Below are 144,179 nucleotides of genomic sequence, written 5' to 3' on the forward strand. Positions count from 1 at the left end.
CCCCTTCTAGTTTGCGCCTATTGATGGACATGATGACAGATGACGTCAGGCGGGAGTATCTGTGGACTATGATGCTTGCAGATGACATTGTCTAAGGCAGCAGTCCCCAACCTTTTTTGCGCTACAGACCGGTTTATGCCCGACAATATTTTCACGGACCAGCCTTTAAGGTGTCGCGGATAAATACAACAAAATAAAACTAGTACCGGTACCGAAAAAAGAAGATTTATTCATAACACACGTGAAAAGACCCAGGAAAACCGAGTTAACGATAAAAACGCTGAAAACCGATAAAAACCCTGAAAACTATACATTTCACACCTGATCCTCAACTCTCGCAGCCCGGTACCAAACGACTCATGGACCGGTACCGGCCCGGGGGTTGGGGACCGCTGGTCTAAGGAGCTTGGAAAGAAGACTACGATGACCTGGATGAAGGGGAACCTTCACAGACATTTTGCAGATGACATTGTTACCTGTAGTGAGAGGAGGGAGCAGGTGGAAGAGAGGTGGAGGTGAAAGAAGAATGAAAGTTAGAAGCAAGACAAAACACATGTGAGAGAGGTGACAGGGAGACAGGTGTAACACTGAAGGCAGGCAAGTTTATATACATGGCCAATGCAATGACAGAGAGTGCAGGCAGCGTGGGGTTGGTGGAGACACCTGTCAGCGGTGATTTGTGACAGAAAGGGAAGGTGACAAGATGTACTTAACACATTGCTTCAGGCAGACCAACTGTGGTGACCTCTAAAGGGAGCAGGTGAAAGAGGAAGAAGTAGACACTGTCCCAGAATTATGGGAACACCTAAATCACACAACATATTTTTGCAAGCTATTATATAGAGCTTTCTTATTGAACTTATGCAAAGGTTTCATGTCTGAGGCAGCTGGATTGGTCGACTTTCCGAGTGCAGTCCATGTATGGACTGCATGTATAGTCCAACATATGAAAAAAGGGGTAAACTTCTGACTTGACCTTCCCATTTTCCAGAATACACACGGCTTAGGAAAGCGCTCGCTTAATGGAATTTACTGAACATACTGTTTTATAATGCCAAGGTGTATCTCATTGGGTGATTTTAGCTTGTACTCTATGGTCAGCGCAGTTTAATTTTTAATATATATCGAGTGGCACTTAAAAGCTCTCCATTTATACACCTAGCATACATTAAATTTAACTTGGTGTTGAAAATCAGACTCACTCCATTTTTCCTCGACTCCATTTGCTCTCTTCTCGCTTGTTAATTCTCCCAGCCTGTATAGACCAAGACCATTAAAATGCCAACGGAAAGCCAGAGAAGAAGCTGCGTAGGTTGTACCAACCAGTGCCAGAACTAGCCAAGTGCTTGCTAGCTAATTAAGTTCATCCCTGAGCCCCTGAAAGACCCAGTCAGGTGTAATTAAAACTGAGCCTGTGACAGCCATGGCATTTGTCAGAGCCAACCAGCAGTTCAAATACCCATACCGACTGAAATGTCAAGCAGATAGCAGTGGCTCATCTCCTCCTCGACACCCCCTCCCCCTCTCACCCACACCCACACACACACAAAGTTATTGCCTCTGTTATAAATGTTTGCCGATAACCTTTAGGATTCCCTGAACAGCAAAAACTACAAATTCTCCCTCATTATTCAGCCAGGAAGCCCCATATTTATTGATGTACAGATCCACTTGACACATGATGGTGCTTTGTACTTTACAGTGCTCCCTCTCCCTGATAATCTCAGAGGCAAGAAACAACTGCTAATTGGCTCCGATCACGCATCTCTACATGTCTCTTTGGAAATTGATGGCAACTTTGATCTTTAGTATCATAACTGTTATGCTGTAGGAAGTTGCCCCTGTCACATCAGATGCAGCTGCATGCTTATGGATGCTGTGGATAGACTACTAAAGTGCTGAGCCAGCTGTTATGATGCTTAAATGATTTAATCAAGGCAATAGTGCATCAGCTGCTAGTTCCTTTATAGAGGACAAAATCACTTTGTGTATCAGGATATTCTTAAAAACGACTCTAGGACAGCTCTCCATCTTTTTTTATGTCATAACATAAGATGAAGCATGCTGAACCAGCTGACTGCTCTATGAAACACAGTGGTGCTTTGTGCTAATGTTTATCATGGTCACAGGTTTATGCATGCTAACATATGAAGGCTGCTGGTTTGCACCTATGTTCAAATGCTAGCATCTCCCATCTCTGACATGACTGCTTTTGCACATGATTCCTTAAAATCTAAACAAAAACTTGACAAAACTAATATTTAGAACACCAGTTTATTCAGATTCACATGTGGCAGCTACTGGGTGGTTTTTACAGGCTGAACAGCAGCGGGAATCAAGATCTGCACATTTATTATCTGTGAGAGTAACACATGGCACGATCACAGGGAACCAAACTCTCCAGACCCTAAGAACAAAAGTTTTCCAGCTTTTTTTTTTTTTTTTTTTTACACATATTTTTAGGCTGTTTACTCAGATAGGTCATACTAAGTCAAAGCCAAATTTATTTAAACAGCACATTTAAAACAACGACTGTTAAACAAGGTGCTATACATTTAAGATAACCTTAAGAGATAAAAACATAGGAAGACATGATAAAAATTTAAGAAAAAGAAGCATAAAATGAGAAGATTTGAGTAAGAAATAAGACAAAACAAGTAGTACAAACTCATTCTGAGCCAAAAGCCAAAAATGGGTTTTCAGATGGGTTTTGCAAGTGTCTAATGTTGGGGAGGTCCTGATGTGAAGGGGCAGTTTGTTCCACAATTTAGGACCAGTCACAGCAAAGGCCTGCTCTCCTCTGTGCTTTAATCTGGACCTCGGGCCAGTGAGGAGCATTTGATCCTCAGTCCTTAGTGATCTTGCAGGAGTGTACCAATTTAAGGATCAGGTATGAGGGAGCTAACCTGTGCAACGCCTCTGTCATGATACAGCTAACCATCACTCAATCACATGGTAGCAACTCAGGGTCAAGACAACTGTGTGAAGTTCAAGCCAAACATCAGAATGAGAAAGTCTGTCTCCCGCTGACTCCCCTGACTCCCAACCAGTTGCGGCAGAGACCCCTATCTGAGCCTGGTTTTGCCAAAGTTTTCTTCCTGTTAAAAGTGAGTTTTTTCTTCACACTGTCGCAAACTGCTTGCTCTTTGGGGGTCCTTTGACTGTTGGGGTTTCCTCTGTATTATTGTAGAGTCTTTACTTTACAATATAAAGTGCCTTGAGGTGACTGTTGTTGTGATTTGGTACCATATAAATTGAACTGAACTGAAGTGAATTGAAAGGTGATTTGAGTGGCTTTGACTTTGGCATGATTGTTGGTTCCAGATGGACTAAACTGAGTATTTCAGAAATTGACAGTCTACTGGGATTATCCCAAACAGGGATCATCAGGTTTACAGAGAGTCCCAAAAAAGTGAAAATGCTTTGTTGGTGCCACAGGTCAGAGGAGAATGACCAGACTGATTCAAGGTGATAGGAAGGCACCCGTTCATTACCACCCACTCTTCATACCTTGGTAATGGTATGGAGAGGAGCAGCCAAAAAGTACGGCAGAATCACATCACATTTTATGATGACAGTCCAGAAATCCAAAGAAAGAAAGAAATCTTGTCCCTGGATGGGAAACCGGTTGATTTGCCTCTTTGAAATACATCATATTACACTGGTTGTGGATCTGAGTACAGCTTCTATGTTTAGCCATCCTAGCTTTTTACTTTAAAAAATCAGCATCAATATAAAAAATAAATAAACAAATAAAAATCCTGGTGCTCATTTGTGACCGTGAAATAAAATTATCTGGGCAATGGGGGAACAACAAACTAACCACCATCCATCAAGTCATGCCACTGCTAAACAGGCTAATAAAATGTTATAGTTTTATTAATAGAATTTTTTAAAAAAATCGAATTATCTGTTGTGTTACTGTGTCAGCCTTTGCTTCATCACAGCTTTGCATATTCAAACTCTCTGCTGGATATGTTTGCGTGTCATTACTGGCAGAGATCTTTTATTGCTTCTTAGAAACATTTGGGCTCTCTCTCCCTGTGTTCCTACACCCCCAGTTTTATGTGTCATTTGTTGTCTCATTTTCACCCCAGCCAAAAGCATTTGGAGACCTATTAAGCAAAAACCTGTGAATATTTCAGAGCATAATTAGAGCTCTAATTACAATTCATTATTCATAAAACGGGTGAACCAAACTGCAGTACATACTGTCGAAGTCTCAGATATGTACTATTTGGAAGTGCAATTAGAACGTGTATAATACTCCCTAAAACATATTGTAATACTCTTTACTGTGGAAAGATATGTGTTACTGTGTTATTCATAGACACACATTGCAGATTTCAAGAGCTATTTAATGCCCCAGTTGGTGGAAACATAACCTCACTTCAACAATCCGCTACCACGGCTGAAATCATACATGTAAACAAAAATGTAACAATGGTTCAAACTACTTTTAATTCACCCGCTCACCTATTTCTGTATTCAGTCAGTCATGCTGCACTTGGATCAAAGAAGCATGACACAAATTCACATTTGCTGCTAACTCAGGCCCACATACGCACTTCCCATCACAAGTCATATACTAACATTCAATGAAACCTCAATTTGGGATCTACCAATAGTTTTTTCTTTTTCATTTTTTTCAGTCTTCCCCTCCATTACCATTACCTGGTAGGTCACTTGTCCTGTGTTTTTTTTTTCTCCTGCCTCCAAGGTGGAAAAGATTGACATGTGTGGTCAACCATGCAAACTCTATGCTGTACACAAATGTAACACAATTGTAACCTTTGTACATTCATTGTCTCTGTGAATCCCATTAACATTCCTTTAAAGTTCCTCTTCCCCTTATTCATGAGCCCCGGGTCAGAGTCCGTATCCAATAGAAATTACTATTATAATTCTCAGTCTGTGATTGCCTCACTCAGGTTTAGAATTAATAAATAACGTCGTCAGTCAGTGCGCAGGATGTGTTTCCAATTTATTACACAATGTAAACACTTATCCCCCCCACCGCCTTTCATGTTATTTAGGTGTCAGCATCACAAGAAAGTAGAGGGTCTTTTTATTAGTTATAGTGAGCTCATCAATTACCATTTCATATTCATATGTAAGACACTATGTAGTCCTGTCATGAAGGAATTTCATAATTTCACTTGTCTTCACATTTATTTAATTGGCTCCTGGTGTGCCTCCTAATGAAATTGCATGTAGAGTGAGACTATAACTCATATTTCTGTATTTCTGCCATTGTAGGGTTTTTTCTCCTGAGTGCATTCTGAGTAGAGGGACACCTGCTCTGTGAGTAATGAGAATCTTGCCAGGAGGCCTTGTGGGTCAGAGCTCAGCTCTTCACTGCTTCCAGGCTTTCCCACAGGCGAAGCTGGGAATGATCCACAAGTCATTACTCATTGACTTGATCTTTGCACACGCGCAAAGTATAAGCACTGCTTCTTTTTTAACACACTGTGTAAGTCAGCTTGCTTATAGGTGTACCAACTAGCTAATCATACATGTTTCCAGCTCCCAAAATGACAGATGCAAACAAAGAACAGTTCATTTTATTTTGATTAGAAATAAGCTCCATCTTCAGGAAATGCCATTATTGCCCAACATTACCTGCTGCCTTTCCAAATCTGCTAATGATAGCTTTTTGTTTTCTGATGTAGAAACAGTAATAGCCCCATCTCGTCTGATGCTTTGTTTGGAGACGGCCTGGGAAAATTCCACACACCGAAGCTGAAAGTGCCTTTTCCCAATTAACCACTTAAATCAGCTCTGCAGCTGAAAACCTCCTCTCTGTTTTAGTCATTAATTTGCGCACCTCTCTCCTCTATTATGACGTGCATTAACAGTTCATTCATCATTTTAACGTCTTCGAAGTATAATTTGTAGCTACACATGAAAAGGCAGATTTCATCTCCTAAAGATTGGCCTGCGTTGCCTTTGAAGTAAGCTGATCAAGGTGTGACGCTGTCCGGAGGACGCTGGTGGCTGGTGAGGATTTAGTGAATGCCCACAAAAAAACAAAGATGTAGCTGACTGCACAGCAGAGCCTTTTTCACAGTGACTGACCTTGAAGCTCGACTGGACCATTATATTTTATTACTGTAGATTTCAGATGTCTGTGCAAGCTTTATGATTCATTGCTACTGATTTCATAGTGCTTTGCAGACCATTTGACAGTGCTGAGTTTTAAAAAAGAAGACAACAAAGGTGGCGTCATAGCGAAAGCGCAATAATGGCCTTTGTTGTAAAGTTAAATTTAACTTGAGCAAGTCAGCTAAGCAACATCATCACCTTGCAATGACACAAATGGGTCAGAATCTTATAAAATAGAAAAAACTACATCCCTCCTTTGTCCTGGCTTTAATTTCTTTCTGTTAATAGGAAAAAGTTACAGTTTTATGTGCCATATCCCTTGGACATATCCCTTGGATCCATTTAAGAGAAGGTCAGGTTTAAAGCAAATTTGAGAAGACACATCAGAGGGTGCTGCTGGAATAGTGCTGTTAGTTTTGATATCAACCTCTGCAGCTTCACTAATAGTGCAGAATCATAAAGTAGAGCAGCAGAATCCTCACTGGGAGAAATATACACTGCAATACGTATTTGTGTTCTCAATAGCAGATGGGCTATACATCACTGTCACCCCGATCCTGCTTTTTTGAATTTCCTATTTGCATGGCACACGGTGAGAATGTGCTCCGTGAATGCCACCGATAACTGCAGTATGCAAAGACAACGATGGCTGCATGAGCCAGATGTGAATCTGCTAGCAAAAGAAGTTATGCATTATGCAATTTGTCTTTACCACGACTGAAAATTTGTTGCAACCCAGGCAGAAATCACATATTGAAGCTTCGTTTACATTTACATTTCAGTTTAAAGGTACAATGTGTAAAATCTCGCCAGTAGATGTCAGTGTATTGCAGACTCTAGTCAGCTGAGTTCTGTTTTGTAGTCTAGCAGTCTTTTCCTTAGCTGTCAAAATGCTGGGTGTCTGGGTTTATTTACTCAATAAGAGCCTATAAAACCTGTGTAAGGAGTCAAATACAGGTTGTCAATGAGGCTCACTTGTGTCCCATGCCAGAGATAATGAGGTGATTGTTGAGAATATCCTAAACTTTTCTGTTGGTAAGCACTGCTGTTTTTGCCACTGTTAGCTGTTGCTGTCGCAAGTGACACACTAATCAGTGTATATTTATAGCATAGAATGATTTTTTCTAGTAAATAAATTCAAAAAATGACAGACTGCACCTTTAATGAAATAATAGCAAGTAATGTTAGCTTTGCCTTTAGATATATTAATTAAATATAGGCTACATATACTGTAGCTAATGTTAGGAGGTGAATTCCATCATCGGAGTGCCCAGTGCTTTTATCTACGTTCCACACAATCATACTAAAACCAACGAAAGTTGAAAGCATGTAAAATGTTTTTTTGCACATCATGTGCCTTAGCCTGGTAGCTGGTATGAGTAACAGGGATGTGATACCTTTGAAAGGTGAAGCAGCTACACTGAATTATGGAATACTGTGGGTCTGAATATTGTTGACAACTTCTGAGTTAATGTTTCTAATCAAGTCAACATATATTTGTATTCTAGTCATCTGAAGATAAGAAAAGGCATGCATTTGAGTTTAGGCATTATACTGTTCAAGTACACTGTGGAAGGGTGTTTAAGTTTAATGTGCTTTTGCAATATGTAAATTTCACTTTTAATCACTGTATTCTCTTGCATCAGTTCTGTTACTTCTTGAATAATCCTCTAACATACCCTTGAGCTTAAAACTCCTCAGGTGTGCCCTCTGCTCTTTAGGGAACTTGGGGGATATAAGTGCACCGAGAACAAAGGGATCTCATAAAGAATGTAAAGTTATGAGCATCCACCACTCTAGTGCATTGTAATCAATTAAAATTGCTTCAGGCTGAGAGTATTAGTTGCATTTTAAGGAGATTGGTGTACATAGACATTACAGCGTAGGGCGTTTTCATTATCTTAAGTGCACATTGTTTTGTTTAGACCAGCAGAAAAAGCAGGAAATGAGTATTATGGGCAAGTCTGAGCATCTGAATAGATAAGTCAGACCTTGGTCCTGCATCTTTGTGAGGTAAATTAGGCTATTAGTTACAGCCCAAACTACCAGCAAAGATAACTGCCTGTGGTCCCTGTATTATGTATACGCCTAATATTGAGGTACTGTGTACATTTCATTACCACTGCTCTGTTCAGTTTGATATTGAATTCATTCCTCCTTCTATTGCACAGTGACTTTGCCCTTGATTTCCATCCCTACCAATATGAACATAACTGATGTATTCGTCTTTTAAGATGCAATTTTTAAACAACACAGAAACTGTATTAGACAGCAGAGTCAGCACATGACAATATTTACTGTTCGTGTCCTTGTAAATACAGTCGCAAGAGTGTGCTGTGTCACTCTCCCTTGCTTGGCTGCAGATACATTGGCAGGAGAGTGACATGATCTTGCTACAACAGACAGAAATAATGTTAGAATGAGCAATCTAAAAACAACAGGAGTGTTTAATGTGGTCTAGAGGTCCACAAGAGGATCAGAAAATTAGGCACGTTTTTGCTGTCGCCTCACAGGAAGAAGATTCTGAGTCTCAACCTCCTTTAGTTGGGAGTTTGCATGTTCTCCATGTGCCTTCATGGATTTCCCTCTAACAGTGCAAAGACATTCTTATTATTTGAATTAGTGACTCTAAACCGGTCATAGGTGTGGATGTGACAGTGTGTAGTTGTTTGTTTCTCTGTATTACCCCTGTAATGGACTGCCAACCTGTCCAGGACGTACACCACCTCTTGCCCTCTGATAAGCATTACTTGTGATGGGTAGATTAATTAAAATTTGATGTGACATTTAAACTCAGTTATTAATATCCTCATTAAGTATTGAAAACTATACTGATAGTAAATAAACCTGAAAGTACACAATAAAAAAAGAAGAAAATGTAGCTGTTTTTGATAAATGTGTTACCATTTGTTCAAGATTTTTCCTGCTGTGCTATTATGATAAAAACAACAACCCTTCTTTTGTGAAATATATGAATATATGAAATATAATCTTTATGGGTTTCTGATGATATTTTAAGGTTAACTACCATCCAGTACTCTACCCTGAAATCTGAGCACCTTCAGGAGTATGAAACTTTTTTTTTTTGCCTAGCACTGTTCAACGCTGATGTAACAAAGACAAAAAGACAAATGGGAGTGTAGGGCGCAGACTGGCTTTGTTCTCGATTCGACATCCCAGTTAATAAAACCAGAATACTATATTGTACTAATAGATATGAATATTAGCCATTTTCAATATCCTCTTTCACTCTATCACATAGTCCTCTGTCCTTTACAAATGCACATGCTCACCTCATATTACTATAAAAAGAACTTGTAAGCATATTGTAAATTAGATTCCCTTCAATAGTGGGAGCTCAGTAGGTTGGCTAATATTTCTTTTGATGATCACAAACACGAAAGGATCTCATAGTCATTCATGTGGGGCTATAGTGTGTGACTAAGGCATTACAATAATTTTTACCAATGATCCAAAGAGCTCTTTGATTTTCCAGAATGTGAATATCCTGATTTTTCACTCTGTTATCTTCTTTTTGCACATGAAAATGTTTCAATAAAGGCTTTGGTCAGATAAAACTGGAAAATAAGAGACATAAAGCAAAACCAGCTGTACGATCAATCAAAAGATAATCAAAAGAATGTAAGTGCATATATAACATACCATTCATTCAAAGCTAGTGGACCTTTTTCACACGTCATATGCGCCATAATAGGAGTTTAATGGGCCATAATGGTAAAAGCATAAAAATCCATCAAAAACATATAAGCAGTATAACAGTTTTGGGTGCTCTCATAATAGACCATTTTAAGTTTTCATGAATTCATTGTAAAGTAGATTAGAGTTTTGTTTTGTATTTTTCCATTTATTCTTTCCTTGCATTGTGTTGCATAGCTTTTGTGCACACAAAAACATTTGTTCTTGGAGATGCATAAAATGCCTCCTTTGAATTCCAAGCTTTATGACTTCCAAGACTTATATGTCACTGTACAACACATTTGCAGAATAACTACGGTAGAGAGTAATAATAGCACTCAGGCTAAATCCTGCAATTGTGTGTATACTCTCCATTTTCAAAATATGATAAATGCTTCTTATACACTAAAAAAAGTAAATTGGGTGGTTGTTACATTTACAAAAGTCTAACTTGTCATTTGAACAAAATAATGTCATGTTTCTATGGTGAACGCAATTAAATCATGTTGGATGTGCATGAAATTCAAAAACTTAATTTGTTCTTGTTCAGATGACATGATACAATCTAGGAAGAGTGGTTAGTTGCCTGGACTCACGAAATTCACAAGATGACACGAGATGTAAAACCCTGGGGTTATAAGAGGCAGACAACCATACACACACCACATGTATGTATTACTATTTATTATGGTTTAACTTGTCAAGGACAAAAACATAAAGAAAATTCTGCATCAGGCATAGCTTTCCTACTTTTGTTGAGTCTGTATTGACAGCTCAATGTCATGGTGGTTCGTGCTGTTGCCTCACAGCAAGAAGGTTCTGGGTTCAAATCCACAATCTGACCAAGTTTGCAATGGGTTCTCTCTGCGTACTCTGGTTTCCTCCACAGTCAAAAGTTATGCCGTTATTAGGGTAAGGGTAATTGGTGATTCTAAATTACCCAAAGGTGTTAAAGTGCAAATGGTTGTTTGTCTCTATGTGATAGTCTGGCTACCTGTCCAGGCTGTACCCTGCCCCTCTTACCCTATCACTTCCGCAGCCCAGATAAAGATAAGAGGATGGGTGGATTGGAATTTGCTCTAAATCCGTCGATTTTTTTTGTTGAACATTATGTAATATGAACACAACGTGCACTACAGACATACGTTACATTTGTTCATTCAACAAGATTATCACTGGTGTAACAAACAAATATTTTACTGACTTTTGATGTGCCAAAGTGTTTAAACAATATAACATGACTTTAAATAAATTTAATTAGACTAACTTGGTACAAACAAGTTGTTTGAATAAAAGTCAAATTAGTGGAATGTTAATGTTAATATTATGTTAAACTTACAAACATATATCGTGTTGAAACAACACAATCAAGATGGATTAATATAACATGATTTGTTTAGATGGAATATAAGTGGCAAGATTTACTGAGTGTCAAAGTTACTGAGACTAGAACACAGAAAAAGTAAGTAGATTTTATCCTAACCTAATTTTTATTTTTATTTTTAGCATGTAACCCTTTTAAAAATATGCCTCTGTTCACGTTTCATTCCGGAAATTCAGTAACCAACATATAAACATCATCTTTGCAAAGATTTATGTTTCTAAAATGAAACAGTGAAAATTACAGCCCTGTCAATACATGAATATACAGACGTTGTACAAAAATGTCCAATTTTGGCACACATTGGACACCATGCCAGTTGAATTTTTTAGGTATTAAAGAGCATAAATTAATGAAATTTATTTACAGGCCTGAAAATGCTTTTTTAAAAATATATTTTTGAAGAATTAACCACACATTTACATGGCAATGGCCCGTTTCTCCCGTGCTCATGGGTTTAATTGACCACTGGCCCTTTAAACTCTGAAGGGCTGTAACTTTGGTTTCTTTTGCTTAATCTGCATGATTGACACCGCTTTTTAGTTGTTTGAGCCAATAGGATCACAGTAACAATGCCACGTTCATGGCACTTCAACCAATCAGACGTTGCAAGTCCAAAACCCACGTGGGCCCAAATTTATTGAATGTGACGTCTGTCCAGTCACGTGTCTGTAGGGGAGTCTAAAATTGAGGTTGTTGACGGAAAATGGCTCTGATGCAGCTAGTTAGGCGTGGTAACTGCGGATAATCACGTGGCTACCGGCGAAAATAACAGAGGAAATCTGCCGGTAAGCCCATTTCTGTCTTAGCGTGTTTGCGCCGCAATGTGTTTTTGTGGTCTTCTTTTGCGGCTCAGTCAGTGAATTCTGGTCAGAGCGTGGTGAAACTTGGTGTTTGCAGTCAGTAATAGCTCTGGAAGATAACTGGCCTTTCTTTAGCCGGTTACATGAAGTTTGAAGAATTTCCTGTTCGGTTTTGTTTGTTTAGGGACTTGTACGCATTTATGTAACTGCTCGTTTAATCATGGCTCGTTTTCGTTGTGTTTGGTGGTTGTAGAAATGGTTTATATTTATATGATTCAGAGGTTACTGTGGATACCACACATGTCAGGACTTTCTCACCCCGTGTTATAACAGATTAAAGTGATCTCCTCCTTTTTGCCCCCGGTACCAGGGGCGTGGGGCTTAAGTGGTTAACAGATGACCCCTTTTAATTACCCATCTCTCTTTGCTCAGCATGGACGCAAAGCATGGCTCATTTCTATTCTCTCCCATCTTAATCTATGGTGACCACAACACAATGTGGTAAATGTACTGGTTCTTATGTACACTTTTCCATTCTAATTGAGCACTCAAAGTACTTCGCACTTCATCCAAAATCTTGCATACTTTCATACAAGCACTTTGTTAACTAATATTCACATATTATTATCTTAGATGACAGGCTTTCTTCTGGCAACCCTTCCAAACAGGCCATACTTGTATTTTTGTCTAATTGTACTGTTATTATACATTGAACATGCTAACCGAGGCTTGTAGAGTCTGAGATGAGGCTCTTGGGTTTTTTGCAGTTGCTCTGAGCGTTGCATGATCTGACCTTGGGATGAATTTACTGGCACATTGTCTCTTGGGAAAATTGGAAACTGTCTTGAATGTTTTCCACTTGTGAATAATCCTTCTCACTGTGGAATAACAGGCTTCAAATCATTTTAAAATGGCATTATAATCCCTCCCAGACTGATGGACAGCAACTATTGTGACATTTCCTCTTGTGCCATTGCGCTAACACACATGTGAATGCTTATTTTTATATCCTGATTTAAAACTTCAGAGTTTAATCCTTATCTTACCAACTAGATTCTGATTTTTTTGTCATATCTCAGTTTTGTTTTTCTATATTTCCAATTCCCTATGACTTTGCCAGTAAGTTTATTCATAATAAGCCACCATAGCCTGGTAAAAACCACCCATAGGAGGGATTTTTGCTAGTAACTGAGAATATTTTGAGAAGAAATACATTTTACTATTATTATTATTATTATTATTATTATTATTATTATTTTATTTGTTAACTTCAGGAAATTATTCTTGGGATTCCCAGGGAAACCTGATTGTTAAATGTGTCAGTAGAATGAAGGTTATAGAGACCTATGCTTTATTTTTACTTTGACATCCCCCCATTCTGTGTCATTCAGCTTCAAAGAATGGGACCCTGGTCCAAGTCTTTCTTTTCCATGCAACCCATTTTCTTCATGTTTCATGAATTTTGTGTAGTTTTACAGTTGTTTTGTTAGCAGAAAAGCAAACAAAATCAAACATACAGCTTTGCCAAGGCCTGAGTCTTTGCCTCAGCTGCTGCAGAGGAATAAAACCTCATGATGCAAGTAATATCAGAAATGGTAAGGTCATTGCATGAATGCATAGTGTAGTATGGTGGCTTGTGCAGGAATGTCTCTCTTATCTGGGTTTAATTCTAGTTTCAAGAAGCATGGTTGAACTCCAAGGTCTTGTTAGCTGTTATCCCTTAAAGGGCTCTTATATGATGGTGTCTATACAAAATAACATTTTCATCAGTTCAGATGGGCTTTTGGGGAGGGGGCTCTTGCACAGACAGGAGCTAAAAGCTTTTAGGCAGAGGTTGAGGAGAGGTATTTGATTTTTTTTTATCATTAAAAACCTAAATGTGTTTGGGCAGACCATCATAGTAAAATTATGACGCTGTAAATGAGCTATATGGGCACTTTGAAGATGGCTCACCTGCATTATAGTCATCAGTGAGCTAGAATGTACATTTTGCTTAAGAGCTTCCCTGGCAGTGTGAGACCTGTGCAGTGTAGCAATTTAGTGTGGTTACCTGAACCCAAGTATGCTGGTTATAAAATTCATCCTGCTTTTGACCATGTTCAGAGTGTGACATGAAAAGAAACTAATCATTTGTGGAAGAAGCCTATTACAACCCCTACAGTTACATCGTGAAAGCACCTGTTAGTGACTGCAGTAACTAACATGAACAATGGAGGTTTTACACAGAGCTAAAAAAAAAAAAAAAAAAAAGTAGAAAGGAGGTCTGGAGGGATGGATGGTAACCATTACCTGTCTACCACAGACTTGAATAGGTCAGCATATTAACGGCAATATTTCTGCCCGTGTTACGGCAAAATGCCCGTGTAACAAAATCCGCTGGCTCTGATTGGCTGAGCCCAGAATGCCTACAATGCCCACAATGCCTTCCGAATCATGTGACAACCACCTTGGCTTTCGTACTTGCGCTTTGCTGTTCCACTTGAACGTACTGTTGTTGCAGCAGTGTTGCCAACTTAGCGACTTTGTCGCTATATTTAGCGAGTTTTCAGACCCCCAAGCGACTTTTTTTCTAAAAAAAAAAGTCGCTAAAAAAGACGTGAAAGCGCATATCACTTTTACTCTCAACAAGCTGCGGGTGCTGTAGCGCAGTCAGTTCTTCTTTTACTCTTTTACTCTTATGCTGTTCATCAAATCACAAGGTTTAAAACTATTTATAAACACACACACACAAAGTAACTCCACCAGAGTGCCTATTTCGGGTCACTTTTGCCGGTCCAAGCCCGGATTAAGGAGCAGGGTTGGAATTGTGACATTAAAAAAAACAATAATTGTTAAAAGAAATTTAATTTGTAGTTCTAAATAAACTCTAAATGCATTTAGGAGGTTTTTTACTCACTTTATGTCTCTTCCACGATGTTATTTCTCTCTCCAACAACGGAGGTTACAATTATATTAGCATGACCAATTATGCAAATTAGGTGATGACGTCATTTAGCGACTTCTAGCGACTTTTAGGACAGCCAATAGCGATTTTCCTTACTGAGGAGCAGTTGCAGTTAGCAATTAGCCTATAGCTTATCGTTCACTCAAAAGGCGCCATGGGTGCTTCGACTTACGAAAATATTCGACTTAGGAAGGACCCTCGGGAACAAATTAATTTCGTAAGTCGGGGTTCTACTGTATATGTATAGATAGATTTTTTTTCTTCTCATGTATTTATTTTTTAAGAAACACAATGCTCCAGAAAATGAAAGATGTTTAAGTAGCTAGAAATGGTGCCGTCATATGCTAATGTTGCTACATGTGCTAATGAAAGTGCAGTGAATAAAACAACAGCGTGAGAGCTGGTCTGCTTCACAGCATCCACAGCTGATTACTGTCTTCTGTGTAAGGTGTTAACTAGTGTATGAAAACTGCTGAAAACTTAATGAATAACAACACAATTCCTGTTAACTGTTAAATGTTTTGTTTGATGCTTGACACCCTATATTTACACTATGGTGCTGCATTGGTCTATGCTTTATTGAGTTCATAGTATGATGAAAATGTAATGCATTTGGGCTCATGCACAAATACTAAGGATACCATGGCTTACATTTCACCCTGTCAAAAGAAAATTGTCTGTTTTTCTGTGGTGACTGTTTAGCCAGTAATACATCTACAGTATGTCAAACACATCCCATTACCAAAGGTGAAAAAATATGCTATTTTACAATGACACGTTTTGGGCTTTGCCTGAACAAATGTATTGTCTGTTTTAGATATGAGATAAAACAGGTCTATGAGACATCTATTAGGAGCAAGTTCGGTGCTTTTCTGGTAGGAGAGGAGCTAGCGGTAGCTGCTGACGCGTCTGTCAGAAATCAAAATCAACACTCAGAGCTAAATGAGGGGAAAAAACTTGCAAATTAAACTCACCTGTCAATCCACATCTGTTTGATCCTGTCTCACTGTCAGTCTGTATCAAGACTCCTCACTACAACATCATTTGAAGAATATAAAAAGAGGGTATGTGTTCAGCCGTGTTACTCTGCCTTCAGTGCGTGTCTGTGTCAGCAACATTTTCGAAAATGGATACAACTGAATTTAAAATTGCCTCAAAGTTGTTTTGGGCTCTATGAGAGTTTAATATAGATTTTATATACGATCTTTATTACCATCTAAGGCACTCCTGACCTGAGCTTGCCACCTTCCATTTCCTCCTAACTGAGATGTGTCTGCCTCGCCTTATTTGCTCCCTTTGGCAAGTCGTTTGATTAACAGAACAATAGTTTTTAGCAGCACGGTTTTCAAAAACGATATAACCCTCCGTATAGTGCACGAAATAAATATTTCATGCCCTCTCCCTTCAGGGTACAGTCACACTTTAGCTCATTATATACTTACAATGATAGTCGACACATACTTCCAACACCCAGACACCCCAGTTTTTGGCGATAAAGTCATCCACATCTTACGTAGGAAGATTCCTTTTTCACAGTCTTTGATGGAAGGCCATGAAATATTAATTTCACAACAGCTGTCTGCTCGCCCTTATTTGACGGGGCCTGTCAGCCTTCTAATAATCTTCCTGGGTTTGGTCTCATTTGTGTGTCCCCATCGAGATGCCTGTAATCTCCTTCATTATTAATCTCACAGAGCAGAAATGTCATGCCGGCAGCTCCGGTGCACACTCGCCATCATTTAATCCTTGTTTACCAGACTTCCTTTTTCACCCCACTGAAGCCCACCCGCTGCTGCCACACCAGCGTGCTCGCCCCTAAAGAACAGTCTTTTCATTCTGTCACGAAAGCAGAGAATTTGCATTGAGATCTATAGTCTTTTTCCTGCCACACACCCTTCTTATCATGCCTCTAATGGATCACAACAGCCTCCATTGTGCCTTGCATCTGTACATGCTAGTGTGTGTGGTGACTGTTTGAATGAAGATACCTTCAGAGCCCCTTGAGGATTTTCTAAGCTGATTTTTACCCCTTGTTGCATGTCCTACTTCCTGCTCAATCATCTCGTTTCCAGATCCCCAGACTCCTGCAGCTTTAATGTGGCATCATAGGGTGTGTACCTGGCCAGGGCCCACAGTTGGAATGAAAACAGTTTGTCTGGTTTTTGTGTGATTTATCTGGGTATTGTATAAAAACTGTGCCATAAAGAGACCGATGGAGACATAAAATGTGAACAGGCTGTTAGTTTTGATCTAAAAATGGATAATTCTATAGAATTTCCTTGATTCTTTGATTCCAATGTTAATAATACAGTTTTTCCTAGATGTCAGACATGTTTAAAATTGTATCAATCATTTAGCAGCGGTATAAATGACTGAAAAGTCTTGCCTATTTTGAGTAACCGCAGTCGGATTAGATGGTACTGTAGCTGCAGGAGAATCATGCAAATCAAAGTGTACTGCAGACTAATAATTTAAAATTAATATAAAGCAACTTTATATCAACGGCCACAAGCCAACTGTGCTCCTAGTGCCAGTCCCAAGTCCAGATAAATGGGAAGGGTTGCCTCAGAGAAGGCATCCAGTGTAAACTTTTGGCCAAATCTGTCACGATCCTGGGTCTTATGACCCAGTGTTTTGAGTTTTAGTTCTTTTGATGTTTATAGTGTTTGTTTAAGCTTATTAGGTTTCTTATGTTCATTTGCTTATTAGCTCCCCCTTGTGTTTTCAACCCCTGTGAAGTCTCCCTTGCCCTTCGTGTGTTTCATGTCTGTGTGTCTTATGTTGTCATGTCTGCCTCTCATGTTTCCTGTTTTATTTTGAAGAGATCTTGTGTTCCTGTGTTCATCGTGTTTAGTTTTACTCTTCCACAGTGACATCGTTATGTTCATGTGTGTCAGCTGTCCCCCATGTGTTCCCACTTCTCTCATTAGCCTCCTGTGTGTATTTAGTCTGTGCGTTCTCATTCAGTCTTTGTTGGATTGTCTGTGTTGTTCCCAAGACAAGTCCTGCGTTCAGGTTTTCATATAATATATATATATATATATATATATATATATATATATATATGCGCTCATCTTCATTGCCATGTTTAGTTTTGTTTGTTTTTCTGCCAGGGTTTTTCATAGTTCGTGCTTCCTTTCTAGTTTACCCAGTTTAGGTTATTGCTTAGTTTGCCTTGTTTTTGCCCTTTTATTTTGTACTGTTCTGTCTGCCTTAATAAACAGCTCATCAGTTAAGTTTGAGTTTTAGAATGTCTGCACCTGGGTCCACTCTTCACACTTTGCCTCGGCAAACTGTGACAAAATCAAACATTCAGATCATAAAGAATGGTCTTCCTATTGATTGGTGCTGTTGGCCAACAGGGTGCTGTTGTACTGTTGGCTAAAGGCAAAGCAATAGGAGCAGGGGAAGGTTAGGAGGCAGCGAGAGAGAAGAAAGGCAGGAGTCTGGAGATGTGAGTAGGGACTCCAAATGTAGGGGCTTTGACTGGTAAAAGGGGAGATGGAGAGAAGGAAGGTCAATACATGTGCCGAGGAAGGATAGTGGCTACATGGGTCAAAGGATGTTAAATCTGCCAGGCAGGAGGGAAAGGGAAGACCACAGAGGAGGTTCATGGGAGTACTTGCAGAGGGTTGGTGTGACAGAAGATGCTAAGAATAAGGTGAGATGGAGGCAGATGATCTGCTCTGGAAACTGATAAAGTGAGCAGCTGAAAGACAAAGAAGATAAAGCAAAGTGATAAATTGCATTTAACATGAAAGGTAAAAGCCTTGAGTCTCATCTCACAGCGGCTGAAACTGTAATATTAAATCACAATAATCCCTTTAAGGGCAGAAACTTAAATGGTTTTAACTCATTTATTTTCTCATTTTTTGTTATTGCTTAACACCTGGAAATCATTAGCTTATACTGACCATAGTTACACTGTTCACTCATTTGTCAAATTTAGCTGAAGATATTATTGCCCCAAACTGCCCATCAGCATCCACTTACAGGCTAGCTAGAGCTGCCTGTAACTGTATGTTTTGCCTCAATTAGGGACACAGGTGGTGGTGACACTGAAGCCAGATTTAGAATTAAGACAGCAAGGATGACTGGGGGTCCTAGAGGGGGTGAAATTTGAGGTTGAGCATGTCTATGAGAGTACATATGTGTACCAGAGAGGCCTTGGCAGTTCAGTGGGACTGTATATTAGCACTTGCCAGCTGTTCCTTCTTATATGCCAAATCCTCCTCTGTTTGCTGACAGGCTCATTGGCAGCTGCATGCGGGATGGGGAAAGGCACCTGTCTGAATTGTACAGGGGGTCTCAGCAGCGCCAAACAACCTTACAGCAGATGGAAAATGCTGGAGCAAGTGGCCTGTGTGTATGAAAGCTTTTATTTTGAAATTGATCCTGCCCACAAAGTACTGGCACATGCCTCGTGGATCTGTAAAAACAAAATTGGCACAGTTGGTCAAAGTGATTGTGGACTTAAGGACTGATCTTTACAGCCATGCATCTGTTTTTACACACATTTTATAGACTTTATAAATTCCACTGTTAGCCATGACACATATTCACAAATTTCTCCCAGATTGCTTTGTTTTAATGGTATGCCACAGCACTGTTGTTGCTCCCTTAGCTAAAAAGTGGGATGCATCAAGTCTGCTTGTTTTACCCTGTATTCATAAAATATTGCAATACAAGTAGAAAATGACATGTCAAAAGAAACAAGTTAGGTGACAGTCAATGGGTCCATACTATTCTGGGTCATATTTAAAGCAAACAAAGACAATACAACTATTAGTGGCTCAATTCTCCCTCTGCTACCACCTTTCACTCTCCTCTGGTCTGGCGTCTTAATAAATTCACCATATCATCTCTTCACCAGGATATGTGTTTGATTTTTCCCTGATAGGTGGCTGCAGGATTCTGAAAAGCTCTGAGGAGTTCTACCACTTTTAAGTCAATCTTTGCATAATGCTTGGTTTAATAATAGAAGCAAAACTGAAAACAAATCAACAATGGAAACCATTTTAGCATTCATACTTATTTAATTCAGGAAGGGTTTCTTTTCTGATTGGCAGTGTCTTTTAATTTGGTATAGCGTTGTAAATTTATTGAAATGAGTGTACCAACTTTACAATTACTTTAAACACTTAACAATTTAATGGAATGTTTTTCAAGCACAGCTTTAATTCATACAGCATGCCAATTATTACTACTGCTTGTCAAGACTGGAATCCTCTGCATTGGATTTATTCATTATTTTGTTAATTGGGCTACTATTTAATCAAGCGTTACGTCATCTGCAAAATACAGGGGAGGAGTTGTTGAGGCACTGCCTGCTGTCAAGACTCTAAGTAATGACGTGATGAATCCTGCTTGCGGGTCCAAACTACTCTGCTTTTATTAAGGCTGTTGTGTTTTTAACATGTTTTAATGCTTTGTATCTTGTTCTATTTAATCTGAACAAGCCCCTCAAAAAGGCAGTGATCACTGTCGGCCTCTCTCGGTTTTTATAACCATTTTAAAGCTCAGTTTTTAAAACCTTACAATGTAACTACAGCCAACCCATGCAGCAATTAATGAATGACTAACCTCGTATGTATGGTGGATGGATTATCTCAGTTTTTCTCCTGACTGAAGTTTGGTCCGTTTACAGCCTCCTGCCAGGCGATAGCATTTGTCCCTAACTATCGGGAACCCTCATGTTAACTTTTATCGAGTAGAAAAAGGTTAGCGTTCATTAGAGGTGGGAATCACCATACATCCCACGATACGATATTATCACAATACTTAACGCACGATACGATATTATTGCAATTTTTTAAAAATATTTTGCGATATTCAGATTCTGTACATAAAGGTAAACTTTATCAATATTCATTTTATCTAATATCAAAGTCTCACACTCAGTCTTTCTCTCATTTCAGTCAGTTTTATTGTTGACAAACTGAACGGTTTGTATTACAGTCTAGTCCAACTTAACTGAATGCAACCATCTGATACAATTATAGCTATTCTGAACTATGCAATTTATGAACACTATGCAGCCCATTCAGCAACTGAAGAATTTGAAAGTAAATTAAAACAAAATATAATTTCACATTAAATAAAAAAGTTTTAAACTTAATTAAAATAAAACATGTCTTAAATTAAAATAAGTAAACTGTAATGTTTATTGCTGCCAAAAAAAAAAAGTTAAACACATTTGGACAGTGAAGGAATGTCAGGATTCTTGCTCAGAAAAAGGATCAACGTTCCAGTCCACAAAAACTTTCTTTGTAACAAAATATCGATTTCTGCTGTCCCTGTATCGATACATTGTTAGCAAACAAAATATCACAATACTACCCAGTATCGATTTTTTCCCCCACCCCTAGCGTTCATCCTCCAGCTTCACTGTGTTTTTGTTATGCTAACTATAGCTTTGTAGCTAGCCACCACGCAGCACATCATTATATACCAGCTAGTCCTTCAGTAACACTGCTGTTTAGTTTCCTGTGTTCGTTTATGTCGGAAGTGACAGTGTACGTTTTTAAATTTTTCAGCAATACCTCAGTCAGACCACGCTATACCATGTTTGGGTTGAAACTAGTGAGCTAACTTTAACTCCATTAAATTTAATAAATTCTGTTTTCGTGGCTGCCTGCATGTTAAACTTAATTGTTACACCTGGTAAAGCAGCCACACTGACCATTTTATTAAAGATATATAGAAACATTTTCATTTTCACTTGAAATACTAACATGAAAAAAATATATTGGTCTAGCTAAAGTTAATGCTTGTAGAGAACAGTTCATGATGAAGTAGAATCTGTCATAATGAAAATAGCAGGGAATATTAATGTCATTAATGGGTTTTCTAACATATAATTGGAATTTAAGTAAGTCTACTTTGTTATCATTTACAGGATAGATATGACATGAAGGGATTAGCTATGCATTCTGATTTCAATACTGCTTGGAAACAAGCCTACGGGTTGCAGCTCCAGAATAAATTAAGTGAGTATCCAGTTAGCCATCACAATATAACTTATTAAAAAAACCATTATCCCATTAGTAAGTCTGTACTCAGTTTGTTGACGATGATAGAGGAATATTAAAGCACTCATTAATAGATCTGCCACCTTCTGCCAGAGCCTTTACAAAAGGAATAAACAGAAGAGTAAAGAACAGCTCCATGTAATGAATGTATTGAAACTGTCTGGAATAATGAACCTTTTGATGTGGGGGTAAACTATCATTATTTGTCAGCTATGGACTTCAGACACAGGCACCAGCTGGAGATATCATCATTTCATTCAACCTGTCTATTCATATTCAGGAGACCCAGGAGGCAAAAAGAGCAGGGAACACATGTGCAACGTAGAATATGCAGGAGCGCCATTGTCTAAGAAGCAAATCTTTTCAAATTACTGCAATGTCAGGATGTAATGAGAAAGATAGGCAGTGCAATAAAGCTTGGACAATAAACAAGTCACATCTGACATCCTAGTAGGTCTGCTTGAGTAAATATGGTAATATGACAGCTTTGATAATCCAAGGCTCACAGAACAACAAACTCTCACTGCTTTGATATCTGTGTGCATTTGAAGAGCCACACATTAGATAAAATGAGCAGTGCAGAGCAGCGTGATGCATATACGCTGAGTGGCAATCATTTGAAAGGTATAACTGGTGATTCTGCAGTGAGCATAACAGAAAGTCCACATCTCTTCATCCTTGAAGGTTAGAAATGTGCACCTAATAAAAATAAATGACCAGGCCGATTTCAGGTTAAGTGTCAGTTGATTTCGTCGATACAACTAATAAGAGAGTCACAGCTCATAATAGGGCAGAATGGACCCATGATATGTAGTACTCCTCATTTCTATATATTTTGCTAGGAAAATGGGAGATAGCTCCAGCAGTTTGTGTATGTTTGCACATTTCAATATTAAACGCAGCAACAGAGTTCAAGTAGTCTTTCAGAATAGTTTTCTAGGCCTACTGAAGGTTATTCAGCAGATTATTAGATTCTTGCAGATTAATTGTCAGTAAGTTGACAATAACCATGAGCTGGTGTGATGTACCAGAAAAACTGGGTTTTCAATAACCATTCCCATGTCTGCAGACCAAAGAAATTTTGGAAATGTTATATTTTCAATATGTGATGCATTGTTATATTTCATATGAATGCACATTGTTATCCAGATACTAATGTGACTCTTAGTCCCATGAGGATATCCAGGCACTTGTGTTAAATATTTTTTGTTCCCCTGACTAAACATAATTCAATTATCAGGTAAAGCATGCAGTAATAACATTGTTGTCTGAGAGGTAAACAATATTCCAGATTCAGGGAAATGTAACTTATGATGCACTGTAAGGCTGAAATAATGAATCAAGAGTCATTTCTTCAAGTCTAAACTGCCAGTTATGTTAATGGCGATTACATTACAGCATCCCATAAAATCCTGAATGATTATACTAAAGCTTGGCAACAATTTGTCCACACAGTTGAAATATTTCTATTAGTCAAGTATAAATGAAATCCCTCTAAATGCCTGGCATTACCTGTTCTGAAACCAGAAACAACTGAAGTTCATATGTCCAAGACAGAGCCATCAGCCAACAAGAGTAATGTCTAGAATAAGCATCAAGTTTGATCAAGCTGTGATTAAAAAACAAAACAAAACCAAAAAAAAACAACAGAAGAAAACATGAAGGAAAGGATAACCCTGGGAAGATGAAAGAGAAGTGTCTCTTTGCAAGTACTTTTTATTTAGTGGACTTGGAAAAAAGCAGCTTTTGGGAGTTGCTGAAGACAGAAAATATTGGGCAGCTGTTGCTCTCAGATCAGGGAAACAGACGACTTGCTGCTGAGATGAGCGAGATGAGCTGTGTGATTAGACTGGAGTGGGGCTAGTGGCACAGAGACATAAAATGAGTTACTGTCACAGGAAAACATCTAAAACTTGTTTGTAATTTCTGGATATTCATGTTTGACTGTCCATTATGCACAGTTTACTTTCATTTTCCAGTAATGCTGCTCTACAAAATAGCGGCTTGTCTCATCTGAGTACGGGTTGTTAGTTAATCATTTGTCATTGTGGCTCATTCAAGTTAATTACCTTACTAATCGATTTGAGGCTTTAAACTTATGTTGCCTTTGTGGTATTGTGATTTCATTTGAGTTCAACTCTGGGGAATATACGCTTATCTAAGAGCAATTAGCTTAAAACAATATGATGAAAATTGATTTCCTGTGCCTCTGTAATGCTCATCTAATTAACCCACAATGCAAAGACTGAATATTCAACAATGGCTACACTGCTTTTGATAAAGAAAAACATGTGCCCGGCAGCCTCTAATAAAAATATTTTAATCTCCGCAAAGTACAATAATTATCACATCTAGAGTTAAACTAAGTAAAATCTCAGGCTCTTATTATTTTGCTTAAGACTAAAGAAGAGTAATCTAGTAAATGTGATTTAAATACTTTGAACATGGCAAGGTTTTTTGTGTCAGATAGGCTGGTCTGAGTATTTCAGAAACTCCTGATTTACTGGGATTTTCCCACACAACCATTACAGAGAATAGTCTTAAAAACAGAAAATATCCAGTGAGTGGCAGTTTTCTGGTTAATGCTTAATGGTTCTCGGTGATGCTAGAGGTCAGAAGAGAAGGGCCAGACTGTTTTGAGTTGATATGAAGGTAACAGTAACTCACACTAACACTGCGATATTCAGATTGTAGTGTCAAGATTTTGAATAAACAACATGAAAAGATGGATTTATCCTACATTGCATCAACACGTCTGGTGGTGGTGGTGGTGTAATGGTGTGGAGGATACTTTCTTGGCACACTTTGGAGCCTTTAGTAGAAACAGAGAATTGTTTAAATGCCACAACCTACCTGAGTGTTGTTGGCGATTATGTCTATAACTTTATGAGAACGGTGTGCTCATCTTCTGATGGGTGCTTCCGACAGGTTAACGCACCACATCACAAGCTCATAGCATCTCAAACTGGTTTCTTAATGATAACAATGTAATAAAATGTAATAAAGTGGCCTTTACTGTCACTAGATCTCAGTCCAATGGAACGCATTTGGGATGTGGTGGAACAGGAGATTTGTGTCTGAGAAATCTGCAGCAACTGTGTGACGCTATCATGTCAATATGGACTAAAATGTCCTAGGAATCTTTCCAGCACCTGGCTACCTGACTAGTGAAAAAATAATATGGTGTGCTATTTCATTTTAATTATACCCTTATTTGCTATAAGCATGTATGACTGGTCACCTACTTCACACCTACATCAACTTATTCAGTCATATGGTGCAGTGGCTCCTTTGATCACGCAAACTGACTGATATGGACAATCAAGGAAAGTCTCTGTTTCAAGAAAAGGTTTGACAATTCTTTAAAAAAAAACAAAAACCAACCAAATAACTTTTGATGTTTTAAGTCGCAGTCTATGAAACAGACAATCAGGAGAAGGTTAGTGAGAAACGGGTGTCTTCATGAAGTCAGTAGTTAGCTGGAGAGTGTTTTCAGGGCCATAACATAAACGTGATACCTTCATGAAAAAAAGGCCAAATTGCATTCCTTCTGAATCACTCTGAGATCATCTCAGAACTTTATGAAACTGAACTAAGGACATTACAGAAGAACAATTGCTTTCACAAACTGAAATGCTAGGAGTTATGTTTTAATAAAACAAACTGAGCAAAAATCAATGCAACCAGACAGAATTAAATGTGATATGGTTAAAGTCAAGTATATTAAATAAAGTAAAAAAAAAACACTGTTACCATCAAACTAAGTAGTAAAAAATGACATTCTCAATAGCCTGCCTGTATGTGTGCTCTCTATTCTAAGCTCTTATGAAACTGAATGTGGGAATTTGCCTATGAGCAGCGTCAATTATGTGTTTTTGCTTGATTTTTAATCCCTCTGAAGATAATTAGACTGTAATAAAAAAAAAATCAGTTGGATTTTAAATGTAAGTTAGTCCACAGAATACTCTTTGTCATGTTAATGAATGCTTTCTTATAAAATGTTACTGGTGCTGGGGAATATTTCACCGCTGCAATGTTTGGGGTGATCAATAAGTCAGCAGACAAGATGTAAAGTTAATATTTCAGAAGTGCTTTTTGAACGTGATTAAAATCTGGTAATAAAAGCATCATAGATTCATAGCTTTCTTTCTCCTCTATTTATAATATCAGATGCAGGATTTTCAATGGCTCAGTTTGATGTAGTATTCATTGCCAAGGGCACCGGCAGTCAGTTATGCGCGTTAAATGTTGTAGAGAAAATAGCTGTATGAAGAGGTCCCACTTTATTATACTCAAGCTGTGAATGCTTTATTTTTCAGGAGAGCCATTTGCTCCCACCTTCATTGCTTTGTGCACATTCTCCCCAGATATTCCACCGCGGTAGTTAAATGGTTCTGTCTTTAATAAGTCAGTTTTGTCTCCTGTTGAGGTTTTTTAAAATTCATTCACCACGCTTCTATCCCCATTGGAGCATGACTGGGGGAGAGCAACACTGAGTACAAAAGGTTTTCTGGATTGAAGGCATTTTTACAGAGACAGCTATTTTTGAACTTTTCTTTGAATGTTTTTATTTGACGAATACGTATATGAGGGAAAAGAGCATTTTATAAAGTAGTTGTTTTCTGCAGCGAGGCATTATTGATTAATAGTGGATAGATGGGAAGGAGAAAGGGTCCTATTGTAGCAAAATGTCTTATTGAAATCTAGGTCATTTCAGTTCAGTACAGAGAAATACAGTGGATTCTCAAAAACATACACTGGTACTGCAGTGTATGTTTTCCTGGGTCTAAAAAGTATCTTAATACATATTTATGAACTAATGAAGGTGGCCACTACATTTTTCACAGAATATGACATTTTTCTTGATTCATGCATTACTTGTTTTATGGAAAACAAGCCATGTGAAGGGGCCACTTTCATATTAATCATATAAATCTTGGAAAACATGCAATAAATATATTAACAACCATTTTCTCATGTACATAGCCTTTGTACTTTTTAAATGGTCATTTACAGAAGACTTACATGTTTTCTTTCTTTTCTTTTTCATTTATGTCAATGTCATCTTAAAGTCCAGACACACAGAGGTCAGTTAGATGACGTAATCTGAATTTCTAAATACGTACTGTTCTTTAACTGATGGATGACTTGCCTAAAGGCGTTTCCACACTTTGGGGATGCATTTAGGGATGTTCTGTATGTCCATCAAAAAAAAAGCAAATGCGCTGCTCAAAATAATTTAGGAACACTTTAGAAACATATCAGATATCAATGGGAAAAAAATATTATGATGGTTATCTATACTCATATGGGTAATCCCAAAAAGTTGAGGTAATGTGTCACGAACAAAAGGATGGAAATACAAATGATCAACCTATGGCTGAATTCAAAGACATCCTGAAAAGTAAACAAATGCCTATTTTGCTGAAAATTCATTGCAGCAACACAAAATAGTACTGAGTAGTTTGTATGGCCTCCACATGCACGCCTGCACCTAATGAGGTGACAGATGATGTCTCGGGGGGATCTCCTCCCATATCAGGACCAGTGCATCAGTGGACAGTCTGAAGTGCAATCTGGTGGAGTCAGATAGACTGAAACATAATGTTCCAGAGGTGCTCTATTGGATTTATGTCAGGTGAGCGTTGGGAGCCAGTCAATGGTATCAGTTTGTTCATCCTCCAAGAATTTCCTGCATATTCTCACCACATGAAGCCAGGCACTGCCGTGCATAAAGAGGAATCCAGGACCCACTGCACCAGCATAGGGTCTGACAGGCGATCCAAGGATTTCCTCATGACACCTAATGGTAGTAAGGGTGCCGTTGCCTAACCCCTTAAGGTCTGTGTATCCCTCCATGGATATTTTTCCCCAGACCATCAGTGACCCTCCACCAAACCGGTCACGCTGAATGATGTTACAGCCAGGATAATGCTCTCCACCATCATAAAAGCCAAACCAGACCCTTTCAGTCTGTGACATGTACTCAGGGTGAACCTGCTCTCATCTGTGCAAAGCACAGGGCACCAGTGGTGGACCTGACAATTCTGATATTCACTGGCAAATGCCAATCGGGCTCCACGGTGACACACAGTAAGCACAGGGCTGACTAGAGGACGCTGAAGTCTGTTTCTGATTGTTTGGTCAGAGTCATTCACACCAGTGGGCTGTGGGAGGTCATTTTGTGGCACTCCGACAGTGCTCATACTGTTCCTCCTTGCACAAAAGAGCAAACCTATAATGGGATGTTTCCAGGAGGAGTTGGACTACCTGTGCAGCTCTGTAGGGTCCAGGTATTGCCTCATGCTACGAGTAATGACATTGACCCTAGCCAAATTAAGGCACTGTTTATGAATGCTGAAAGCGTGATGCAACTTCTTTCTTTTTTTTGACTTAGTCACACAGTTATTTCCAACCTATGCCTGGCCACTGGCTCTCTGATGCTACTTAAGACATGCTCTCATTCCAGTAGAAGAAGATTTCTATTCAGCTACATGTTGTCGTCACAGACTGCAGCAGAGGCCAGAAACAAACCAGGGCGATGTTGTTTTTTCAATAAAAATTAAATTCACTGTATATGATTGAAGAGTACGTGTGAAAAACTGGAGATGCAGCCAGCCAGAGAATTTCTCTCGGGATGTGAAACCGGAATAATAATGACACACAACTGAGAGGAGCGGAGGGATTTCTGTGAACCAACCCTGTCACAACAGAGACCAGAATAGTGGTATTTTGAGTAAAGGGGATCATTACTTTAGTCACTGTGGCAAGACTTGGTAAATCCCAGAAGGCAGCACGAGTAGAATTGAAGTCTTAATTTTTTGGATCTTCTTTCCTCCACATGAAAATAAAATAAAACGAGTGGACGCACAATTTGAGTTGCGTATCTTTTACATTTTTGTTATGCTTGATGGTTTTCTCCAGCTAGTCATTTGTGGCCTTATGAATAATTCAAGTGTGAAAAATCAAAATGAAATGCAAGAGCGAAATATATGTCACACAAGGTTTAACATAATAATAAAGCCTCCACTGTTGATTGTCATCTAGATCTGGCTTCGTTTCAGCCACGCATTCTTGCCATTTCACACCTTCAGCCCGGCTGATGGAAAGAACAATCATATTATATCAGCTGAATCATTGCTCTTAACATGTGTGGAGCTCCGTTACAGCTATCGCTTGGAGTCAGGGAACAATCGTGACAACGTGCTGGAGAGGATTAAACGCGACGGTGCTCTTTGTGGACAAGTCATATACATGCCAGACATATAATTATGATTAGAGGGAATCTCCAATAAATGTTAATTGAATTAGGAATTCAGATAGAGCTCTGTCGAGTTTGATGAATGTGTGATGATTCAAACTTGTTTCTGCTGTAAAAATGCTGATTTTAATTTGGTCAGAATCGTGGGTATGTTAAATAGATCATGCTGCTGAGTTGTTTCATTCCCATCTCTGCTCAATTATACATTTTTCTAATGAAATTAAAGGAAAGTGCAGTGGTGTGAAAGGTTGCTCAGAGTGGTAGTATGAATCCAAGTTTTATTGCTTTCTGCTCTGTTGCTCAAAAGTACCATTCATTATAAAACAAAACAGGGGAGACTGCAGCAGAAAGCACTGCTGAAAACGCTGCTATATTACCCGTAATCAGTGGAAGTGCCATCATTTTGTAAGGGCTGACAAGCCAGTCCCCTTCCAGACAGGCACCTGGAGGATGTTTACATCTTTAATCTGAATCTCAATGAATGTGCATTTAATTTATAAAGACACAGTCAGGTGTTTGCTTGTAATTGAGAGTTATTTTCTGCCAGTGAGCTTGATCACATCCATTATAAATGATTATGTGGCCATCCATGGAGCTACTGTTGCTTTCAAGCAATATTTGCAAGCTAGATTGGTTGTTTTTACACATTTCAATGCAAACAGCGGCTGTTCATACTCATAAAACCGAACACTGCTAAATGTATATGTGCATTGTCATAATAGTGTCACTGATGCTGATGTGCTACACAGAGTGAAAACAACCTGCCTTACTAACATTAGAAGACTATCAAACTTATGTAGTGTAGCATTATATTGCTGGCGGGATGATAACATGAAAGACAGCCGTTCTCCTAAGAGCGTTTTCAAAGGATGGTAAAAGTTTTCACTACAAAAAAGCTTCTTGCACATAGATAGCCTGTAACCAGTGTAAGAGTTTTTAAAACAGTGACCCCATGAGATTTTCACCTTAAATCAGGGAGATATAGATAAAGGTCAGAAAGCAATTTAAGCGCTTCTGCAGGTCTGCTCAGAAGCTTAATTTGATAAGGGGATCATAAGAAAGGTCTTGCCAGTGGAATTGGTTTTACTGCCACAGAGCTGTAATGAGAAAGCAGCTGTTAACAGGTGCCCCATTTTGCCACTTTTTTAGAGTAACTGCGATGCTTGCTAAATTTATTGTCCATCCATCCAAAATGCAACTGTTGCACCTGCTTCTCTTTGGGAGAGACTGCTAAGCATATCTATCTGATGTCCAATTGCCATTCACCTTAAACAGAATAATACATACAAATTAGGATTTTCTTCTCTTATTTTGTATTGAATTAGAAAATTATTATTTGTAAAAAATTGAGTGGTCATTAAGATGCTGGAGCAAATAATTTCCTCATACTCTCAATCTTAGAGAAGCATGATTAGGTAGCTATAGCTGTGGTGACTGATATCGTTAGCCTATGTACAAGCTTATACAAAAAAGCCTTGTTTCATGTTTCCAGCCACATTAATGGCACAAAGGATTATTTTATCAGTATTTGTATGTTGGTAAGATAATTGTTTGAGAAGCCTCCTGGATTATCCTCCAATGTCACACAGTAAACGTCAGTGATCCGCAAACAGGATTAGAGCTTAATCTTCTTATTAAATTGTCATTCATGTGCTATATAATGACGCAGTCCATCTGCAAAATCACTCTAATCTTTATTACAAAATAAAGACATTCTACCTACACACTTTTATTTACACATTGTGCATTTCTTCATTCAATATTTTTGGAATAAGACAAGAGTACAACTAAAGACTTTTAATGCAGTTTGATAACGTGCTTTACATATGCAGTGTTAATGCAGGAATGATCAGCCAGGGATCAAAATGGAAACTTTTTACTTGGTGTAACTCTTTAGAATTGACAGGGCATTTGACTGATTTTCCTTGGATACCTCGATAGAGAAAGTACAGAGTCAATGGAACATTGAATGGCTGCCAGGCACTGCTAAAAGGAAATCCATGCATTCAGGACAGAGATAATGAAACAGAGTTAAGTCAAATCTTAAGACACGTACGAGTAACTCGCTCTCAGTCCCGTAACAGTAAAGATTTTCTCCTTTAACTGAAATCTAGTTATTCTCTGCTCATGATGGACAGCTTATAAAATGAAGGCAGTTGCTCTCAGTCCTTTTTAATCCTGAGGTTATGGGAACTAAGTGCACTTAGCTTTTCTCCACTAAACTTATTTGGCAGATATCAGCTCCTTTTCTGTGGCACTGTGTAGGACAACAAATTTGCCTTTGATAACGGGATTTGAATGTAAGTACTCACAATGCAGGCGATTGTTGAGGAGGCGAGGAATTACCATTCGCTTTGGTGCACTTGACCTTAAGAAGTCACACTGGCTTCAGTCAGAATGTGGTTTTCTTGAGTAATATTTTTGTAAAATTTTCATGTCTTAATCGTATACGCCTTCACTTACTATCAGTCATATTGCTGATAAATTAGGCCTTTCAATCCCCCAAGCATCATAAATAATGATAATGACTTACAGGAGCTTTGATGAGGAACCATCTCTGTGTTTTTGTGGTCAAAGTGCCCTTGAACATAAATAATGGTGCCTGAAAAATGTCTTTTTTGGAGTACTTGTGCTCTGCTCGTTAGCTGAAACTATACAGCTCAATGTGGCTTTTGCAGCTTGGTAGCCTTAAATTGCATTGTTGCTGTAATGTGTCTGATCAATCTACTTCGCTGTTACAAATGCCTTAGAGTGCAAAAAAATATAATGCTAAATTACTCCGAGATTAGATTTTTATAATAGGTTTCACATGAGGGGCATGTGTACGTCTTTTCCTGGAGAGCCTAGCTCATTTAACACTTCCATCGTGGCAATCTGTTCACGGGGTGGAAAGAGATTTGTGGTAAATTGTGGAGTTTGAGGAACGGTAGCCGCAGGGATTTCCTTTGAATGTACTTTTAATTTCAAATGAGACACCGGTGTAAAACCAAGCCAAGAAATGCACACATTAAAACAAAAAAAATTGATTTGTGCTGACTGAGCTGGATTTTTTTGCAGGTCTCATTTGATAGCAAATGTTTTTTGAGGAATACATAGACTGTCTTTTTTCATGTCAGAGATAAGTGTTCTGGCAAATCCATCATGTGCCGCCTGCTGTCAGACTGTGGGAAAAACAATTAAAGGTTCCACGCACAGGTCGAGTTGCTCCGATAGTCAATGAAGGCAACCTCTCTGGGTGGGCCGAGAAAAGATAGATTCATTAGGAAGTGCCAGGGGAGGTGGGGTGGATGTGTAAGACAATTAAATGACCTACACTGGAGGGGACTGAGGACTCGGGGGACTAAAAAGATGAAGGGAAAAGCCAACTGTTCAACAAACAAGTTCCTAGAACAAAGTTTGCACAGTACACTGTAATTATTAAGCAATTATAGGGATTTGGGTCAAAAAGGAAAATGGTAGACACTGACAGTGAAGTCATTATGGTGATCGAAGAGCTTAGAGGGTGTTAAAACTTCAGCATATTGAACTGTAAGACTTTGGAGTGTCCCCTGAAGGTCAGTGATATGCACACAGACACAGCTACACATTAATTTGTATACAAGCAGCCAGCAGAAGCACATTCTTGGCATTCGGTCAAGTCACAGACAATGTACAATATGGCCACAGATGACGCTGCTGTGTCGGTGCACGAAAGTGGCCTTCCAGATGCCCGTGCATGGTCGCTCAGTTAATCAAACACTCAGTTCATTAATGCTGCTTGTCACTAGTGTCAACAATCGAGAAAGTGCTGAGTATTGAATCGCGGAGGACTTTGTTCGCTAAGCATTCTTGGCGTGGCATTGATTTTAGCCGATAGTCCTTTAGCCCTCAGGCAGCAGGATGTAGCTCATTGATGAGACATTTTATCAGGGAAAAGGTCAGCCCGAGTGATTGATATTCTCTTTTATGAGTCGTAATATGGACGATATTAGTTGTGAACTTTGACTGCTCAATCTCAATGACATTTACTACAACCTGGCCATTAAAAAACGATATAGGAGTGAGACTGAATAACAATAACGTCCTTATTTTTGTGTATTTGAATGTTGAGCATCTATAAAACATGCGCTGCTGTCTTGCATATGACGGTGACAGCCCTTTTGGGGTCTTTGTTCGAGTGTTGTTTATGGCTCCTAAATGTGAGCCTGGGTAGATGGTGGTATTGATTATTTGTCTTAACATTGATCCATGCCGATAACCTTATGTTCAGTAAGGAATGGATTGAAGGAATTTAGAAGATCGAGATTATCTTAGAGAAGTTAAACTGGGCATAATCTTTTGCTAGCTATTTCATGCCCATGAAATAGCTAGCTTAACAACCACTCTACAGATTAGCATAAATGTGTGTGGACATTTAGTACATACTGACTTATGTGATGCAAGACATTTGAAGAACATAACACTTACTGACTTAAGTTAACAAAATGAATGAAGTACAAGTACATCTCCATTATTTGCCAGAACTTAACATACTAACACGCTAACCTGTGACGATGGACACCGTGCTAAATGTATGTTATAATGCCACAGTTAGCATTCTGCTTAAAGCACTGCACATGCTCTATTTTGGGGATTTTGACTGTAGATCTGTAGCCATGTTCAGGCAAAGCTTAAATGAACTTCATAGTTCCGTTTGTCAATACTCGCAAAAGTCACTTTATGCCTAATGAAGTGCACTGGAAGACTTAGTCAGCACCCAAGCCATACCTTGTCATAAACAGAACTTCATTTCATGACAAGGTGATATCCATACTTCTGACTGGAGGCACTGAACTAGCAATTCCGTTGTATTTGCATACGCGTATTTCTCATCTTGTTCTGCTTACAGTGGCAAATTTACTTCTCAGCGTGATACTGAAGGGTCCATGCATAGCTAATGCTCAACGGTAAATTACACTAATTGTTTTAAACCCTGACATACCGGCACAATTATACCTGTCTCAGCAGTGCAGGCAAATGTATTATTGATCAAAATGTTCGCTCGTTAAATGATATCCTATTGCAGCAGGAAGGGTAGGGAGCAAGGGAGATGTATGCATGGGGAAGAAACTGATTTTCTACCCGATCCATTCACCTGTGATAAACTTCTCATTCTTGCTCTGATAGGTCACTTTGTTCACTTTAGCAAACTCACAAAATACATGAATGACTCTCAAGTTCCTCTCTTGACAAACTGGATCCTTACATTCACTGAAGTGCTGTCCTGTAAGTCGCAGCCAATAAGGAAAAAACATTCCTTAAAAATCCCCTTAATATGCAACATTCATTGCAATGAGAGCCTCATCAGTAGTTGCAAGAAGTTTGATGCTAATATTTATAACAAATCTATACTGTACAGTGCATTCATGATGTATTTATAGCCTCTTACTTTTGTGCATTCTATATATTTGTTCAAACATTTAATATGGAAAACCCCCTGAAATTTGTCATTTTTGAAAGCCTTAAGACTCATCACTGTGTACACCGAAATGTGTCTTAGAGTCATTCCACGAGAATAGCTAAAATTGGACTTGGATATTTTCACATTTTTTACCAAAATGTATTATTTATATGTATATCCCACATCATTAAGGATATATTTAACTATCAGAAAAATGTATTTTCCCATCTCAGGCATTAGTTTTCTTTTATTATTGATCATATTTTTAAGATGTAGTGACTGTAATTCTTCAACCCTGTTATGGACATTTTGGAGGCTCTCTGAATATTATCATAAAATGTATTTCTAAAGAAATCAATATGTTTACATTAGTTAGATGTCCCCCATACTAATTCAATAATTTTACATAGAAAAATGACATAAAATCACACATTTTTACCCTTTTAAATCCTGAAATGTAACTAATGAGTGAAAGCAATCTTTTCATTTTTCATCAAAAATTTAGTTTAACTAAGAATTGTAATCTAAATCAATGATCAGATGATAGCGCTCAATATTTTAGACAGAAATCAGCAAACATTAAATTATTTTTTCAACATTTTAAGAAAATTATATATGAAAATGTAGGTGTGACGGGGTTGAGACTAGCATAACAGGGTTGAAGATGGTAACAGGGTTGAAGAGACAAATACAGCTTTACATATAAACAGTTGTTTACTCTTAAATTCAATGTACAGGGCTTTCCATTAGCATTATATCTCACTTTGTAACCATAGGAAGGACACCAGATACAAATTACCGTAGAATCAAGTTTTATTAATCTCAAGTAAAAACAACCACAACAGCACATTAACAACTAGCAAACATTGTGAAGTGAATTGCTCAAATGTAACATAATGCGTGTGTGTGTGTGTCTAGGCATAAGAGAGCCTCATGAGGTGTGCTAAAAGTCACCTCATCCTTGCTCCGATAACATACAATTAAACTTGATGAACTGGTTGAACTAATAACAATAATAATCAGTTAACGATTTCAATGTGTCTGTCTGTATCAGTGCCTGTGTCCATGTCAGAGTGTTTTTGCATGTGTGTGCCTGCATCAGTGTGTCTGTATATAATCATGAATGTGACGGTTGTTTTATGAATTCATCTTGTGAGTCGGTTCCACACCTCTTTCAAGACTTCCACATGGTGCTTTGTCACAGCCCGTGGGGGTGGAATGAGTTCAAGGACATCATCAAACAGGTACCAGAGGATATCATCCTTATGCGGCCAGAAGAATCGGTTTAACCCAACACGATGCATGCATTTGACCTGGACTTGTGTTGTTTGTATTTTTAGAATGATGCCTGGATATAAATCATCATCATATCTGAGAATACACCATTTACCAATCAGCTCTGGACTTTCCCACTGGATTTCTTTTTCTGGATTCCCCCCACTGCCTGTCTGTGATACAGCCGTTTCTATCTTCTGGCCAAAAGTGAAACACTTGGTGTTGAAGCACTTGCAGTTAAACTGCTTCCGTGTTGTGCACATGCAGCTTACATCACGAACCATCAGTTCTCCTGGAGCTACAGTAACGACCTGGTGAATTCTCATGGTTCCAGGAACAGCTGGTATCTGCTTCGGCATTTTCTCCATAGCTTCCTCAACATCTTCACTTTTCACAAAGAACAGTTTCACACTTGTGTTTGTTTCAGACAAGGCCCTGAATAACTCTTCTGCATCTGGGATGTCATGCCCCTTTGCTACCATCATGTCAGCTGCTCTTTTTAAGGCTCCCCCGACACCATCTGGTGCTCCTTTTCCATGACTAGCCTCAAAAAAATTCCAAGAACCAGCCTTGAATCCTCTTCTGTCCAGTTCTGTAGTGAAAAGGTAGAAGTTTCCTCGTTGTTTGTATTGCATACAGGGTCCGTCGCTTAAAAAGTGCAGCACAGACACTTGTGGATGTTGGCCTTGAAGGTAATCTAGCACAGGATTTAGGTGCTGCCATATTGCTGGAGGGCCTTTATGTCTACTGGGAGAGATGGTGCTAAAGCTCACAGGCTCTGAGAGTCCACCAACATACAACACACCAGTATGAAGGGTGGCCTGCTGATGTGAAGCCCCAAAGTGGACCGCCTGAACTTGAGAACTGTATTTACAGCTGTAGTTTTCTGAGAAGTCAACATGTATCAAAGCCTCGTCCCCTGACATGTTGTTCTTCAGCTCACGGCAGAAGGCATACTGCTGCTTGATATTAAAGTGATGCATTTTAAATTTCTTTACAAAGCTCTGGAAGAGCTCAATGAGGTCCTCTTGTGTGCCCTCCACAGATTTCTTGACTGTCACCTTGACAGTTGCCTTTTCTCCCTTTTTGTCTATCTCCTTTTCCTCTATCACCCACTGGGTAAATGATGTGGTTGCGGTGCTGTTGTATGCACTTGTGATGTGGACAGTTTTGTCCTTGCAATGGGCACACTCTCCATACATACAACTCTTGCTGGATGAGTTGCAGCAAACCTTCTCTATCAACTCTTCAATGTTGGCAGTCTCAATGAGTTTCAACTGACGGAGCTTCACTGCCAGAAAGCTGAGATTTTCATGCAACTTACACATGCATGTGTCACGTTCAGAGAGTGTTGGATTCACAACCCAAAAGGGGCGAAGATGACAGAAAAGGGAATAGGATATCATCTGGTCTGGGTTTTCTGCCAAAAACCTTCTGTGGATATTTTCTATCGTGTCCATCAGGAACCTCTTCTGCATTTTTAATTTGTCCTTTGTGAGTGTTTGTTTGGTTCCTGTGGTCATTCTACTCACGTCATCCCTGAGATAGAACGCCTTGATTCTTTTTTTGAAGTCTTCAGTGAACCTGCTGGTCATCTTTCTTTCAAAATTAAGACTGTCATGATGTCTAAAATTCTTGTTTGAAAATCCGAGGGAGTCACTTGCAAACTTTTGCAACCTGTATTTTTTTATAATTCTCCCTGTCGCAACTTTGGCAATCAGTTGCCTTTCTCTGTCCTTGGTGGCTTTTTTGTATTTATTCCTAATATCTTCAATGAGTGATTCATGGAAAAGTAAGGTTTTTTTTATTTGGGGGTTAACGAAGCAATTTGAAGTGAGTCGTGTTATTTTCGACTGTGGGGAATCCGAAAATTTCTTTGAACGTTGGCACCTTTTTTTGTATTTTTCTTTGCTTTTTCTTTCTTTTTCAAGTTTTTCCTGGAGTTTCCGCTATTTGCCTCTTGAGTTAATTTTTTTCTGTTCTGTACTTTTTCCGAGCCACCAGACGTTGCCTATAAAATAAAACAATAAAAGTTGATTTGGGTGTGGAAAATTATGCCGTTTCCTCCTGCCCTCCCTGTTTCTAAAATGACATTGTGAAAGTGACATAAAATGACATTTTCACTATAACACTGTTATAGTTATACTACCCATTGCCCTAACCTTGAAGATCTTGGCTGTGAAGGCTGCTCTGGGTGATCTCCCTGATCAGGACTCTGTGGAGGAGTGCTAATGTTCTTGAGCACTTCTTTCCTCTCCTTGCTCCTATGGTAAGCTGCTCTCCACATTTTTCTTTTCTTATGCTGTTCTCTTTTACTCAGTTCATTAATTGCTTTCTTCTTCCCTGCCTCTACATTCTTTCTCCATCTCTCACGCTCACTCTGCAGGTATCTCTCCCTTCTTTCAGGATCAGCTTTAAGGCGTTCCCGATACTTCCTTTGCCTTTCTGCTGCTGTTGTTGGTGCCATCTTACTTGCATCCTTAACATGTAACATAAATCACATTCAGCATGCATGCAGTATAAAAATGGTGATTGAATATAATAATAATTAATTTAAATAATTGGATAACTTAACAACCAAAGTATTAAAATCTCAACCCCATCACAATCTCACAACCCCGTTACAATCAAAAACATAACAGGGTTGAGTGTGACGGGGTTGAGATTTTTGCACAAACTGGCCGCTGCTCAATATAGTGAATACCAGACAGAGAGCACATGGCATGCATGAAATTCAAAATCACCATATATTCATGAACTAACAAAAAACGTTTTCATAAGTAATAGTTTTCTATCTTTTTTTCATGTTACGGTGTTGAGTCATTGAGGTTGACGACCACAATATCACAAGATAAATGACTAAAATAAAGGAAAAGATGGGAGCAACTTGCCTGTCTCTGTGGTCCTGTTGTCCAAAAGACTTCAGTGATGTCACTTCCTGATGTATATGGAATTCTGGATCACACCATTGTATTTATGGGGGTAGGATCATTCGTGTAACGGGGTTGAGGGGTTACTCAGGTACAGAAATAATTGTGATTTTAATGAATAATTAACAATTAAATTTGAAAAAAACAAATAGTAACAACAAAAGAGCACAAATAGATGTTTAGGTTGATATCAAAATTTATTGACTTTTTAAAAAGTTTTATTTGGTATTTTCAAAGTAAACTTTCATCAAGGCCATGAGGGACATGACAAAATAGGTGGTGTCAAATGAAAAAACTGTATTATTTCCCATAAAAAGATAAAAAATTAGTTCATTTTTTTACACTGTATTAAAGGGTACATTTTAATATATATGTAAAGCTGTTTAAATTGAAAGTTTGGCGACCAAATAGATGAAATACGCCATAAGAGGTGAGAGGGACTCAAATTGTGCCATTTTCATGGAATGACTCCTTAATTATCATTAAGCCTTGTGAGGAGCTGCACTGGTTTCTCCTAGTGTGTGCCAAAATGAACTGATTGGACACAGTTGAGTCCATAAGGTCATACATTAAACAAGTCCAAGACAAAACCCAAGCCAAGTAACTCTCTGTAGACCGCTGGTATAAAACTGCACCCATGCATAGATCATGATACGGGTCAAAAAAAGCCTAGCAAGTGACCTAATTCTGAAATGGAATAAGTTTCCAACTGCCAGCACTCTTCCCAAAGTTTGGAAAAGAATAATCATTTAAAGGCGCTCAGTCAGTGAAATGACCGAGGACCAAACTGCCTCTCTAACAGCTTCAGAAGTCTACTGCAGAGATGGGAGAGCCTACCAGAACTACCTAAGCAGCTCCTGATCAATCTTGGTTGTGATAGTAAAAATTCTCAAATCTAAGACAAAAAATTTAACGCTGTATTTTGTGAATACCAGATCATCACCTGGCTAATGGGGAAAGGGCATTGAGGACGCTGCTCCACACTAGGCAACAGTTCATCTTTCAGCATGACTGCAAACTAAAACATGCAGCCTCGGCAGTGCTGGAATAGCTGCAGGTCAATTTTCTGTTTATACAAGAGTAGCTAAGTAGCCCCAACACGGACCCCCATAGTATATCTGTAGAGAGGCGTGGAGATGGCAGTTCAGACACAGGCAAACAGGCCTTCCAACAGTACCGACTGGAGAGTCTGAACTTTAACAATAAGATATTTTTAAATATATATACATATGTATATAGATTTGTTTTAAAAACAGTTTAAAACATTCAAAAATATATTACAATGTGAAGAAGAAAATGTTAAAACATGTTTATTTAATGTATTTTTATTTTAACCAGATAGTGCTTACCCATACACTCATTTAATACCACTTTGTTACTCTTGCATAGAAGCATTCAATGACTAAAACAATAAAGGCGACAGTGCCTGCGACTCAACCAGTGGGGAGTCCCAGATGTAAGGCTACATCTTCACATGTAGCTTATCCACCAGATAATCTTCAGTCTTATTTCTACATTGCTTTAAGCACCCTTTAAGTATTATAACACAAGCATGTGTAGAAGTGGCATCATTTGCAGCTACATTTAAGTGACTATTTCACTGAATTGTAGTTCTGGGAGTGGGGAATGCTGTATAAACTGTATCAACAGCAGGTGTAATTATCTTAGCACAAAAACTGTCCTCTTGAAACTCACTTAGCAAAAACCTTAACTATTGCTAATCCAGGCTCCACATTTTATTCTTGTAAAGATGAAATTGATAACTTTACAATGCCCAAGAGTGCATAATGCTTATTTTATAAACCTTTTTGCTATGTGTTGATCCAGTTTGCCGCTGACTGTTTTAATTTATGCCCGGGCTTGAAATCGCTATTGAACATCACGGGGGCCAAGTGTTCCAAGCAATAACATGAATAATCCATTGGCAGTTCCTGTTAGACCAAAACAGAATGAGGCCATTCTCAATCACCATTATACTCAGGGGGAGTGCAACCAGGCTGTAGCAGCATTAGCCTTTCCTACTAAAAACTGATCACATTTTGCCTTTTGAAGTTGTAATCCATCTCACTAATAGGTGCACTTCGGGGTATTTAATATTAAATATTCTGCAAATGTATAATCACTTCATGAAAGAAATGGGTTTTGGAGAATTTCTTTTTTCTTTTCTTTTGCAGGCCCAAGTGCAATATATACTTTCATCCACATGAAAAAGCAAACTCAGTAATGCTGAGAGTGATTTGTGTTTGTATTATATTGAAAATATAAATAATAAATTTATAGGCTTTAGGCTTTTAATCGACCACAAGTAAGTAAGTTATGAGTGATCTACCAATTATGAGTAGCGTTTCAACTTTGTGAGTTTACAGTGGATATGCAAATCTGTTGATGGTTCCAGCTAGCTTCACATCCTGACATTGCGCGTCAGAGTTAACTTATGAAACTCGTGAACGCATGATTCTTTCCTTAAACACAGAAAACGTTTGCCCGCACAGCGCGCACTTCAGAAGAAAATGGATATATCTCACCGCTTCTTGGCATGGAGACCACTTTAAATTCATCACACAGACCTATTGCCTATGCCGTGCACGTTTGTCAATCTGCCTGTGAAATGAAGAGCCAGGGGCTACTGACCCAGACACATCAGCTCCTTTTTGGCCTCTAACAACACTTTCTGAAGTCTTCACATTCACACATTGATTCATTATTTTCAGTTTGCTGCTGCCTTCGAGGACACGGCTCAGTTTTTGTGTGGAGCGAGTGGGCAACAAGTACAGTTTATACAAAGTGGTTATGATGGCTGATGCAACAGACTTTGAATAATGAATATAAAATAAAATGCATGAAAGTGAAAAGCTTTATCTTTTAAATGAAACCTTTGGGATGTACAGTTGCTACGAACATATAGTACTGTGCAAAGGTCTTGAGCCACCCTTCATTTCTTTATATAGATTTCTAGGAAAATGGGAAATGGATGCATTGATATGTTGATCTATTAGATGGAAATACAGTATATTCGGCAAAACAGCATTTGTATGTTTCTAAAATCAATATTTGGTATGAGCACCTTTATGCTTTAACGCACACAGAACTGTCTTAGGCAAGCGTTCTTGTCATTTCTTTCATATTCTTCAGGAATAATTCTTCAGGCTTTTTCAAAGCTCTTCTTGGGATGTTGGCTGTCTTTTATTCAGTTCTGATGATCCCACAATTTCAGTGATGTTGAGGCTCTGGAGAGGCCAATCCATGACTGACAGTGTCCTCACCTAGTTTCTGACCAGTTATCGTTTTCCTGGCTGGCAGTGCATTTGGGATGATTGTCGTGCTGAAAAATCAACCAGTTGCTTTACAAATGGAAATGCATGTTATGTTTCTGCATTTATTATTTCATTAATTTTAACAAAATCCCCAACAAGCACCACAGGCTGAAATTAATGGTTGTCAAACTGTGTTATCCTTAGTTTTTTTTTCAGTAAATCAGCTAAAATAATCTGAACAGATTCTGTGGTTTGGCAACAGTCTGCTAACTTGCTATTTTGTCTGTTCCTCGGTTTACGTGGCTTTTTTCAATGCTTGAATGATTTATTGGTCAATGTTTAGTGGAATACAAAATACATTGCCTTAAATTGCATTGCATCTGAAAAAGATCAGATATGAGGTCTGAACTGAAAATGAGTGAAAAAGCAGCCAATGTCCTAACTTGAGCCTCAAGTCTTTTCCACAGTCATGTACTTACACCTGAATTAGCTTGTCATATTACAAAAACGAAAGGTTTTCACTGCAATACTTTACACTGTGTATACTGTGCACTTTTAAATCAACAATAGGCTTTTTCAAATTAAAAATCGCACACCATTAATCTTTGTCACACTGAAAATGTTATGGCATTTTTAATTGAATTCCACCGCAAGCACAGACACTACAAAGACTTTGTCCTCTCTCTAGGTTCTTCTTTTCTTCTTCCTCTTACCCCAAACAGTAACAGCAGATGGCCACCCTCCCCGAGCCTGGTCCTGCGACAGGCTTCTTCCTGATAAAAGGGAGTGTTTTTTCCCCTCACCATGGTCACCAAGAGCTTGCTCAGCGGGGGCCACTGGATCGTTAGGTTTCTATGAGTAATGTGTGTATGAGCACTGTAGTGTTTTGGTTATATATGCCTAAATAAAATGGGGGCACCATTAGGGTGTTATTTATAAAACATTTATTTAGCATACAACTGAGATGCATTTAAAATATTTACTCCAGTTTTGCAGTAAAATGTTCAAACATCTGTTACAATCATTGCTTTCTTAAATCAGCTGTGCGGTTTTTTTTTTAACATACACATTCATGCCAGCTGGTTTAATTAAAAACAACAGTCCCATATATTGTACCGTAATAGGAAAATGTGTCGTTACTTGTAAAGTTAATGAAAAGAAAGATATGCTATGACAATATACAATACACGACGTATTGAAAACTACCATATCAAAGTACATGAAATGACAGACCCCTGTTAAAAACTTAAGACAGACATCAAAATTTCTTCCAGATGCACATATCCAACAAAAATAAATACTGATGAAAATGTTTAAAATATTCTCAATGAGTGCTTTCCTCAAAAGAACATTCTCATCTACAGTAGCAGAAAATAGTACCTGAAAATGACAGCATCCCTTTTCTGTGACATAAACTGGAGTAGACATGAATATAAAAATCTAATAAAATACTCTTTTTATAAGTCTTTTTCGTTCATAAAAATCACTACATAAATGAAAAGTGATTGTAGCTTCTGTGTTAAAATAAAACAAAAATACAAACTGATTGTCTGACATACAGAAAACATTTTTTCTTTTTGGCCATGAAGTCCAAAAATCTCTGCAGGGCAAAGTGGCATCAGTGCACTGTCCACTACAGTTATACTACATTTAACACCCATTGTGTTCATTTGATGGATATGCAACAATGCTGGCTTTAGAATAAAATGACAAAATAAAATAAATACAATCTCAAAACAGGTTACCCTTCTGCATTCCCAGTGTCTTGATAGACGGTTTGTAAACAAACAGACTCATTGTTAACCCGAGTCTGTTTTTGATCCAGCTCACTGTCAACAAAGGAAGAGCTAGTCTCACCTAAGAGATGTTAGGCACCGTTTCTTTGATATTACGCCTGCTGACCCCCATCATCACCTTCTTCTCTGTGTGGCGTCCTGTTGAACAGACATGATGCTCTGTTTTAACCTCTTTGTAAGCAAGTGACTTGCTCTGCCGCAGTAGGTGTGGGTGGTTGTCTGCAGCGACGTCTCCAGCGGTCGAAGCAGCGAGGTCTCCAAGTTGTCGCCGAATTGGTACTAGGATCAAAAGTAAACATGTTCAGCTTTCCTACTCCTCATTTCAGACATCAAACAATAAAAACTGCATTTTAATTGCATTCTTTCCACGCCCACGTCGTTTTTGGCTGCGGCACCAACTTAAAACGCAGCTCTTCTCGTTCTCCTGACATTACTCAAAAAATGCCTTTAAAATAAATAAATAAAAGCAGCACAAGTGTTTGTTTTTAACAACACCTGTTGTTTCCTGTGACAGCTTAAAGAAAAGAAAAAAGCACAATGACAACTACATTCATCTCACATGAATTAAGTGCCACATTTATCACCGTCACTTCCAGACAAAATAACATTCTGTTTTTGATTCGTATCTGTCAATTCAGAGTGTGTTCGAGTGATGAATATCTATTACCCCAACTATTCGCAAATGGGCTTAATAAGACGTGACAGCGTCGGGGAAAACTACAGCTGCTGCATTCCAGATATGCTTCATTATTGTACGCTTTTGTGTTGCCAAGTAAACAGCAAAGGGGGGGAGAAAAAAAATTAAAAAGAAACTTTCAGCCTCCTCTGTGAATGAATATTGGCAGCCAAGGCTTTTGTCACGTACGGTATGCAAATAAGGATGTGTGCCTTTCACTTTTATATTGAGGTGCACCAATCTTTTACTGCTCGAGTAAATAAGGGAAATCACTATTTTACAACGTCTTATTTGACTCGAGTTTGGCAAAGTATTACATTACTCAAAGCGCACTTTCTTTATTATCTTTCATATAGTGCAGAAGGCAATAAAATACCATTAACAGCCTCCTATTGATTTTTATGTGGATGTGGCGGGTGCGTTGTCCACACAGCCATCATGATGTCTCAAACTAGCATCAGCACTAAAAATTTTACAACTCTTCTGTGGGCTTGGCTGGGTAATGGTAGTGCCCTTTATTGCAAGCTCCTCTGCTGGCTGTGAGAGAGCCTGCCTTGGGAACTAGGCTGACTATGGAGGTCTCGGTTGGATCGAAATTAGAGTTTGTTCGAGAATTGCCTGCGCCGAGCTTTGGGATGATAGCCTCAAAAGACTGGAGTGGGAACAAAGTGGGAGGAGACTGTGGAGCTGAAGCAACTAAACGCTCTGATAAAAAAAAAAAAAAAAAACAAAAACAGCTAAAGATAAAGATAAAAGGAGAATCATTTTTAAAAGATCTTCAGATCTCTCTTCCAATACAGCGACTGTGAAACACGGCCCTTTATCTTAGAAACATCTTCTCAACTTTTTGCTTACTAATGAGAATCCGCAGCACTCCTCTGCCTCCTAAAACCATGTGGATATGGTATGTGCTCTGTGTTTCTGTGCTGTCTGAGAGACTGATGGAAGCACGAGGACCGAGTGCCCCATAATGAAGCCTGCTCGTTTTCTTAATGGCTGAGAACATTGCCCGCACTGATAGCGGCCTGGCTCGGCCCTGTGGCGGTAATGGATGGAGACCAGCTAATGAAGCTTCCCTTGCTCCCCCCAATTGCTGCCTGCATGTTGACCGGTAAGCTGAAATCAAAATGAGCAGATCGCAGCGGAGCTGCCAGCAAAACAGTGAAAGAGCTCTCAGGCTCATCTGCTTGCTCACTTATGATACAAGTGCTGCATTTTAGCCTTTCAAGGCCTATAAGCTTAAACACATTTCAAGTTTCCAGATGCTCTTTTGTTCAGTCTTTATTTCCAGGTGGCGTCCTGTGTCCAGACTTAAAGATGCTATGTTGACACTTTTTACAGGTGTTAAATCAAAATCAGACCTAGCCAGTTGTTTCAAAGGGGTAAAAATCACACCTATGTTATTTACATTCCATCAAAACGCCCAAAAAATACCAAAAAAACCCAATAACAGACTAATCCTACGAACATACACTGATTAGGCATAACATTATGACCACCTGCCTAATATTTTGCTGCCAGAAAGAGGCCAGACCCATCGAGACTTGACCCCTCAAGGTGTGCTGTGGTATCTAACACCAAGATGTTAGCAACACATCCTTTAAAAGGTGGGTCCTGTATGGATCAGACTTGTTTGTCCAGTACATCCCACAGATGCTCGAATAGATTGAGTTCTGGAGGCCAAGTCAACCCCTAAAGTCATTATGCACCTCAAACTATTCCTGAACCACTTTTGCATTGTGGCAGGGCGCATTATCCTGCTGAAAGAAGACACAGCCACCAAGAAATGCCATTTCCATGACGAGCTTACAATGTCTGCTGTATTGCTTAAGTCCATGTCAAAGTGACAGTCACTTGGATGGCAGAACCCAAGAACATTGCACAGAGCATCACACTGCCTCTGCTGGCTTGAAAGAAACGGTTAGTGTCATTCACTTCACCTGTCAGTGCTCACAGTGTTAAAGCCTGATTGGTGTATACTGTTTGTGTCATCAGTGCCGAACAACAACAACAAAAAAAAAAAATCACACTCTGTGATATGAGTCTTCCATTACATAAAAAACCCCCAAACACAGCATAGAAAGAGGAGCTGTAAATCTTCACAACACTGAAGATCTAGATAGTTAAAATACGTGTTTGTGACCTGTATTTAAAGATATACAGTCAGTCTTAACAAAGTGAAAAATATTGACAGACAATTGGTTTCAGTCCTTTCACCCAATTTGTGGGTGGACAAAGTGACAAAAAGCCTTTTTCTGGAAAGCAGCCACATTCAATAGTAGTTAAATAAATTCAGCTTTGCGTAGATTTGTCAGGCATTTGTGTTCACAGTGGTATAAAATCTAAGTGAAATGACCTCTTTGTCTAAACTGCATGTGAAAATGTTTGAATAAATGCCTTAAATGTTGAGAAGCAACAACTTTGGCTTGAATTTTTAACCTTGCAGTTAATAGGATAACCAAGCAACCGTTTCACTGACTAAAACTGGATGGAGCCGACATGCCTGGTTTGGAAGACCAAAGACAGGATGATGAAAATGTTTAACGGGCTATTGATTAAACACTCGTGGATGGAAGCATCTATAAGAGAAAAGCACTGACCTGCAGTGCTTATTGATAATGTAATAACTGGCAAATGTTTCTCCAAAATAATCTGGTCTTCCTACACAACTGCCCTCAAAGAGCAATTTCAAGAATAAACATGTCCCATGATGTTCTTCTAACTTTTTCCAGTCAGTTATTTCAAGAATGTGTTGTAAACTTTTGGAAGAATAAATGTTTCAATACCTTCAGATATGTGGCTAATTTTCATATTTGATTTTTTAAAATATTTCTTACATTTGAAAACTTCAAAATTAACATGCAAAAAAAAATGATTTCATAATCTGTTTATTTTCTATGAATTCAAACTGTGTCTGTTCTTTGAATGATTGCGGTTTAAAGATTCCAAGAAATAAACAGACACTTGTAACGTGTTTCTAAATGATTAAACTTCTGATAAAAACCCCATTAGGTTTACAAGAAACCACTGATCGATCACAATCCACACAACGTTAACGCCCCAAGCCAAAGATGGAATAGTCGGCAGCATCACTGAACGGGCAAATTTCACTGGCTGACTGCTAGGTCCCACCCCTAGGCGTGTGCGGCTGTCCCGAGCAGGGGGTTTACCCTCACAGCCGAGAGGTTTCCTTGATGAAGACTTGGGGCAAAATATTTGCTGTTTATTTGGAGTCTGTGCTTCGGAAACTGTTCAATAAATTACATTTCTTGACATAGTTTTGAGGGATATTTGCAAACTGTGAACCACTGAAACACTGACAATAAGTGCAGCTGTTCTTTGTAGCAACATTTCTTAGCTACTTTAGTGTACAGCTTGGATTCTCAATCTGCGTCTTTGGCTGACTTTCTTGCATGCTGTGTCTCAAAATACTTCAGTGAACAGAGTTTTCCGTAAGAAGGAAGGACACTTGAATATTTGTTCCCCTTGTAAGGTAAGGTAGACTTCTGTGAAGATGCCCGTACCTTTTGAATTGCTTCATAGACAGCTCGAAATGCTGGCTGTTTGTCGTCATGATAAACTCCTCTGTTACCATGGAGAATAAAGACACCTTCTTGTTCAGCCTGTTGACAGTTGCTGCCATAGATACAGTGGTCTGGACGGTAGTTCCACTGGCAGGGAAACATATACAGGCTTTCTGTAACACAGTAAGATGAGTGGGTTGACAATGATTCAAACGAAAACCATTAAAATCCCTGAAATTTGTACTTGACAGTAAACATCCAAAAGAAGACGCTTCTTTAATTAATCTATGTCTGCTGGTCTGACTTAACTATCATGACACACAATAACGCCATGTATGTGGTTGCACTAACCTGGGTTATGGTGGAATATGATATTAAGAAGGTCCTGGTCGCCCCAGGTGATGTTGAGCTTATACTTCTGGAGAAGGGGCATCAACATTTCCTCCCACTTTAGTGTAACTGTTGTCATGTCATTCTGGAACGACAAAACGCAGAAGGGATGTGTGTCATTTTGATTCTAGTAACCATAAACATGCCATTTTAGCCAATCAATCATTTGGGGAACACTTCCCAACCACGCAAAGGGAAGGGACTGTCTGTCAGCGAGCTCTCTAGGAAGCTTTAGCATTGAATTACAAGAGTGACCTCAGCTGGTCAATTTTGGTGGTGCAGAACAGCTACTTCTAAGGATTTAAGAACATTAGACAGCTCTAGAGGTTTCAGTCAAAATGCAAAACTAACATGGAATTGAGAAAAACATGCCTAATGCAGTCCTTGTTTTAAAAACAGAGTACTTATTTAGATATTGTATGTTAAAGGCCATAAATGTATATCATGACCAAACCCTTTTTAATAGCTGATACACTTTCACATATATCATGACACAATGCGGTATAACCATTAGGCTGGTTAATAAGCAACAGATTTATCTTTACCTTGAAAATTTTTTCCCTGAGGCGTGTCATGTTCATGAGCATGACCCCTGAGTTGATGCCTGTCTTGCCGTAGTAAGGGTGGCGGGCAAAACGATTGTACCAGCCGATACGTGGTTCCTCATGTTCTGGAGCCATGGCAGCTAATTGGCTTGAATTGAACTGAGAAAGCAGAGCCCACATGTCTTCTACTGGCTGCAGAAAAATAATGTCTGTATCTACATAAAGCAAGGAGTCTACCTCCTTCAGAATCAGCTGCCAAAGACATATAGAAAAAAAAGATTAGTATATTCTGAAAAAGCAATACTGTATTAAGCTATCTGAATGTAAAAAGATACCTACTGGCAGAAAAAGCCTCTGAGAGGCACAGGGTTTGAAGAGTTTCTTCCATTCTCTTGCATTCTCCTTGGGAAAAGTGATAGGGTAGATGCTGGAATTAAACCTTGCCCGAACTCTCCGAGGCCACGATTCCAGCTGAAAAAAACAACAACAAACAAACAAAAAACAGAAAAGCACTAATGTTTAATTGCATCTCTTTTTGAGCTCTTTCATTTATTATACATCTTTGTCTTTAGAACAAAAAGCACCAAAAACTGGGTAAAGACTTTACTTTCTTCCTTACTTAGTCATAACTGGACACATAATGCTGTTTCTCCTCTGAAAACAATGAATTGGAGAAGACTAGCTCCTTGATACAGTTTGCAAATGTGTATTTTTAAGCAGCGGTCCCCAACCCCCGGGCCACAGACTGGTACTAGTCTGAGTCGTTTGGTACCGGGCTGCTAGAGTTGAGGCTCGGGTGTGAAATTTATGGTTTTCAGCGTTTTTATCATTATTTTTTTTATCATTAGCTCGGTTTCCCTGGGTCTTTTCCCATGTGTTATGAACAGTGTTGGGACTAACGCGTTATTAAGTAACGCGTTACAGTAACTACGTTATTATTGTGGTAACGAGCACGGTAACTAGTTATTATGCCAAAATCAGGAACGCGTTAGTCGTTACTGGGATTTAGATAGGGTCGTTACCCGTTACTTCGTGTGGTGGCTATCGCGGAGCTTCCACAGATTCTGTAACATTAGCAAGTGTTGGAGGCAGCAGGTGGATGAGGGAAAGGGGACGCAGAAGGAAAAGAGACCCGAGGCGGCCGCCGGTCCAAGTGTGAACTGAACTTCAGGTAAGAAGTTATGACCTGCAGTCTATCTGGGTCAGATATAAACCAAGTTTAGGTGGAGTTTATTTTCGTTATTCTGACTTTTTCCGTACTGCGTACTAGCTAGCATGACGGTGTTTCTATACAGCTGGGTGGGTGCTATGAAGTTAATGATGTTGAACTTTATTTTGTTCATAAGTTATTAGAGTTGCGAACCGTCCCGTCTGGTATTCAGAGAAAATATTACGCGTTTCTTATTATTGAGGTGAAAAGGAACAGTTTGTCCCGGACTTCAGCTACAATGAAAAAGACACAAAGCTGGAGTTATTCTGTGTCTTTGCTGCACAGCTGCCTCTTCTTCTCTCATTCTCCTCCCTCCCTCTCCCGTTTCTACTTCAATCATGAAAACTGATCAATGATCAGCTGATCGGCTCTCTTGTTTGTTTATCGCCCACTTTGCGCCAGAAAGAGGAAACCAGCCGATGTCGCGCTAAACAACAGCAGCACGTTTAAGCTTGATCAGCTGTTGTTAGAATTTATTTAATATTAATTTCTAGTATCAGCTGATGTTTGCTGGAGCCACAGCTGTAAAAAAGCTGCTGGTCATGATATTGGTTTGGTTATCTGGTGAGAGGGAAACATGAAGATGAAACCAGGAGATGTCCTTACTGAATCATCAGAGCTGAACAAGTGATGGAGAAACAGGTTTACCTTTTAGGTGACATAAATGAGTTGAAGGGAAGTTATGAACTGTTTCTGAAAGACAGATAACCCCAGGAGCTGACAGCTGGTAACTGTGCAGGGGCGGATCTAGCAAAGTTTTGCCAGGGGGGCCAGGTAGGGCATTAACAGGGAGAGGTGGGCACAAAGAAGTACTTTTCTTTCGTATTCTCATTTAAAATGTCTGGCTTTTAAAAAATAACTATCTGAATATTACAACAAAGGATTGATAGATTGATGCATATATACCAACAAGACAGTGTACATCACTGTCACAACAGTGTTTGTTTTCATTCAAAGGCTTTATGATCTTTCCTATAATGGCCGGTCTCTAGTCAAAATGCCCGGGCCGATTTTTTTGTCCCCGTCCAGCCCTGTATGCAGCTCATCTGCAGTCTGGTGTTACCTACATCTTCCTATTCAGAAGGCAGAATTTCCGAGTTCTGAGTACAATCAAAGCACCACGACTGCAGTTTTTGTGTTGGATGTAAAAGGCGCACATGACGCTGTGACGTAGGCTAGAATCATGGCAGCAGTCAATGACGGTCCAGGCGTGGGATTTCTCTCGTGGAAATATGCACATAAAGTAAAACCAAAGTTACTTTCCCTAGTAACTAGTTACTTTGAAAGTAACGAGTAACTTAAAGTAACTGAGTTACTTTTGATAGAAGTAACTAGTAATGTAACTAAGTTACTATTTTAAAGTAACTTACCCAACACTGGTTATGAATAAAAAAAAATTGGTACTGGTTTTATTTTGTTGTATTTATCCACGACACCTTAAAGGCCGGTCCGTGAAAATATTGTCGAACATAAACGAGTCTGTGGCGCAAAAAAGGTTGGGGACTCCTGTTTTAAAGCAGATATCTTGAAAACAGGAACAGAAAGTGACAAAAGTTACCTGCCATGGAAACCTGGTATTTCCACCGGAAAACAAGACCAACCTCAGGTTTCTTTATAGCTTTGTAGCTAAGCTGCCAAAAAGCCATAGATCTGTTGAGCCTTGTATTGTTATAGCTCGCTAAGGTGACTCTGAATCAATCGTCAGGTATGTTTCTACAGTCCAAGGCTGCTAGGATACCTTTCAAGATACATTTAGTAACGCTAATCCTTTTTGTTTGTTTGTTTGCTTTTTACTTGCTGGTTTCCAAGTGTTTTCTCACACAAAATTAAAATATTTCTCTGTACTGTAAAGGGGCCTGAGATGACCATTGTTGTGAAGTTGCACGGTATGAATTTAAAAAAAAAACTGCAAAGGAACAGTTGGGCTATGGTTGAGAAACATAACAAATGAAACCACATATGCTTACAGTGTTTCTGAAACTCTTGTGAAGTTCATCCTCAGCAAAGATGTAAAAGTGCAGAGGCTTTTTGCTGAAAAGAACAGCAGACTTCAACATGGTGATTGTTTCCTCTAGCCTGGGGCCACAGGCCACAACAGCCAGGTGACTCCTCTCATCCCTGCTTTCTGCCTTCACTGCAGAGTTTGACCGCTCACTAAGAGTCAAGAGAGAGGTGGAAGAAGAAAAAAATGAAGGTGTTTATTTTTACATCAGAATGGATACACTGGCAAGTGCAAAAGAAAAAGTGAGTCTCAGCTGACTGGTACTCAGCCCTGTAGGGTTGGAACTGTCATTAGATTTAACAGAGGGACTCAGAAGAGAACAATCATTCATACTTTTTGCTGCCTTCAAGTGCTTCTTGTGAATTACTGCTTTCACGTTTGGACATAATGAAAGTAGCCTGTCATATTCAATCATTTCCATGTATGCACAGAAATGTTTACTGTATGGAAAACCCATTTACACAAATACAATAAGCAAAACGTTATATTTTATTCAGACCTCAAATTTGAACTGGTTGTTTCCAGCATTGATTAAATTATACCACAAAAAACCTTTTATTATAAATAAAATGAAAGATTTAATGCTTTAATGCTGTGCTAGTATGCAGGAATGCAAAAACAGTCACACAGAATACTGTGGATGCAGCAGTTATCAAGCATGTACTCTGAACTGTGGACCTACGAAGTAGGTGAAAAGTGTAAAGCTGGAGGCAGTTGATTATTGCAACATGTATCATTCATAGTTTCACAAAATCAGGCATACCTAAAAGATGATTCCAATAAGCAGTTCACTCCACAAACATCAGCAGGCAGTCTCCAATATGGATTCCAGTAAGAAACTGACTGTGACTTACACCTGACAGAATAGAAACATCATCTTTTGGATCCTCAGAATCAAATCTCTCTCTTTGATATCAGTAGTGTTTTGCGATTTTCATTAGGATTTGTTTAACATGTGGCGGTCCTTTAAATCCAGCCTAAAGCTAACCTTAAGCTGATCGGTTATCTAGCAAGCTAACAGGTGGTAGCTAGTGGTTGTTTTCAGATTATGTGGTGAAAAACAGCACAACTAAAACACTGAACATTTTACCTTATCCAAAACACGCCAAATTACTATTTGTTTGGTAGCTGGCTAACGTATACTAGGTAAACTAGGTTTTACGATACATGTATCGGCTCGTACACGCTAGCTGAAGCAAGTAAATGCAGCGATATGCTAAAGGTGCAAATGAAGCTCTAACAAACAGGTAAAGCTAACTTCTACTCATTTTTGTAGTTTAAGTGTAAAATTGGTCGACACAGCTAGCTAAGCTACCTGTCAAGCCCTTCTTCGCGGTCTCGGAGGCCTTCCAGGCCTGGCCTTTTCCTGAGAAGGTGCCCGGTGTCATGACTTTTCCTGCCGGGTATTCCGTGTTCTTTTACTCTCCACCCGTCTCTGTCCTCTAAGGTGGAGGCTAGCTGATTGAACACATACAAAAAGGAAAAGAAGACGAAGATCATGCACAGGAGAAATGTGTGAAGATAGCATCGCATCTTGCGCTTCAGATTTTATAGGTTAAAGAAACATTTTCATATTACGCTTAGCTAGCTATCACACGACATATCACCAGCTAGCTACTTTATCTCATTAATAAGTCAGAAAGTCAGCAGACAGGCACAGTTGGTGTTTACAGTTTCAGCCCCACCCACTTCTGTTACACGTGTTTTGTCTTATCAGCCATCTACCAACACTGTGCCACAGTTTACAGTAGTAAGTGGCACATGTAGGGCAGAGGTGGAGTCATTCACAATTACAGCACACATTGTAGAAAAAAAACAACCAAAACCCATAACGATTCTACAATCAGTATCATGCCTTCTTGAACCAAATTCAGGGAACCCTCAAAGCGCCAACTGAATACACGAGTAATGAAGTTTTAAACTTAAAAGCTTAGACAAAATACTCTCCTTTATGAAGTGTTGGTACATATTTAGATCTCCTGTAGTTACTGGTGTATGTATTAATGCGCCATATTTTATATCCGTGTCAAATGTTCTTTGAAGAGCAGGGAGAAGTGTGTGTGTGTGTGTGTGTGTGTGTGTGTGTGTGAATAAACAGGTGGAAATATGAAAGCATCTCAAAATTGCATTTGTGTTCATTAACTGCAGAAATGTATTTAACAGTTCCTTTTGATCATTAAAAACAAAAATAGCCAAATATCTACAACTTACTTTATTCAACATCATTTTACAATATAAACCATTCTATAGATTAGATCATGCTCAACTCTACCAAGTGAAGGAGAAGCATACCGAGAATAGCTCATCAATATTTGTACTAAAAAGTTACACAGTAAACATTTATTGCATTCAACAGGATTAAAAAAAAATGAGAGCCATATAAGGCCAGAAAAACCAACAGTGTTATGATTTATGATAATGGTAAAATTGTAATGCTTTTTAAAAAACAACAACAAAAAAACCCAGAAACATTCTCATCAACAAAGGTTGACATTAAGTGCAAAACACAACAATTTTCAGAGGATGAGCTACATTTGTGAGATGAAGACACATTTCTTCCACAATACATCATTTAATCTGTGCTGTAACGACAAACTGAAAACGATGCTTGTGTGACACTGAGGTGTTAAACGCAAGTTGCCACAGCACGTGGCGCAGTTCCTCTGACGTCCAGGATTTAATGCTACAGTTCCTTTTTCTCAGTTCATCATGATAGACTTTGCTGCAACAGGTCTTTGAACCAAGCACACATCTTACATATTGACTCCTGAATTGTTTTACTATTGGAAGGCACTGGAAAAAAAAAAGTGAATGCTATCATAGTGGCATTTATAGTATTATTAAAATAATGTGCATTTTGAAGTTGAATCTTTGACTGAGGTTGTTGAGAGTGCAGGAGAATGGGTTGTGCTGACCAGGGCTGTGGATGTTAGTGAGTCTCTCCGTTAACTGACGAGCTTTCCCCACGGGGCGAAGAGCATCTGGAGACACCTCGTTCAGTATTATCAGAGCTTGAGCCGCTCAGATTGTGTTGGTCTCCTGAGGCAGTGGTTACTGGAGTGGATGTGGGTTTGGCTTTCTCCTTAAAGTCTGTGATTATTACAGTCAAGTCTCCAACTGTGACCTCCAGATGCTGGGCGCTGCTCCTGTCTATGTTTTTTAACCTGGGCCTGTTGAAGGAACCCAAAACAAACAGGGTTTAAGTAAAGCTTAAAGGGTAAAAAAAACATTTCAGTAGCAAAAGAAAAGGAAAAGCAAAAAAGAAAATAAATCAAGGATTACTAAATAGAGTGACCCATTCATTGATTTCTTTGGAAAACAAATTCTTTACCTCATCTTTTTATAGCCCTTCTTTTTCAGTGTAGGTTCTTTATCACTTTTGTCTTTCTCTGATTTTTCTTTCTTCTCCTTTTTGGGATGTGTTGGTGAGGGAAACTGCTGATTTACTTGCTGTGCAACCAGCTGAGAAACAGGCCGCGGTTTTCTAAAAAAACAAAAGCAAAACAAAAAAAAAAAACAAAAAAAAAACAAAACTTGGAGTTATGTCAATTATTAATCTCTGCCTCTCTTCCACAGTGTCACTAATGTCCTGTCTTCCTCCCCTGACCCCCAACCTGTCGACGGAGATGTTTGCCCCTCTCTGAGCCTTGTTCTGTCTGAGATTTCTTCCTATTAAAACTGAGTTTTTCCTTTCCTACTGTTGCCAAGTGCTTGCTCCTGGAGGATTACCTAATTGTTGGGATTTTCTCTGTATTATTGTAGGGTCTTTACCTTGTATTATTATGCTTTGAGGTGACTGTTGTTGTGATTTGGTACAACATAAATAAAATTAAACTGAATATTTAGATCACTCAACCAGTAAGTCGGGTGAGTGAGAGGTTTAGACTGCTTGACTGTGTGTATTAGGTAATTAAAACAAATTTGTGTTAAACTTTTGTCATCAGTGTGTTAAAATGGGCTCCACAAGTTGATGTTATCCAAGCAAGTAGAATCATTCAAAGGTTTAATCTTAAGCTGCTGAAGCTTAACTGGAGCATTGGAACAAAAAGATAGAATATTACATAAACGACAGTGATTGAATGCACAGATTCATATATATTTCAGATAAACTCTGCAATGTATTTTACAGAGCAACAACTGTAGACCCTCCTTCCCCACCAAGAACCTTTCAGTCTGCATCAGCTGGGAAAACGTGTAAAGAGTTTTGCTCTCATGGTACAGCCATGTTTTAGTTTTACTACAATGACACAGACAGCCGCACTCCCAACCTCACTGGATCCAATGACATGCAACCTTTTATTGACCATGAGTATGCTGGGATCCACCTGCCTCTGAATTATGGGAATTTCAATCCTCTGATGGGGAGCATGAAGCTGCATTTGCCAACCAACCTTTAGTCATAGGGCAGACTTGTCGGCAGGGCTTTCCACTACAATGCACCAAATACGCTTGCACCCAATCAGGTGGACTTCTAAGAAGTATAATAGGAATGATGACTTGTCTGTTCATGCCCACAACGGAATTTAATCTCTGCTTTATTAGGCAGAAAATTTAGCGACTTTTTGCTGTTCTCTCAGTACTTCTTCAAATTGTCATGGCTTCATTTGGCAGTGAAAAAGGCATACACTGTGGAATTTGTTTTGTGACAATTCTCCATCTAATTTTGCCATGATGTCTTTAGACTTCTATGTAACCTTCAGTAATGGATCGATCTGACTCTTTGTCCAAGCAAATACATTTACAGTCTCACCCTTGCAATTAATTTTCTTCCTCTGTAGTCTTTCCTACAAGGAACAAACCCTATGCTTTATGTTTATACCTGCAGACACATGGCCAGTGTAGAAACTGGAAAGTACTATGAAGCGAGTTCAACATACCCATGGTATCCATCCGTTACCTAATTTTAGTTATCCTAACAATGGTGATCAATATAAGTGGTCACAGGAAACTGATTATCAACTTGCTAAATTAGTCCAAGGTTTCCTGATTTAGGTATAAGCGCGCTTACATGAAAGGGGTGGCATTGTGATCTGGCAGTCACACTGATTATTGCACTGGCAACTGAGCGGTTGATGTACAAAAGGAAGAGTAGACTATAATTTTAGAAAAAAAAAAATTACACATGCAATACAGCTGCTCCTGATAAAATCAGCAATGTGAGATAAAAATAACTGTAGACTATCAGACACAATAGGTAAGATTTCAAATGCTTTGGTCAAAAAGACTGGAACAAAAGGGGGTAATAAAATTTAGCCTATTTAAAGCTCATAAACAGCGCTGGTAGATTAGGTTCGCACCATAAGCAACCCAACACCCCCTGGATAAACTGAAATCCTGCTTCCTCATACGGGCCTATGACATTGACATATTATACTATATGTCATATAGTATATGACATAGTCTGACAATGTGTTAAATACTGGTCTGGTTGGCGAGTGGTTGGCTTTATTATGATTTAAGTATTTTGGAAGGTTATGTAAGGCTGTAGAGCTGTACCATTATGAGAGAATTAAAATTTGGTGTGTCCTCTGTACTATGAATGAGGTGGACACAATATAACTACAAATTAAAGTATAATTCAATTGAATGTAATAAAACAAAACAAAGGGAAATACTAAGGTCGTAAGCCCAGCTACCAATAAAACGCCTAAATAAAGTTGTCACGCGTCAACATCACAAACGTAAAAAAGAAAATGGGGGGGAGGAAAGAAAGAATGAAAAGCGACTACGTGAATGAGGTTTCGCACAGCTGTGGGTAATTAAAGCAGTTATGGGGTAGGTCCAGTTTTTCTTACCGAGTTGACGTGCCTTTTCTGACATCACACATCATGCACTTGAACGCCTCAGCGCTGTTCCTGAATGTGCACACGCTGCAGTCCCAGTAACCATCGTCGGAGGAGGGCTTGGATTGCCGCTTTGGCCTTCAGACAGAAACAAAACAAAAACAGAGGGACAGTGGCAGTTTTACAGCGGGAATGGTGATTTCACAAACTACGTGTGCGACTAAGGTTACCGCTGGTGGAAATTAACCATTCGAGGAAGTAGTTTCTGCTCAGAAGGCAGTCAGTGAAGCAAAGCGAGTCTTCACTTGACACAGGCAGTTGCCCCGTATTAAACCAGCAGCCAGCCGCCATGAACACTTCAGTAAAACGGCTTCATCCATTCACGGTGCTTTGCCTTCACGAATTGTCCGTTTAAGTCTAAATTCAAACACACTAGTGAAAGTTTTACCTCGTGGGACTCTTCTTGTCTCCCATTTTTTGAGAATCGCGGTCTTACAGGACTTGAAAAGGATCGATGTTACAGGTGAAAAGACGCATTTAGCTGCTGCTCAGCTGTCGGAGAAACTCCTGTCGAAGGGCGGTCACGTGCTGCGGGTTTACCCAATCACTTTAAATGTAATCACAAGCGCTATAAATGTGATTAAAAGTCTTATTACTGCAGTAAACCGCATGGAAATGCATAAATGCTATGGCATATTTAATATAGTACGAGACAGGATTTTAAGAAAGAATAGAATCTTTTAGAGTAGAACTGAAAAAATATTTAGGCGTAATTCACTTTAATGTTAATATTTTATGAGATAAAAATCAACCAAAAAGCCTATCGATCTGTTTTGCAAAAAAAAAAAAAAAACACAAAATACTTCTTGTTTATTTAAGAGAGATAAAATAAGACTTTATTGATCACACGGCGGGGAAATGTGTGCTTTACCACAGCTCAGGTACAGATAGCAGAAGAATAAAAAGAGTAAACCAAGAATGTAAAGTCAAGAAATACAAAATAAATAAGATAATACAATATACAATGCAATACAATATATACAATGGTAGCTGAGGTTCTGTGTACACGCATACACAGTATGTGTTATGGATACAGGGTGTTGGAAATATGCAAGTAATACATTTCAACTATTCTACTACTACTATTACTATGTAAGTAATAGATATCTATAAGTATAGACATGTACATGAACACATACGTACAAATACACATACATCACATTATTTATTATTGGTTGATTTTTTCTAGAAGTAAATGATCTCTTAAAATCACACACACACACACACACACACAAACCCTAGTGAAATATGATCTCTATCGTCTATGATAATTTTATGTTGGCAAAATAAGTGTGCATTTTCGTAAATGTCTGTTTTACTTATCTATTTAGTGTATTTGTGAATGTTTATGTTACTGTACTCTGTGATTTTGTGTTTCATTTTTTACACGTCCAGTCTGCAAAGTCAATGCACACAACTAATAAAAAAACATAAAAAAAAAAGGCAAAATGAAAGCAGCTGAATCGAATCGAAGTGAAGTAATACATCTCGTATTTTGTTTCCTGCAGCAACACAAGAATAAACATTATTTCAGATGTACATCTCAGTAGTTTCTTCAAAACTCAACACTTTAAAAAGTGATTATAATAACAACCTCCATTGTCCCCTCTTTCAGAGTTAAAAAAACAAAAGTTGTTTTCTTGAGAACATTAGGACTTATCCTGAAGGTTATATTTGCAGCAACAAGTATAAGAGTTTGGTAAGGATGAGATTTTGGAGGTTACTGTAAGAAGAGGAGCTGTTTTAAACTCAAGGAAGGGTATCATTTTAAGTAAACACTCTTTAGTCACAGGTTTGGTTTAGTCTTATTTTAGTCAAAATATAGCTTAAATTATTTTTCTTATTAAACATTGCAGAGAGTTTAAGAATAAAACAAATCAATGACCATTAAAGACGGTTATCATGTAGGAGTAGGCTTATTATACTGTATATAACGTAAATTGTATTCTGATTTGTATACTCCGGCGCGCTAGGTGGCGCTCTGAGATGGCATTAACGTTGTTATTAAATTTGTTCAAAATAGAAAATAAGAATCAGTGCAGGGTGCTGCTTTGCAGTGTTGCTGGGGTTGTTTTGGTTTTACTTTTGAATAGTTTGGACTTTCATATAATTTTATCTATTTATGGGAGCCTTTTTGCGATAGGAGGATTCTATAATGTGGACGTCGCGGTGAGAGACATAGAAATCACTACTTAGTGAGTTTCTGAAGACCTCGCCTCATGTGTTAGCTTAGCTAGCTAGCATTGTTAATAACATAGATAAAACAGCTATGTCCTTGATTTAGAGCAGCATAATACAAAAAACTGGCAGAGTCACGTATTTAGTATTTAACAGAAATGGCCCTATGATGTGGTCACGCATGGTTTGCTTTCCCTAAATATTTTTTTCTTTCTTACAGGTTCATCATTCGCAACTGAAACATCTTGAAAATACCAGACGAAGAACCAAAAACATTCTTTTGGTAGTAAGTAAATATACTCACTTTTCGGTGCGTTACTGGTACATTATAATACAGATCTGAGCTCATAAGCGAACGTTTTTGGCTCTTCTACTGTGTTCAGTGCCCTGAGCAAGTTCATTTGAGACTGCGATATATTGTTATGCGTTTCTCAATCTCTTAAGTTTCCAAGGATGGATTCATTTGTCTCTGGCAGGGGACACTCTGAACAGGTCACCAGGCATAATAGGACTAACACAGATTTACAGATAACAAAACACTCTAAGATCCACATTTACTAATCTCCAATTAACTCAACAGATTACTTTTGACTGTGGCAGGATACCGGTGTAAAGGGGGAGCAGGCAAACTCCACACACAAAAGGCTCGAGCTGAGCTTGGGGTTCTAGCCCAGAGTACTTACAGTGCTGCCCTGTGTTGACTTACATGCCTTCGTTATTTCCTCTAGTTTGATGAGATGGGATTTTGCCAAACATCAAGTTGTGATTTAAAGCCATCAGATCTCTGGATTTAAGCACTCTAGTCTTTTTAAAAAAAAAAGAGAGAGAAGACAAGAGAGACACTTGTGCATGGCAGCTGCAGGCTTCAGCACAAATTCTCATTATGTGATAAGTCATCCCTTTGGCCATCAAAACCATAAAATCTAATCCATAAGTAAAGAACATTTGCATGAATCAGTCTAGACTTTAAAGCCCATTTTCACCAATGTTTTGATTAGCAGAAGACCCGCTCTGCCTCCTGAGCTATAACTACCCTAAATGTTTATATGTGTGGTTTTCAGACATATATTGTAGAGTCTGCTTGAAATGATGTCTGTGCCAAGAACATCACTTTTGAGAACTCACAAAACACCATGAAGTGAAGTTTTTTTTCTAGTCTAGTTTTTCTAGCTAGAATAGTTTGAGAGATCATCAGGCATCCATTTCAGTTTTCTTTTTTTTTCTTTCAAAAGTCTTTTTATTAGACAAAGGTTTGAATGCAATGTATACAATAACGCAAAATGCAACGCAAATCTTGTTCCCACCCTGACCCTTAAAACAACAAATAATTGGCAGCCTGCTGCCCAACTAAACCAAAAACACAGAGAAAAACAACAAAACAAAAAACAAACAAAAACAAAAAACAACAACAAACAGACTCATAAAAGAATAGAAAAAAATTAAGAAGGGGGGGGATGTACTAGCATCTTCTGCTGCGCCAGCGTTAGCACAACTCTCGGCAGTATGGTTTTTCTCGGTTTGTCTCCTTCCCTTGGACAATGTGACACTCATAAATGACCCGAAAAGCAAAACGGGGCTCAGAAAGTAAAATTTTCAATTTCAGTTTTCTATATCCTTTTCATATCACACTACCTGATAAGGGTTGTCTACAGGCTGGGTTCCCTGAGTTTAAGAGGAGTAGTGAAAGAATCGTGTGTGTAATCATCAAACCTTTTTTCCCCTCCCTTACATAAAGAGTAAGAGACATAAAGATATCTCTGATAATGAGAGATCATTGATGTATTAAGATCATTCTTTAAAATGTTGTCTTTATTTTGGCTGACGGTAGAGCAATGTTATAATAGCGTCTATATTGATAAACAGCTATTTAATCCTCTTTTTTAAAATGTTTTTTTGTTGTTGTTGTTTTGCAGTGGCATATCGACATAGCCGAAAATCATTTATTAGAGAAGCATATGAAGAACACTTCTTACCAGTGGATGGAAGAGAGGTGAGAGGATGTGCTTTTCATCACTAATTCATTTGTATTTAGTGAAAATAATTTTATTAGTAGAAATCTCTGGTGTTATGATGTTATCATTACTATAGTCTTGTAGACAGAGTATATAGTGTGTTGATGAGTATTGACCACTTTTTAGGTCAGTGTTCTTTCCAAGTCTTGACACTCAGAAATTTTAGACATGTTTCTCTTACTCTATTTGATGCTGCATTAAGGATAGTATGCTCTGAAATGTCAAATGTGTTGTGCTGTTATTTCAGGTGACAGTTCAGCGGGTTGTAAATATTGTCGAAAAGAGGTCCCACATGCCACGGCCGGGAGTGGAATTAGACAGAAGATTTAATGATGACCCATGGTATGGAGGTCCTCGTGATTACCATGATGGAAGAGGCTATTCTGATGATGGCAGTTATCCAGTGAACAATCAACGATGCTTTGATGAAAATCTCAACTTTGGCAATTTCCGTAGAAATTCCTCTCCCCACCAAAGTGTACGATAAGCTTGATTTGCAAGTGTGGTTCAGAAGCCTGAATCTGTGTTGTGTTAAATCTGCATTTGTGGCCTTTCGCCATTAAAGTTACTGAAATTGTGATTTTTATTTTTTATTTTTTTCAGGAGGCACCGTATTCTCAGCAGTGTTATAGCAGAGATGATTTGAGGCATCAGTTAAGCTCAAGGTAGTATGTTCATTCTTTTTGTTTTTTAAGGTATTCAATTTGTCAACAATTTTTGCTTTTTAAATTTTATCTCCATTACTTTGTGTCAGATCTAAAAATGAATTCTTTGTGTAATACATTCTATTGACCACTAGATGGTGGCAGAGTTCTATCTTTTAAAAAGTAAGCTCAATCAAAAGTTTGGACACACCTTCTCATTTCATGGTTTTTCTTTATTTACATGACTGTTTACTTTGTAGATTCTAACTGAAGGGATCAAAACTATGAATGAACACATATGGAATTATGCAGTAAACAAAAAGTTTGAAAAACATCAAAAAAGTTTCTTGATAATAGCCACCCTATGCGTTGATTTCTGCTTTGCGCACCCTTGGCATTCTCTCGATGAGCTTCATGAGGCAGTCATCTGAAATGGTTTTCGAAGAGTCTTGAAGGAGTTCCCAGAGATGCTGAGCACTTGTTGGCCCTTTTGCCTTCACTTTGCGGTCCATCTCATCCCAAACCATCTTGATGGGGTTTAGGTCAGGTGACTGTGAAGGCCAGCACATCTGGTGCAATACTCCATCACTTTCCTACTTGGTCAAACAGCCCTACACAGCTTGGAGGTGTGTTTGGGGTCATTGTCCTGTTGAAAAATAAACAATGGCCCAACTAAATGTAAACCGGATGGGATGGCATATTACTGCAGGATCCTGTAGTAGCCGTGCTGGTTCAGTGTACCTTCAGTTTTAAATAAATCCCCATCAGTGTCGTCAGCAAAGCACCCCCACGCCATCACACCTCCTCTTCCATATTTCATGGTGGAAACCATGCATGTAGAGACCATCCTTTCACCTTTTCTGCATCGCACAAAGACACAGTGGGTAGAGCTAAAGATTTCAAATTTGGACTTATAAGATTAAAGCACAGATTTCCCCTGGTCTAATGTCCTTTCTTTGTGTTTCTTGGCCCAAACAAATCTCTTCTGCTTATTGCTTTTCCTTAAAAATGGTTTCTTAGCAGCTACATCAGCAGACACTCTTTTCTCGTTGGCCACTTCGACATACCACCAGTTTATAGGCCCAAGCCTCACTTTCAAGGAGTCATACCAGGCTACAGAAGGGGACAAAGGCCACTAGTGTCTACTCACTAAGTCAGACAACCCCACCCTGAGAGGAAAAACAGCTGGACACTGTCCACAGTTAAACACACACACACACACACACACACACACACACACACACACACACACACACACACACACACACACACATACATGTCTCAGGCACTCTGACACTCTGAGCAGCAGGTCTTATTTAATTTCTGGCCTTATTTTCCTAAAGTTCCTAATATTCCTAAATGAATATTAGATAATTTCAGGTTGTCATTTAATCTTGAATATGTATGATGCAGTAATTCTGTTAGGTGCATATTATTTAAAGCTTGTGAAGGAATGCCTGGCATTAAAAAAGCATTTTGCCAGCTTAAATTGTAAGCTCATATATCACATTTTTAAATTTGCCCCTTCTGTTGTTTTCATGCTGACATGTTAGATTTATCATAACTTGTAAAATGCTGACAGTGACATTGTAGATGAACCTTAAAATGAGGCATTTCGGTAAAATTGTAAAAACCCAGAATGCACAGAGTGGTCATACAGTATGTAGTACAACCTGCTTTCTGTGTAATTCTAAACTAAATCTATAGTTTTTGAACAATGATAAAATACTTTAAAATCAAGTGAATATTTTTACAGTTAGTTACCAGATTCCCCACTTATATCAGTCTCACCCACTGCACAACAACTAAAGAAGTTAGTTGTTGTGTACTGTTTAACTGTAAAAATACAAAGACACCCATTTAGGGCTGTTCGGTATAACGATATATATCGGATGATGATATAAAAACGTCTATCGTTTAATTTTACGCTATCGTTTGTTTCGTGGTGTCGCAAAATAAACTGTTTACGGCAATATTTTTTCATCGTTTTGATGGTCACTGTAGTGGCTATATTAATTTCTTAAAGTTCTCTCTTTCTCTTATATTTTATATAACCACACTACGGACGGACAAGCGCCTGTTTTGTTGTGGTTAGCAACAACGACGGTAACACCATCGCGTGTCCGCTTGTTTACTTTCCACATAAACCTTTCACAATAAAGCTCAAGATCCTGTTGAGACTTTTCAAAATAAACTGATTCACGTGAAAGAGCAGATTGTTTACGGATGAGAAGTAAAAAAGATCCGCCAGGTGCTAAAAAATAAACCTTACACTCAAACGTTAGAACAGGCTTTTTCCCGCAGCACGCTGTGTAATAAATACTCACAAAGAAAACGGCTGGTGTTACAACTTATGTCTAAAAATGTATAGTTTCATGCATCAGTTAAAACACTCGACTCCAGCTACATGACGCGCAGCTGGAAACACTTCCGGCAAGTCGAGCTGCCCGAGATTCACAGAATTTACAGAAAATAGTACATTTTTGTGATTTATATCGTTATCGGACGATAGAATTCTTATATCGGGATATGAGATTTTGGTCATATCGCACAGCCCTACGCCCATTTAATTTGACTTGCTTGTGTAATTACTGAGCCTTTACGTGAACTTTGGATCTGTCAGGTGTTTTCTGTGAGTAGAAAAGGAGGGTATTTTAAACAAAGATTGCAATTGCTAAAAATTTCAGTATTGTTCCTATTTGTGTCACAATGCATAGCCAAGAGTTCTGTCAGTTCCTCAGCAGCACTGGTGTAATATTGCTCCACAATCAGAACTGTATAAATGAAGTGTTTAGTTTAGAGAAAGTTTATGCTTCTGGTTGTTCTGCCAAGGTACAGCTCATTTTTTTGAGTCATTTCATCATTACCAAAGAGCTGGAAGTCAGATTCATTTTATGTAAAGGTTACTAACGAGGCCAAGCTGACAAATGTAAAATTACTCTTACAATCCCAGCACAAGATATAAACTCTAGGTACTCATTGCTCCGTAAGACTGAGCAGGACTCATGCAGACGGGGAATAAAGACACAGCTCAGGCACTAATTAGTCAGTCTCTAAATTAAAAGTTGTCTGCGTGGATAAATATACAAATTACTATTATTACTTACTGGAAATTATACATTTAAGTCTTGACTATAAGAATGAAGAGCACTCATGTGCAGACATGAACCTTAGAATGTATGTCATTTGTCTGTGAACGCATGTCTGATAAACGCTTTACTCTCTTTTGTTGTTTTCTGACTTCTAAATAAGATACACAAGCTTTTTTTCTACCTTTAATGTTTGTTTTGGACTGCATAAAATGACAGTGTTTGGCAAATGGCATGCTAAGTCTGCTACTTCAAACAGGCCATGAGTCGTAAAAGTTTGAGCCCTTGTTAGACCTGCTTTTTGTTTGAGATGAGGATTGGGTTCAAGCAGAGGTCGTGACAGCCAGGTGCCTTTAAATTGTTCTGGAGGTTATTTGAACACAAGCTTTGAGTTTGGAGAATTGTGAAGTCGATGTGTAAGGAACTATGGTGATTTAATTATGCTGGGGCTATCAAATGTTGCAAAAATACTCCGAAATTGTATTTAATGGTAAATAAAGAACAGATTTAGTGTCAGTGCGTTCTTACCGTAGCTACAGGCTGCATGAAATTGAGGACAGATCATAGTGAGGAAAGACCATAATCAGTCCATTTTCCAGCCAACAGTTGCTTTTGCCAAAGTGGAAGATTGCTTTAGTTTCAGAAATTTATCAGTACCCCACGGAGTCTTTCAAGTCTTTTTCATTAGTTTTCCTGCTTCCATCACCAATCTGACGGAGTCACTGATGCATAACCTGCACATTTGTTTTTAATACCAACAATCGTAACTAAAATAGCATTTTGAACTCAGCTTTCATAGATTACTTTTAATGTGCTTCTAACTAAACTGCTTCATTCGCTAGTGCTTAAATCTGCCTTTTTTTCTGTTGTGTTCTGTCTTAGAAAGAGTGGTCGAGGACACCATTTTCGCAACAGAGGTCGGGGAGGCCCTACTCAAAGGTCAGTGCGCGACAGAAAAGCCAAGTCAGTGCCCTCACGTGCCTTTCTGGGTGTTGACAAACCTCTTAACTGTTTGCAAACAAAGCTTGAATTTGGAATATGAATTATGATCCAGTCTTGATGCATGTTCAGTTATGCAGATAAGGAAACCACAGAAAGTCGATTCTGTTCATCTGGATGTAACATTGTCAGTGGGAAAAACATTTTGTCACTCATCCAAGTGGCTTCTTTTTTGTTATCCAAGTGCTACTTCCAGATGAACACAATCTGGGATATCTTTGTGGGATACATTACAATCAGTTATATAAAGAGAAATCCAGTTTGCCTTTTGTGTAATCCTTTTCTATGCATACAGTAAGCAGTTTGTTTGGTCACCAGTATTTATGGTATTAGTTTGCTCTCCATAGAAAGGACCATGATGAGTACAGAAACCCTCAGCCTACAGTTATTGTGCGGGATCGCTCTCCTGGAAGAAGGGAAGGCCAGCCGCCTCTTCGTTCTGGATCAAACATCAAAAACTTCTCTCCTGATGGGGACAAAAGCTACACGTATCAGCAGGGACAGCAAAAGCGTAAGTGTAAAAATAGCTCATTTTAATGATTTTGATAATACAGATTCACAGCAGGTGTGTGTAGAGAGGACTGGTCACCAAGGGTCAGTCTATGAAAACAATACCTTGATATTCACATGGATGATCACAGGTTGTTCAACGTCACATTTGCATTTGAACTCTTTCTCATAGTCCACTTTATGTGTATAGTCCAACATCAATTCTTCTCCTCTGTTTTCCACTTTGATAAATCAGACCTAAAAGTTGAACTTGATTGTGTGACCCGGTGTGGCAGCAGATAGTAGGACCTCTAATAACAAAGCACATTCTTTGATTTTGCATGAGAAAAACCTAAAAGCCCATTGATAGGTCGAGAGTTGTGAAGTTGCCTTACCTAATACAGCACTTTCTGTGCAACTGTTATATCCTTTGAAGTGAAACTAGAAATCACTCCCAATTTTACAAAGATAATTAAAATGTCTAAACAAATTAAGCCACTTCAGGTAAAACATCTGTTTTTCAGAGGTGGTGTGTAATGTGTGGGGTCAGGGTGTGCTGAAAAATGTTAGGGTGGTAATTAGGCTAACACCAAACACACTTTCAGAGGCTGGGAAAAGGGTACCCTGAGCTTGGGGTGGTTTGGCTTTGGCTCTACCCTGACCTCTTTTTTTAGTCAGAATGTATTAAATACACTAGCTTAAAACTATCTTCAGAATCGCACTGGGTGTGTCATTTTACTCAGTTTCACTTTTGTGACTTTTATAGGCTTCAGAAATGTCATTTTCAGTGCTGAGCCAGTGAAATTTATTAATGTTTTAAAGAGATCTGACACAAGTTATTAATTTAAAGTAAGAAGTGTGGACAATAATTTCTCCACTTCTTTGATTTCTGAGAGGCTTAAATGTATTTATGTGTTAAAAGCTGAGCTTCATGTTCTACAGCCCTTTGAAAATGTAATAAAACAGTGAGAAAACAGATGCACCTCCCTGCTCCACTACCATCTGGGATGTTAATTAGAGCAGCACAGCAAAGTACTCAAAAAGGGAGTTTGATTATAGGGCACACTGGGCTTTGTCATGAACACAAAAGGTTTAGTTCAAGTACATTTTTACAGTCAATTGTTGTCAGGTACATATAACAAATTTTCTCACATTCTGAAATAAGCAATACAAGTACACTCACTTTATGTAGCATTTGGCTGTGAGTCTAAAAATGAGAACTATTCTGCATTAAACTACTTCATTACATGAATGTTTGTGCTGTGTTTTTATATGAGCAGTTATAACATTAAACTGCATATGGATTATGGCAGACTGGCGCTCATGTAAGAGTGTGTAATAGCCTACAATAGCTTTAGGCTTTATAACTAGCTCTGCATTTAACATGGTTCATTATTATTATAAGTGCTTGACTTTCACACTGTAGTTTTTCTGTTTGCTCTGAGCAACATTATCGCAGTGTCTAACCTTTTTGCGGTGAAAGTTGGTGCCATCTGGAGACACCATAGTCCCACAGCAAAACACCAATTAGCTTTCATCTCAGATCAATTAAATCAAAATGAGAAGTATCCTTCATTAAAATAAACAGCTCGCTTCTATTTGTTTTTTTGTTTTTTGTTTTTCTAGACACACTGGAGCCAAAGACGGCAATATTTCAGTTTAGGCACAGCTGAACTCCATGACCACTATTGTGTAGGAGGCTCCAACAAGGGAGTATTAAAAAAACTGTGACTTATACTTTTCAGCTGCTTCATAAGGCTGTGGTAAATTGTTCACTGTGATAAGTGAGGTACTGTCTCATGTCTCACTGTAAAAACAAATTTTCCTCCAGGATATCTTTTAAAAATATTTTGTGGTATTTTACCATTATTGGGCATTATAGTAGGGAGAGTTCGGTGTCTTTAGAAAAAGAAGACTAAACAACAACAAAAACCAGATTTTAAATCATATATTTATGGGTACTAACATGTATTTTTTGGGTCCCTCTGTGTAACATTAGTCAGATGTATGATAGTTATCTCAGGATGCTTATCTGCTTATTTTCTTACTCTAATTTTACTTTTCTTTACAGATAAACCCAGTCTGGTGACAAGCCACACTCCCAGCAGCTCTGTGGAAGGGTCTCCTCACAGTTCAGCATCTTCAAAGGTAAAAGCAACAATTTTGAGAACATTCAAATAGTTGTTCTCTTAAACTGAATGCACTGACAAATGTGGTAACAGCTGGAAAAAGTGCAGGTAACACAAGCTATGACAAGATGTTACAGAATATCACTTGCACTATTGCATTGCAAATACAGAAGAGGAAAATATTTGCATTTGGGGCTGTAATCCTTCACAATTTATATCCCATTACGATCTACATATTCTTTTGGTTTATCTTGGACATTGAGCCAAATGAAAGTTCTGTGAATGTGTTAATGAAACATAAATCCTATCAATCTTAAGGATGCATTACTCAGATAAGGAGGATAAAGAATATATAAATGATGATTTTAGTAATACGTTTACATAAATATAATAAGTTTCCTTGGTAATTGATTTAAATTCAGTTAACAGAAACCTCAAAAAGTGTGCATCTGGATTATTATGGGTGAAACATATTGTATAACATTTGTGGTCATTGTGCAAAAATCTGGCAGCTCCATCAGCATGTTACTGTAAAAATAATAAGCAAAATTTGCTCTTTGGTTCACCAACCTTTCACCTAAAGGAAAGGTTGGGTTTCCTTTAGGTTATCTCTGTAATCAGAGCAATATACCCTGTCTGGTAACCTCATTTCTGTTTACTGTTGACATGTGGCATGCATAATTAGACACACACGAAAACAAGAACTCAACACCTGTAAGAGAGCAAAGTTGTCTCCATTTGAAAGACTTTGAAATCAGAGCCAGTTTCTAAACGCGGTGCCCTCGGCTCTAACCCCTTAACCTTTGGCCCGCCAGGAAAAAACTTCAGCATCTGCAGCGGAGTCGGAAGAGGCGGCGGCTGCCAGCATGGAGCCAAAGCTGACACCAGAGCAGGACATCAAGGCTCGCCGGTTGGAGGCCATTAAGGCGAAGGCTCTGGAAATTGAGACGGTAGTAAGATTTCCTCCATGAAACTGTCTACCTTCTGTGAATTCACTTTACTTTATATGTTGCTTTGGATAATGTAACTAAGGATAACCACAACTACCTATATGGCTCTTTGCTCAGGCTGACCCTTCATTATTCATTCATTATATCACTAGGTCTTTAATACGACATCAACTAAAATCTTTTTGACCTTAAAACGGTGAGATTATATTTCTGAGATTTTACAGGAAACTAGAGAAATTAGCTTAATTGCGTATTGTGTCAGGATACTGAACCGCCTGTTGGCCAGTGAAACCTTCAGACTCGCCTCACTGTAACTCGTTTCTCTCACTTTTTTTTAGGCCAACTCATGACTGACTTATACACCACTCAGATCAGCCAGTTACAGAGGACATAGGCACAGGTTCAGGAAATAAACTAAGCTGATGTCTTAAGTTATTAAATACCAAACGTATTGAACCACTTTTTTTAGCTGGGACATGCTAATAGGTTCACCTCAATGTGTGGTGGTCTGTTGCTGTACATGTTTGAGTGACTTTATGCTTGACTTTATGTATCACTGTAAGTCATGGAGCAATAAGTACAAGCTGTGCCTCGGCTTGTTGTAGCTTATATGTGAGAATCATATTTTTCTTGCAGAAAAAGAGGATGAGTAAGCATAAAAATGCTTAGCACCTCAGTTTGCGATGCCTCTCACGGCCTGCTATTTGGAGTTGCACTTTTTCCATCCCCTTCATCACTTTACACTACAGTACTACTTATCTATTCCAGTTAAAGCAGTGCAGGAATTGCCCTGCAGGATGCAGGCGGCCCACACACAGTGTGGTACATCTCTTGGCATTAGCACACACATGCTTACCCTGCCATTTAAAGACGTGGTGAGAGGCAGCAACCTCAACTGCGCCTTTACTGTAACATCTGCCACAGGCGCAGTCAAAACCACATAGTGCTCGGTCACTCTGAAGGAATGCCGAAATGAGCCGATCAGGTAGCAAGCAGAGACGGGCCACTGAGTCAATACACTGGTTAAAAAAATGTGTCCTTTTTATAAAAATGTTTGTTGTTTCAAAATGAGCTTTTTTCTACAAGTTTTAATCATTTGTGGACATCTCTGCATGAGGCTCATTCAGTCACAAATAGATTTAATGCAGTGAGTCATTGCATCCCAAGAGCTTATAACATACTGTCTGAAGCCATCATAGGGAGGCGATGGCCTGGGAGGTAGAGTGGGTAATGTGCTTATCAGAAGGTTGGTGGTTCGAACCCTGGATTCTCCAACCTGCATGTCAAAGTATCCTTGAGCAAAATACTGGACACCAAGTTGCATCCACCAGAGTATGAGTGTGTGAACATTAAGTTAAAAGTGCATAACTCCTTCTCTTTTTTTTCTGTTGCAACAGATGGGCAGAGGATCAGTTTATTATTCTTTAAAGTGACCACAGAACATGTCTGAACATGTAAAATAACAACAACAGAGTAGAAACTTAGAAAACATCCATATTTCAATATCACACCAAAGCTAAATGCCTGGGAGTGATTTTCCCTAGAAGTACATTCATCATCTCAATCAGCCCAAATGAAACATATCCATTTCAACTATTAGCCCCTCCATTGAGAGGTCCGGTTTGCAGCTTGAGTGATTAAAATGGCTCTTTTAATATCCCCTAATGTGTACCAGCCCTCAAGTCATTACCCTACTTCCCTTATTATGCAGGACCCCTGCCTGCATCAGTGCTCATTTGAACAGAGCCTCACTAAACGTCCATGTGAGAGCCGTATGTATAATTTCACTCAAAGCCTTTACTTCCCAGCCCCCACACACTTCCAATGCACACTCCTGTCAGTATGTTCACAATCTGGACCTCCACAAACATCCGATTTGGGCAGAAGCCTGCTTTTTAAGGCTCCTCCTTAAGGCCCCTAGTGTTGCCATTTCTCCTGGGGCTCCGGTCCGTCCTGTGTGGGCCCGTAGTATCAGGCTTAAAAATCAGCCCATAGCTCCCACTCCAGAGAAGGAACTTAGGCAGAACCTCACCGCAACCTTTACTCACAACATTAAGAGCATGCTGAGGTCAGAAACACACTTCCTATTAGTTCATGCGAAATAGAAACATTTCTTATAGAAATAATAGTCTCCCCACAGTTGTTCAGTATGTTGTACATATATATCGGTTGTTAATCCTTCAGAAAAATGAAGCAAATGAAGCATTCTCAAGTCTGTTTTGATTCTTTCAAGCATGTAAAACAGTGTCTGTGGGATATAATGAAGTGAAAATGTAATTACTGCCACGAAAGGCTGTAACTTGGGAAGAGCTCAGACATGGCTTTGTTTTGAAAGATGGCAAACAAAATCAACCCGAAGGCGATTAAAGGGATGGGATTGGTGCGTTGGGCATTATACCACATGTTTGTGTCTCACTTAGCCCATGTTTCCTCTCACATTTGGACCAGGCTTTTTTTCTAAATGATTTTTACTTTGTGCAAATGTTCAAGAAGGACAGATCTTTTCTTAGGAGATAAATTTGTTAGTAGAAAATAGTTGCAACTGTTAGAAGGACAAATGGTTTTGTAGGTCGACAGAGAAAAGGGGCCCACGCGTTGCTGCATGAAGCTGACCCTCAGCTTAGTGGCCACACGTGTCGTGAGTCGCTCACTTCCTTGTGGTCGCGTTGAAGTCTATCATTATGTGGGGTTGCAAATTTCACATGACATGATCTGCAGACATTAAGACATCCGCCGCAGTCCAAACATCTCCCACAGTCTGGGATATTTCTGTCAGATTCATTCTAAACAGCCTTCCCTTTGTGTGTATGTGTACAATGCATATTGAAATACAGTGATAATAACCTATATTGCATCAACATTCATTCATAATAGTTATTTACTCACCTAATATTTGATTATTTTTTCCTTTAGCCTTGTTTCAAATGGTCTAAAGCAAAGAAGGTGTGTTAAAGATGCGAGAATGAACAAATAAGTGAGAATTAGGCATCTGAACATGCTGTGGCTGGTTCAGCTGTGAAGTGAGAGAGGAATGATATAAAAAGGATAACTAAAGAGGCTAGAGGCAGTTTTCTTTAACTTAATTGTAATGATCAAGAACAGCATACAATGAAGACCGTTCATGTTCACTCTCCAAGTTTTGTGTGTAATTTTCACATAACGTTTTAACCAGACCCAGCACCTGGGATTTTTTCCCCTCTCTAACAGGTTCGCTCAGTAGCCTCTTTTGCTTGAAAACACAGTAAATGGGTCCCATGTGGTGATCTGTTTCCATCCATATTGTTCAGGAGTGAATGTTATTCTTGTTTCTTTGACCTTTTCCGCATGTTTAAAGCCCCACCTGGCTCAACTCCCTCTCAGATTTTGTCTGTGGTAAATTTATATTTTTTAAATAGTCTAGATGTACAATAATGACAGTTAAACGATTTAGCAAATTACATATTGGAGACATAACTTTTATTAAGTTCTCAGCGGGTAAGGTTAGGTTATGGCAGTAAATTTCTAAATGCTTCAGACTGATGGATGGACACAATTTTGAGTTAGCCTGACATTACATGATATGTTTCTAGGCAAAGAAACAGCAGCTGTGGTTTTTAATTTCCCCAGCACTGACAGAACCCTGGAATATAGTGTTTAACCGGTTAACCTCACTTTCTGTTTAAGCACGGACACTGATTTAAGTTGACAGGCAACATTTTTTCTTTTCAAAGTTAGCAAAGCTGATGGTGTGTGTTTTATTGTATTTTAACAGACTGATAATAGTAGATGAGATACAGTTGGCTAATTTTAGTTCAGCAACTAATGCCTGCACACCCCACAGTCCTAAAATGGCTTTGTGGTCTGAGCATGACACAGATAAGTAGTACTTCTAACATAAGGATGCTGAGACTGTTTAATTATGTCATTACTTTAAAGAAGTAGGTCATGTCTCCAGACATGTGCAAAACTGAGCAAGGACTGTCTTCTGTTTGATCAAGTTGTTATCAATAGTTGAGATAACCAAAAAAATTTAAAACTAGCTAGAAATGATATATATATATATTTTTTGCACTGGCTTAATTTTGATATATATTTGCTGCTTGATCACCTGCAGAGTGGCTGTTTCAAGTTCTCAAGTGACCTTGATTGTAGATGTGATTGCAGCTGAACTCTGGAAGACTCTGATGTCCCATAGTCCTCCTTAACAGGCTGGTGTAGCCCTAAACCTCTGTGCAGAGTCAGTGAAGGGCCTTGCATTTTGCCATTTTTCCTCAGGTGATAAAGATGTTGTCAGCTTGCATCTGGTACTCCAATAAAGAACTTAATAGCTGTTTTGGGTCGGCAGTAAAATCTCTATGGGACATGAGAGCTTGTTGCAATGTGGTGTGAAAGAATGCTGCAGTCAAGTTAACATAATCTGACACCTCATGTCCATTTTGTTATAAGCCGACGTGCACAAATGTAGGTTCACATTCACACACCTATGTGATGAATACGGGAAAAGTAGGTTCACAGGTATCCATGAGCACAGTAGTTAGACTATAATTTAAACAACTGTCAGTGTTCACTTTGTATTTGAGGTTAGTTACTTAATCATTTCTGCTCAGACGGCTTATAAATACATTTATGTTGCACTTACTAACTCAACCTGGGACTTAATTATTAATTTCAAGAGTAAAGTATACATGTTACATGTATGAAAACCTACTTAGGTTTAGTTCTAATTGATTTCATTGTGTAACTACACATCCAAACGACATCCTTTGCTTTTCTTGTAATTTGAAAAAAAAAAAAAAAAGATCTGTTGCTTTTAAAGCCAAAAGACTCAAGATTTTAATTTGAAGAGGCAACGAGAAAAAAAAAAAAGAATCAAAGACTATAATATTCATTTTTTTACTACTCACCACAACAAAAAACTGTCTCAATCTCATCCCATCTCTAGCATCCTCTTCTGTCACATCAACCCTTCCACATGTCCTCCTTCATTACATCTATAAACCTTCCTCTTTTCCTGCTTCTTGGCAGCTCCATATTCAACATCCTTTGCACAATATATCCACTATGCCTCCTCCTCACTTGCTCAAACCAGACTTGTGTCTCTGTTTTGTCTCCAAGCTGCTCGACCTGAGCTGTCCCTCTGATATTTCTAATCCTGTCTATCCTGGTCTCTCTCAGTATAAACCTGAGCATCTTCAACTCTACCACCTCAGCTCAGCTTCCTTCTTAGTGCCACTGTTTCAGATCAGAACAGGGTTCACTTCTGCCTTTTAGACTTTCTTTTCATTCTTGCAGCTGTCCTTCTCACAAATCAGCCCTTTAAGATAAGGGCACAGTTATAACATTCAAATAGAACAATTTATTATGTCTTTATAATGTGGCTTTGATTTTGTTTTGTTTTGTTTTTTATTCGCTGTGTCATGATATTGCATACATAATGACATTCCTGATGTGATTGTTTTGTTTACAGCATTACAGACAGGACTGTGAGACGTTTCGCACGGTGGTGAATATGCTGGTGGAAAAAGAGCCCAGCTTGGATAAAATGCTGCAAGCGCCACTAGACAAAAATCTGCTGGAGATCAAACAGCGTTGCCTAGATGCTCTTAGGAACTTTGTGAAGGAGCTGGATGAAGTAATAGAGCAGCCGGACACCAAAGCGTAAGCCGCACATCACTAAAACATAGAGGAGATAGAATAGAGTATCAACACTTTCCATTTGAAAAAAGTGGAAAAATGTTCCATGTGCAAAGTTTATCTAAAGTGTTTAACTATTTTATATTTTTACTGTGTTCTTCAAAGAACAGTACTGGCAATTTATTTACACAAAACACTCATGTACAGTATTATGTGCAAACAGGATCATTGTGATAGAAAGAGGTATGTTTAAAACTAGACTGAATCACTGAAATGCCTATTGCATTTTGGGTCAAAATCAAGATACTTTGTGAACTGACATATAACTTTAAAGTGCTTTTTTTTTTTTTTTTTTTTTTTACCATGAATTGTGTTGTCAGAAACATAAAATGTTATTGCATTTATAATTGATGTAAGCTTGGTTAACATTGCTGCTAAAATCTTCTGATAAGGAAATTACAAAAAAATAAGAAATCATGAAATGTAGCAGATAGAATGTTTTTTACCTTTAGCTATGGCTGCAAGTGCAGCTGAGACCAACACAAAAACAAGCATTATCCACCAGTTATCAAAGGGTCCAAGTTCATGACGTGTTTTACTGGTGCAGGAGAGTGCATTTTTTAGGATATGCATTTATTTTCTTTTTTTCTGCTTGTGAATATCTTTTTGCTTTGCAGTTAAGACTTTTGCAAATAAAATGTGAGACCAGTAAATAAATGATGTCTCGTATTTCCTTGTTTACATCAATTACAGTACATCAATTAAATGTGTTTTCAGAAAATGGTCACAAAAAAATCAACACCAAACACAATCAAATCATGATATATAGAGATTTTTATTGCAATTAACACCTATTTTAGCCTTATATTCCAGTTTATACATTTATACAGATTGCAATGATTTTCGTACAGTACAGTGACCCATAAATAGATTGTTCCAACAGGCTAATTATTAATACACAGTGCTTTTATGTTGGTGCTGCACAAACCTGGAAAAAACATCTGCAGAGCCTGGGTCATGTCAGTTTGTCTTTAAATTTCTGACACCCATATTTAAAAATGGCTCTGTACCAACAGCCAATTGTTTAATTGTAATGCCATTTGGTATAAAGAATGACAAAGGTACAAAAATATTACTTTAAAAAAAATTCTACAATATATACAATATATCTGCACTGTTAAATAAACACAGTTTAGATTGTATTTTATAAATATGTATTATACTTTACCATCAGTTTGTAATGCTATACAAGTGTACACACCTATAATAATCCAAATATGGACTTGTGTCTTACACAACCACCTTGGTAAATTGAGTGCTGTGAAGCATTTAATAGCAAGCAAACTGTTTATATTTTAAATGATGAACAAAGGGACATAGGTGAGTGGTAAATCGTTGCCCAATGCTCAGCAGAGTAAAGCCTATGAAATTATACAGTTTTTTCCTTTGTGGCCTTTTTTCTTTTTGGATTTAGTCCATTGGCCATAAGGAGCAGAGGACATGCCTGCTACAGAGCTTGGCAAGTCATCGGTGTAATAGTGTCTGTGCGGCCTGGGCTGAGGGATGGGCTGACCCAGGAAAAAACCTTCCTCCTCAGAATCAGAGGAGGAAGATGAGCATGTAGAACACCAGTCATCATCATCATCATATAGACCCAAGAACCTTCCCATTGCTTGGCCTTGTAGCCTGTAGTCTGACATGGCAGCAGAATGGGGGTGACCGTGGAATGGTTGGTGCCCCTTGGAACCGAGGGCATTCCCTCTGCGGTCCGCTTTGTTGCACATCTGGGGCCTTTCCTTAGGCAAAAGGTTTAAAGCATTGTCAGACCGGGATTTGCGGCTGCGACGCCTCCTATGGTGGTGCTGTTGGCGACCAGAGTGAAGGTCCTGGCCTTGTTCTTCAAAGTGGTACACTCTCCTCCGAGTCCGTTCACTCATAGGTGGCTGCCGCACTTGAATGTCACCATAATAGCCATTGTCCACAACATCATCCGAGAATTTGACTTGCTGCGGCCTAGACTGTGAACGTGTCCTTCTGAGGGCAGGGACATGAGGTTTGGGTCTGTCCTCCTGGGGTGCTTCTTCTAGAACATTCTCCACCTCCTCCTGCTCAGATGCTAGACTTTTTAGGGAATTTGCACTTCTGTGTAACATAGAAGAGTTGAGCGTTCCCATATTACTGGTTTTCTCACAGTCTTCTGTTTCCAGTTCATGGAAACCTTGCAGGGAATATACCATAGATCTTTCTTTATTATCACCATCTACTGAGGTTCCTAGAAAGGAGAAGAAAATTTATTACATTTCTGCAGTAAAATACATCAAAATCCAACTACTGACATAGCATAAAATCATGTTATTTTCCATATCTAATTTTTAGAGTTCCATCTACTCACCAGTAATATTGGAAAGAGCAAGTGAGTCCATAGAGTCTCGGACATTCTGATCTGTCTTCTTAAATTCATCGGTGATACACTCCAAAGAGTCAGTGTACCATTGTGGCTCCTCTCCCCGAAAACCTCCTCCAGCCCCATGATCCAGCTCCAACTCCTGGATTTTTCTGCTGCTTGCTGGACCTGGATGGCTACCATAGGCAGAATCTCCTAGCCCATCCTGTGATTGTGCCCAGTACATGTCAGCTTGGTACTTCTTGCTGGCAAGGCTTCCCCTTCCTCCCCCACCACTACTCCCAGCTTTTGAGGATACCTGCTTTGACTTGCTGTCCTTTTCTGCAATCCAGAAATCTGTAGGTCTAGAGTCGCTGGCTTGCTGGAAAACCCCTTGTTCCCCAAACTTTAACAATAGCTGAGTCATGTAGTCCTCGTGCTCAGCCCACTCTTCCTCCTGGTCATCGGGTGCCTCAGTCTCATCACCGCGGCCTCTCCAGAAGTGTTCATCTGATAAATTCATATGGGCAAGCTTGTTGGTCAGGGTGTCATCAGCATTCCCACTCAAGCCAGGGAACTTATAGTTGACAGAGGGTGAGAACAGGAGTGACTGCCGGCACTGGTCAGCTGAACGACTGCTTTTGCCAATGCGCACACTCCGGCGGGATTCACGTGAGCGCGCCGACTGGAAGGCAGAGTCAGAGGAATCGGAAGCATGCACATCTTCCCCGAGACTGCAGGCTTTGGAGCAGTAAATACGACCCTGGTATGGCAGAAAAGGACTACCCAGTAGCGAGGTCTTACAGTGGGCACAGCTAAAGCAGCTCTCAGTGGCATGCCAGTGGAGCCCATCATAGGTCATCTGAGCATGATCAACACCTGTTAAAGGGGGAGAGTTGACATCTTTTAGCAAGTTAACATTTCTCTGTTGCTTGAAATAGTATTTTAACTCCAGAAGATCATTGTCTTACCAATGTGTTCTCCACAAGCCTCACAGTACTCTGCATAGAGAGACTCAAAGCAGCCACAACAGTACGGTCTGCCGTCCTTCATGATATAACGCTGACCTCCGAGAATTGTCTCACATTCAAAACAGGAGAAGTGTTTCATGTGCCAGTGGCGCCCCTCCGCCTCAGTACACTCATCAGCAAAGATAATCTGTGGACAAAGACGTGCATTAGTTGAGACAAAATGGTCATCAACCTTTAGAAGCTTCAGATGCATTATTTATCTTTGCAACACTGTGTTTTTTTATCCTTAGTACTACCTCATCACAGGCTGAGCATCGTGGTTTCAGCAGCTCAGCATGGTGCCTCCCGCAGTGGATCTTTCCATCGTGGTAGAAGTAGATCAAATCCACGAGGAGTTCCCCACATGTGGAGCAGACAAAGCAGGATGGGTGCCAGCACAGCCCAGCGCTCGCCCTTGAAGCAAACACGGCCATTTCTCCATCATTGATGTTTTCGCTGCACTGTAATTGAAAGGGCTAATTATCAACTTTTAAAAACAACACAAGTCACATTAAGACTTAACAATTGTCATACTTTTGTAATAATTTTTGAGTCCTACATGTGCATGGATTTAGCTTCAAACAAAGTCTGAGTCTGGCTACAAAAAATCATATGCCTTCCATCAGCACCTGGAATCCCACTAGGTTGTTCTCAGATTAGCAGAACATATTTTATGTCTGTCCTTCTGACTGACAAGAACAGGACTGGGTGGTAGAGGTCATTTAAAAGGAGAAAGAAAAGGAAAACAGCAGTCTCGGAGATTCATCAGTTTATGGGAACCCACTTGGCTGCTCACTGGTTATTGTTTAAAAAAAGAACTTTATACTGAGCCTTTCCAGCCCAGACAGCAAACACTTTTTAGTCCATGACAGCATTTCTCTCGTTTCCAGCTTTCTTTCTGATCTAGATTAGCTAAATAGCCAAAAATGAGATGCAAAGAGGAAACGTAGCAAACCCTTGTTTAATACTCTTCATGGATAATTATTTTTATATAAGAATACTGTTTATATCCTTAGTTCCACAGACTACTGTCTATTTCTCAGTCATCATCGTGTTATAAACAATACACGGGCTGCATGCAACGTACATGATCACAAATGCTGTTCAGAAAATTGCGAGGCAGCAGTTTTACTGTGCCCCTCCCCAATGCTTCCTTCTTCCTCTGAACACTGAACATGTGCAGCTCCTTCTTCTCCTCCTCACTCAGGGACTGGCAATAACGCACCTGGGAAAGAAGGGAATTGGTTAGGAATATGATGGCTAGTTTCACAACCACAGGCTTTTATATCTATATATAGATATAGATATAAGAATTGGGATGATTAATGCTTCCTGAAAATCTACTACTGAGAATAGTATATATAAGTGACCTTTTTGGATTGAGGGCGAAGTGCTTATCAGAGCAGTCTGAACAAAAGGAACTCTTGACCCCAGCTTTCCCTTCCTACACCACCCAACATATCTCCACCCACAGTCCCCGATTGAGAACCTGTTTTTTTTTTTTTACAACAGTCCTTAACAAGGGGGAAAGCAGACGTTTACACAAACAAGGCCTGTGTTTAGAGTGTAATCAAGACAGTGGGCAACAAAGGAAGACAGACAGCCGAGGCGAACTGCGGTGCCACTGCAGTGGTGGCATCACATAAAGCCTCTTTCAACCAGCCTCCCTCTCACTCTCTCTCTCGCTGAGCGGTCCTCATAAAAACCACTGCTATGGCAGGAATCCTGCTGGTGGGGGCTCATGGCAAACATCATAAAATTATCAAGTCAAAAGTAACATTGTACCCACACTGGATGTCTACAAGCTTGCGGAACAAAAATCCCCCAGTGTGATGTCAATGGAGACGCTATGAGCGCACATTAGTGGGATAGCAATGGAGATGGTGAGGCTTTAGCACTGCAGGATGAGTGAGCAGCATCAAATGCAGCTGCTCAAACAGAAGTGTTTTTTTGTTTTGTTTTTTTGCTGCAATTTTGGTGCAAATGTGAGGGCTGAATTTTTACGAGACATGCATTTGCACACACAGGCACCAAAAATTCTCACCTCATTATCATGTGGTGGGAGTTGGTAGAGGAGCTGCTTGATTCTGAACTTCTCTCCTGGGCTGTTGATGTATGGGATCTTGTCCTCAGGCAGACACGAAAAATATAGCTGGACCTGGGGGAAATATTAGGTTAAACACATGATGTTTTTGGTTGAATAAAAAGGGTTAGGGTTGGACAACTAAATGCATTCCAACTAATATAACAACTGAGCAATGGCTCAAAATTATTATTTGCAGGAGCAGAGAGTTGGTTTTGGTCCGCCCCAAAAGTAATTTTAAACCCAAATTTTCACCCGTCTTATTGCAGCCATATATTATCATTATTGCCTCGGATTCAATATGCCAATATTAACACAAATTCTTTTCCAAGAAACTAGAGAACAAGCACATTAATTTGTGATGAGACACATTCTGGGATACCGCTATGTAAAATGTATGGAAGAATGACTTTGTGGAATCAAAGAGTTTTCCCTAATCCCCAAATCAGCTTTAATTCAAAAGTACAACACACAGCAGTGATCCTCTTTGACGATGAAAAATGCAGGAATCATCGTCTACATAAATCTGTGCTGAACAAGCCAAGACAGGTCAACAGGTCAAATCAGTTTAAGGGTTATATTTTTCAGTGATATGGTTGTCTCTATAGGGACAGGACAAAGCAGGCTGTAATTGTAGCACCCTGACCCTTGGGGCCAACTGCTAAAGACTAAACTTTATGAGGGAGGGCCCATCACAGTTAGCTAGATAAAGAGATGGGACGCTGTAGTCCAGTGTGTTAGGGGACTTCCAGCAGCTTTGGCTGTCTAGAGGAGGGGTAACAGCACAGCAATTTACCCTGACAATCACCCTCAGACCCCAACAACCACCTATACCGTCATAAATTATGCACATCACGATGCTGCTACGACCCCTTATCCAGCTCACTAGGCCCGAGGAACAGCTAGCAAGCACCCAAGCCCTAGGTGTTTCAACCCTGTAGTAGTGACCTGTAATACATAGCCCATTTAGGGAATTGGCAGCAGCAAAGGCATTACAGTTGACCTATGTGGTTCCTAAAACAAAAGGCCCTGCATGTTAAGGCTGTTGCTGCATTCTTCTCTCTTCTTGCCCATCACCCACTCATTGCTTCCATGTGTGTTGTTGATCAAGGGCAATGGGACGGCTACAGACTGTGAGTGAGAGAGAGAAGAGAACACCAAGCAGTGGTGAGAGCAGAGTTTAAAAATCCTGAGGATCTGGGAAAGTGCCATATCTCACCGACTGCTCAACGGACACGGCTAACAGCTCTGCCTGTGGTTGTGGAGGCGAAGACTCCAATTCCTAGCTCGACCCACTAAGTCCTGCTTCTAACTCTGCGGTATATTATGCTGCCCTTTAGTGGAAACCTCATAGAGTCTGAGAAATCTGCCACAAGCAGTGAGAACAAGGAAGCTTAATGAAATATGTTGTCCCTCCCATAGGTGCCATTTTCCAGAGACTTGGTGTGTTATTCAGTAATGCGCTGAATAGCGTTTATCTGGGCCAGGCAAATGGGCTATAAGGGAGTTAAAATCAGGTCAGGGCTGTTTTTATTCGCTGTCTGGAGGATACACCATTATTCGTGGTGTTGATTTAGGGAGGAAATGATTTGCGAACCAATGAAATTGATACCACAGTTATAGAGAACAGTGTCCCGGTATCCAAACGGAGCAGGCTTGATTAATCTTAGCTCAGAGCGTCTTGAACTGGTGCATTTGTAAGCCACATTGTGCTTACCTGTTCAGGTCTCAGGCCAGGTGGCACCCACGCATACTCCTCCAGTGCACAGCCTGAGTCGTCATCAGAGGTTGAGCTCCGCTGGAAGCCAGATGTCAGTTTACTGATTTTCTGCTCCATCATGAAATCTCGCTTGCGTGCCCCACCCTGGAAGCCAGCCACCAGCCCCGCTGCACTCACCAGGCTCATCAGGCTCTCTTTTTACTAGACAGGTGAGATGAAAGGATAGGAAGAAGGGAAGTACCGGGATTTGGGAGAGGACAGAAGGGGGAAGAGGATAGAAATATAAAGGAAAACAAAATAGAAATGTTTGTCATCAAGCCATGACATCAGTTCCTACGTCCTCACATCTTAATCCGGCTCTCTCATGTCAGTGCTATTCCACTGATTGTTAACCGCTTGCTGAGTCACACCATTGCCACCTCTTTCATGAGGCTCACAGCACCCCTCAAAAACCCATTATGGTATTTAAGCAAGCTTTTTTGGTTTACTTTTAGTGATGAGTCTACTACATAAAGGCACTCATAAAGACAACTCCATCCTTTCACCGCTATTACGGTAGCAGTTAAACACGTGCCTTCCTCATGTGGTTTTTGGGGGTGCAGAGATTGTTAGGAAATTCCCAAAGCTTCATGAGGTGATGTTCTATCTCATTATAGTGACAATAATAAACTATTCAGAAGTATAAACTATTTGAAGTTGCTTATAACTGTGACCATTTCTTATGAATCTTCTGCAGGTTTAAAATAATTTGTTAGGTTTATGTCTGTATGAGTCATCATTTTACTTTGCTGAGAAGCTGATGATGCTATGGCCCAAGGGAGGGGGGTGGAGTTCAACACATGGGATTTGATGCTAGCTTGATCAGTTGAGCCCGAGGTCTGTATAAACACAAGCCTGGCCTTAAGACGAGGCCACCATATGGGAAGCGTCCACAAGCCTGCTCTCTCCCTTCATCTCTTCTTTTTCTTTGGATTGTTTGTTTTCCAACCTGCTGCAGTGAGCGCCTGATCGTTCTTTCATCTTTTAGATGGACAGGGAGCGCAGTGCCAGACAGGTGAAGCAGCTGGATGAATGCAGATGGATAGAGGCTGACATGGATGGATAGGACTAACTGATACTGACACTATAACCTGAGGCAACAAACACAGCAGGGAGATAAAAGACTCGAACTGTACTGACCTCTATATATGTGGTGTCTGCAGTTACTAATGTCTTACGGAAAATCCAAACTTTTGCAGACGTGACTGTTGTGATGAGACAGAAACAAACTAAATCTGTGCAAAGCTGGATAAAATTAAAGAAATAGCGAATAAATAAAATCACTTAATTTATTTATTAATTCGTCTTTAATGTTCAGAATATACCCGGACGGAGGGAGGGAGGGATGGATGGATGGATGTCCAGAGTAACTTTAAAGTGATTATTTGACATGCAAATTCCAGGCAAACCAGTTTTTGGAATAATCATTAGGAAACCCCATCTGCCCTGATCTTTATTCATCCCTCTCCAGTCATCCCATAACTTTATTTCCTGGACTTCTGTAAGCATTTAGGACCACGAAAACACAGTCATAATGAATGCGTGTGCAGTTGTGGTAATTTCTCACTAGCCAAGAGCTCTAACTGAGATCAAATGGGAGCCCAGCCAGCATCCAGCAGCCTGGCCCTTGCACCACTTCCCCCCTACCCAAGCCTTGAACCCCTATAGACAGCAAAGGTACAGAGAGCCACAGAGAGACAGCTGAGAAAACCAAATACACTCGAGGGCAAGCCTTTGAACATAGAGATGACAGCATAGGGGCCTTAAAATCTGCTTTCTGCTCAAATGATAAATAGATCAACCACCAGTGCCACCACAACAGGTTTGAGACTGATTCTGGGAGACTTTGGAACTCTAACGGATGGATGGAAAAACAGTCTTTCCAAGATATTTTGTTTGTTTTGATGATGATGTAAAAGAGCACTGTCTAACAATTCAAAGGTATAGGTGCTGGCTGACCTCAAAAGCCATATAATTTTTATAGTCCATCAAACCACTCAATGATCCGTCCTGCCCTGAGGTTGGAGGCACTGTCATCGCAGAAGAGACCACTCCCATCACGGCAGAAATGTTTCGTCATAGTACAAAAGATGATCAGAACCTCTTTGAAAAACGTTGCTCTCTGTTGTAAAAAAGTAGACCCAGGTCATCCCAGCAAACAGAACCATCCCTGTAGACAGACTTCAAGCTTTTTATATAATTTTATGTTGCTTAACCTCTGTAAGGAATATGCAGACACAGGCTACTCTACACACAAATACACAGAATACAGAAATAACTATCAATACCTTGTCAAAATCAGGTGCTCATGTCGATTCACTCTGTTAGTGAAGACTGATATATTAGCATGTCAGACGTTTCTCTGATGATTAACAGATCCACGAGACATGCAGGTTCAGGCAGCTACTGGCTGTTCATATCAGCTCATCTTTCTCAAAGACAAGTCAGCCACTGTGGCATCGCTACTACTAATGACTGACAAGCCCCCCCTTAAGCTTATCCAGTCATAGACTATCAGTGTTAGGTGTGATGATAATGGTGTTAAAGGATTCCTGGGCTTTTGGGAGGGTGAATTTAGGCTGCCTTGTACCATAAAGTGTCAGGTCAGGCGGATTGGCTTATAACATACCCCGTTAAAATGCCTCTGATGCCCTAAACAATGGTGCCTTTGTCAAGTCACTGAAGGTTTTATCCATCAAGAGTCTGTTTATCTCTTTGCAAGTATTTTTTTTTCCCTGAAGATGCCACGTTTTATCTTGTCACATATGACAGTCGAAGCCCTCGAACCCAGATAACCTGTCTTCAGATGAGAGAGCTAGGGATGGAATAAGGCACTCTGTTGTTCTATTCATATCTATTGACTTGCAAATGAGACCAAAATAACCTACAAAAATGTGCCCTTGTTTGAGAACAGCTTGGGTTTCACGTGGGAGATAGCTAACTATAGGCAGGTTCAGTCAGGAGGCAAGAGGCTCACTTCAGAGCCACACATTTTAATCAGGCACAAAATCACTCATGTGCTACATTTGCTGGAATTCTTGCTTTCGCATGTTGGCTGGGTATCTGCAAGGATGTCTCACACAGCCAAACCTGACTCACAGGAATGTCAGGCTTGAACTTTAGCCAGGCTCTCGAAAGCAATACGGGGTGCACGCAGCTCTGTGTTAAGCAAAAAAAAAAAGTTTCTCATACAGCTACAGCTGGTTGCATGCTAATTTTTCCTTTAACCGTCATGCAGTTCATTTCCTCTGGCTTTACCCGAAACAATTCCTTAACATTTTGAATGACAGAAGCACTGAGCCAGCTAACTTCACCGTGCTCATACTGACTGACTCATCACTCGGGCTGGCTTTTATAGTTTTTTCCTCTAACAAGGGATCTATGGTTTGTGAGATTAGTTTTAACCCTCTGCCCCCCTTCCCTTTTCACCCTCCACCCCACCCCCCAAGCCCCTGCCCTGCCCTCCTCCCACACTAGCCAGACCCCTGCAGTCCCGAATGTTTAACAGCCCCTCACTCCTTTGTAAAGGTGCTTGTTAACATGGCTTTGGGAGCTGCAGGTCTGCATATCTGACTGATCTACCCACAGAAGGTAGTGGGGGTGCTATTAGACTGAGGATAAAATGGGGTGACTGACATGTATGAAAATGTTAATGTCCTTTTTCCACAAAGGAGAGGGAAGTTAAGTCATGCCAGGAGAAAGAGGGAAATCTTTAACAGACGCGCTTGCTTTGAAATGTTTTCAGTGATTGCTGATTTGAGAACATCCCACGACTTACTGAAGGAGGGAAGAACCCCGTGTTCTACGGAAAGCGGACAATGGAGCTTAACATTCCCACAAATGCTGCATAACAGGACCTCGGTGACTGTGTGATTTCAGACGTGTTTCATTAAAGAACAAAACAACCACTTATTTGAGTTCACCCTGAAGAAAGTCCTGTCTGACTGTAATGCCCGACAGCAGTGGTGCGCCTAACTACAGTGCAATGCATTATTTATCGCTTTGTTGAATATAGAACTCTTAAAGGACCCCATGCAGCGACTGACCAATAAATACAATCAACAGTGACATTTTTAAATAGTGTTCGACAACACTTAAACTATAGTCCCCCCCCTCCAAAAAAAAATCCAGACACTGGAGCTTTGGATTAACAGCTCTTGAGAGAGTGCACAGGAAAAATAAGCAACTTCTGCTCTGAATTACTGTCTATTTCTTTAGGAAGTGGATGATGGACATGCACACAACCCAACACAGTGTTCTCTGTCAGTTTAGGCTGGCCCTACTTGTTTAACTTGGCTTCTGCTAGCTCAGTAATGCAGGATAGGCTGTAGTTGGGAGAGAAAAACAAGAATTTCTGTTCACTGTCCCTGCTTACTTAAGCTTGAAGTCAGACAAACTCAGTTTATTTTTCATGTCCAACAAGATTGAAAAATATGCAGCATATTATTTATCTCCCTGCACACACGCAAATATTTAAAAATCACTGCCTGTCAGCCTTTGGCCGTTAATGTAGTGTCAAAAAAAGAAACAAAAAAACCAACCTCTGGGCCAGATGAAGTTCATTAGAAAAATTACACCCCGGTGTTAAACTAGAAGCCTCGTGCCTATGCTTAAATAAATCACATTTTAAAAAGCTGAACTTGAAATTGAGTAGTATTTATGATTCAAAAATGAATAAAACTACACAGCATCATCAAATCAAAATCTGGAAAAGCGACACAAAAGTTGATACCAGTCAGATTAGAAAAAGTCAAGGTCAAAATGCTACTGAAAAAAGAACTCGACAGGAGGATAAGTTACGCAGTGCAAAGGCGCTATAAGGAGTTGGAGTTTGGTCAGCTTATGGAGGCCTCTGTTTGTGGCCGGGGGAGTGTTTTTTCAAGACCAAATGGATGGGAGTGACATCCCCACAGAGATATACACTACTGTGCTGGCCAGCCTGAACTAAGATTCAACACACAGCAGCAGACTTCAAACGCATTAACTCGTGCATGAGACCTAAAATCAAGTCTGAACACTGATGCGTATATAAGAGACAATTCCACAAAGACCAGAAATTGCCTGTATTTGGGATGTGCTACATGTTTTACAGGCGAAACATGCATTTGCAATCAAGCTATCCACACATTCATTCAAATACATTTAATCAAGGAGTTACGGTGCAACTTTTCCATTTTCTTTCAGCCTCACTACAACCAAAGCGAAGCTCTCAGAGGAACCGGTTTACATCTCATTCATTTTCCTGCAGGTCTTACCTCAGTGTAGGCCAACTCTCCTGACGTGAATAGAGAAAACGGATCTTGTCGCCACTATATCCAGTCCTAAATTGTTCTGCACTCCATATCTATGTAAGCTCCTCTAAACTCTAAATCCAGGACAGCAGCAGCCAGGCTTCTCTACCGGAGCTGTCAGCACAGTAACAGCCCATATCAAAGCTAAGACTGTATAAAGTCAGAGAGTGAGCGAGGTGTGTGTGCATGTGCGTGTACACAGAGAAGCCCAACCAGATGGTCATCCCACCCTCCTCTCTGTCAAACACTACTCCTCCTCCTCCCCTCCTCTTTCTTCCAACCCGGCCCTCTTAACCTCAGCCCGGCCCTTAAACTCAGAGGCAGCGAGTCATGGCTGGGTATCGCAGAGCGAGGCGTCTCTTGCTTCAGTCAGCCCCCCCCATACTTCAAACACATGCTCCCAAATGAGAATCGCTGGTAGAGCTCGCAGAAATCGTGCTTTAAAGCAGCACATCAGTGATGGCAGAGCTTGTTTTGCCAGGCTAACCGCCCCGTATCCACAACAGCTTTCACATGACGCTCTTCTTTCTTCTTCCCTATCAACGGCTTAAAGATGTGGGGACGGCGGTGAATGTTGAGTCAGGATTTGGTTTATTTGGTGGTTTGACATTTCCTTTGTGCCTACATGTAAAGTTAAAGAGAGCTGTCTGCTAACAAAAGTTTTGATTATAGGCTTATTGTTAGATCAAATGATATATATATGTATTTTAATTCTATAGAAAGATTGGTTTCAACCATCACAATAACTTTTTCTACTACCTGAATGTGATGACAGCATTTCTGTATGAGACCAGCCATCCGGTTGTGAATCAAAACAAGTCCTCCATGCAAGTTACTCCAACCACAAAGCCTCACACTGTCTAAACTAAACACACAAATGTAACCAAAGTTATCTCCAAGATGAAATGGTTAGGTCACTATTTGATAAACAGAATTAACTGGTCTTAATAGTTGCTCAAAATTAAGATATTATATATTAGCAATATAATATGTATTGTCAGTAAAAACAATCATTACCCTAATGTTTACTCTGTTATCACAAATTAGAAGGAATTAAAATGACAGATATCTAGAAAACCCAAACGTACAGATCCACCCACGCAGTGAAACTCCCTGGAGAGGACACTGTTGACCTCTGCCTCTCCTTCACCTCTGCTGGAATGCCAGAATGTGATCCTCTTCCTCTTGCCTCAGAAAATAAAAGTTGCTGGTTCAGGTCAAACTCTGGACAGTTGCACCTTTTGCATCCTTTTGTGGTTGTTTAATTGCAATATCAAAGTTTTACTTTTGCCCAAAAGGACATGTTTACGGTGGACATAACTTCCAGAGCACTAGAAGTTCTTCCTCGTCAGAGAGGTTTTGCTGTCGAGTATAAAAACACTTAGACTGTAAAACAAAGCAGTAAGGCATTTTACTAGGAAGCGAGGAATCTATTAAACTGGTCAGATTGCTTTCTTTCTAAACATTTTAGAAGCTGTTTGTTCTTAGGAGATGCAATGTTGGGACCTAACTCTGTGAATGGTGTTTTGCTTTGAGGATTAATATAGAAAACGTTTTATGTAATGCATTGAACTTAACCAAGCGGAGAATCATTGTCTACATGCGAAATACTCAGTTGGGCTTTTAAAAAGAAAGTCATATCAAATCATATATTTAAAAAAGGCTAACAACTCATTTCTAGCACATGATGGACACCATCTGAGTGGCATTTTTTCCATCCTCCACACGCCTACATACTTTACACCATTATGTGCCAGAATATCACAGCTTGGGTGGCGAATGACGGCTGTCATTTCAATGGAAAAAAATGGAGCTTATATCTGTAAATATTCTGTTTATAAAGTACGGGATTTAACCCCTGCCAGTGCTCTTGCAGTCAGGCACTGGGACAAAGCCATTGTTGCAGTCAAGGCCAGGGAGGAGAGGAGCCCTTTCACAGCAAACTTCAGGCCTTTGTGTTAATCCAAAGACCTAAGCACCATGCTCCATTAGCAAGTCTTTTAGGAGAGGAACAACACAATGTACCCCCGTCCCCCAAAAGGAGGATTCATGAAATGCAAAGCTAAGATGGTTCCTCTAGTGTGGGCAAAACACGAGACCTGAATTGTTTTTCATTTCCTCAACATACAGAAATGAATAACCTGCTTATTTCCCACAAGAGAGAAACTCAAATATGAATGTGCAGACACCTCATCAAAGACATCTACCCAGGAACGTGCAGCATGGTGAGTATCGATTTATGATTACACCACTCTAAAGTTAGAAGTAGCCGGCTGCACAGTTCAAGGTTCGCCGCAGATAGCTGAAAAATATAAAGTCGGACAAGTCACGGATCCCCGACCCTTGACCTGTGAGAACACCAGATGACCCATAAATCTATGGCCCTAGGGATTTACAGCCCACTCCTCTGTCATATTTACAATGACCTGAACAGCATCTCACACCTGGTCTGTATCTTCTCACTGCTCTAAAAGAAGAAGAACAAAACAAAAAAAAGCACCCTGTGCTACTGGCAAAGTAGTTCTGAACTAGCACGCCCTGACAATGACAGGACAGGGAAGATGATCATCAGAACCATCACCTGTGATAAATCTGCATTCTTAACACAATCCCAAAGCAGGGAACACATAAAACTGGTCAAACATTATTGCTATATCTACCATTAGTGATTCTTATAGTGGAATTAGCACAAATTAACATTATTAACTGTTTGTATTAGTCAAGTTTTGGACTACCACCGAAGGAGGCAAAGGGAAGGTCAGTCTCTAACTCACAGCTATTGCTGAACTATTGTTGAGAGTTGCTCTCGCTAGTGTGTGAGCCACCTTATAAAAAGTAGGCATTCAAGGTTTAAATGACTTGCCAAGGGGTATTAGCAGGACACAGGCCCAACAAAAGCTTCTGTTATAAAGACCAATAAAAGCCTATCACCCTACTGTAACAACAATCCTTTTTACGCCTTGAAAGAGGGAGGAAAAGGTCAACTGGTGGAGCAGTCAGCGCATTGATATTGACTTAGCTAGATTGGCGCTGACAAACTCAGGTCAGACTGTGGGCTTGTTAGCCCTATAACCCTCACATAACCCCTTTTTACTGTTTCAGTCTGACACATTGGAGGCAGCTGAGGGCAAAGCTTAGATCTAAGCTTCGTTTCTGACAGGAGACATTTGTAAAAATTAAAGAGAAATATCTGCTCATTTGATACTTGACCCCATAAGATCCCGTGTTTCTCAAGGGTGCTGAATTGGAAAACATTTATTGGACTCTATTGCTAATGAGCTACAACTACATGTGAACATTTCCACTTCAGCTGAAATTCTAATTTCCTCATCTACCAAATAGAAACACAAAAGTTAACGATGCTTAAAAAATGTCGATAATAGAGGCCACCTGGTTTTATTTATTACATTACTGTAATGCTATTGTCTAAAACCAATAATATAATAGTGAATGGGCCTGGCTGCATGGAACCAATCTATGAACAAACACTATTTCTTTACTCATTAATTTCTGCTTTATTCAATTTGCCACACTGGTGTTGTGTTATGTATGATGTAATGCAACACGTTCTCAAGTTGTAATAAGCAGCACGCGGCATGCTGCATCAGCCCATTGTTTCTCCGCTTTATCGTTAGTGCTTTGCCAAACGTTGCAGACGCGCACGATCGAGACGCCTTGTTTTTCACCCTCAATTTGACACCCTCTCACACAGTTGTAAAAGCCGGACCTCATTGGGAACAATGGAAAGTGGAGCGACAGAGCTCCTGGGGCTGTTAAAGAGAGGAAGCCCCTTTATTTGAGGATGCTATAACTCAACAAAAGCCTGTGGCTGTCTACACACAGAGCAGGCTAAGGATGAATGGGCTGCTCTTAGACTACACACTTGTGCTAACAAAAGCGGTGGATCAGCAAAGGGCAAAGCCACTCATGTGTGGTCTCCATGGGCAAACTGTGACGAGTATATACATAAAATAGCTAAACAGTCCTATTAACACCTCAAGCCAGCATGTTCGGCCCAAAAAATCTCTGCTTTAACACCGTCTTGTTTCTTCAGCTGAGCTTTGATATGATCTTGGTGACTTTAAAAGCTGTTAATTTATATGACACGTGATAAGGTTTAATTACTCCTCTTAAAACAGCACCCAATTTCAAAAAGGTTTAATTTATGACCTCAAATTTTCAGAGAATCTAACACACGTGCACGCACCACGGCCCCTCACACTTGATGGGCTTTTCTCCTTAACTCTCCTCGAAGTTCAATAGTATATCCTTCCTCTGGAAATGGAACTATTTCCTGTCTTCCCAACTTCCCACCAGTTCAAACTGTCACCTGAATGAACACGGGCAACACTTTAAAATGAAGTGCTTTCTTGTATAAGGAGACGACGCGGTCCAGCAAAGAAGAAGTGGCTGACAACTCCCACACGTGGAAGCGTTTTCCTGAGCCTGGCTTCAAAAGGCAAACCGTGGAATCCAACAATACTCTGAAACAGTTAAGAGCTGCTCAGTCAGGATCCCACTAATGATTAACATTCCTGAAGAAACGCTCTGTTACAGTCTTTTTAGAGCTTTCTAATTAAACACATGCTCCAGTGCCACAGCACAGAGGGAACTTGCAACTGCAAGCGGGGATGCTTCTTTCCAACTCGGCTTAATTGGACACAATTTAAGTCATTAAGGTGGTAGTAAAACAGCAGAAAGAGCAAAGGAGAGGCCCAATGATCTCCCCTGTAAGGCTCCCTGTTGCTCTGATGTTGTTGACCCTTTCACCTTCTCATGTGACTCACATTAAAAAAGAGGGGTGGAAAAAATGTACAGCTGAAGTTAAATCCAGTCCAGAAAAACCCATACTGGCTTGTTAGTTAAGCATGTATAATGTAGTTGCACAACTGAAGTAGACCATGAGGTTATACACGTTTGGAGGTCCTGTATCTTGTGAGGCAAAGTTGTACACGAGTATCTTTGCATGTGTTTGCCACATTGGGTTGCTTTTATTAGTATTCCTCTTGTTGTGCATTATTGATCGTCGTGTTTCTACCTGATCTTGCTTGTTGACTCTATACCGGCTTTCTATACATACGCTGTCTTAAAGCATGAAAGATGCTCTTTTCCATAAAGATGATCACTCGACTATACAGATCTTTTTCAGTCTACAAGACAAGAAAATTGCATTTTTGAGGCAGAAAAGGAGGAGAGAGAAACAATGAGCATGAAACTTTTAAAGACTTCTTTCCAGCCATGTATCCAGGATAAGCTTTCTGCTGTTACTGTATACTGGTCCCAAACCAATACTCAAATTTTTAAGAGTCATAAAACCTTAATTATACCAACTCAATATGTGCTTTTAACATTTCTATTTTCCTCTTAATGTGAGTCAGGAATTGACTACTTCTTTATAGAAAGTTGATGTAATGTCTATGTCAAGTGTGAAGCGGTGTTGAGGATAGTGGCTGATATTTTGCTGGTGCATCATGACCCATTGAAAGAATTGCCATTGGTTGCTTTCCATAATAATAATAACAATAACAATAATAATAATAATAATAATAATAATAATAATAATAATAATAATAATAATAATAATAATAATAATAATAATAATAATAATAATAATAATAATAATGGATTGGATTTATATAGCGCTTTTCAAGGCACCCAAAGCGCTTTACAATGCCATTATTCATTCACTCTCACATTCACACACTGGTGGAGGCAAGCTACGGTTGTAGCCACAGCTGCCCTGGGGCAGACTGACAGAAGCGAGGCTGCCATATTGCGCCATCGGCCACTCTTATAAAAAGACTCTCACTGATTAAATCCCTGGATTAATTCAATTCTCATTCTTTACACCCATTTTGGTCTCCATGTCTTTAGGGTCAGGCTGACATCTGTGGTTTGAATTAGTTGTTAGAGTATTAGAGCAGGTATAACTTTTCAGCAGTTAATGACCTGTCCAGCTTACCAACAAATAAGTTGGAGCGTGTGAATGTTTCACTGTAAACACGGAGAGGTCCAATCTGAAGCCCTCTGGGAGCCTCAGTCAGTTTATCAGCTATACAGACCAGACGTTAGTGGCTGGGATCAGCTTGTGTGTGTGTGTGTGTGTGTGTGTGTGTGTGTGTGTGTGTCGGCACAATGTGTGGAATGGAAAAAGGGACGCAACTGGCTGCATTATCACCCTCCAAATTACAGATCCCAATCCTCCAGGGCAAAGCCCATTCCTAGAAACATTGCATGTAATGTGTCTGTTACTGTCAGCATCCGCGTGTTATTTTTGGAGCTGCTAATACTGAGGTCACTAATGACACCAAACCATCTTCAGCGATGGAACACGTGAAGGAGTTTAATAATATCTGTTATGTTTCTTTTCCAGATCCAAAAATGTCCAATGAGCTCTCTGAAGTGTGCTTCTGTACAAACAGGTCACATACAAAGATGCGCACATCTGCTGAGCCCCTGCTTTCTGTTTTCTTTGGGGGCCCAGCCCCTAACAGGAAGACAGCGCGAGCACAGCAAACAAAAACCCGGCTCTTTGAACTGGCCTCTCACTAGGAGCTGCCATCGGGTTGTTGTGGCCAAATGAAATGAAATGTTTCTGCGTCAGCTCGGTGAAGCCACTGTGGGCCTCAGGCTGCTCCTCTGCAACACATGTCCTCAGCTGGCCTTTGCCAATATTAACCCATTTGTATGTATGTTACCCACATTTACTCACCTTTACTGTGATGCATTTTCTCAGTGTGAACACATTACTGAAAATTATACGGGTAGCACATATTATGCATAAATCGAATTTTCGTAAATGACAGCTGTCAGATGGCGGTCAGACTCAAAATAAAGAGGATGATGAGTACATCAGGCAATTCTTGCTCTTACTCTTTAACAAATATAAAATAAATCTGGTTTTGGTTACAATGTCTGGCTAAACAACTTGAAGTTTGATTTAACTTCGAATATGGCATTTTTTTCTCCCTTGAAGCGACACAGCTTAACTATACTGGATCTTATTCTTCGTTTTAATACAATGTTTCAACTGAATTCAGTTTTTACTGAACAAAAATTAATCAGAGTATTAATATCAGCATTGTCTGCATGTTCTGCAGAGAAATTATGGGTCCTGGATTCTATATGCATGCTACATCGACACTAATTGCACATTGTTTCAATGGCACAATGCGAGGGATATGCCAGAAATAGCTTAGAGGAGCCACCCCTGCAACACATAAGACCCAAAGCTTCCACTGCCATACAGCACAGGGCCCCCACCCAGAGGTCTTGATTCCAAGCCCAGACATGTTTGCTTGCTAGAGGAAGATTTATACACAATACTGGGCAGGTTTAATGTTGCACTTGATTGGCCTATACATTAGGTGACCTTTTGCCCTTGAAAGTATTGATTGCTGTGACACTTGTATCTTATGTTGTACCCAACCTCAAATCCACTTATATTTCAATCAAATATTGTATGGTGCATTGAATCTAGCATAGCAATTCAAACATACATGTTTATTTGACAAAGAACTTTCAGTTGTTAAACATTTAGTATTGGCTTTGATTAGGAATTGGCTACCATGTATATCCCTAACCCTGACACCCTGAAGTATAGTGTTGCTTGAAACTACAGTAAATGGACGATCAGTTTTGAAGCCAAAAATATGTAAAACTTTAAGTGAAACAGGCCTAAAGCTGGAATGTGTGCATTGACATACTGCTTTTTGTCCCTTTTAATCTTTGTATGATGTATTTTAAGAAATGTTTTGAATGAGTTATTATAGTCAACTTCAGCACTAGGCAATTTGGGAATACATCTCTCTGCATACATTTATTTTCCAACCTAATTACTGGTAGAGGAAAATATGGCAACTTTTATTAACTAAACCTTCTTAGAGGAATATTCTGGCAGACTGTCCCTACTGTAACCTTTCTGGGGGGAGGAATTCCCCGGAAATACCTTTGTTGTCAGCTGAAAAATCTCTTGCCCAGCCCTGCAGCGTCCATTTTTAAACCCTGCTGACCTTTTCCATATCATCCACGCTCACTGACTACACCCCTGTGACAATGCCAACAGGAGGAACAAGAGCCACAGGAAGGGGCTGAGTTGGGGGAGTGTGTTTTGCATATTTTCAGCCGGGGGTCCGGAAAGCTTTAACTGAATCCCCCGTTGTGTGCTGGGGAAGTGAGCTGGGCTTTTTAATGACAACTCTGCGTAATATGTTTTCTTTTGCTTCTAGTCCTGCGATGCTTTGATTGCTTGGATGGATCCCTATAGATGTGGAGGACAAAGAGAAATCACACCATTCTGCAAGCATTCCCGTCTGGCGCAGATGAATTTCCAGAGCCACAAAAGTTGCTGACATTTGGTATCTTTACATCTGTTATTCCACCTTCAGGCATGTTGATAATAATCAGCTTCTTAGCAATGCACCATGATTATCATGCAGTATACATCCAAAGCCGATCATCATGCCTATACATGGTGATGATAAAGAAACGTGTGTGTGTGTGTAGAGTATGACTTTCATCATCTTGGTGGTCTGATGGTTGGTCGCACAATTATGCTGTGTGGTTGCAAAAGATCTGCTGGGACATTAAACTCCAGTCTGCGAGCCAAACCCGTTTTCCTCTAACATCATCCTGCAGCTCCCAATAAACAGAGTTGTGCCTGGAAGCGCTAAATCACTAACTACCTCTAATCACTTTAGAATAATGCTTAACATGTGGATCCAATGTGCGCCACCGCTTCGGGCACATTTCCCACTCTTATACATGATGCCGTTTGAAAATTACACAAGGGAAACTGTACCGTATAGCAAGCACAAAGTTATATTCTGTCCTACAGGAAGCAGGATCCACAACAGTTATCCCAAACACCACAATCACACTGTCACAGGGCCCTAAACTTGACCATCTGAGCCACCGTCCAATTCAGCCAGGCCCAGTGACCACAGCTTCAGGGACCACCGGCGTTTAAACAAGCCGTATTTCTTCCAATCTCCTGCCAACCTACCACAAACAGTTTACAGTCAGTGGACTCTGCTCTCTGGAGTTTGTCTATGGCAACTCGACTCCAGTGCCACATCTCCCCATCCAGAGCCGTGAAAGACTGGCCTCCTCTGACAGATCCTCACAACACACGGCCCCTGTCCTGCTCTGCTTTTAGCCCCGCTGCGGTGAGCTGGACCACGTCTGGGGGATAAAAGGCTGCCAGAGTGTTTGGCTTGCAGGCAATTTACGTGGACGCAAAGGTGATTCATTCTAGCTTCGCACAAACAGGCCTCTGTGTAAATTTCACTAGTGCTGAGCTTTTAAATCAACATTTGGAAACATATACATATGGGCACCGGGACTTAATTTCTGCCCCTTCGCACTTACCTCTGCAGACTCTAGCGCTCTCCAACACCTACTTACAATCTCTCTCTCTTTCTCTCTCTCCTAAAAACCATCACCTTTTCTTAGCAATGCATTGTAGTACTAAAATAAACCATCAACATAATCTACTATTATGCAGCAAGTGCTCATAAACATCAAGCTTGCTGTGAAGGATCAAATCTGTTCCCATTCCTGAGTCCAAAAATGATGATGAGGCCAACTACACCCCCCACCCCTTATGTTCACACACAATCCTGCACAAAGCACTTTAAAAGTCTTCTGATTCTATTAATGGCACCTTTGAAGCACCTCGAGGCTTTGCAAATGAGACGTGAACAAGCATGGTGTGGCATGTGGTGCTGGTCCAAAAGCACCACTTTGTAAATCCTTTAGTCTATAAATAAACCTAATATTCTGAGAGACTTCTTACCTTTAGCAGATCATTCAAAGTATAAGCTCACATGCCCCCTTTTCATTCTCAATCAAGTAAACACTGATGCCTGCAGTACGGTAAACTAAGAGATTTTAGTGGCTATGCAGCATTATTTGACACATTAAGTACCATGTGCAGTGAAATACAATGTAAATCATTAATTTGAAAGTATGAAAATATTTATTAGCTACTGGATCCTGAATTTTTTTAAACATGGGCTGTGGTGACATTGATATGTCTTTGTTATGTGCTGAGCACTAAAGTGCTAATAAACTTTTATTTATATGAAAATTCAAAAGATTGTTTGCCTTATTTGGTTAACTCTTGACTCCAAGGCAGTGAAGCAGTCAACCTGCAATCTGGCCACTAGGTGACACCACCACCTTAACTCTCTGTGCTGTCCTTTCTATTCCTGCTCATATCTGTTCTTTCTCAAACTACTTCTTTGTTTGATGTTTTTCTGGACTGGCGAGCGAAAAAAAAATATTTAAAGTGCGGTAATAATGGCTGGGTGGGGTTATATCTGAAAACTGTTTCTGGTACAATTATAGCAGGAAATGACCTTGGAAATCATACTGTGATGATACTGTCCAGAGTCTGGAGTAAACATACCTGCTTTGTGTTGTCAAAGTGCTCCATTCTTTTAAATCCAGTCTTACTTAAATTGCCATGCAACGTCTCAAATCACATCCACAAACCAACAATTTAGTGTCCAAATAAAGACCACACCACTCTCTTCCACCTAGCTCTTCATGCCTACCTGCCCCGAGCTCAGCAGTGCTTTGTTTTCATCCGCTGTGCTCTCAGTGACAGATTTCAGGTTTGAGTCTTGCTTTTACACTTAGTCGAAAGTGGGTCTCCTCAAAAAGACACGCTCAGGGTTTAATGGCTTCCCCCCCTGGTCCATTGAGGACAAATTATTATTTCAGGCAGCCTTGGTTAAATATAAACAGTATGTGCTCTCCTGTGTCTCGTAGGTTTAGCTCTTTGTATCACAGCTGAGGATGGAAATATGTGAAACTTGAGGGTGTGTCATTCTTCTCCAAAGGAAGGGCTTTATGGCATGTTTAGCTCTGTGAGAGGTCCATTAGGAGTGATGAATTCACTCAAGAAGATTGGAGTCCTTTCCCCCTTTTTTAAGTTCAAGCTTTTTTTTAATAGATATTTTAGGCTCTGTTTTAAACCCACACAGAGCCAAACAAAGTATATCAGATCAAAACAAGCTATTAAGAATAAGTTTCCAGATGTTTTCATGTAGCTATTTAAATACAGTTAAAATACCCTAAATGTTGACGTTCTCACCTCATACATCATGGTAAAGAAGAGGGGGGAAAGAGTTTAAAAAAAAAGTGGGACTAACTTCTCATGTGTGACTAAGTTCTGGTTCACTCAACAACATTCTTGACAGCTATGCGAAGCCTGTGGCGGCGGACAGGCAGCGGTCACGGTGCGCCGACCAGTTGTCACCGAAGTGACAGGCGACAGCTGAATCTATACATCTGGAGGCCCCAGGGACGCCACGTCCGAGTGTCTCTGGTCAAGTTTTTTCAGCGTCAGAGAAACGAGGTTACTGTGACTGTACGCGCAGGGAAAGTGAAACGTGTCTCTTTGGAGATGTTGCTGCGTAAAAGCCCCCAAAACTGCGCAGGGAAATTAAAACCAGTTTGCTGACTTTGTGTGGATGACACTAGTGGCATATGGTCTCTGCAGAGTATGTGCGTGTTTCACAAATGCTTAAAAGTTGTTGGGGTTTTTGTTTGTTTGTTTTAAATTAAAGTATCGTCAGCTTTTCCACCGATGCATTTAGAGTAATTAGCGTAAAACTGCAAAAAATAACACAGCCATCATAAAAAAAACAAGCAGAGTGGGTGGGATTGTTTACAAACTAGGTAGACCTGAGTTAAACGCTCTAAATGACTTAGTCTGCTCACCTCCAAAATTGCTCAGTCGCAGTGAACCAAGTATCCAGAACCAATATTCCCGAAGTTAGAAAAGCTGCGTCTCATTGGTATTAGATGCACAGTCCAGAGAGGATGTCCCGGAAAGCTGAACCGAGAGCTGCGCAGAGCGATAAGCTTAAACCCCAGATACTGAATGCATTGGAGAGGAGCGCTGAGAGAGCTTGGTCTTGACTTCTCTGTCACCACATCCCAGTCGTTTCAGCGGCGCACGGTGCGCTGTGGTGCTCCTCTCAGCGGTCACAGTAAAATGACATTAGCGTTGCTTGCTGCTTATTGGCTTAAACGAGCAGCCCCCACCATTCCAGCAGAGACGGGCTAGTCCCTCCAGCATAGTGGACAAATGCTCCTGGGAGTTTAACTCTTACCTTAACTCTTAGTTTAGGGGGTGAAACCTACTGATAAAGATTTGTCGGCTTTACCAAAAGTTTACTTTGGTCTTTATTTTTAACTAATCAAGAAAGCTCACCTTTATATTTCTCTACTTCTGTGCTGCACATGATTAAGTAGGTGAACTCAAAAGTAAAAGCTTTAAGCTGGTGTAGATACAAACTCGTTTGTCTTTCTCGCCACAAAGACTTACGGAAGGTAAGCCTATCAGCTTAATAACCCCAAAAAGCTGTTGCTTAGCCATCCAACCATGCACAGGTGCTTGGACACGCATGAAACAACAGTAAATAATTCAGGCTTGTGCTGCTCAAAGTTATGCAAAAAGATTGATCACTGTAATAATAATTTTAACTATACTTATGTTTCACACATGTTAATGCATGAACTATGACATGGTTTTTAACTGATGAGTCCTAAAAAAGATTTGAGTTTTCTGTCCAAATTCTGCCAAATCTGGATTTTGTGTCATATTGGAATCTTAAAAACAGAATCTTAAAAGTGCTCATATTTTAGAGAGGCTTTGGAAACATGAAACACAAATGCAACAGCTTGTATCAATTTAATTCCATGCCCTATCACCTTTATGGCTCATGCTCTTATTCAAATTGACACTATATATTTAGCTAACCAGGGTTATGGCCCAGTGACCAGCACATAGCTCTGACAGTCTGACAGCATCTAAAGTAAGAACAGGTTTAGGGAGCTCAAAGCGGGTCAACCTTTCTACTCACAAGCTCAAGTGGATTACACTCATGTCACCCTTTTCCACAGTCGCTTGTCTGTCCATCAGAGCTGCACGTGTTTTCATATTATAGATTGAAGCTTATCTAAATGAGGTATCACATGATCTCACTCTAGCCAATTAGTCCCTATATAAAAGAAACCTTAAAATACTTTTCTTTCTTATCTTTATTTGTGATGTGTCTCATTTTAGCATCAGTGCTCATTTTAAGAGTTTTAGATGTATTTAGAGATATTTGATCTATTTCTGGTCTATATTTTCCTCCCTCATTTAAAACTGATTTGAAAATAGGACAGAATAGGCCAAAAAGTGAAGGAAAAAATAGCAACAATAGCTACAGCACAACACGTGAGAGGAAGACAGCGTGCATGTTTCCACTGTTAGCCCGGCACCAGAGCCGATCGATAGAATTTCAGCCAACTAATTGTTTTTGAAGTGCCTTTTTGCCCGAGTTCAAAAATGTTGGACTGGCTAGACCTGAATGTTCAAGCCTGTTTTAGTCACATATCTCGTCACATTTAGAGGATAATGAGATATTTATGGTGGTGTTGTAAAAAAAAAATTAAAACAACACACTTTACTGAGCATTACTTTATTAAGTGGATCATAAAGATGCCTGTCATACTTTCCAGGTACTATCTCAGATGATGTGACATTTGACTTTTTCGTAATGTAGAACCTTTTTTGGGTGTTGGGGGAGTAGTTCATGTGTCGATAGGATCAGCAAGTTTAGGAACTAAAGAAACTGAAGCCCTCAGATCTTTCATATACTGTTCATGCTGTTAACATGCAGCCACTTATATTTTGTTTTTCTTTACTTTCAGTTCTGTGGGCAAATAACAGCTGAACATGTCGCAAAGTCAAGCCACGGATCCAGCTCTATATGCTTGCAGGAATTCTGTGTTTGGCTGCAGTGAATCCCACTTGCATGCATAGTTTTTTTGAGGGGTAAATGCATTTGGATGAGCAGTAAACAGTGGCATACTTTCAAGAGCATAAAACTAGATTTATTTGATTTTTGGTCTGAAATTACAGTAATTAAGTTTCTGAAAAAACTTTTTTATTTAGAGCGACCACAAGTCAACAGCATTATAGTTGTTGTGCGGTTGCAAGAATGGCTGAGGAGAGGATTTGCTGTAGTGTAAGCACTGTCTTAATCAAGTGGCTCACGTTTTCATATTTTGTCTATTTTATGCAAAATTATTTTGCAGAGATGGAAGTTATGACTTCCTGCAACCTACTGGGATATTTACATATTAGAATACATGAGATTAAGAGACAGAGAAGGAAACTGTGTGCCCCATAAACATATCGCATGCAGATATTCCCCTCAACTTCAATTTGAGATATTTTTTAATCTCTTGTTCCTGTTACATTATTCAAACATATGGAGAGAAAAAAAATCACAATAAGATGCATTCAAACACCTTGGAAGGGGAATTCTTTTTTTTTTGCCAAGAGATCTCGTTTCCTTGAGTTTACACAGGAAATCTGCAGTCCAAACAAAGGCAGGAAAAACAAACAAATAAACAGTTGACCAGAACAAAAGCTGATGGCTGAAGGCAAAGGTGGGACTAGAAGACAGAGAAGCTACTCCTTGACCAGTTTCCATGGCTGCTCAAAAAGTGGTAATCAAATATGAGACAAAAAGATGATGGCCCAAAAAGCTACCAGAATGGACTTGAATTGGTTTTTGCACAGCGTATCACAGCCTGACAAAGTGGATCCACGTGGATCACTTTTTAAACTAATAAGCTATAGTTCCTGAAAGCTATTCAGATACCAATTGCCTGTCTTGACCCATAGAGAAGCAGCAATAGACTGCTACAGTAGCAACAGATTATTGGAATTCTGGTTGGTGTCATGACAGTCCACTTGTTTATCGCATCCTGTTAATACCAGAGTACTGTAAATGGCATGCTGCACTTTGTAGTCAAAGCCTCTATAGTCTCTAATTTGCTCACAGTCTCCCAAAATAACTATCAACAGAAATGAGACAAGGCTTGTTTGCTGTCAACCTGTTAATTATGGAACTGTTACATGAGCAGAAGTAATGATGAACTTCTCATAGAGGTGGGATAATTTCCACTAAACTCAAGACTAGCAGTTGTGGCTTCATCACGTTTTTATTGATTTTTTTTTTTTGAAAATTGAGATGAAATATTGTATTTTGCCTGAAGTACAGATTCCTTCCTCTCTGATGATTAGAGATCACATGAAGATATAGCTAATCAAAAGTTGTAGTGACCCATTGCCCACCAGGCTCTTCAACTGCAGATGTTTTCAGCAGATTCTGTGCTTTCTCAGCAATCAGCCATACCCTATGTACTTAATCTTGTCATCCGTACTTGTGTAATTATTGCCACCAAGCCACAGTCACAAGTTTAAAAGGCCTTTGTAATCTCAGGCCTTATCCACACGTCAGCCTGAGACTGAGGCTTGGGACATTTTAGTCGGTTGCTCCCACTTCACATGAGGCTGCAGGCAGTCTGTTTGTTTTTCATTGACAACTTTAATCTTATCTTGGAAAAAGCTTCCTTTTTTTTTTTTTTTTATTATTTTTTTAGCAAAGGTGTATCCCCCCAGCTCTCATGGCCCACATGCACTGTCAGGAAACAGGCTGTGTGTAGTTACTACAGCCTCTAGTCACTAACTGCTCCTTGCTCCATAATGGCGCAGGTCTACAGTTGGTAGTTACTGATTGCTCCACTTTGTCCTCTGTGACCTCTGCACTTCCTGTTTGTATCACTAGCATCCCCCATTAACCAAATAATTCTTGTGACAATCCAGATAAACTAGTTAATTAGATTTGTGGTCAAACTGTCGTTTACAGCTGTGTGCATCTAAAACTTCCACAGTTTTGAAGATTTTTAAATCCACTCTACCTTTCTTGGTTCACTTCAAATTTCCAAATATACCCCAAACTATATTTCTAACTTTCAGGATTTTAAGAATAGAAAATGTTTATGTAATAAAGCCCATCTTCTTGCCTGAGGTTGCTTTAAGCAGTGATCTCCACTAAGAATAGTAACATATAGTTACAAAGTACAAGTAGTTTTGATCGATAAGAAAGCTTTTAAACACCATTCAGCCAAAGCGGTGAGCAAACAGAGACACAATTTTCTTGTTATAATAATAAATCACGTTTTCCTTTGTGTTCTGGAAGATTGCTGACTGAAGCAACTTCATAGGCTAAACTGACAGTGGGCCCTTATTTTTTTTATGCTTGCTGATTAAAGTTGTATTATAATAAAAATACTCAGTTAATTGAAATACATTAATGGTGGTAGTGATTTTAATGATTTGGGGAAATCTAGTTTAACTTTAAGTATTATGCAAAAATTTTGAGTCACCTACATTTCTTTGTATTTGGATAGAAAATCGGATTTAAAAAAAACCATGTGAAAATATATATGTTAGTACAGTATATCTTGTATTTTTCTTTAAATAGTCTCCAGGAATAGTTCTCCAGGCTTCTTGAATGACATTCAAAGCTCTTCTTTGGAGGTTGACTGCCTTCTGTTCTGTTCTCTGTCAAAATGATCCCACACTGCTTCAGTAATGTTGAGGTCCAGGCTCTGGGAATCCAATTCACAACTGATTGTGTTACATTAGGAGTTTTTCTATCCTGCTTCGTTTTCATTGCATTGTGTTTGGAGTCACTGTCGTGCTGAGAAATGAAGCCATCCTTACCAATCAGATGCTTTCCAGATGTTTTTGTACGGTGAATCAAAGTACTTTTTGTACTTTTCTGTGTTCATAACTTAGTCAGTTTTGCCAAGATCCCCGACGCCACAATGCAGCTAAAACCCAAAACCATGACACAGCCCCCACCGTGTTTTACAGATTTCTGTAGACACTTATTGTTGTATCTTCCTCTTCTTTTCTATACATATTGATGATGATTTGAATCAGAAAGACCTGTTATCACTAATTTTCAGTCCATTTCTTGTGTTATTTGTCATAACTCAACTTTTTATCATTCATTTCTGACGAGGCTTCAGTGAACAATAGATGGAACAACTGAAGGACCAGATGTATCTCTCAGGCCTTTCTGGATTTTTCCAGTTTCTGAAGGAAACTTTCAGATACTGCAGATAGATTTTTAGGCCCGTTACTTCTAACTTTGTCTTCTTCTTCTTCCTCAAACCTTTTAAGGATACATTGCACAGCAGGTTTTTAGCTAACAGCTCTTTTGGAATCACTTTGTTGATGCAAAAATAATATTTTATATCTGTCAACTGTTCTTGCTGGCATTTTCATAGACTCTAAACTGAAGACATGGGAACAAATTATGTATATCGTTAATGCCTACAGATACAGTTTGAAATTGATTGCCTGTTATCTGTAGACACAATATTGGTTGTAAAATGACTAACAAAAAAAGCATTCCTCTGAAAATGGCCAGGTAAATGAAATGGACTGACAGTGAGTCAAAAAGCAGCCAACGTCTAAAGAAAAACTTTGAAAGTCTTTCAGAAAGCCTGGAGAACTATTGCTCAAGAGAGGTACTACATGCTTTCTTTGTTTGAGCCAACCTTGGACAAAAGCTAAAAGTTAATGTGATAGAGGAAACATTTCAAAGAACTTTTTCAAAGTACAGTTTTTTTCTCTTGCAGATAGCTAGATAAGGAAAACTACAGCTCAAAATATACATAAAAATCCACTGCCAGCAACTTATCTCGGCATAAAATGTGACAATAGATGGTAAAAATAGGTTTACCTTTCTTTGTATATTCACTTTGTACAGATTAAGTACAATTAACTGGTCTCCACTTTTGTTTCTAATTTAAGCTAACAAGCCTTCAGTGATAGCTTATAGAGAGAAACCATAGAGAAATGGAATAATTATATTACACTCCCTGCCAAAAAATAAAATAAAATAAAACTATTCCTTTAATCCAGCTGTTGCGGTTACACAAGACTCAAACAACACATTCTACTTGTCATGTTCACTTACAGGGAAAGCTCCATAAAGAAGTCATTCAAGCCTGCTCTTCCATTTCTAATGAACAGCATTTACCTAATTTTTACACCTTCTCATAAACATATATTCAGTACTGGTTTTGAACATAAAACAAACCATCAGAGAGATGGTGTTTTTGCATCTGTATACCAGGGCTTATGTTCTTTGATCAGTTTGTGGGTCTCTAACTGAATCCCTTTGGAGAGGCAATATGCATGCACAAGGTAAAGTAGTTGATACCTCCCAGTCAAAAAGGGCCGCTGAGTTGGTAAGAGTTTTAGAATTTCAGCTGGGAACGCTGGAGGAAAGACAAACACGGTGCCACACCAGCAGAGAGATTTAAGTTCAAAGCATTAGCTCTCTTTTCCCACATTTTGGCTGGCGACCTGCACATGTAGGTTTGTGTGGCTAAGTTTCCCTGTTAAATGTTATGGTCAAGGCATATGTTGTCAGATGATCAGACCATGATGTTAGCTAGTTTCCGTTGCTTTTTTCCTCCCCATCTCTGTATCCTTCCTCAGCCTTTCATTCTTATCCCAGACATTACAATCCCTCTGCTATTAATTCCCAGGGGTGGACTGAAGCTCCATTGGGCATGCTGCATTCCCTCGTCCAGTCTTCTGTCGCCTGTGAGATAGCGCAGAGCACACAACCTGCACTACTATTAAGATTCCTTATGCTACCCAGATAAGGGACATAAGAGGAGCTCTGCTTTCACTCTGCCCTGCTTTAATTTAGTCTCCATAATGTCTCCCTTCCTTCCTTTTCCCCTCTGTCTTCACTGAGGATTCCTGATGTGCTGGATTTGTTCCATCACACTTTCTGTCTGAATTTTCAGACCTTGTCCAATGCGAACTAGTACACCGGCTTTGGTGTCTGGTTTCATTGTTGGTGGCTTTTTGACACTCTGCTCTTTCAGCCTTCCAGACTGCACCCGTCCTGAGGGATATCTCACCCTGCATAAGCCTGCAGTTATCCTCTTGTTGAAAGAACTTGAGAAGACTGACACTATGCTGGTGGCAGTTGTCATGTATATATATACTGTACACAGTGCATGTGTGGTATCGCATAATTTCAATTTCCAGAGAGAAAGTAATGAACATTCCCCCATCTTTACACTACCCGAACAAGCTTGAGAATTTCCATGGTTGAAAGATTTTGGATGGAAGCTATATGCATAAATTCTTTGCTTGCTGTATATAATCTCTTTCCAGCTTTATCCTGTCATTTCTTGGCAATGGGAACCATTTGCAAAGTGCCGACCCAGTGGATAGTCTGTTTCCCTCATAACAGAGGCTGTACATCTTCAACTGCAATCCTCCGCAGCTTTCAGGGGCACTAGGCTGTAATTTAATGTGCACCAGTGGAATTCAGTGCAGGGTCATATTGCTTCACTAAAATACCATCAACAGCTTTGTTCCACCACAAAAAGAATACATTACCGAAATGAGGTCAGCTGCACTTCTGGGTGACATTTTACATATAATACATTACTTTTTTTAAAGACTTGTTAAAGACTGCAAAAAGCCAGATAACCAGATTTACAGCCAAGCTCGCGCTATCAGCATTTGCAGGCAAAGATTGTTTTGTATTTTACTTAAACTTGTGGTACCTTGTTGGCAGTGGAATTTACTCTAAAAAAAAACCCTCTTTCCATTCCAGACTTTTTCATGTTCTTGTAGATCAGTATCCTCAGGATCATCAACTTGGGGCTGTGCCAGTGCAACTCTGTCTGCACCTCTGCAAGATGGGCTGATGAGGGAATGGAGTCTGAAGCCTCTTACTGGAATTTGTCCCATTCCCTAAATTCCATGCTAAGAAACCTGCTGCAGATGAGCATGTTCCAATTGGTGCTGCACAGTTTTGGGAAACTTGGGCTGTCTCTGAAATCAATTAAACTCTCTTTTTCCTCCGTTCCTCTCCAACCCCCGTCTTCCAACCAGTCTGTGCCGTGGAAATGTGCCATTAACAGATCTTTATCAGCAGACCCATCCCAGCACGGGCTTGCAGTTTGCCTTTGTTTTATTTAACCGACCAAGCGCCGAGCCAGGATGAGGGATTTGTGTGTACACTTCCTTCTGCAGCTCTGCAGTCCTAATGCGAAACTGGTGTTGCTGCGGTCCTGACGGTCCTTTGTCTTCTTTTTTTTCCCCACTCTACGAATGTTCCTGTGGATGATAATAACATGGGTCTGCGCCTGAGGGACAACACTGTGTGGTCAGGGTCAGCTGCAGATGGTTGTGCCTGTGGACGATATAAACAGCGGGAATGTCAAAACAACCCTCAGACAAGTAAGGAGAGCAGGAGCAAAGGAGAAAAAGTGGGTAAAAAAATATGCCAGTGAAACAAGTGCAAAAGGCTGACAAAAGTTAAAAATTGACATTGCAGAGAACACAGAGCTAAATATGGATGACACAATGACAGAACTTCCAACTTGTCCTCGCTGGTCTGATTAAATGATGATGGAGAATGGAAAGAATGTTGAGCAGTGTATAAAACTGAAGACTGTGGACAGGAGGTGTTGTTTTTCATCCCCATGGGCTGGGGACAGCCTTAATAGTTGGGTCTCAGGAGTAGGGATGGGTACCGGTATCCGGTGCCATGATAGCACCGGTTCTGACATAAACGGTAGTAACCAGACCGAAAAGCAGTGCACATTTCGGTGCTTTATTTCGGTGCTTTTTTTTCCTGAGATGTCATACACTTTGGATTCTAGCCAATCATTTTACCTTTGCAAGCGTAGTAGGCGGGTCTAGGTATGTACATTCTTTTAGAGCAGAGCTACAGATTAAAAATGCCCAAGGCGAAGCGGTCAAAAGTCTGGCTGTACTTCACAGCAAAAGATGCAAACTCAGCAGCCTGCAACAAGTGCTTTAAGCTGATACTGTGCAAAGGAGATAACACCTCGAATCTGATGAAACACCTGGCGACGCATAGCGTTTTTTTAAAAGCCGAGAAATGCTGACCTCACACCGTGCACATCTACTGCGGGTGTGGTGCCTGTTATCGGACCCGGAGTTAGCAACATCCCCCAAAAACCCGAAGAGGAGAGTCCTGGGCCCTAGCCCTGCCAGTGTAGCAGAAATGATGACGGATGATGATGGCAGCAGCAGCCGTTCTTCTCTGCGTGAGTAGCTTAATGTTGTTCATGTGTAATTTACGTTGAGTAGGCTAACCACGTTATTAAATTAATGCATGTAAGGTGAACTAGCAAACATCATCATAGCTACATGCAGCTGTCTTCTTGTTTGATGGCAGATACTCCCTTCACCCTGGCCAAAAAGGCTAAAATGACCAAAGAAAAAGTGGAAAACAGCTAAACATGAGAGATTTTTGGACAAAGTTGGTGTTTTTTTTTCCCATTGTTTTAGCACTGCTTCCAGCCAAGAGTGATACCATAAATCCCCTATAGCTGCAGAAAAGGCTGACATTGTTATCTTTTTTTTTTACAAAGAAACAGCTAAACATGAGAGGTTTTTGGACAAAGTTTGTGTTCTTCATTCTTTAAGCACCGGTTCGAGCACCGTTTAAGCACCAGCACCGTTTCAAAAGTACCGGTTTGGTACTGGTATCGGATAAAACCTAAACGATACCCATCCCTACTCAGGAGTGGACTAGTTCTACCCATCTAAACAGCTCTCACCAGGCCACTACACTACATTACCCAGGAAGCAGGGGGTGCTCAGCCTTCTAAAGGGTGGAAAGGACACTGAGAACAAAGTGTTAATCTATCTGAGCTCTCTACTGGCAGCAGTTACATGACACCATATGTGAAACCAACTGTGCATGATTTCATTTGTCTTTTTGCCAAAAATCATTAAACTGTTTCTTTGTTTTCAAATAATTTCCCACAAATACTCCTCACCAGACCACAGCAGAACACCAAAATGAGCCATACAAGCTCCTTGAAAGATAACGTTTTTACACACTATTCTACCCAAAGAAAGGAAAGAAAAGAAAAGACAAAAATCTTGAAACACAGTGACTTTGCTACAACAGGGCAGGAAGAAGAATTATAGTACACACGCTGTTACATGAAGGTAGAATGACAGAAGTAAATCTGAAGTTGTGGAAAATTACCCCTTCATTTAAAACCAATTTCCCAAGATTTTAGCACATCTCACTGCTTATTATTATAATGCTGTCAAAAGCTCAGATTTTTGGCTGTGTCTTCCTGAGAGAAAGTCATCCTTTGGTGGACAGGAAATAGCTTTGCAAGAAAATATATACACAAGTCAGTTATTTGAACAAAAAAATATTGTGAGTTGTTGATGATGGTCTCAACTGCTCAAATTCAACTCTTTCTAAAAAATGTCTGATTCTGTTAATAACACTTGAATGCTGACCAAAGACTGACAACTGTATGTGATTTGGGTGACACATTGCATATCTCAGTCCTTCAGTCTCTGTCTCTTCGGCTTGGTCTTGCTCTCTGTTTTATATGGTTTTACACCAGGGGTAGGCAACTTCAGGCCTCAAGTGCCGGTGTCCTGCAGGTTTTAGACATCACCCTGTGTCAACACACCTGAATCAAATCATTAGTTCATTCCCAGGCCTCTGGAGAACTTCAAGACATGTTGAGGAGGTAATTTAGCCATTTGAATCAGCTGTGTTGGATCAAGGACACATCTAAAACCTGCAGGACACCGGCACTTGAGGCCTGGAGTTGCCTACCCCTGTTTTACACACACACACACACCAAGGTGGTAACAAAGGCTTGACCTATAGCGTCTCTTCACAAAGACTGTTTGCCTGTCAGTCAGCACTCTAATAATTAGGCACACTGTATCTGTGAATGTCGGCTGGTGTCATTTGGGTGTCGCTGCCTTCAGGATGATCTTAGTTCAAATTTAATGAGGTGGGAACAATAAAAGAAAGCCGGACCATGTGCAGTACTCCTAATGATCGAGATATTTCTACTGTCACATCACACCATTACCATTTCCACCGTGCCTTCTATTGTACACTGTGCTCATTAACAGTGTCACCAGAGAGAATTCACTTCTGTAGCCTGGAATAATCCAACTTTTGAGCTTTTAATTAGCCCAAAATAGGACTTTCCCTTGAGATGAGCTTGTAAAAAAAACACACACACACTTGAATCTTTTGTAATTTGGGATATCGTCCAACACCTGGGCCAGGAAAGGATTTACTTGAGTCTGAAGTCCAAGCAATCCTTACCTTTGATTGTGTGTGTGTGTGTTGTTGTGTGTCAGGGTCCCTGTACACTTGCCACATTTTGATTTGCATGTGGAAGGCTTTACTGGATTGCAGGTGGCCACGCACACACACACACACACCTACACACACACACACACATGCAGGCAGGCACACTCAGAGAGTCAAGGGTCATGCCGGCCCATTAAGAGCCAGTCTACTGTGACGTTAAAGACAAACACCATTAGAATATTTATGACTCATTTTCAAAAACTGCCTCATGTGTGAAAATGTTTTTCGGTTAAATGACACATCGGTGATTACAACTGAGAGCGAGATCATGTGGGCATGATGAAATGCATCAGTCAGCTCCTGGTTTTAATTTTCCTCAGCTAATATTTCAGATTTTATCAAAATGACTTCTGTGCCTGAGATGTGCACTTGGTTTACTTTAAATTCTTTATTTATTCCTTTTTAATTTGTTTAAACTGGGAAGCTGATTTTGATGGCTATGCATGCGATGAAGTGGTAATATTCAAAGTTTTACACAGTAAGATTCAATCAAGGTATGTGAGCATACTGTCAATAAGCTAAATATGAGACTGTGTATTAAATTAAAAATGATTTTTTAAAAGAAATATAATATCATGTAAAACTGAGATTTAACTATACAACAAATAAATGTTTCTGAGGACTACTTTATATTAGTTTAGATATTTTATTAATTACATTCATTAAACTTATGTCTGAGGTCACATTCAAATCACACGCTCAAAATCAACATTTGGGGCCTAAATATCTTTTAAGTAATTTGACGACTTGTTAAATTTTGATATAATTTTGTTACTTAGGCACAATGTAAAACTTACATTTAACAGAAGTTGGTCAAATTTACTTGACTGGTATACATTCAGTTCATCACAAGCATATTTTTCCTAATGATTAATTATTTAGATAAACAAACCTTTGATTTTATATATTTCAGATACATTTTACTCCAAATTATTGGTTCAATAAGTATCAAATAATCTTTTTTTTGTGTAACAACATTTTTTTTAAAAAGAAACTCAACTAACTCAAATGTGTATCTCTCAGTCTGCACTCTAAAATAAATTGATTTATAACAGTCTTTTTTTTGTTTGAAAGTTCACCCATTCACTTTACATAGAAAGTCCCAGGAAGATCAGAGCCTTGATAATGAGCCAGACCCAGAGATAAATCCTACAATAGTTTTCCAGCATTGTATTATGAATGTACGGATACACTACGTATACACTCAGTTATTTTGATCTATCAGTGATGGTGGTGTTGTCCTCCACCACTCAAGAATCTTTAAGCTTATTGGATAACTGGCTACAGCAAAGTCTGAGGATCCATCAGGGGAATAGAAGGTATTGCTACTCTGCTGGTGTAGCATAACGTCTGTGTATACATCTCTGTCATCTGCTCCTTTCTCTTGGTCAAGTGCTTATCCATCAATTTAACTTGACACTCCTTCACTGTCTTACACACAATGAGAGAGATGAACATCAGCCTGGAGAAAGAGAGGTTGTCATTGCTCTCTTTAATCCTACTTAAGACATTTGGGGCACTCAGCTGTGGATTATGTGCGCGTGCGCGCGCACACACACACACACACACACACACACACACACACACACACACACACACACACACACACACACATTCAGGTTGGTGAGGCGATTGTTAGTGTAAAAGCTGTGTCCATCACTGAACACATGTCTGCCAAAATTTAAATAGGGTGTGATTTAAAATAATGTCTCCAAGAAGGAAGAATAAAAGCTCCCCACAGCTGCAGATGGAGGAAGCTTGTTTAAGTATTTTCTGAAGGCCTTTCTTGATGAAGACATATTATCCTCTTTTAGCCAGCAGTAAAACTGCATTTGAGTCAGACAATGGGGCTGATCATAAATACAGAATAAACTAGGAGCATAATTCATTGTCAGCACATATGTATTGTCCTGGGCTACATTATTCAGTGGTTTATTCTAGAGAGTGAAAGCAAGCTAAGAGATGTTGGGACTGCAAAAAATATCCATCCTAAACAGGAACTTTCATTCTCATCTTTTAACATGTGTTAAAACCCGTTTTTTTACCCATTTGAAGGGAAAATGCCCTTACTGCTCCTGAATAAACATACAGTGCCTAGACTGAAATTGCACAAAGCAAAATAAAGCTGCCCTTCAAATGTCATTCAAAGGTTCAAAGCTTTAAAGCTGCAATGCTAAATTTCTATGAGAACAATGAGCTAAATGACTGTCGAATATGAAAGAAATCCCTTATGATGATGAAACCACACAGGTTTCTCCCTCCATATTGTTTCAGCTTCTATTTATGCTGAACCATTGTCTTTTTTCAGTTCATGAAACTTGCTATCTATGCAACTGAAAACTGTAATGACTGCTAGAGACCAAGTGTCAGCTACAAAGTGGTGCAATATGTGGAAGTGGCAACTGATACACTTAACCTTTGTAAATTGTGTAATTTGTGTAGAGGTGTAGCTCTGGGTGGTTGAGGAAGCTTGTATGGGGCATGCTTGAAGATTACAGGGTTCTGTTCACAGCTTCAGCGCAGCCAATCCAGTTATTATCTCATATGCATAGGTTTTATATGAAAAACAGAAAAAAGCACCCCAAAAAAAAAAAAAAAAAATCAAACTGGCAAAGTTCTGTTACACCAAGATGACAAGAATCATTTGTTTCTTTGGTTTTGGTCACAGGTTTTGTAGGATTTCACATCAAATGCAAATTGTGATGTGTTTATGGTAAAGATGATTTTGATCATTTTTTTATGGAATGTAATTTTATTCTAATTAGTATTGTCACTATACTAAAAATTTCCGTCTGATACTGATAAGTTGATACCCAGGAAAATACTCAATACTATTGTCAGTGCATTTTTTAAAAATAAAAATGACAACAACACTGGGTGTTGCAAGTATATTCAGCTGCAACCCTGTTTATTCCCCGTGTTTCTGGTGACTTGGCACCATGCTTTTGTTGCTGATCAAATAGAATTGTTAAGGTAGACGGCCACTCTTTCTGTGTAGCTACTGGCAGACTTTTGCCAGCTTCAGTCTGAGACTTTAAGAGAAACATAATTATGTTATCCTGTGAATTTAACACTGTCTATTAACAGTTTATTAACAGTATCACAGTTTGCTGTATAGCTCCAACATGCTAGTTGCTAGCTTAACTAAACAGATGGCTAATGTGGCTAACTGCTAATATATTTAAACAGCTAAAGTTAACGTGTGCACACATTTGAACATTTATGATAACTGTTTAATGCTTCAGTGTTGCTGAAACAGTAGTCTTACAAACGTCATTAAACTGCTCAAAAAGACAATGTCTGTTTAAGGTGATCAGTTAAGAGTGTTCACTACTGTTCAGCTGCAAGTGGCGGGAGGGGCTGTGTGCCTGTTTCAAGTTATGTTGGTATCAGTGTTGTTTCAATAGCAAAGGTTGGTGACAATTTGTTTCAAAGTTTGACATTTTGACAGCTCTACGTGGTACATATTCTAACAACAGTACCCACCATACAACAAAAAACAAAAGAAAAAAAACCCAAACACTTGGGTTTTTTTTTTAAGAATTTTGCTTTCTAAAGGCATCATAAGTGTCATTTCTGGTGGTATCCCCAAATATTATTGTGTGAGTCAGCCAACCATACAGCTACAGCTAGATAACATTAATGAACTACTGTCCTACCTGTGGTCACGCTGCAAGATTAAGTCATCTTCATGGTTAGCTTGGTAGATGGTTGGGTTAAAGTGGATATGATGCCAGAGACAAGACCATTAAAATGTGTCATGTATTGAGAAAAACTTTCTCAAGGTTTTAACATTACTAGAGCGATTTGGGATGATGTAAGCGTACAAAACATTACAAAGATTGAAATATTTGTTTGCAAATGCTACATATTATAACTTTAAACTAAAGGTTTTACAAGATGGGCTTCTCCAAAGGTTGATTCTGTTCATCTGGACGTAGCATTTTCAGTGGGAGAAACATTTCGTCATTCATCCAAGGGACTTCTTCAGTCTCAGTTGACTGCAGTTTTCCCCAATCTTATAAACAGTACAACAGTCTGACTGAAACCAGCCCAATGAAGGAACAATGGGCTGGGAAGTCAGTTCCTTCATCATGATTATGCAAATTCTCATGACCATTGATCAACAACCACTGATCAAAGACCACTGATCAATGGCCACGAGTACCATTCACAGAAAGTTGGGGAATGGCTGCAATCAGAGCATTGTAAGATGGCGAAAGATGTACCCTTAGGCCCCCTCCTCAATTCAGAGATGGTCTTTCCCTTTTCACGTAAACGTTTCTCCCACTGAAAACGCTACGTCCAGATGAACAGAATCAGCCTTTGGAGATTTACTTACCTGGATGATTGAGAATGCATCAAGAAGATGGGCTTTGTTTATCCACTTTATGCCAACATATGAAATGGACAAAAAACTGTCTGAAGAGAAAAAATCTAACAAACCTTAGCAGCGATACTTTTGACTTTACACTTAAACTCTGCATAAAAGCTTCACTTCATGAATCTGCCCTCGGGGCAGTTTAACCCTGGTGAACCTTACAGTAAGGCATCAGAGGAAAACGCGACGTGCTCCTTCAGTCTGTTATTATATTGACACCAAAGTTCAACGGCAGACAGATGTCACTGTTAATGAGTTAAGCACTGATGAGCGGATTGAAGCAGAGTCACGAATGACATAATGAGACATGAGTCACCCTGTAGACTGTTTCTTCAATGTTCTTTCTTATAGGCAGCCATCTGGGCTCTTATGCCCAAACAGAACGTGTCAGCAACATTGTAGCAGAACAGAAGAGTGTCTGTTTAAATGAGTCTGAACAAAAGAAAATAAGGTAGACGCCAGAGTACATGTACAATAGAAGTGATTGTGTGTGAACTGAATACATCAGTTCATGAGGGCTATCTAATGGGATTCCCCCAAACCATAGTGTGAATAAAACACCAAAAGCCAAACCAAAAAAAGACCAGTTGTAGCTTGCAGAGTGGAGTAGAGTATCATACTAAACAACAAATTTTTTTTGTTTTTTGTTATTTTAAGATTAATATAGTCTTTGCTGGTCTGATTATTTCACAATAAAAGCACCAACTGTACAGTGTCATAAGGCTAAAATGGAGTTATAACAAACTTTGAGAATGTGCACAGATTTATGTAGGGTTCCTGCACTGAGGATTTACACCCTTTTGCTCTACACAAACCACAGCTGAAACAACTCAGACTGGTCCAAGCTCTCAAGCGGTCAGTACCACTTCAAGAGAGCAGCATGAATCACTTGAAACATTTTAGCAGTATGAAGAAGACCAAAACATCACAATGGAGTCATCCTTGTAGGAAATCATAATAAGCAGAATAATACGTTATCCTGCTGTCTTTGTTTTGTGAAGGGAGGGATCCAGTGGCTTGACCAGTGAAGCTTGATTCAGTCTGATCTCTGTCAGAACCCTGTCCACCAGCTGTGTCCAAACAGCCCACGCCCTGAGCTTGTGTCTGCTCAAAGACACAAGCGGAGGGCGGTATTGGGAGGAGGGTGAGAGTGTGGGCCATCTGAGGGTGTACCAAAAGCGCTTGCTCTCCACGCTACAGTAACTTCTGCTTTTGACATGTGGGGCCCTGAGCCCATCTATCCTCTCCTTGACAGCTCAGCTGCTGCAGACAGGGAAAGGTAGAAAAACATGATAATACTTGCTGCTTTAAAACCTAGTCTGAAATGTCTTTATCTACAGAAATACACTTTTTTCACTGCCAATACTGTGATTCTGCTGATTTATCAGGCCGATGGAATCACTGAGTTTTGTGTTTTTCATAGCAGTAAAATTATATTAGAAAACAACATATAAATAGACAGACATCAGTATAAAATGCTGGAGAATCAGGCTGATCAGCACAGAACAACTAAACTTAGTTTGGAGAGGAGAGCAGTAATAAAAACCTTCCTCAGTGGTGATCTAGCTTGTCTAAGTCTTTTTCTCTTTCCCATAAATCCGGCCTCAAACAGAGCCAGACGATAGACGGCAAGAAATGCCTTGTTGAAATAAAAGAGATGTCGTACTGCAGATGGTGCATCTTAATGGAGGTGAGATCAGCAAGCTGTGATAAGGGATTCTGTCTACTTTGAGGAGACAGAGCAGGCAATCCCTGCTCAGGGAGATGTGCAACATCTGCAGCCAGACATTAATAGATGACTCTGAGTACCACGCTGACAAATTGAATGCCACAGATGAGTAATGGCAAGATACTCGTAAAAGCAATTGTTGCTCAATTGTTCAAAATGCACTGGTGCATGTGAACAATAATAGAGAACTCTGCTTAAAATACTGAATGCAACGTTCCTTAGAAATCATTTTCAGCATATTTTTTTAAACTTTTAAAACAGTTTATAAGCTAGTTACCCATTTCCAGTCTTAATGCTAACCTAGCATCACTGTAGCTTTTTCCTTTATTGCTCCTACAGCTAAAGCTACCAGCATAACAGAACATAACAAAACAGCTGAATGAAGACATGCTTCAGACTTTGGCCAGATATTTTGATTTGCTAAAGGACCGTGTAGCACATACTCCCTGTCCTTGTGCAATAGCTGAACCTACATGGTGGCTTTGCCTCTCAACTGCATTTGACAGGAATCTCTCAATGGCTTTGTGAACTATGTAAACACAGAAACCAGTGGCTAGTCAGAATTTAGTCTGAACCCAATCTGTCCACGCAGTGAGATCTGCGGACCTGGTATTAATAATGACAAAGACTGAATTGACTGAATTGCCTAAATGTATGAAGGAAGGCCATAACACATTTTCAGTTCTGAGTTCTATAGCACCTTTCCCCCTGACCGGCTATGTTGCAGTTAAATTGCAAGGGACTGAGTCATATGGTTTCACTTTGAGGAATATACTTTCCTACATGTACTCTGTGAAGCTCATGTTTCCATTTTCGTAGGTGTGGTCTTCTATTTAGGTCAAAACAGAACTCAGAGCAGAGGAATTCCCTGTGCATCCATGTGAGGGAGGGTTTTTAATGAACTGCTCAGTGATTGAAATGGGCCAAGTCTGCTTACTTTTACATTTGCGCCACTGTTACCGCTACACTTTGGGAATAAGAAGCACATATCTGAGTACATTATGCTAAAAAGTAACAGAGGGAACTGCTCTAATGGGGCTCATCAAGAACTGGACAATATTTATACTGAGAATTAGAAGGAAAATACAGAGTGTTTTAGATCCACAATAACCCACGTGTTGGAAAAATTTGACCCATACATCTCCGGCCTAACCCAGCACTTCATCGGGTTATCATAAACTGCATACCAAGTGGTTTTTCATCAGTACAAAAATGCACATGTGGAAGTTGATGCAGGAGGACACATGAGTTAAGGCCAGCTAGTATTCTTGTAGTCTGGCCAGAGCTCCCACTCATACCCAGGACAGCCTTCTTCGATGAATCAAGGGGATAGTTTATGGCCTCTGGTCTTGCCAGGTCTTCAGGCCAGTTATTCACCGTTGCACCTTAGCCTTTCCCAGACAGCCAGAATGCTATTATCAAAGAGAAAGAACCTGAAAGGTCCAAAAAAGAGTAAGTGGCCTCGTTAAATGGAAAAACCTGAGTTTTTTCAAATAGCAGTTGTTCCCAGTACCCTTCCCCAGTTGCTCTCGTCTGAACCTTATAGTGTGTAAATATAGAGAGAGAAAGCAAGGGAGTGATTTAATGACTTCATCTTACAGAAACAGAGGATATTCTAGTTCCTTGTGTGTCATCATCCAAGCATCACCTTGCTGGAATGCTTTCCAAACCACTAAACTATCAGCAGATGTTCCCTGTGCTGGAACAATGTTTAAACTCATCAGTTTCTCATGATGGATCTCAAGGTGCACAGCACTGTGCAAAAGTCTTGAATCACCCCTCATTTCTTAATTTTTTGCAAGGAAAACAGGACACAAACGCAGCAATTTATTGAAATGTGCAAAGATACATGGAAATACAGTATTTAAGGCAAAAGTAAAGTGAAATAGTCAATATTTGGCCCGACTACCTTTATTATTCAACAGAACCTGAACTCTCTTGGGCAAGATTTCAGGAATAGTTTCTTGAAGGACATTCAAAGTTCATCTTTGAGTAAACTGTGCTTCAATAACGTTGAAGTTCGGGCTCTGGGAGGCCAATCGGTGACTGTTTTATTGTGCATTTTTCTATCCAACGCTTTTATTGCATTGGGATTGTCTTTTGGGTAATTGTTGTGATCAAAAGTAAAGCTGTGCTAATCAAATGTTTTTTAGTTGGTATTACATGGTGGATCACAATCTGACAGTACTTTTCTGCATTAATTCGTCCATCAGCCTGAACAAGACTCCCAACATCACTGACTGAAAAGCAGCCTCAAACTATGACAGAGCCTCCATCGCGTTTTGCAGACGGGTGTAGACACTCATTGCTGTACCTCTCCTGAGATACTTTTTCCATCACTGGATAAATAGAATCCACTTTTTGAATATTTTGTAGGACTATTAACAATTTTCTGGGGTGATTGTGCACGTGCAGGCATTTTTTTGCATGTATGCAGGAGCCTGTATTCGTTGAAGTCGGGAGTACGGATTAGGTCTGGTCTCTGGCTCTCGTCAGCACATGCCGGACATGGAGCTCTGAGGCCCTGCATTCATTCCATGTTGTTTTCATTCCCCCACCTTTTCTAGGTGCACAAAAAAAATATTTTCTCAAGTCTCCACATTCCAGCAAAAAAAAAGTGCATGTAGTTTTACGCACACCTGGATTGTGGCTGTTCATTTGATACCTAACATTTTTCAATTTTCAGTAGAACCTCAAAAAATAAGAAACATTTCTTCCTCTGTACTAAGCCATTCTGGCAACAAACACGCTTTTCTAAACACATTTCATGATCCTTCGTTTATGAAAGAAATTCACATTTATCACACCCCCTAGCTTTTACACATTTTTTTTCTTACAGAGAGGCCCGTCACTCTGGTACTGTAGCAGGAAATATCAAAGCCTGTAATTACAGTCAGGTACAGAAGTTAAGGAAGTGAACTAACATTCTTGATCAGAGTGCCGCATTACTGGAAGCTACAGACTTCCATGAGAGCACTTTCATTTATTAGCTTTTCATTAGGAAACTCGACCTCAGTATAATCCTTCCCTAAATAAAGCTGCACAGAAACTTCTTCTAGAAAAGTGTTGAAGCTGGCTTCAAGAGATTCAGCTGTTTTTTACATGAACAAGAGTTATAAACACATTACAACCACAGCTCTGTAAAGATGCACATCGTGCCTGGTATGATATTGTCACTGCCTGTTAATGCTAACGGCTCTTTGATACCATTTGAAGAGGAGTTGAATATTTGGCCTTTTGCTTTGATCCAGATGGCATTCTCTGACATTCTTGAACTGGACAGCCAGCAAAAAAGAGTTGGCATGCTGTGGCATAGTCTGAGTCTGTCTAGCAGTTCTGCAGATGAGCTGAACAAGTTGTGTCATCCCGCAGCCCTCTTACCGGAATCAGACTTGACTGAACACCTCCTGCCCTCAGGAAACTGCACCATCATATACTAACAATGGATGCTACAGCTTTTGGGATTCGGCTTGTCCAAAAAATATGTTCATTCATTCAACTACTTCTAGTCACACATTTACATTTCTTTCCACAATTTATATGCACAATATTGCTGGAGCGAGTGCAAACATAATTCACATTGTAGTACGTACAATTTCTACTTGACTTTTAAAACTCAGCTATGGTAGCAAAACATAAACTGTTCAAGTATGACAATGCCAGTCTGTGCTTAAGTCACACTCACTGTCATTTGGACATTTAATTGTTAAACCAATTCCAAGTGACACTAATTCACAGTATATAGTAATTTCTAATTACCTTTCCACTATGGATGGTTTAGTTCCAGCAAAAATCATACAGAACTTTAAAACTTTAAATCACATAGTAACCAGTTATTAACCACCAATCTTCTTGAAACAACAATCATTGGAGTGAAATTCTTTAAAAAATTTGGCTCAAATCCCTTATAAAGTCTTCATAATCTCTAATGATCATCACAAACATGAGACAAGTCAAACATCTTAGTGAAGGGCTGTGATGTGTGTGTGTTTATTAGACGATTTGCGTGACTGCTGTGGCGATTAAGAGATAAATCGTTCTGGATACCTCATTGCCAGGAGCATGCAAGTCTGCCTGCTCGTCGTAGGGCAGTTTCCCACATGCGAACTGGTTCACACAGGTGACCTCATGCCAGAGAGATGCGCTGTACTGACGGCGAGCTGACATTCTAGCACCACACAGTCATCCCTGAGCAGGGCATTGCTTTCAAAACAGAGCTGCCTTTCCTCTCAGTGATAGTGTGATTTGAAAATGAGATGAACAAGTCTCCACTGTACCAGCAGCAGATTGCCCAAGGTTATGACTCTGCCAATCCACTGCGCATCTCGATCATTCTACTATAGAAAATTGTGAAACATCGCTTGAAGGCCTGAAATAGCCTCCCTTCATCCAGGGTCTTTGAAAGGCTCCTTGCTCAGTTACCCTACCCTAGCCTTTATTGAAATACTTGGTTTAAAATAGGAGGCTCCAACCTGCCTTGTTGTATTGGGAAACAATGCCGCTATCCCGATTGGGATCTCTGTCGTGTTGATTTATGATGGCAGGAAATCCAACAAGAAGGGCTTTCAGATGAAATTCGCTAAACTGGTTGCTACTGTGCCATCATGCTTCCCCTATACCGTACCTTTACAGTGGAAGCTGATCCTATCATTCTCTATGATGAGGGTATCCTAACCTCTATTTAATTTCATCAGTTGACTGTTTGCACAGGAAACAGTGACTCACATAATTACATCATATGCTTATAGACGGCAGATGGAATGATATACTATGCAAAATGTAAGTCATGAAGGTAAAAACATTCCCACGCTGCGGAATAACACCGGATACCATGACACATCTAAAATCCATCTTCAACTTTAACTTTCGTTGGATACAAGAAAAACAAGCTTGAAGGGGAAGGCAAAACTACTTTTTTCCTGCTACAAAAATTAATTTCCACTCACTCAGTTGGCTCTGTGATATGAACAAAATGTCGAAAACAAGCTAAAGGCAAATGTGCCAGCCCAGAACGCAGGGGAAAATGATTATAACCGCACAGACTTTGGCTTAGACGTGATGGTTTGTTTACTGCCAAGAACAGCAACTCTGCTGAGGAAACAAGATCCTTCTGACACTCTGAACAAGTCCCAGGCTCTTGTGGAACAAGCTACTAAATGACCAAGTTTAATTAAGAATAAATTAATTTCACATTTTATATGATTGTAAATTGAATTAAGGACTGTAAATCAATGGCTGGAAGGGAGGGTTTCTTGGATCATACATAACTGACTGACTTTGGTTTAGGAGGTTGTGTACAAGCTCAGCTAAAACTTATGGTACTAAACTTGGCTGGCCTTTCAGTAACAAACATAATTTGCACAGAAACAAATGGAACCTTTGATCCGTCGTGTTGTATCGAAATAATCAGCACATAAGATGAAAAGAGCCTCGCTGTTGTAATTGCCTTGATGTGTGTGTAGTTCTGACTCATGAGGGCAGAGAAGCTAATGTCTCCCCTCGGCCCTCGAGGCGTCTGCCTGAACCCAACCTCCCCTCAGAGCCACAAGGTTCACAACTCAGTGAACTCGTACAGGTTAAAGGTCAAGAGCCCCGGGCCAGGTCACAACCTCTGCAGCTGACAGTTATGCTTAAAGATCATACTCAACCTGATTTGTGAGGTTTACATAGAGCATTGTCAAATAAAGCTGTTTATGGCCCATGTGTTTACCTGTGTCCTGCTCCCAGAATGTATTTCAAAGCCAGTTATGCTACAGCTGCTATACAGAGAATATTTAACAGCAATGAAATTAAGTTCTCTTTGCAGTTAAATAACAGGGGAAAATGAAAAGGACCCTTATTGCATGTCAAAAACAGCTGCCTTATTACACAATAGCATTAATTGGCAACAAATAAAAAGTCGCTCATAGAGTATAAGACAGTTTTTAAACAGAGTCACGGTGACAGGCAAATGATCTTTTAAAGAGGGACAGCAGCAACAAAGTAGCCGATTGCAAATCTTGTCAGAGCTTTTATGAAGCACGCTCTCCTGATGCCTGCTGACCCTGGTGGAGAGTAAACATTCCATTTGGCCTTCATGACTTGCCAGTAATTACCCAGACTGCCTCAGGGCTTTGCTCACTGCCTGGCTGGCTTGCTGACTGGCTGAATTTCCTTGCTAACAGACAGATTTGTGACATCCATGCGTTCCCCTAGCCAGTTTACATCACTTTAACCAAGGGCTTGTTAACTCACCTTCACATGCTTTCACACTCAAAGCAAAGAGATTCTAACAAAAAAAGAAAAGTGCAGGTATTTTAAAGGATGTTCTGAACTTTTTTTCAATTCATTGTTGACACATCACCTGAGTGCATTGCAACATCGGTTGTTACAGCTTCTTGCAGGCATTCATTAAGGTGTGTTGACTGCTGAAGGCTGCTGTCGGTTCCAGTAGACGTTGCTGCCTGCCAGGTGTGACGCGGGACTGACGCACCATCAGGGGCTTCTGCCAGTCCGCGCACACACAGATCTGATTGTCCGCTGTCCGGCTCCACTCCCTCATTATCTCCGTAACTGCTTGTCTGAGACCTTTCGCTCAGCAGTCGAGCAAAGTCTCCACAATGGAGACAAACATCCCAGCTATGATAATTTACATTTGGGACATCAGTATGTTTTCCTGGCTTCACTGATTTGCTTAAGATATTGATCCTCTTCTGACATTCATTAAATTCCGTGAACAGCTTACCACACGGTCTCATATGAAACTGTGTCAACTAATAGAAATGTCCCTTATTGCATTGGCCAGAATCATGTTTCCAAGGCACATTTTCATATATCCTTCCAGGCTACACTCCTCTTTCCCCCACCTACACAAATGACTTCTGCATATCTCCAGCCTTATCATGCAATTAGGCAGGCTCATTTAAAACGCCTGTGGCTTAATGTGATAGCAAAAATGTTGCAGTTAAATAAAACCATTTTAGCCATGATTTATGGTAGCGGAGAAGAAAAGGAGCTCTGAGGTACTGTTAATTAGTCACATGGCTCTGTTATTATGCTTAAGATTTAAATTGTTTCAGCATAGCATCCAATCAGGTCACTGCAACCCTTGGCACGAATGGCAAATTAACATGTTGTAAGCTTGATGGGTGTTCATTTCATACGTGTGAACACTTGTCTTTACAAACAAACCCATGCATCATTTTTAATTGGCTGCGTTTGGACTAATTAAAATGGAAAGTCCTGGCAAACGAGCTGCTGCAAAACCCATGCTGTGATCTGGTTATCTTACTTTATCTATTAGTGGATTTACTTACAGCGTATGCATGAGACTTTGGGGATGTTAACAACCTGAAGAGGATGTGAAAAAACTCCTAGCCATTGGAAAACATTAGAAAACAAAGCAGTTGTTGTTTTTGCTCAAAACTTTAAAATCTGCTCAAACATCCTTAAAATATTACACGTTAACAGGCCATGTTGCTATGTGCTGGAGAAAAGGGTTTAAAGAGCCTAAGGGAGGAGACTGCAGGGCTGAATGTAGGCACTGTTCACACAAGGCTCTCTCTGACTCCGTGTTTACTCAACCAGACATATGTCCAAATCTACGCAGAAAAAAAAGTCATATTACCGTCTTCCGCACAGATTAACCCTACGATTCAGGTTAACAGCCCTCCACTGCAGGAAATTCCTCTTTCACTCGCTATAAGGGAAACCATAATTTTTGTATTAGTCACATAATAAATTTTGATCTGTGCTGAAGCACCATCTGAATTTTGTCCATGAATTTTGGCATATGCAGTAAAATAAAAATAAATCTTTAAGTCTTTACTTTTTATGGTCTTTGTAAATGTTGTATACATTTATCTTTTTTTTTATAGATTGAGCCACTGAGCCACACAGGTATATTTACTACCATTTATAATGGAAAAGCAATAAAGATATCTCAACTTCATATGGCTTGTTTAATGGTTAAACATAAGACGGCAATAATATCCGTCTTCTGGTTCACGTAGAAGAATCAAACAAAATTACAGTGACTAGTTGTGCCACGTTAGGAGTGTTTGACAATCAAGATATTCCTGGGTCTTTTAAATAAAGCCTGATAGGGTGGATTTTCCATGCTTGCATGCACTAAGAGTCTGTGTAAATAAAGGGAAAGAGCTGGTATAGCTCTCTCAAGGCTTTGCTCTCTGCTCAGGCCTTATAAGGTGGCTCGCAGATCAACAGAGCAGTTACTGGGGACATTTGATCCGCAGACACAAATGGAGAGCACTTGCACTGGAAACAGTGGGCAAAGAGGTTGGGGGAGGGGAGTTAACCATCCAGAACGTATCAGTGACATTGCTTCAGGCCCTTTCTAGTAATATTTCCACAATAAATCCATAGAGACATTGCATCTGGAAGAAAACTTACATCTCTTCACTGAACTTGAACTCCTTGACTTTTGCTCTGATTAAAATTAAAAGTTAAATGAAAATTTCTGCTGGTGCTCAGATGTTTTTATTACATGCAGGATCAGCTTGCTTTGGCCCACAGGCAACAGTTGCTGATTCACAAAACTGCTGTGATTAGAGGGTGATGCCAGTCTTTGTGACACTTCAAGATGACGGTGAATCAACATCTGGACATCTGGACACCTGGAAGTCAGTTGTGACAGCAGGTTGGGTAAGGATCATCCACAGGGTTCTCCGACCTTTGCGGTAAAACCAGCAAGAAAACAGCTGTTCTTGCACGCATCCATCACCCATCCTCCCTTTCTCCATCAGACATTCCACTTAGCAAGAGCTGAGTCAACTTTGTAAAATGCACCCCCCCTCCCCACATGAGCAACCACCTCCCAGACACTTTGCTGTTGTCTCTAGCTCATGCTTTCTATGGCTGCTTTTATGTCTCAGAAGATTGTAGGGTGACTGTGAGAGTCTTGAAGAATTGCTCACGACATTTGTTTGTCAGAAATGCTCAGGCTTCTCTGTTGGTGGTATTTCCTTGGCCGTACCTTGAACTCTAAGTCACAATGAGAGATGTGAACAGGTAGGCTCATGCAGGGGGGTCTCAGGTGGCACAGTGGATGTGGAACAGTGAGAAAACAAGCAAGATGAGGAGGAGATACAGGGAAGGGGAGACCACCAATTGCAAAGCAGTGAAGTGAAACATTACACATTTGCTCCATTGGTTCACTGATTGGTCTGAAGTTGAGGCAGCTGACTGGGAAGATTCAGTTTTGTGACCCAGCACCCTTATCAGTGAGCATGTTTTCATTGCTGATCACTCAGTGAAACTCCTGCAGGGTCCACATCGTGTAAGCCAAGAGGTGAATATCTGTGATGCAGAAATGCCGTTAAGACAGGGCGTTAAGTGAGTGACTTTGCAGATGTGCAGCTAACAGGCTCGGGATGCGGCAGCAGGTGTGAGGGCCAGACCACCTACAGTCCAACCTGAAAGTGTGCACTCCCTAAGAGCTCTTCCCCAGTCCCTCATAAACAATGCAGGTGAAGGTTTTTTTTTCCTGGAAACTTGAGCTTGTGTCCCTGGACTAGCTTGTTAATGTCCACTTTCTTATCAACCTCTCAAAAATCTGTACACTATAAGCTACATTTGCCTTTGTCACCATATAAGAACATAGCCGCACTCACATAGATGCAGGGCATGGACACGTTAATGTACCGAGAACAGCAGCAAGGTATCAAAACACAGAGTCGCAGACAGTTATAAGGTTTGTAATTAAGACTTTAAATGATAATAAAAATGTACAAAATGTACCAAGTACCAAGAAAGACTGCCTGCACTGTCTGTGTTCGCGAAACTGTCCTTGTCTGCACCTGAGTCTAACCTAGACTTAGTAGATTTTATACATACTTACTGTATGAAGTTCACCACCTGGGTGCATGTGTTGTTGGTGCATTGTAATGTAAACCTTCCGTGGACAAGCCCACGAGCCACCAAAAGCAGACAGGCATGTGCAGGTCTGTTCAGACTCTTGGAAGTTTACGTTACTGGGATCCAAATGGACCATAGCAGACTCATCAGTGGAAAGTTTAATCCCCACTTAAGTTTTTTGATTATGTTATTTTATTGCAAGAGCAGACATCGTAAAGAATATGTTATCACTAAGTAGTTTCCTAATATTTTATGCATGAATATTGCAGCTTGTACTTTTTCATCCTTTTTAAAAATTATTTTCAGAAAAATGCAATTAAATTTATTTCTCTCAAAATGCATTTGTTATTGCCAATTAATACAATTTTAGAATCATTTCTAATAGCCTTGGAGGATGGGACAGCAGGCCAGTAATCTAATAAATTATTCAACCTTGTAGTTTTAAACTCATTCATTGATGCTAAAATTGATAAAGGCGTAAAGCCGGGCTATGCTCTGAAGTTGTGATTTACACAGCAAGAGGCCCCTCAGTAAACAGAGGGAGCAGACGCACTGCTCAAGGGCTCCTCATTCATCTCATCATCTCAAGGACACTGACAGCTGGCCTTCGTGACGGGACAACGAGTCAGAGAGGTGCTCCAGCAGAGAGAGACGTTGGCCAAGGGCTCTTTCTGCTCTCGCTCTCTGAAGGGGTTAAAGTCTTAATCCTCCGCTATTCTCTGTGGCATAAGGATTAGCCAAACAAAGTTTAATATGCAAACCTTCAGGTTAGGGACAAGAGCAAGATCCCAGCTATGTTGCTCCAAAGCTGGTCAGTTGATCGCAAACATGCAACCTTTGCTTCTCTCACTGGCTGTAGTTAGTACAAAAGGCCATGTTGGCCAGAGGGTGACCACCCCCATCAAAGCCTTTTATGCGAAAAGAACAGGCTGATTTGTCTCTCTGCACTTTACACATATGCATTTTGTCACCACTTAACCACCGAGCTAAGTCATGATTGAGATAGCATTTGCATTAATTCTCCGTGAAAATATTGTCAGAGTTATGTAAACAGCCGCATAAATAGAGCGATTTCACAGCTCAAGCTGCTGACTCTCAAAGGGAGTTTTGTTTGCCACTGCTCAGCAGTATATAAATATTCAATTGCCTGTTAGCCACAGCTGCTGCTAATCCTCGGCAGAAGCCGCTGCCAAGTTGGAACATATTTGAGGGCAACTGGATAATAAATCATAAGAGCTCAAACACAGAAATATAATAAGGAGCTTGCTGTTTACACCTTTTGTTCTGCAGTGATGATGGTTGTGACAGCAGGCTCATGTGACCAGGACTAAACTCACTGAGAACTGTAGGCCATAAATGGACCGTCAGTGCTCGAAGGCAAACACAATGAAAGAAGAGCTCCTCTCTTGGCACAGCAAAGTATGACTGGGTAGTGTTTATGTCCCTTTTGTGTTTTTATGTCAGTAATTTATACTTTTTTCACGTGTGTGTGGGTTTTTTTTGTAGAATTAAATAATTTTCTACATTATTGATTATTACTCTTAACTATCTTTACTTACTTACTTTAAGAAGTTAGTTGTTCATTAAAAATCAGATAAGGGTAGCGCGACAGATGTTTACTTTGATTACACAAACATTATGTAGGACCAGGCATTAATTTTTAAATAAGTGGGCATGACTTGAACATATATAATATTATACTACAGTATAACTAACTAAGCAGCTCGGTGTCTTTCTCTTGACAAACTTTTCTTTAAAGATATTACACGTCGTGATGTCAACTTGAAAAAAACGTGGATTTGAAATATAAAAGTGACATAAAATGGTCAAATGTGATTTGGATGCAAACTATATTGTGAGTAATATATAATTTAGAAGTTGCCAATACATTCAAAGATGGTAAAATCTGAAACATACTTCTACAAGTAAAATATATTTTCAAGAAAGTTTGACCTTATTTGATCTTGAAGACGAGGTCAGAGCTCTAAGGTATTGTGATATTTAGTATCCCCGTATTTCATCATATGTCATTCCCTATATGCCCCTATATGTAAGAAACATAGTTTTAAATAGCTGTATACACCGTTATTATCACTTTGGCCCTAACTCACATTTTAGTGGTTTTTTAACATGACCCCACTTCATCCCTACAAGGTTTTATTTGAATTCATGCAAAACCTTCCAAGCTATCGTGCTTGAAAAGTAGAACGAATTACACACTGCATGCAAACACTACCTCCTTGGTGGAGGTAACAATATCCACTTCTGTTTCATGATGCAAAGAAACCCCATATTTTCAATTACATTTGACAGATTGGTATTTTTTCAAGGTTTTGGGCTACGTGTGTATTTCATGAGTCTTGTTCTATTGGAAAAAATAACAAAAATATGGAAGATGACCAAAACATGCCAGTCCACTTCTGTTGTCCAGTAATTAGCTCTATCAGAAACATTTTACTTCAGTGTTGCTTTGACAAGGACACGACAAAACATTGCAATAAACATGAGAGAGAACAAGTCTGGATTGCATTAAACCAAAGTCAAGTAGTAACCATAGTGTGAAATTTGGTATTCCACACTTTACAGTGTTAACATGAAATGAAGATAAAAATGAAAAACCACAGAAAAATCCTGAAACCCTGAAAAATCATCTGTTTTTATTTTATACATTCTGCTTAATATCAAATGGAGATGAAGAAACTGCTCCAGGTGTGGTAATTACACGTTTTTGGCCTACAAACTATTATCGAAAGCAATCTTTCTTCCTGCAGATATTAGCCATCTATTTCAAGAGTGCCAATATAGGTATGATTAATTGCTTGAACCGTAATGATGCAATGATGTTGCAGGACTACAAAGACAGTTTTGAATAGTTTTGCAGGTGTTTGCCTGACTTGTCAGGTGAGGAACAGATTTTGTCAAACAGTTTTGCAACTCGGCAGGATATTCACAAAGCCAAACAGCTGTGATTTCTTAAAGGTACGGACCACGGAGCATTATGGTCAGGGTTCTTTAAAAACATCCCAAACATAACTTTTTTCAGAGAGAAAACTCGTTACCATACCTCCAACGATCAGTGGAATGCAGGAACGGAAGAAGGACCAATAAAGTTGAGGGATTCCACTGATCTGTAATGCGGCTTATAGGATGTGTCCAGCCATTTCTCTGGAGTTATGAAGAATAAATTCATTCATCTTATCAATGAGAGGGATTCTGTGTGAAGCTGATAAGTCCTTTGGCTGACCAGAGTATCAAAAATTGGTCATTAGGACATGAGTGACAAGTGGATAGAGCCAGCAGGGCTCTGATCCAGGTAGCATTCCCCTGCTGATCTGTCCAGACCAGTTAATCCTCACTTCCTTTTTTTTTTTTTTTTGCTTGTCCCGTTTGGTTCTTTTACCATCAGAATTGTTGTCTAAAGGCAAAGAAAGATGCCCAACGATTTACTTTACCAAATGGAGCATCCCAGCCTTGCCGTATTGGTCTTTTTGATTCACCTTTGCTTTTATTGTTGATTTTATTTTCATTTGCTGAACACGGGACAGACTTGACTGGAGAAAAGAAAAGGGAGAAAGAAAGAGGGGGAAAAAGAGCGGGGAAGAGGGATGTGATAAGGGGCAAAAACCAACAAAACAAACACACAAAAAAATACATATATCAATCACCTGGATTGAGAAAGAAAGAAGAGAAACAATCAATTCCAACTTTATGTCCAACACAAGGCACTAAACAGAGCATCACTAAAGAAAGTAAAGAAGGCCCAGCTTTGAAAGCTTCACTTCAATCCAAAGTGAAACCCAGCAACCATTTTTCATCAGGCCGTCTTTACTACGGAGAGGATTAAGTTATTTCTAGGTTTAGAACAACTTTGATCATGACTGCTGGATCCTGGAATGCACAAAGTCTTGAATACAAGCCAAAGCAACAATTACCAGATGACAGAAGGTCATTAAGATGGCCGGCTGCCGCCTGGTTCCAGACACCCACCTTAACCACAACCAACCAGTTCCTTTGATAACATCAAACTCACTTCTTCTTGTCTAAGCTCTACCACAGTCACACTAAGCAAAGCCACCTAGTGCTAAGTACAGATCTGATAGACTCCACTGACACCCAGCATCCCCCACAACTAAAGGAGAGGAGTGGCCCAACAGGAAGTGTCCAGGGCAAGCCAAAGCCGGAGGCTGTGAGGTGGTTATGTCCATAGAGAGCCGCTCAAATGTGATGCTATCTGTGTGCTGTTCTTGATTTCCCCCCTCCTACTGTAAGTCCTTGCATCAGAGCTGTTTTGATGTGTTAGTAAACTGAACTAAAAGGGTTTAGGTTGACAAGTGTTTATCCTAGTTTTAATGTATATTATTAAAAAAATAAATATAAAAATAAAGAGTTATACAAGGACTTTGCATCCATCCAAGCACCTATCTGTGTGGTTTAGTCCATCCAACAATAAGCAGGATGTGATATAAAATCAAAGAGGAAGTCCTGATATACTTTATACCTAAGTATTCAAAGGGGACATACCAAAGAGAACAGACTTTTTAAATCTATTGGTTGGCAGTAGCTCCACAGTGTAGTTTTACATAGTTACTTGGCCAGTGAAAGGCCACTGGTTCAATTCCATCTGGAGACAGAAATCCCATTTGAAGTTGTGTCAGAAGGCCTCCTGGATTTAAAAAAACAAACAAAAAAAAAACAACTTCCAAAAAACAACTGCTAATAAGGGACCAGCCAAGAGCTTATACTGTTTGTATTTAACACGAAGCTAAGCGCACTGACACTGATTGTTTTGTATGAAGAATAAATGAACAAAATAAAACATGCCTGTAAAATTGCCATGAACATGAAAATAAGCATTAGAGATCCTAACCACTTTTTTTTCTAGGTTCAAGGTTCTTTATTTGTCACATGCATAGTTATACAAGTATGACACACAGTGAAATGTAACCTGACACGCTCCTCGACAAATAGGGGGGGGGGAGGGAGAACATTATATATATAGTATATACAGTAGTAGCAGCAAGCAGGTGAATTCTGTACATTAATAAGAATAGACAATCTGACTATTTTACAGAATAGACAATATAAACATATTTAAAATTAAAGGAATTTTTGCTCTTGCTCTGGTGTTTCTCTGTTGTAGTGTTGGACAGCTTAAGGTGGAAGGACTGACTTTAAGGGCCAGCCTCGTGTGGCCAATACAGAAACTGCAGTTTGTGTCACTTCCTCACTGGCTTCATTTTTCAGGCCTGGAGGCTTCTGCTGTAAAGGCGAAATTAGAGCATGAAATGTACAGGTTGACCTTTGACCCATCTGTTCCTTTTGCCCTATTGACTCGACAAGTAAACTAAGGTTACTCAAATGTCTACGAGGTCAGGGCAGGGTCAACGTACCTGCAAACAGGGAAGTGGAAAAGATCACAGGGCCGAGCTTCTGTTCAGACCTTGATAACGGTCGCTGTTATGCTGGCTGTCAGTCTAAAAGGTTATGACAAAGGGGAACTCTGCTATCTGCTCTAATGTCGTCTTTCTTTTTTGTACAAATGTTGCAGGACTGGCACCAAAGTCCAAGACAGAGTCTTTTTTTTCCTAAGCTATCAGTTTCTGTTCTGTTTTTCTGCTATGTAAGATCTCTAGTTCCCAAATCTTTGAGTTGTGCTACAAAACTCCAGCTCAACATGTGTCTGTCAGTGAATATACAGAGTTTACATAATTAACAATCCTCCGTTGGGTCTGATTTTGCCACAAAATTATTCAGTCCCTACGTTTTCCACTTGCTCTAGAGTTATTGCCCTCAGGTGGCCAAGTACCATTGATCCCCATCCTGAGAATTTACATTATGCATATCAAGAGGAAACAAATCAGCAGTGAGGAAACAAATCAGCAGTGAGTAAACAAACAGCGTTTTGGTTACACTCATAAAGACTCTGGCAGGAAATACATAAATAAAAGCTCTATTTTTACCCAGGTCTCCCACAGAAGCCAACAAGTCTGCGAGTATGGCAAAAGTAGAAGTAAATACCGTCTAATGACATTGATTCATCAGGAATATCACAAGACAACATCTTGCAATAGTTGTCATGTCTTGTAAAGATAAACTATTTTAGGCTTCTAATTTAGCTTCTAAACGTTACGCTGTTAAAGACACTGAACTTCTCACACCTTTCCAACTTTGACATTTTTTTCCACAAACATTTTTTACTTTTCGCTGCTAAAAAGCCAACAAGCAGTGTAAGTTGGATAATATGCAGGAATTTAACTACTAACCCAGATATGATTGCATTTTGAGTATCTGTACAGCTGTGGTCTTTTACATTGTCCAAAGAAAAACAGCAATTTATTTTCGATAGCTCCAGGCTGGTTTTGGAACTACAGGTGGTATTTTGACAGGGTTTCAGGAAAGGTTCTCATAAACACAGCGAGCTGAGAGTTTGTAAGACCTTTTCTATCCCCAGATTTTCCTTGAACTCTGTGTTACCACTGGTTAGTAAGCTATATTTGGCGTGGCTGTTAGTACATTATGACACACATTGCTGGCTTTTCTTTTATTATTATTCCAGATTAGAGATAGATTTGAATTATTTCTGTAATTTATTAGCTTTGACCATGAATGGCAGTTCCCATTTTAGCTTTGTGGGAGTGCTCATATGACCTGAATCCAAACGAAACTGCAAAATAAACTAAAGATCTTTTGGCAGCGCTCAGTAATATAATAATAGGACATTTTAGTCTTCTCTGAACACGTTGGAAGTGTTTGTGCAATAAAAATCCTAAATAACACCTTCTTACGGGGGATTTTCGCACTTTCCCTCCCTTTCTAGCTCTTTTGGCATACATGCAAAGTCAAAGTGTAGCATGATTAGATCAGCAATGATTCCAAGGCCTCTGCCTCCACGGCATGTTCAGGCTTTACAACGAGACGTCGCTCTTATCAGAGACAATGCTACATTCCACAGCGGGGCAGACGGAGTCACATTTTTTTCTCTATCCATCGACAAGATTTACTATTGCGCCCACTATCTCTGTGATTTGTAGTTACAGCCCACTTTGAAATGATCCCATTTGCGTCTCCGCCCTCTGGGACACTGCTAGGCTGCAACATGGAGGAATATGGGTGGTGTTCGCACTCACCTGTCAGTGAAAATACCCCCTCTGCCCACACACCCAAAGAATAATAATAATAATCCATTTTAAACTGTACGTTTTTTCCCTCGTTAAACTCAATAGCAGGAGGAATAGTTTTGTGGGAAATGTGTAGAGAAGTTAATCATTTTTAATTCATAATTCTTCAATGATTTAATATTTAAAATTTATTTATTTGTTTGTTTTTAAATTATTATATTAACATTACATTTCAGTACTCATTATTTCAAAGATTTATTGAGATTAATTTCTTTTTTTTTACTTAATAGCCCGGCAGTTCATTCCCACGTCCCAGTTACCAACGTTAGTGGATTTTTCTGCATCAGAGCTGTTTTGATGTGTTAGTAAGCTGAATGCCTGCTTTGGGCTCATGTGGAAAACTGGGGCTTTCAAATGTCTCATCGAAGTGCTTATCTGGTCACAAAATGAGGAAGGAAAAAGTAAACATCAGGTATCTTGTGTTTAACGTCAGAAAAAAGTCCCACTAATGTTACGTTTTCATCTTTGTATTGTCCATTTCTGTTCAGTCCACCTGCTTATGCCTTATTGAGAGAGAGAAAGAGAGAGTGAGAGAGCATTTTTAAAGGCAGGATAACAGTGCACTAGGGCAGCGGTCCCCAACCCCTGGGCCTCGGACCGGTACTGGTCCGTGAGTCATTTGGTACCGGGCCGCGAGAGTTGAGGCTCAGGAGTGAAATGTATAGTTTTCAGGGTTTTTATCGGTTTTCAGCGTTATTTTGTTATCGTTTTTATCGTTAACTCGGTTTTCCTGGGTCTTTTCACATGTGTTATGAATAAATCTTCATTTTTTCGGTACCGGTACAAGTTTTATTTTGTTGTATTTATCCGCGACACCTTAAAGGCCAGTCCGTGAAATATTGTCGGGCATAAACCGGTCTGTGGCGCAAAAAAGGTTGGGGACCGCTGCACTAGGGTGTTAGATTATGACTTATGTGGCAATGACAAATTGATTACATGGTTCACGGGTCAGGTAGGAGCCACCTTAGCAGGATTTTGTTTAGGACCCCGCTCTGGTCTGCATAAAATACTAATGGTTACAATTTTGGAGAACCTAGAAAACAAATTGCATTGAGAGTGCTGGGAAAAGGCCCAAAATGAAAGTAAAGACAAAGAAATCAGTGATTTTTGATCTGTAAGTAGAGGTGAGGAAATGTCTTTTAAATCTGCAGACTGGAGTAAAGACATGGACCAAGTATGACAAAATCTGAAGATTTCTTGCAGTGGTGGGAACTAAACTTATACACCACAAGTACCTACTTTTTTACAGAGTCAGACTGCTTAATTCTTTTCTGGCATTTGTGTAGTTCACTATTAAAAATACAAAAAAATGAATAAACAATAGAAATCATTATTTTATTTGATTCTATCTTTGCATCTCTACTGTGATGGAACCCGCTTTGACAAGCCTCTTTTTTCCTTCATCATGACTTCTGTGTGAGGATGCCAGCACTGATTTCATCAGGTATTCATAACCCCACAAATACACACAATTGTGAAGAACGTGTGTAATGGAAGGCTTTCTTAAGTGTTCACAAAGCTACATCTCTGGTTCGGTCATGCTTCTATCATTTAAGAAACATTTCTAAATTGAGCCCCATAGTATCTCATACTGAACTGGAGATTGTTTTTCATGCATTCATTTCATCACGATTGGACTACTGTAATTCACTGTTTACATGTCTAAACAAAAACTCCCTTGAGCGTCTGCAGATTGTCCAAAACGCTGCAGCAAGGCTTCTGACAAAAACATCTAAGTACTCTCATGTGACACCATTGCTTATACAGCTGCACTGGCTCCCCGTTGAATTCAGAGTCCATTTTAAGATTCTGGTTCTGACATTTAAGGCTCTTCAAGAACAAGCACCAGCGTACATCATCAAACTTTTACAGCCCTATGCCCCTAGTAGGTCCCTGAGGTCTTGTGATCAGGGCCTACTTGTTATTCAGTATACAAGACTGAAAACCAAGGGTGATAGAGCTTTTGCTACTGTGGCCGCCAGACTGTGGAATTCTGGAACTTAAGATCTGCAGACTCAGTGATTACTTTTAAAAAACAGCTAAAAACACATCTTTTTAAAATTGCATTTTGTTAACTTTTGACTGTTTTTGTTTTTTTACCTTGTAAAGCACTTTGTGATCTTTTATCTAGAAATGTGCTATATAAATAAAATTTTACTTTACTTTACATCATTTTCACATGAGTATGATTTTTGGTGTTTGTTAGCCAGTGGTCAAAGTTGTTAAAGGCTTTCTTTTCTTTGAAAGTTAACTCTGTCACTGAATAACCAGGTAATAGCTACTCTCAACTGAGTGTCTTCCATTGACAGATTTGGTGACATACCGTCATCACATCAGAAACATCTGAAGGTATCAAACTTAAAAAAATGATCAAACCCCAACTCACTGAAAAAGATAGAGCTAGCAGTAGGAGTTAAGCAGCAATGCTGATGCTGTGGACAAGCCTGAGGAGTTAGTTAATATCTAGTTGTCCAAAACATAAACCGAGTTTTTCCCGATGCGTGGCTGGATTTCATAATTACAGACTCAGGTTCTGACTTCTTACAGGTGCCATAAGATTTTTAATTTGTCTGACCCTAACTCAACTGTCGTATTAGTCAGATGACTATAGTCTAATTTCACTGCAGGTGCAAACTTTGAATGTGACTTTGCATGTTCTGATTGATTGATATATATATATGTAGTTTAGGTTTTTTGAGAGATTTTATTGTTCATTAAAAAGCCAAACTAAAAGAAAACCAAATTGACTCTTTGTATTCGCAGCCATCCTTTGTATTTCTTTATGCTTTTGTTTCAAGTCATGGAAGCAATTGTGCATGGAGACAAATGGGAAAACCTTTGTTATTTTATCTTTTTTTCCGGTGACTGGCTATAATCTCTCAAGCAATCTGTACAGCAGACTGACCCTTGCTGTGTTAACCGAAACACAGAAGCTTCAGTACACATGGGATTCTTGGAAGAGTTGATGCTGCCGAACAGTCTTAGCTCATGAGTTAGTAAGCATGAGGATTATAGAGGAATTGAGAGAACAGTACTCACAGTGCTTTGAATTCAATCCCCCTTTCTGTGTCCCCAGACAAGTCCAAGCTATGAGAGGCAGGGCCCCATACCGGGCTGCTTATAATCTATTTGACCTACATGAAAGTGTCATGGCAAAAAGAAAAAGGCTGACCTCTTCTTCTTGGTCACCATATCCTTCTCAAAAATCATTTGAAGTTAAGCTCAGCGTCAAATGAATCTCTGGACTGCAAAGATAAGCCGTACTTGACAGGAAGTCTTGAAATCTTTTCTCTTTTTTGATTGGATGATAAAGACTTAATGGAAAAGAATTATTTAAAGGTAGATTAGCTTTTAAGAGTATTTACACACACACACACACACACACACACACACACACACACACACACACACACACACACACACACACACACACACACACACACACACACACACACACACAAATGGAGTTCATGCACATTTTTGTATAAATTCATGTGAAAAGAAAATGTGTCTAATTCCAGTTTCTGGGAATGCTTTGACAATAACTGAAATAATTGAATAAGTAGAAAAAGCAATTTAAGTTGTTTCTTCCAGACTCCTTTATATTAAATCATAAACATGGGAAATTCATAATAATTGGGGCTGGCAATTGAGAAGATATGAAAATGCTGAATCACATGCAGTCTACTGCTGAAAGACCCTATGACTGTGATCCTGTCAATGAAGACATGAGCTGATGTTGGCCAAACACTTCAAAGATCTTAGAAGAGAACAGTGACTTTCAGAATTACTGTCTTCCTTTTGGCTTATCCACTTTTCTAAGGAATTTCTTGTACCTAAATAACTGTTTGTGGATTTGATCAGTTGGGACCACACTCAAGCGTCACTTAAGCCAAACTGTCTACCCTCACTCACCGAAACCCCTGCAATCTTATCACTAAAGCAAGAACATAGCCTTTTTATTGATTTAATGACAGACATGACCGACAGCGTTATCTCTCGGATCCAAGTTGGTTTTTGATCTCTTGATCTTTTCTCACATTTGAAGCCACATCAAAAGTTTTTGAGCTATTCAAAGAGGACTGCAGAATATGGCATCCTGTCTTCATGTGAACTAATCCAAGCCAGGTGGAAAGAGTGGAAGAAATGAAGACTGATTGATGGCCTGAAATACAGATGTAACCAGCAAAACTGCCAGATGTGCAGCACTGAAATACCTCCATGTTCTAATATTCCACTCTGATTGTTCTGATATCTGTCTGAGACAATGTAATATTTGTCCTTAGCTTAGTTTATCTCATACCCTCCTACCAGGTACACAGGCTAAAACCTGTGGCTTTTTTCAAGCTAGCTGATGCTTTGATCATTTTAATTACAGCACATTAAGAAAGCTGTAATATTGTTTTATACACTGCCATCAGCCTGATGTAGGGTTCAGGTCTTGGCTGCTATTTTCAGCAGTGTACTCGGCTCTGAGTAATCCCAACAAAGCACCATTCAAAATACAGGCATTTGCATCAAAACTGTTATTAACTTAAGACTCCAAATCTACTTTAAGAAAGGATGCCAGCATTTCCCCTCAGCTCCAAAGAACAGATGCCACATAACTGCCCTCTTTATAAACTCCGCTACTAATTATTGAGTACAGGCATTTGAAAGCGAGCTACCAGGTGTGACTCTGTACGCTAGTTTTTCATGAATGAAACAGCAGATGATTTTGAATTGACTGACCAGCTAGCCTTATGAAAAACTAAAGGGAACGTATACATACTTGATCATTTGAAGAAAAACAAAACAAGGTTGTTTTTTTTACCTTTCTGTTTTAAAAAACAGCAAGAACTTCTGTTTCACTCAACCAGCTTTCTCACCTCATGGTGTGCAGCGATTTACAGTCCAGGTCTGCATCTATGTCGACCAGTTTTGCACGCTATTTTCACTTGTTCGACAGAATCACTTAAGCAGGCAAACAAGCAATTAATCACAGGTTTTAACACTGACCCCAAGCCTTAACCCGCACCACTGAGAGTTCTGCTCTTTGTCAAGATTCACAGCTTGACAGATTTAATCAGCTTGTAGATAATTATTGAATTTAAAGATTTTAACTACTGTGCTTTAAAAAAAACCCATAAAAATCTTATATTGCAAGTAAAAGCAGGAAAAAAAACAATAGAACTTTAAATGGAAAACAAGGGGCTTGAAATGATACACTGTGTTTCAATAGGCAGACAAAGGCCAGAACACACACACTCACAGAAAAAAAGGGATGAAAGGATCAAAAGTCAAAATCACCATGTAGCACACTGGTCTTTGTTATTGCTTTCGGAATTGGCAGCATGTTAGCATACAGAAAACAACAAAGAAAGCTCCTAGATCAAGTAAATTCTTCATCTGCAGAGGATTAAGTGTTTCATTAGTCACAAAAGCAAAGTGTGGACAGGATAACCTTCAGGCAAGTACAAATGACATAATCTGTGGCGAAATCTCAGAAAACAAGTGTTGGTTCATTCTTCCCAGCTGTCCAACAAACTTTGTTTTAAAATGATTTTTTAGGTGGCTTTCCTGGACCTAAAATCCTGTTTGGATTAAAACAAATAAAGAACTAAAAAGAAAGAATTGTTAAGGGACAGATTTGGTACTTCTAGGAAATATAGCCTTTCTTTTTCTAAGTCATACACTGCAACATTCATGCAACAGAGAGTTGCATATGTCTGCAGCACATGGTCAACAACAAAGCATCTCACTTAAGTGTCCTCCTCAGTTTTCACTGGATTGCAGGGGAGGACAACAGAGAACAGATGCCCTGCAGTCATAAAGTGAAAAGGGGAACAAAAACAGCCCTTCTAATTTGTTTAAACTTGAACTCCAGCAGGCTGATGGGAGGTAGGTTTTGGGGTGAATGGTGCCAGAGTGCTTTCCCTGTATACAGAGCCTCCCTCTGCACATCAAAGATCCCCAGCATTAGCAGATAGCTGGTCACCCCCATGAGCAAAAACAGCTGGGCCCAAGCAAAACAAAGATGATATAAGCAGGTTCCTCCTTAGGGGCGGCACTACTGCAGTCGACAATGATAAGCACCAGCCTATATATTGTTTGAAGTGCATAAGTCCCCCACCCGAAACCCTCTTACTCTACCATCTCCCCGTTTTACCCCACCTGTCCTCTCACCGCACTACTAGCACCACCAAAATCAGACAAGTTACCGCCTCATGTGCTGCAAGAGGAAATATAAACTGCGATCTCTTGAACCCTGTCAAAAAAAAGAGTTCTGGCTTTTGTCACGACAACCATTTTGGAGAAGTAGCGAGTGTGATTTTAACTGGCAACGAATGACCTGTAAAATCATAAGAACATGATCTAAATGTCTAAAGATGTCTTCCCCCTTTAAAACACTAGGACCTGTAAACCAGAGATATTTAAAACGATTTTTTAAGTCTAATTTTATGGGTGCAGAATTTGACAGCAATGTGACAAGAAAGTGTACTAAGAAGGACTCTCCGGGCTTTGCAATCTGCAGACGTTGCATAAAAGTGGAGGTAAACACTTTCAATTGCACAATTTCCTGTTGGATTTAGCTGACAGTGCTTGAGGCATGCACAACAGAGCAAGCTTGGATCCCTCTTCAGAGTCTGCCAGAAGCAAAAGTTCATATTTGTACACATAAGATCCTTCAAAACATAAAGATTTTAAGCTAATTTGTTTCCCAAAGTCTGTGCCTGAAGTCAAGCGTATCAGAGAAGAGGAGAAGGAACACATTTTTGTAATGCCATCCTTCTAATATAGTCCAAACAAAATTACAAGGTCACAAGGATAGAGCTCTGCAAATGATTACACGGCATTATGTCATTAAAGGGGCTGATATGATTTTTGCTTGCACATGCTGTAGGCTACACTCTTTTGGCACTGGTTACTGTGTTCACTAAGTTCACTAATACGCTTATATTATGGAAATGCAGGTCACACGTCACCTGTGAGCTTTGAGTAACAAATTTTAAAGCCTATTCTCTAATTAATCCAGCACACAGTCAAATAAGGATTAACTGAGATGAATATTCAGAAAGAGCTGAAGTTGTGAATCAGAACACTGAGAAAGGAACTTCTTAACAGTTACACTGCAATATAGTTTGCAATTTCACTCTCACTCAAGGCACTGTTTTTAACAGTTTATTGTCTTACTTAAAGTTATAGTGCGTAAAATCTCACCGCTAGAATTCAGTAGACTGCGGATTGCAGTCAACTGAGTTCTCAAACTATGAAATGCTCTTTAACCCTGTGTTTTGAGAAGTTCTGTACAAATAAAGGTATTAAGGTAATAATAGCTTATAACCACCTGTTGTTGTTGTTTCGCTAGCTTTCAATTTTCAGCTCATTTTCTGAAGACGGGAGGGTCACATGGCTAATCTGTTGAGAAGTTAGTAATTACGACATTATCAGAAATAAATAAGCATGTATATGCACATTTTTTCGTATTAGAGCCCTGCCTTCAGTCCAAGAGATGAGGCTTGAGGTGAGGTGGAGAATTACATTTTATTGTGATGCCAATCACGTTGTCTCCTTCCTTTGGATTTTCACTTCTTTGGTAAAAGAGGGATGATAAAATATAATCAGATAATAAAACATAGGCCTTCATGACTTCTTGACTCTGACGGTTCAGATGCAAATTAAAACGTGTCTTTGCAATTGCCTCGCTACATGACGTACTCTAAGCACATACATGGCAGACCACAAACCGGCGCCCATTTCTATATATTTTTAATTGATCTAAGTATATGAGAATGCATTGATTTATGCAAACCAATAGACATTGTTTTTTTAATTTTTTTTGATCTTACAACTGACACAGAACTGTTGTTGGTGGATTAGTTATGTAAAACTGAATGTATGACTTCTCTTTTGCACTCCTTGGTTCTGAGTTCTTCCAAATGTCAACACTAACAATTAATATCCACGAGGTTATGCTACAAATTTTTATTCATTAAGTTTCATTTTATGCTCAAATCTCTTAATAAATTAATTTATTTTTCAATGATCTGGTATTATCCAGTTCAAAGCACCAACACTTGGCTCAGAGTGATATCACTGTCCCTGGGACTACATTGACTTTGACGAGCAGGAGGGGCCATCCCCAGAGGCCGTCCACGGCCACAGCCATGTCTGGATAAAGTGTGAGTCAAAGATCTCACAGCCAGGCTGTTACACCTCCATCTGGACCCCTGAATTAAACATCATCTTGGCAGACGGGCTCCCTGCCCCAGAGCTTGAGGGACCAGAAACTGAGGCCAATTAACCCATGCCTGGTCTATTCAGCTCTTACTGTGTTAATGTGCAATTAGGAGGGCATGTCAAAAGATGATAAAACGTTTGGGTTCTGACTTGACATCAGGAACACTGGACACCATTTGCATAAAATCACAGAGACTGGAGGAGAACATTTTGTCCCTGGCTGTGATTACAGTCCGCATAATCCAACTAAATAAAAATGCCAAGGATAATCATGATTAATAAGTGGGTATTTTAGGGCCCCAATAATATTTCCCTTGAATAATTTATAGAATAACAAAACCTTTTAAGTATAACCACTAATACTGCACTTGCAAAATCTTTTTTTGACTTGCCACATTATGTCACTACGTCATCAAATACTACTTTGTCTTCTTTTCTTTATACTATGAAGAAATACTTCTGCAGATGACACAAGCACATGAAACACAACGAAGAGAGGGGCAGAAGTGAAAAGAAATCAGGAAGTAATTTTTTTTTTTTTGCCTTTGAAACAGATGGAAATGATCACAGTTGTGGCCCAGTGTAACCTAGATTATTAGACTGTGACATGGAAAATCATTTGCAATGTAACAGGATGCAGGCAAAGTTTGATTTAGCTTTCACTTCACTGAGTGGTGCCGTTAAACATTTCAAATAATATGTCCAGGATTTATCATTACACAGAGCAGTGTCTAAGTATAAGAACTAATATGTTTTTCATTGTTTGGCTCTACTCCAGCACACTGAAATAGAAATGAAACACATGCTATGTGGTCAAGGTGCTGACATTCAGCTTTGAGTGTGTTTGGGAGTGTTCATAATGATATGGACCATATGACCAGTGTAGTAGGGGCAGGCAAATTCCCCCTAAAAAACTTAAATTTCCACCCCAGACACTGGAAAGGGACAGCTTGTGTGGGGGTCCTGATGACCTTTTCTTAGAAAAGCAATTGCTGTCCTCCTCTTTGAATCCATCCAT

The 144,179-nt window shown here is 39.6% G+C and overlaps 4 protein-coding genes and 1 pseudogene across 8 annotated transcripts; 1 reads left to right on the forward strand and 4 right to left on the reverse strand.

Annotated features, from left to right (window-relative positions):
* Positions 1 to 11,940: 11,940 nt before the first annotated feature.
* On the forward strand, positions 11,941 to 76,893 carry LOC102797300 (uncharacterized). 3 transcript variants are annotated; one of them, XM_087844382.1, is made up of 10 exons: positions 11,941 to 11,970; positions 60,484 to 60,549; positions 62,177 to 62,253; positions 62,523 to 62,753; positions 62,879 to 62,940; positions 66,891 to 66,947; positions 67,355 to 67,518; positions 69,568 to 69,644; positions 70,441 to 70,575; positions 76,022 to 76,893. In XM_087844382.1, coding segments are annotated over exons 2-10 (999 nt in total). In that variant the 5' UTR covers positions 11,941 to 11,970; positions 60,484 to 60,548; the 3' UTR covers positions 76,217 to 76,893. The 3 variants fall into 3 exon arrangements, with proteins under 3 accessions (XP_087700508.1, XP_006782591.1, XP_035769194.1); XM_006782528.3 differs by lacking the exon at positions 11,941 to 11,970 and adding an exon at positions 60,118 to 60,280; XM_035913301.2 differs by lacking the exon at positions 11,941 to 11,970 and adding an exon at positions 60,118 to 60,254.
* LOC118453608 (uncharacterized) lies at positions 35,777 to 37,722 on the reverse strand (annotated as a pseudogene).
* gxylt1a (glucoside xylosyltransferase 1a) lies at positions 43,021 to 53,939 on the reverse strand. Of its 2 annotated transcripts, XM_006782530.2 has the most exons (8): positions 53,558 to 53,939; positions 53,006 to 53,098; positions 52,208 to 52,394; positions 49,370 to 49,501; positions 49,031 to 49,282; positions 48,447 to 48,570; positions 48,096 to 48,268; positions 43,021 to 44,174 (listed from the first exon to the last, which is right to left on the reverse strand). In XM_006782530.2, exons 1-8 carry the CDS (start codon positions 53,773 to 53,775, stop codon positions 44,010 to 44,012), a joined length of 1,344 nt encoding a protein of 447 aa, XP_006782593.1. In that variant the 5' UTR covers positions 53,776 to 53,939; the 3' UTR covers positions 43,021 to 44,009. The 2 variants fall into 2 exon arrangements, with proteins under 2 accessions (XP_006782593.1, XP_087699385.1); XM_087843259.1 differs by lacking the exon at positions 53,006 to 53,098.
* On the reverse strand, positions 54,440 to 58,611 carry LOC102797593 (YY1-associated factor 2-like). The gene is made up of 4 exons (XM_006782529.3): positions 58,474 to 58,611; positions 58,038 to 58,163; positions 55,574 to 55,726; positions 54,440 to 55,412 (listed from the first exon to the last, which is right to left on the reverse strand). The coding sequence occupies exons 1-4, from the start codon at positions 58,497 to 58,499 to the stop codon at positions 55,172 to 55,174; spliced, it is 546 nt and encodes a 181-aa protein (XP_006782592.1). The 5' UTR covers positions 58,500 to 58,611; the 3' UTR covers positions 54,440 to 55,171.
* A 126-nt stretch (positions 76,894 to 77,019) lies between the features above and the next one.
* Positions 77,020 to 100,696, reverse strand: prickle1a (prickle homolog 1a). Of its 2 annotated transcripts, none has more exons than XM_006782527.3 (8): positions 100,445 to 100,696; positions 83,382 to 83,585; positions 81,626 to 81,739; positions 80,669 to 80,806; positions 79,839 to 80,042; positions 79,543 to 79,729; positions 78,581 to 79,450; positions 77,020 to 78,460 (listed from the first exon to the last, which is right to left on the reverse strand). In XM_006782527.3, exons 2-8 carry the CDS (start codon positions 83,568 to 83,570, stop codon positions 77,610 to 77,612), a joined length of 2,553 nt encoding a protein of 850 aa, XP_006782590.2. In that variant the 5' UTR covers positions 83,571 to 83,585; positions 100,445 to 100,696; the 3' UTR covers positions 77,020 to 77,609. The 2 variants fall into 2 exon arrangements, with proteins under 2 accessions (XP_006782590.2, XP_035772211.2); XM_035916318.2 differs by lacking the exon at positions 100,445 to 100,696 and adding an exon at positions 88,679 to 88,916.
* Positions 100,697 to 144,179: the final 43,483 nt, after the last annotated feature.

Source organism: Neolamprologus brichardi, chromosome 7 (genome assembly GCF_056152115.1).
Source record: "Neolamprologus brichardi isolate AB-2024 chromosome 7, ASM5615211v1, whole genome shotgun sequence".
In the NCBI taxonomy this organism is placed as follows: domain Eukaryota; kingdom Metazoa; phylum Chordata; class Actinopteri; order Cichliformes; family Cichlidae; genus Neolamprologus; species Neolamprologus brichardi.

Coding starts and splice junctions, on each gene's coding strand:
- gxylt1a (XM_006782530.2), bottom strand. CDS start 53,775: ATGCGATGCTATCTTCACACATTTCTCCTGTGCATGATCTTCGTCTTC. Junction 53,099..53,557: donor CGCGAAGAAGGGCTTGACAG/GTAGCTTAGCTA, acceptor CTATTCTGTCAG/GTGTAAGTCACAGTCAGTTT. Junction 48,571..49,030: donor TCAGGGAAAAAATTTTCAAG/GTAAAGATAAAT, acceptor TTGTCGTTCCAG/AATGACATGACAACAGTTAC.
- prickle1a (XM_006782527.3), bottom strand. CDS start 83,570: ATGAGCCTGGTGAGTGCAGCGGGGCTGGTGGCTGGCTTCCAGGGTGGG. Junction 80,807..81,625: donor TCCCACCACATGATAATGAG/GTGAGAATTTTT, acceptor CTTCTTTCCCAG/GTGCGTTATTGCCAGTCCCT. Junction 78,461..78,580: donor TGCTCTTTCCAATATTACTG/GTGAGTAGATGG, acceptor TCTCCTTTCTAG/GAACCTCAGTAGATGGTGAT.
- LOC102797593 (XM_006782529.3), bottom strand. CDS start 58,499: ATGGGAGACAAGAAGAGTCCCACGAG. Junction 55,727..58,037: donor AGAAAAGGCACGTCAACTCG/GTAAGAAAAACT, acceptor TTGTTTTTTTAG/AAAACCGCGGCCTGTTTCTC. Junction 55,413..55,573: donor AAGGGCTATAAAAAGATGAG/GTAAAGAATTTG, acceptor TTCCTTCAACAG/GCCCAGGTTAAAAAACATAG.
- LOC102797300 (XM_087844382.1), top strand. Junction 66,948..67,354: donor CGGGGAGGCCCTACTCAAAG/GTCAGTGCGCGA, acceptor TGCTCTCCATAG/AAAGGACCATGATGAGTACA. Junction 69,645..70,440: donor ACAGTTCAGCATCTTCAAAG/GTAAAAGCAACA, acceptor TTGGCCCGCCAG/GAAAAAACTTCAGCATCTGC.